The 144,179-nt window shown below is 40.4% G+C and overlaps 1 protein-coding gene across 1 annotated transcript; it reads right to left on the bottom strand.

Annotated features, from left to right (window-relative positions):
• Positions 1–36,036: 36,036 nt before the first annotated feature.
• On the bottom strand, positions 36,037–122,348 carry ajap1 (adherens junctions associated protein 1). Its single transcript, XM_072681569.1, has 6 exons — positions 121,437–122,348; positions 82,392–83,125; positions 49,543–49,630; positions 48,995–49,237; positions 43,986–44,108; positions 36,037–43,599 (listed from the first exon to the last, which is right to left on the bottom strand). The coding sequence occupies exons 1-5, from the start codon at positions 121,463–121,465 to the stop codon at positions 44,036–44,038; spliced, it is 1,167 nt and encodes a 388-aa protein (XP_072537670.1). The 5' UTR covers positions 121,466–122,348; the 3' UTR covers positions 36,037–43,599; positions 43,986–44,035.
• Positions 122,349–144,179: the final 21,831 nt, after the last annotated feature.

The raw sequence follows: 144,179 nt of genomic DNA, 5'->3' as shown, positions 1-144,179 counted from the left end.
GCCGTGTTTATGCGCACGCCGAATCGCGCACAGAGCTGCCACAATGAATCAACAGCAGCCAAGCTCAGCCGGAGAACAGAAATGGGTGCAATTTATACTCCATAACCATGATTGCCACCGCAGAAATGAGGGAGATGGCAGAGAGGGTATTAGCACTGTATGTGTGTGTGTGTGTGTGTGTGTGTGTGTGTTATGTCTTTTTGCGAGACCTGAGAGGTATATGGGGAATAAAATGGAGGGGGAAATGTGTGAGGAACATGTATAAAGGCAAATAAAAGAGATGCTATAAGTGAACACTGGGAAGGGGAGTGTAAAAAAGAGGAGTGTACATAACCAGATATTGTACAGTATATTTAATTATATGTTATATATATGTTATACATTCACTGAGAACATTATTAGGAAGACATTTACTGTACATCTACTTATTTATGCAATGATCTACTCATCCAATCATGTGGCAGCAGTGCAATGCAAAATATGGGCAAGCAGTTTTAGGTAATGATCACACCAGCCATTGGAACTGTGAAACAATCTCAGTGCTTTAAATGGTTTAGTGGTTTAAATATTTACTGCTGGTCTCCTGGGGGTTTTATATGCAACTGTCTAGAGCTTACTTTAGTTTACTCAGAATAGTGCAATAAAAAAAAATAAAGATGAATCAAAGAGCTTTTCACCCCAGTAAAAACAGTCTTCCCGGCTTCCCAACTATCAAAATAAGCTTATCTCTCAACGTCTGCACATCCCAACCTTCCTCCAGCTCAAACTAACTTATATTTCCAAACCTAGAAATTTCTAACAGCCCAATCAGCATTTGCCACCACACACTCAGCTTTTACCCCCTATATGGAAACTTAGCCTTTCATTGAAAAAGGTACTTTGAAAAGTGTGAAATAGTGTATGTGTAAAAATGTGTGCTGTGTGACGTGGATATGTGTGTGTAATGTACAGACATCTTGGAGCCTAACTTGTTTTGGCTCAGATGATTCTGTCAAAAAACACCGTAAAGATAATTCCAAGGCAAATAAACATCTAATCTATCATGTTCTTCCAACTGCTACATTATGATCCAGACCCATATACATGGACTTTATTAACTCACTTTCTAATGATTATATTTCTGAATAGTGAAATGAAAGGGCTCCATATTGCAGCATTGTCTTAATTAGCCTTATCCATCTTTATTGATTTTATGATTGATTATCAATTTGTAATTAATAATGTATTTGTCAATTTCTTCAATTTGTCAAGTCAGTTACCTTTTGAAAGGTAAATCACTTGAATCCCAAAGCCTGAGTAACTCACTGCCGAAACTAACACCAGACTGAATGGAATAGCGGGAAAAGGCTAGTTACTAAGACAAGACATCATTAATATCACAGTCTATATATTATATAGCTTTTTTATTACTAGCTAAAACGCATTAGCTTTTACCCACCTATCCCTATATAAGGTGATATGCTAACAGGAACACTGGGAACACTGAAACAAAGGGACTATGTATACACAGACCAACGAGGAACACCTTAGACTAACAAGAGGGCAGGGCTAAAAAGAAGGCACAGTTGGGAACACTAACGACAAGGCGGGGCTAAGGTGGAGACAAGGAACAAACACAAACAGAGGCATGTGCTAAGGAGCAAATATGGGAAAACAAAACAAATGACAGAAAGGCACAAACCGGACAAAAGCGTGGCATCATAATCAATAACAGAAGGACTTGTCATTCTGATAACACAGACACTGACATAAATACTTACTTTTGGGACAGGAACTAAGGGTTTTGAGCAAGTTATGGGCTTTTGCTGGCAATCCATTCAGAGCTGCTGTTTGTATGGATTGTTATGAAAAATGCACTTCCTGATGTGCAAAGGTTCATGAAGGACATTCCTAGACTGCTGGTACTGGGACGAAGACAGTATTTAAAGGGGCACAGCTGTACTTATCTGCTTGCCTAATAATGTTACTAGTTTTAGATAATTATAGATCATAGATAATTAGATAAATGTAATATTGAGGAATTTATAATCATAATTATTATTATGATGATGATTATTATTATTCATAAGGAATGTTTGGTGGTCTAATGAGTAAAGTGTTATAACATTTAAAAAGGCTCTTTATACATATCATGTCCAGTGCGCCATTTTTTCCCTTTGAAAAAGCTGCCTGCTTAATATTCTCCTGATCTCTCCCGATCATTTTTCAACCTCTTTAAGAACGAGTGCTTCAAGCACCGAGACCCTTTCCCAGCTTTAGACAGTCAATAGCAGTGAGATTGATCATCACACACTCTGTTTGTACTCCAGTTCAAGGCTGCGGCTCAGACAGCTCCAGCCTCCTACCTTAGCTGTCCGTCTGAGGTGGCGGCTTCATAAGCTTTACTGTGGGTTCAACGACAGTCACTGAATTCTGTATAGCCTTACCTGAGCAAAGGAAAGCATGTCCTTCTCCAACACTGAGGGACTCCACTTTCCTGTTTGATTTATGATTTATGGACAATAGTCCACTGGCTGGGCCGACAGGGCCAATTGTAGCATCAAATAAAGTGTTCCTTAATTATGGCCTCCCATAGATGAACCTCTCTAGATTTGCTTGAAGACAAGACACATGAATCAGCATATGAAGGAACCTCTGCCTGCTTGACTATTTTTTTTTATGAGTGGATCATAAGATGACCAAGAAAAACAACTTAATTAATCTGACAGCCATCTAGAGTGCTTTCTTTTGTTCTTGTCTTCCTGCCGAGTTTCCACTCGAGTCAATTAGCTTTCCGTTGGGGATGTACGGTAGTGCGATGCCAATGGACTGTCACTTCACGCAAAAGCACATCCTTCAGCATAGGTGATCAAGGTTGACCCAGCCCTACCTCACTTTATTCCCCCAATATCCAGTTACAGCATCAACTACAATGGCTCGTGAATTAACTTGTCACCAATTACTCACTGGCTTGGCCGGCATGTTGTGAAGCATTACAGAAGCTTACAGCACAGTGTTTCTGGGCTTTAATAAGCAGGATGGACTGTCTGGCAACGGTAGGGTATTTGGGAGCCCATCGGAGGCTCTCATGATGTAAAGCCAGATGCATCTCTTGACCAGATGGGGTGGGATACTGCATAGGTGCAAAAGAGGCAAGCACAGCCTCTCTGTCGTCCAATAAGATCACAGATGGACATATATACACTGTAAGGACAAGAATATTGGGACACCTGCTCATTTATTGTTGTGTCTAAAATCAAGGGAATTAAAACAGTTTATCCTGCTTGTGTTGGACTTACTGTCTCTACAGTCCAGGGAAGAAGGCTTTCTACTAGATTTTGAAGCATTGCTTGAGGAATTGATTGCATTTAGTGACAAGGCCAGGATGTGGGATGATTACCACCCACCTTAATCCCAACTCCCCATCTCAAATCCCAAAGGTAATGGCTGGAGCACCATTATTCAAGAGAACACAGTTCCAGTCCACAGCTCAATGCTGGGTGCTTTGTATCCCTATAGCCCACGCCTGGCATTAGCGTTTATCTGCTCCAGAGAGGCCCATTCTATTGGCAGTAAGTCTCCACAGGGACTAGATAAGCTGTGTGTGTGTGCATTTGCACATCTGTGTCAGCAACAGGTGCAAACTAAAGTATGAATGAATGAATGTATTAATTAATGAATGGATCCATTAGAAGATATGTTCACAGACATGTAGGCATGTAGTATATTTGTACCTTCTTGATACCATTTGAATCTGGCAATTGTCTTTTACATTATGTCCATGATGAACAGACCAATGGAAATGCTTCAAGTCTCTCTTTTACATACACTTACTTATATAGGAAAATGCTGACACTTGTTTCCAAAGAACTGCTTACTGTACAAAAATGTCACTTAGTCTTTGACAAACAGATCACTCTGGGCCAGTTTCTCCTTGACTTCAAATGGCAGCTTGGAGCTGGAACCATTTTCCACAGTAAATTAAAAAGGGGCAGAATGCCAGCCATGTATTTCTGAAGAAAACAGGGGCTTTGACATTCAGGTTAATGTCACTGTTTAAAGAGTCTACACTATACCACTAATATGGCTCCATATTAGAGGCCTATATGGATTAATCTTATCCTAACTATCCTAAGATATCATCACTGATACATTCAGATACTTGGCAAAGTCCCATTTATCTCATTAAAACTGAGCCTGCTGTATTTGAAATATGCCCACGTTGAGCATTGTGCAACGTATCCAAATGTTTTCTATAACTGCATAAAAAATAACTTAGTCCTACCTTTATTGTTGGATGCACTGCCAATGTTTCTGTGCCCATCACTCATCACTGGTGCAGTGATCCTGACTAAAATGCTATTGGCTGATAAAATAAGAATGCAGAATTTAATAAATTATTTGTAGTTCTTTGCAAATTAAAATCAGTTCAATATATTATTAAATTATAATTTATTAATCATGTAAGTTTAGACTGAAGACAGATATAGCAGTTAATACAAATATTTCAAAAAGCACCTTCAGCATGTCGTTCAGTAATTTCTAAATGCATCTCAAATTCAAAGTGTGATTTTGCCTCATGTACAGTAGGCAAGCATAGCCAGAGATTATGTGTCAATCAATCACGCCGCTATATACGATGACAAGTTGTTTTGGAGAGTGATCAAAAAGCGAGAGCTTACATATTGGGCATACAGTTATACAACCCATGTCCTAGATACCGACATTTGGCTTTGACTACTGGATTCAGATCATTCCCACCACAAAAACCCACCACCATAAACACATAATCTCCTGAAGCAGCAGAACATGGTGTTCGTTATAGTAATTAAATTATAAGCAGTATGTGCTGATTTGAACTGTAAGCAGTGCAGAATTTAACTGAAGAGAAAAATATGTGGAACTTTTTTTTGGCAGTAATCAGGATGTAGGTCTAAAGCAAAGTGAGCACTGAATCTATTATAATGGAAATGAACAAACCTTAGGGGGTGTTTTGTAAAGAATACTCCAACATTTTTCTAAATAATCTTATTTTGTCACATCTATAGCATGCAGTTGATTAGCATGGATAATAATTCCAGAGATTCTCTGTGTTTATTTAAAAAAGAAATGTGTCTTAAAAAACATTTCAATGCATTTGCATTGAAGAAATGCTGATAGCTCCCTTAAAAATACTGGAAGGTTCTTTAATGACTTTTGTTCAAAATTGAGATTTTTTTAAGTTTTGCTCTTTTTTAAAGTCATGCTATGTGACTTTTATTACACCCTAAAGATTACTAATTGGTAACTCCATGCAAAGCAGTGTAAACTGGCAAAAAAGCCAGGAGGCATCATTGGTTCCAAAGTGTTTATAAGGCTAAATATCCTGTACACGATGCACATGTTCTTGGAAGAACCCTCAAATTTAAAGAGAACCTTTAGTCCATCCAATAGTTCTTCAAATCTTCCACACACACAAATTCCATAGACAAACCACTTATGTGTCCCTAAAAAATCTTTCACTGGATGGTTCATTAGCAATCATTAGTTTTTGTAAATGAGATGAGGAAGTGTGAAGAGTCTTTTAAATGTACAGAGATCCACCACACAATGCAAATGTTTTTCACACCCAAAAGTGATCCTATAGGAAAGCAAAAGCAGTATCTCTATACCAAGGATGTTTGGTCTTACCTACACTGACCCTTTGTGAAAAGATTCCCCCTGCATCCTTTACTGCATCCTTAAAAGAATCCTCCAAGGTTCCACTTTTACAAACATGTGCAGACTAGAAAGTCACTTATTACAAAAGCTAAGGGGCTAAGGCTGCCTCAGTCAATGGGAAACATGAGCATGCATCAACAGGGCCAGTGGGGCTAGGTAGGCCTTAGTCACCAGGGAGGCCAGTGTGGTTTTACAGTTATGAAGCTGGTTAAATGATAGTTCTATGAAGTGTGCTTGGAGAAGAGGGGTGAGTCTGGGACACCAGACCTCACTGTTGAGTCTTCTGGAGATGTTGTGGGCTTAATTCAGTGAAACACTGATAAAGGGAGGTCCCTACCTGATGACAACTGTGAGAACTTGCAAGGTAATGGGTGATAGGAATAGGAGTGCAAGGGATGAGCTGGGTCATATGTGTAAGACCAGTTATTAGATGCTGAATTGTTTTATTATTTGTATTATTTTATTAGATGTTATATGATCTTGTATTATTTCACAAGGAAATGTGTAAAGATTATTGTGTGTGATTGTGTGTATTGTAGCTGACCATGCAATAAAGCTTGTAGCAGATAAAGATTGGGTTGAAAAACACTAGTTCTTGGTTGATTATCATTTTCTTTGCTTATTTTAAGGGAATCAATATCAAAGAGAGACGGAAATGTTATTGTAAAGGGTGCATTCTCTTTTCCGTCAGCAGTGAAAGTAGCACAGCCAGTCAGTGTCACGGCCTCTATAGCTTTTCTGCAGGGGCTTTTCAGATGCTCAGTGATTGGAATCCAGAACTCCCTCGGCCTGCATCTCGATTGCCCAGAAAACCCCATGGAGCGATTTTGTGCAGGTTCTGAGCCGGCTCCAAATGGACGAAAGCCACGGGTGTGGGCGCGGCGGGAGCGGAAGAAGTCCATCATCTAGATGCCTGTGTGTGACAGTGCATCCCCTTGATTAAACTTACCTGGGCGCAGTGTCAAGCTATTAGCTTCTGTCCAGGTAGATTAGGTGGCAGTGATTTGCTGGCTCTATTTCTCTTTTACATCACTCCAGAGTGTCGTTTGGTCCAATATAAGGCCAGATTCTCCCTCCGTCCTTCTCCGTTCAGTGGCTTCTTGCTGTATTTTACAGATTGTGGGGAATGTGCTTGGACAGCCTGAATAAGGCCAATTCTATTCACTTTTGTGCTGCACTGCAGTGTTGTGAAGACCTACTAAAATCACTTCAGACTTGTTTTTTTTTTTACTTAGCTTTAGCTGCGACTCGTCCTCTTTTACTCCTCAGACAGTAGCTGTCATTAAGGCCACGGCAAACATCACAGTTCTTTGTTTCTTGGGTGCTTGGATGCCACTCAGTTGCTGCAATAAAAGCTTTGAGCTCAGGGGAAAGCAAAATCAAAGAAGGACGTGGGCGTATCTGCGGCTTTAAGCTTGAATGTGTGTGTGGGGGTGGGTGGCATTGGTGGGGTGACTTTTGCTTGTGAATGGCACTGCTGCAGATCATAACAGTATAACAGTGATGGCAGGGGAATTGGGTGTCTGATGGCCTGAACAGGGAGCCATTGAGAAGCCCCATAAAGCAGTCATTCACTCTCTCCCTCTCTCTTTCTCTCCACCTCTGTCTGTCTCACTTTTTCTCTCTCGGCCTCATGCTGGGCTGTGCTGCACCTGTGACTGTGTCTATGCCCAGTCTAGCCGTTCTGGGATCTGTGGGATGGGCTAATTAGGCGAGCCTAGCACAAAGGCAACCCACAACTGCCTCCCAGGCTGCTCGTTTTCTCCCTCGAAAATCTGCAGACGTGAAACATTCTAGTTTGACGTTAATAGTGATTCAGGGAGTTGGCTGAAAGTGGTCATTTGCTTCTGAGCTGCTGATGAAGCGTGGGCTGCAGTTAGATGAGGCATTGACCAAAGCAGTGATAGGAATGTTTTACCTCACAGTGCATAGCTAAACACCAGCAACCACTTATGAGTTGCTGCCTTCTTATTAGCCAGAGCAGAATCACTGGCCTCTTAAGCATTTCGGCTGAAAGTAGATCACGCTCTTCTCAAGCCAGACATATTTTGAAAAGAACTGTCAGAGCTTCCAATCAAAAGTGAAACACGGCCTGCATTTCTATGAGCTATTGATGTGTTTGCTTGCTTTGTCTTTTTTAAGAAACCTTCAGTAGCGCTTCAGGATTTGAGGGCAGTAGAATGCCCCTTTAAAGCCCTTATTAAACCTTAAAGCTGCCGTTGCTAATTTAGCTTGCTGCTAATTGCTACAAATAAGCAATAACTAGAGAGATAACTAGAGAGAATGATGCTGTGAGTGTGAAGAACCTTTAAAAGGTCTGAAAAATCTGAACCTGATGTAAAAGTTCTTTACCAGTGTAAAGATTCTTCACACTGTCTTCTATTGTTATTACAAACATAAATATTTTGTTCACGGTTATGATTTTTCCAGAGTGTACCTCTATTAAGCTATAAGCCAATCATTTTCTGCTCAATACTATAACCTATTAATTACAAAACAAATAGTTCCGGTACTAAAATCTGATTGGTTTAGCCACACTCAAACCTGTTGTAAAATACACAATATACGCATACATATGACCACCCACAACATCTGAATCCCATATTAATGTGGCACTATTTTAAACCCAGTCAGTTAACTGCAGCATATTGCAAATGGTAAATAGTACAAAAGGTTATTTAATTATAATTATTTATCATATTTTATTTCAACCACTGTTTTATAAAAGTGATAAGCCATTTAAAATCGTACATTACTGCAATTTTATCATGGGAAACAAAGCTGTAGGTACTTCGCATCGTGCCAAAAACATTATTCCCTGAGATAAAACCACAGTAACGCAGGGCCTCTCGTGGCTTATTGCTTTAATAAGTTTCCAGATAATCAGCAGTTATTGGCTTGACAATGTGTAAAATTTAAATGATATTAGGAAACCGTTGTTGTATAAAACCCAAATTACAGTGTACTGGAAATTTCCAAATCATAAATTGAAATATTCTTGATATTGTAGTGTTACCAAATCTCTTAAGCGCTAAGAAAGGCATGACCAACTGTTCAGAATTGCAAACTTTCAACTGCTAGCCATGCTCCGCCCAAAGCATTTTCCTTAGAAACAAGTTTTACATAATAATCACAAACATCACATCTTACCTAAGGAGAAAAAATCTTTTTATCTAGAGTGACTTAGTGATTTACTGTTTAGCTAGTTTGTATCGTCTCGAATCCAAATGCTACCTCTAAGCTTAGATTAGCTAAGCTCACTTGAAGATAATTAAAAGTAAATGAATTTAAAATAAATATCTTGATTGAACAACAAAGACAAGTATGACCTTTCAATATGACCTTTCAAACATATGGGAAATATAATCTAAGGTTGATAATGTACACTCAATTTAGCTATTTTGACAAGAATTGACTTAGTGCCCTACAGTTTCTCATTAGATCGAGATTGAGTGGGATTTTTGCTGGTGTTCTGCAAAGCCTGTCCAATCTCACAGCAGGAACTGCCAAAGAATGCAGAAACAGATATGGACAGGTCAATTAGCTTATGAGTCATCGCCTTCTTTAGAGCAACTGTACAGTTTTAGGCTGTTCTTAGGCACTACACTGTAAATCAATCTCCCTGATCATTCATCCAACCTTCTTAGCATTTTAGCTAAAGGAAAACACAAGCTTCCTATAGTTTGGAGCCAGAGTTTAGCAAAGAATTATCCAACCGTTATTTTTATCATTCATTGATCTGCTTCTCCATTGTAACAAAAAAACTAGGCATGTCTAGTTTTGCTGGACCGCCATTGGCTGCATAGATTCGTCATTAGCATTTGAACAATGTGGAGTTTGGCATAAAAATAACTGCTCTTTATTTTGATAAAGGTGCTGCAGAATTACATCTATTATGTTTTATGCATCACTGTTTGTGACCCTGCCTGATAAAGGACTGGTAAATGAATGAACGAAGCCTTAAGATGTAAATTGTATATGAACTAGTTTTAGATGTGAAGGACCTCATGATCATGGCTTGTGACTAATGCAGGACTAACAATACTGCTGAAGCCAATGACCGGGGCAGCAGCGATGCTAATGCCATGACAGCAATGTTAACACAATGCTAGCAAAGACCTTAGGTCGTTGGTAGTGATGCTAACACTGCGAAAGCAATGCTGAGCATGGTAGTGATATTGGCCATGGCCAGCCCAGCAGCAATACTAATGTCCTAGTACTGTAGCAAGGCCGGTGTCTGGCGCTCTTCTAATGCTGCGATAGCGATGTTATATTGACATGTTACCACTTTTGACTTCACACACACATTAATGGAACGGTATGTACCACTTTGTACCACTTTCCTTTACCTCAGCTTACCTAAGATTACTTCTCCTCATGGCAGCACAGATACTTGTTAGCTCTGGGTAGACCGTCAGTACAAGAAAATTTCTTCTAGGCAAACAAGAGGCAGTTCTTGCACATGCGTTTTTTTTTAACAAAGTCCATCAGTCAGTCACTCATTAAGCCAAATTGCACCTCTAGTCCAGTCCCCTAAGCAGTCTGGCAAAAAAAAAAGTTTTTAGTAAGTGTTAGCTGTTTAGATTATTATATTTTAACACCTTTTTAAATGAATAGCAAATTGATCTACTCTGTTGACAATGCTGAATGCTGTTACAGCCTTGGACTAGCTTTGCAAACATTCAAGTTCAATGAATTTGGTTGAAGTTCAGCTGTATTTTTTATTTTCCAGTTTAAAACACTATGCTACTTAAGCTGACTAGCTAATGTGTTGTAAATGTAGCTAATCAAAACTAGAGCAGGTTGGAACACAAATGGTCCACAATTAAAAGTTCTGTGGAAAATGCTTAGTTATTGCTTTACAATGTAGTAATCCATTTAATTACCAGCTACTGTTATCTCAAAGCATAAAAAGGGAAATTCATTGCTCCCCATATACTAAATCTAGCCAAACTGAAGTCTCACCAAACATATTTAGTGTTAAAAAAAGATCCATTTCCAAATCATATGAAATAATATTATAATAATATCTTAAAACATTATTTCTCTCTAGAAAATTGAAGTTGAAAACATGATGAATGTGTCAACATGCTAACGTTATCCCCATTACACAACAAATAGACCTACATTTGATCTTTCCTAACGATTTGATATTTACATACATTCACAATAGGTACAACAACTGCTTTGTGCACTACATTTTTCCTCATTAGGTTAAATGGGATTTTTGCCAGTGTTCTGTAAAGCCCCCCAACAGTAGCGCTGGAAAAATGCAGCAGTAGGCCGAGCATGGATAGGTCAATTAGCTTATGAGTTATTACCTTCTTTATGGCGATGTCAGAGTTTCGGGCTGATTTTAAGACTTATTTTGTAAACTATATCCCTGATCATTAATCCAGTCTTGCTGGCATTTGGTTTGGAATGAAAACACAAGCTTCTTATAATTTAAAACCATATCAGTTGTTTGAGGCTCTGACTGAAAGCGAAAACTCTCTGCATGATTATCATCCATTGATCTGCTTGTTTGCTTTATCTTTATCAAACCTGCCTTAACTAGCACCCTTCACTTGTTGAACCCACCGGTTCATAGCTTCCCCAAGCACTATCCTTCCAACACTAGGAGGGTAAGAACTTAACAAGTATACCTCTGATACATACAAGCCACTGCCTCTTTTCAAACTGTCTCCGATGCAACATCGCCAGGCAGCCAAACGCCTAGAGGAAAGCGTTGGGTCCCCAGCTCCACTGCACTAGCAGACACCTGTGCCGATTCAACTGATTCAACCTAAAATGAATTTTTATAGTTAAAAATTAAGGGTTTGTTTGAAGTTTTAATGCTGTGACTGTATTTATGGATTAAACATTGTATTGGATTGTGTTTGCTGAGGCTCTGTGGAGAAATCAACAGGGTTGCCAGCCAATAATCAGCCAATGCCCACCCAGCTCATTAAACTGATAACTTTGATGACTTTGCGTGACATCTTAACATTGATAATATGTGTTTGAAAAGTTCAGGGTTTTCTGGTTGCTAAAAATACATTTTTAATGTGTTTATATTTGTTTGCTAATGGAAAGTTGAAAAGCCCCCACCCCCGGCCTGTGTTCATGCTGTGTTGGGGGGCTATCGAAAGCAATCATTTTAGCAATCTCTTTCATTTCCTAGACGTCAATATATGACATTTATGCAACGATTATGTTCAAAAAGACTGGTTTGGGTTTGTACACAATGTTTTCATCAATTTATTTTGTGGTCTAAAAGACTAAATGTGGTTCTAAATTTGCACCAGATCAGATGGACACTGCCCAATTTGCAACCTCTCTTTTTGGGCTAAATAAAGGCCAAAAATCTGGTGCTGGGTGGGTGGCCCTTTTCTTTCTTTGCTCTGGCAAAGAAACATACACACATGCTGGGTGCTTTCATTATAAACACAAGATATAAGACATATTATATGAAACCAAATTAATAAACATACTTGCTACAATAATCAGATGATAAAAAAGGTTTCCAGATGTAGAAAGTAGAGTAAAGGTGCACATATTTGTCACTGTACAGCGAAATGGGAATCAAACCCACAACCCTGTTATCAATATCCCGGTGCTCTAACCACTGAGCCGCCACTGCCCCAGAGTTGTCTGTGTATTGAACATACCAGTACATAATTAAAACACATTGTCGATTCTGTTTCAAATCTGGTTTGATTTGGTCCAAGCACAGTACTAATGAACTACCTTATTGACTTAGAAATGGCTTTATGAATGATTACACATTCTCAGCATTAGCTTTTCAAATCATGAACAGCCTACCCTTTGCTGCAGCATCTACGAATTGACATAATGAACAATACAACTGCCAGCCACTGCTGATCCCCCTGAACCTAGGTGTGCAATTAGAGAGCTGGCTCTGCTTTCATGCCGTATGCATGTTTCCTTAATGTCTCTGCATTGGACTGTATGATGCTACCTGCGAGTCTGAAACAGTGCTGTGTGGGATCTCTTGTGTTCTTCCACTCTGATGGCTGACTGGTCCACTTCTTTCATACTGTGCTATTTATAGTCTTCTAGAGTGCATTCATCATGGCTGACCAGTCTGCATCTGCAGATAATATCGCCGGTAATGAAACATCTGGGTTCAGAGGAGGGAGCCTGCCTACCACCCCATGCCCCTCACCACTCACACGCGCACACACATGCACACACATATGCACACACACATGCATGGGCGCTATTCCAGGAGGGAGGCAACAATCAACATTGCCTAGATCATTAGGTCTCTCTTTTCCCCATGGGACAGGCTCAGAAAATAACTTTCCCCCTCTCTCTCTTTCCCTCTCTCTCTACCCCTGGCATCTGCAGATACTCTGGTAAATGAAGACATACGGCCCCCAGGTTCGCTCGCCTGCTCAAGGTTACCTCTACTGTCACCATGCATTTACTAATGTTGGTCTGCAGCACTTCTAACAAATAATATGCCATCGAGGTAATGCCTGCCCAGCGCTGAAAAATAATAAATGAAGCAAATTCATTTTCATGAGTGAATTTACAAACGCTGGACTTACCTTTTGGAGTGCTCCTGACTTCATCTTTTTCCTGTTTGTTGCATGACTTTTACATGGTCCTGCTAGTTCCACACTGTTTCACAATATATAATTCGCTGCCAAGACAGAGTGTGTGATATTCAATTAGAATATACTTGCACTTAAAAAAAAGGAGCTAAAATGGGTCTTTGGAACAACGCCACAGAAAAAATACTTGACAATTTAAAGATAATTTGGTTCTGTCTTTCCAATTTATGTATAATATAATTAAGTCTAATTTTTTAGGTGCTGTTGGTGATACTAGTACAAATGGTTGAATACTCAGTGGTATTTGAACTGAAGATCAATATTACGAGAGAGGGACAGAATAGGATAGTACTACTGAGGATCTGAGACAGCTTATTCAAGACCTCGGACCAGAAGGGCAGAGTGTATTAGCATGACCAGAGAGAATGGCAGTAATTATGGTGTGTGGACAGTGGTTAATGTGTAGTAGTTAAATGTGATCGTTGTAAAATCTTATATTGTATTATATTATGTAGGATTTGATTGCATTCAGCAACAAGAGAATCCCTTATCCCTTAACTTCCCAGCTCATCTCAAAGATATTGAATGAAACACCACCATCCTTCCACAGTTCCACTGCTCCACAGCTCAATGCTGAGGGGCTTTATACCCCTCTAGCCCACACCTGGCATTAGACATGGTGCCAATAGGTTCATGTTTATCTGCTCCATAGAGTCCTATTCTATTGGCAATACTTGTCTACAGAGACTATATAAGCTGTATGTTTGTGCATTTGTACGCAACTGTGTCAGCAAAGTAGCTGAATGAAATGAATGCATTAGAAAGGGTGTCCACAAACATATGTCATCTGGACATATAGCGTATGTTTAGACAGATATAGAGGGTCCAAAATTGTTCTAAATGCCCACACCGATGGCCCCAAATCCAAAGCAGTTGTTATTTGAATGCAGATTGAGCCCATTCTTGGCCTGCATTGCACGAACAGTGGAAGCTCCTTATTGAAGTGCTGGCCTAGGCTTAATCTATGTATAGGACAGCCACCTCTGCTTTACAGTGCCACATTTCACACCACCGTGGTCCTATTTAGACATCTAAATGAGAAAACAACACCTAGCTATTTAACTCTGTCACATATGCTAGCTCATCCCAAGTGCGGTTCCAACAGTGCGACAGACCGAGGAAATCTCCTGGTGTGTGGATGTATGTGTGAGTGGGAAAGCAACAGAGAGAGCAAGAGAGGGAGTGGGAGAGAGAGAGCAAGATTCAGAGAGCCTGTATGCATGGTTAAACATTTTAATGAATGCTAAAAGATTTTCCATTACAGTGAGCTTGTGCCACTCCAGCCGCCGCAGAAGCTCCGTGTGTGAGAAAACCTGTGTCATCAAAAAGGTTCCTGCCAACATCACAATGTGCATCTACCGTCATTTCTTCATTTCAGACGAGACTTCATTTTCTGTCTATGCTTTCTTCCCTCATTACATTCTCTCGTCTCTCCCTATGACTCACCCCCCCACATCATCATCATCATCATCACCGTCATCAGCATCATCACCATAATCATCAATCACTCCCGTCATCATCTTCATCAGAGATACAGCGAGGGGCACAAGGCTCATCTGCAAGATAGATGTGAGAAAAGCTTCAAATATTCATTTTGATTTCGAGTTTTACCACTGGAGAAAGTCCAGACATCACACTGGCGCCTTTCTTTGGTTGTCCATGTCGGGTAACTGCCATGGTCTTCCAAGGCTGAAAGTAACATTTGCATTTGTGGAATTTCATTGGAGACTTGGGTCAACTTTTACAAGCTCATAGCCATGTTCATTATCTGCTACAGCAAGGAGAGCAACGAGATTAGTAGCACTGCAGACATATTTCTATTTCAACAGGGTATAATAAGTCATTCCTCAGCATTTTCAGATCACCTTGGCTAAATTTCATTATCTGTTTCTACTGAAAAGCAGTCTCACACACCCACACACACAAATTATTTTGTTTAAATGATATTCATAATATTCCAGTCATTTTAAATAGTTTTACCACCCAACTCAATGCACATATATATGCATTTGCAAAGATGGAGAAAAAAGGGTGAAGAATTTCTTTACTGTTTAGGGAGTGGCTTGGGGAACACTTCACTGGTAGAGAAAATAATGCATTCAGTTAAATACAAGCCATTAGTGGAAGCAAACATCTGTAAAAAGTCAAACAATTTGTGAAATCTAAAAATGGCAAGAAGATGCCATCTACAGCATGATAATAAATCCTAACAATGAGTAATAGACTCTTGTTTGGTTACAAAAAAAAGCATTCCCACGCTGTGATAATTGCTTTTGTTTGGTTACTTTTTTAGTTTATTTGTAAATATTGATAGCATTGAGGATGGAAATAGAAAATGTAATCTTACCTAAAGTATTAAAGAAAAGTTCTTCTGCATCTTTAACTTCATGCCTTTTGGAAATCAGGTCATCTTTTACTCGCTTATATACCCACAGCAACAGGAAGTTTGACCAGGGGTAGCCAAACCTTCCAGTGCAACTGTATATAAAAAATGCATCTGATAAAAGGCAAGTGTATGTAGTCACCCACAAGGTACTGCACTGGAACATATTTCAAATAGATTGCAGAGAACTCTGCATGGAGTTTCACAAATCATGGTCAGTCTCAGGCCTTGGCTAAAAAGGCTTATCAGTCTGAAACCACTGTTGAAATTGCAATGTGGACGTGGAATCTAATGTTTTTAACCTTTCAGTGAAAGGTAAGAACGTTTTCTTTCATCTAATTAAAAGTTACATGGAGATACAAGATTTTGAAATAATTCTATACATATTATATAGTAATTATCTGCAAGTTAGCCCATAACAATTTTATGTGATTTAATGTTTTTTAACATCTAAATATTAAGAAAGTAAAAAATGTTCATATACAATACCTAAAATATGATGCATGCTTAGCCTGAACATAGGAATTTGTCTCCAAAATCTAAAACTAGTTATTTTTTTATTCTTAAATTATTATAAACACTTTATTATATAAAATAGCTTTATTCATTTAAAATCAGAATTCATTTATTGGCCAAGTATGTTCATACACGCAAGGAATTTGTTTCTGGCTGTTAGTGTCTCTCTAATATTAACAATATACAGCTAGTCTGTAACTATTCATATTCCATTGATTTCATATACAGTAATTATACATTCAGGTATATCCATAATAATACACTGTAATAAACATTTATTTTAATGCCAGTTTACAAAAATATCTGGTAAAAATAATGGTCAAAATCACTAAACATGCAGCTTTCCCTAATGCCCCTCGTCCTGAATATTATTTAACACCAGAGGAACTGTCTAAAGGCTCACCCCACACCCTGTCAGTGAGTTTGAATCCTGGTGATGCCATCTGTGAACAAAAATCCAAGGGAGCATGTGTTAGCAGAGCTGTGCAATCTAGGGAGTAAGTAGCAGATGCCATGGCTAAATCAGGAGAAAAGCTAGATAAGAAATGTAGAAACAAACTGTTTAATTTAAGAGGATCATTTTGCAAGACATTTGCTATGCCGTGCTACATAGGACCATTTCTTAAAAAATGGTGAAAAATGAAAACTAAAGAACAGGTCTCCAGGCATGTAATGGCTTTCAGATCAGTTATCTGATTAACTTTGTGTGTGTGATTTGTTGTGTTGAGCTGCTAGGGAGCAATGAGGGGTGACATGGGTGGAGTGAGATCTTCCTGCTGTGACAAAGAAAATCACCAGAGATGGCTGTGTAGAGGTTAAATGAGCAGATACTTAGAGATAAGCAGATAAGTTTCCCGCATAAAACACAAGACACTTTGTGTATGACTGCCACAATATCACAATATCAAAACAGCATTTAAACACTCAACATTCAGTTTGCTTAGGAATTCTACACATTTTCATCAATGATATTTATCAAAAAATGATAATAAATAATACAATCAACAAGGAGCATCCAAAACAGACACTGATGTCTCTGTGCGCCCCCATTTAAGTGTTATTGTAAGCAAGTCTCTGGACGGTGGAGACGGATACGCAGATAGTGAGTTGCCAGGAAGCTGATTTTGGGTTTTATAAAGTAGGAATTACATGTAGAAAAGCATTAATTGCAGTAAGATTAAATAATTTCTTTCTTTGTATAAAAGCTAACATTTGCCTGTCCTTGAGTTCATTTGGCAGCTAGCCTTAACTGATATGCTAGCTAGTGTTTTGCTGCTCGGTGACATGAGTGATGTGAATGTGTGTTTACGCATGTGGTACAGCATTCGAGTGGTTGTGTGTTGTGCATCAGACCCTTTATCAAACGATGCAAATGGACTGATTGGTTGCTGAGCCAACATGCTAAATTAATCCGGTAGCCATAGCATTAGTTAGTTTTTTTTGGTTTGCATCATTTATTTGTCAGTCAGTCATCGCTTCATTGCAATGCTTGTCTATACACATTTCTTTTTTTCTGAATAATATTGATGTTTGAACGCTTTGCTTCACCATACAGCTTCCCAAGCCACCTTCCAAGCCACAGCTGCAAGTTAAACATAGCCAAGCATTCTTTGCACCCAGTGGTCTTTTAGCACAGGTCTGTTTAGGCATGATATCAGGTTGGTACTAAACTCTGGTACTAAAAAGGAGAAAGTAGTTTAACAAAGGAAATAGTTTCATACGCTATTCCTTAAACAACTAAACATTTTAAATGGTGCTTTGTATACAAGGGAAACCTCTTGGTTCTTTATAAAACATTCACGATTGATGATTATTAGTCAGAGAACTTTTTTTTGTATCAAATAGAATCATTTTAGCTTAGAGTGAAGCTGTAAACTCAATAATTGCTTTTAAATATCAAGAATTTCAAACACATTATAATCTCCATAAATATAATATAGCAAATAAAGGTTTGATGGGAGAGTTTTCCCAAAGGCCCGGATTTGTCCAGGTTTAGTTGCAGAACCACATTGAAATTCTCACGATGAGCTCACTTGTCCAACGTGGCCACAGATTTGACCTCTTTAACTTCTCCCCCCCGGCTAGGATTATGTAACATATGGAGGCATGCACACAGTGGACTGAAACTAATGCAATTAGGTGCCACTGTTCTGATACAGCATCAAATATGAAACACAACAGGCTTGGCCGGGATGAAAGACTTTATCTTATGCTTATGCCACCACGCATTAGCTGCTAGGTCTTTGTAAGAGCGAAGGGATGCATTTTTAAACAGTGCGTTGTTAGAAAAAAAAAGAAGAGGGGGGATGCATCTGAAGCAGGGCAAGCTTGCAGTAGTGCCAGCATGCACCCAACACAAAGCCAAAGAGACTTTCTCTCCCACTTTCTTCTAACCCCCTCCCCGACAGTATGCGCGTTCCTTTGGGAGGTAATTAGGAAAAGCTCAACAGAGATGTATCTGGAGTTCGGCACAGCTGCCGCAAACAAGCTTCTCAACACTTCACAATCCATATTACAATGGAGCAAAAGCAGCAAAAGAGGGAAAATGAGTGAAAAAGAGAGACAGGATGGGATGTGTGTGTGTGTGTGTATGGGGGGGGGGTTCTGTAAGAGGAATTTGAGAAAATATTAAAACCTAACTTGATTGCAACTTTTAGCTTCCAGTTCTACTTACTGATTTGTCGGTTTTAATGGAGCAAATGAGGAAATGAGGCAGGCCTAAACAAAAACAGGCCCAGTAGATCTCTCACCATCACAAATTTGCCTAAACAGTATTTTGTATAATTAGGAAAATAATTAGCTAGGTTTAAATCATTCAAATCTGCTGCAGATATGCAGAATGTGCTGTGTGGGTAGATGTATTGGGAACGTTTAATAGCAGAAAAGTCACCCGTACACTCATTACAATGCAACAAACCTGGGCCATGGAAACAAAAGAAGGCCCAGGATAGCTTGCTTGTGCCTGTCCTAATGTTCAAGTATTATTCAAATGAGTCCTTGCCCTCTCCCTCATAGGCTGCACCCACAATAAATGCCTGACAAGGATCGCATGATGAATCTGGACTCAGATCAGGCCTGATGCTCAGAATGTATTACGGCAGCCCCGAGACATATACTGCAATCTGCAATCACTCCTGGCCGTATTGGATTTTCAGGCCTTGTTAAATATCCATCCGTTGAGTCTAGTGGTGAAGAGCAGGGGATGGGAGGGGCTGGGGGTTTGGAAGCTTAGATTCACACACTCTGTCAGTGCCCACAGTGCCAGCCCTTATTTTACACATCCTTCTGTCCCTACAACAGCAGTAATGGACTAAGGCAGCTCTGGAATCTGAGTCTACATTGTCTGCAACACTCACACATATGCAAAAAAGGAGAAGGAGAAGAAAGTGATGAAAATATGGGCCGATGTTTGATAGAGCTCTGGTACTATCACATTAAGTTTATACAATTGTAAATTAATTATTTAAAAGTTTGTCAGATGCTTAATTTAATATTTTAAATTATTTTAAAGCAATTAGTCCCATATTGCTTTTCTATGTGGCAACTTGGGCCTGATGTAAAATGTTGCTATTTCAGCCATTATATCTACTCTTATCCATTATAAAATATGTATTTTTTATATATAATAAATTGTTCATCTGATAAAAAAGCACAATAATAATCGCTTACTAAACAAAATGATTGATTATGTGCTCAGTAAACGTCATCCTACTATGTCTGTTGTGTATTCATAGAAAACACAGCAATACTTGTAGTAACAGGCATTTGTAGTGGGTTTATTCAAGTCAAATAAATATTTTGATTGAACCATTATTTAATTCAAAGTATGTATTTGAGTTTATTTTTTTGAGTTGAATAAAGCCACTTAAATTGCCTGTTACTATAATAGACAGGTATAATAGACAAACCACTTTTTATAGTATTGTAGTGTTTACAGCCGCTGGTGATTGCATCAGATCCACCTGAGAGTCGTCTGAACAGAAGCACTAGAAAGTGATATTTGTGTTCAACAAGATCATGATCAATTTAGACAAAAATATGTCTTCTTCATTTCAATTGTCACAACTTTTCTGTGTTTTTAAATTTAGTTTAAATTAAGTTCTTGTATTTTAGGTTTAAATTAAACAATACTATATTTTCAATGTGGACAGATACTTTTTTAGAATTGTTCTGCTTGTTTCAATGGCAAGAACCCCTACTTATCGGTGAATTACAGTGGGTTTAGTAATGAACTGCAATGACAGATTTGTAGTGAAGCACTGTCAAACTGAATTCATTGAGATTTCAACATCATTTTGAAATTCGAGGCATTTTGATTATTGATTGTATGATGTACAACTTTCTTGATCAATTATTGATCTTAATCAGCTCTATCCGTTTGTTTGGACATAAGCAACATTTCTAAATAGAACCTTTCCCCTTTCATGCAGCTGCTAGGCTGTTGCTGCTGGGGTATCCTAGGTGGTTGCCATGGTGTTGCTAAATGGTTCCAGGTGATTGCTATGGTGTTGCTAGGTGGTGGCTGTGGTATCCCAGGTGATTTCTGTTGTGTTGCTAAGTGGTTGCAAAGGGACTGAAACATGGGGGGGGGGGGGGTGTCTACAAAAATCTGTTGCTACACAGAAAATGTGTGTTTCATCAAAAAGCTATTTACAAGCCTGAATAGCACAATCAGACAGACAGCATTGATGTCAGACTGAAGAATAAGAATGAAAGAAAAAAATGGAAGTAATTGTTCATATGAGAATAATGCATGTATCTGACACTAAAATTAAAAACACTGATTCCAGACTTTTGAATGGTAGTGTGTAGTACCTGCATTCTGTATAAGCAACTCTGTCCAGAGGTCAAGAAGCATTGACATTCTGCTAGCATCCTCTTCATGTTAGCTCTTCCCTTGAGCTTATAGGTCTTCAACAACTAAAGGGCATGTGAGAAGGTTTACAAGAGGGTTATGACCCAACACGAGCGATTCAGAAGTACTAACCTGCAGTCACTTTACTGCAATGGCCAGTCCATCATCGATTTTCCAAAGATAGCAGCACTGACGTTATTGTTGACCTAACACTGATTATCCACAGACAAAGACGGAGAGGCACTATGGGCTACAGGGTGTCAAGGAAGAGTGCCGTCTTTGGCAAGGACAGGCACAAGTGGCGTGTGTGCATGTGTGTGTGTATGATTCATGAGGGTCCGACTGTCCTGGCTGTGTCTGGCTGCGATGCAGCGCTGCCAGTGTTGATGTATGGAACCTCTCAGCTTATTACAGCCATTCGACAACCTGATGGAGGAGCATATCAGTCTTTAGAAGGGTCAAAGAAACCTTTAGCCATTGTATGTGTGTGCGGGTGTGCATGATGTGTGGTGTATCTGGGTGTGCAAGCGTGTGTGAGTGCGTGCTACATCGTCACTCATAGCATAGCAGATGTGGTGGTTTTTAACATAGCTTGGCTGATCCATTGCCCTTTGCGGGCTGCTTAAGCTGTGATAGTGGAAAAAGTAAAGCTTTTGAAGGATCTTGAGGAAAAAAGGAACATATGTCTCATTCACCACAGAGAAGCACAATCAAAGTAACATTCAACTCATTAAAACTTATCCCAGAGACTCACACAGTGCGATCAGCACTTCATGAACACTCTTTGCTTTGAAATACTGCTGACTTCTGCGCAGGACATACAGCAGAAGAGACTTCACAGACTGATAATATGTCATACCTGGCAGAAGCAGCTTTCTCAAGTTTTTCCCCAAAGTTTCCATGCTCTGATATAGGTTCTTGTGAAGAGCTGCATACATTTAATTCTTGAACTGAAGTTCTAACATCTTCCAGTTCATAGCAGCTATTTAGAAGGAAAGTCTTTTTTTATCTGTATAATTAAATACTTGAGCCCTTGGGTGGTCTGAATTGAATTTAAATTAATTGACTGGAGAGAAATGTACTTCCTGTGATATTTTTACAGTGGTGTTGGTGGTAGGAACCAGTGGTCACCGTCATGGCGTGTACAGCCAGACAAGAGTGGATAAACACTCGCAGAGATAGAACAAAGCAAGAACGTTTATTAACATAACAAAAACACAACACTGGTGCTAATAGAAAACAAAATGCAGCAACTAAGGGTCAAAACAGAGAACACAACAGAATGTGACAAACAAGATGATGAACACAACAAACCTGGAACTGGGAGGAGCAGGGAGCTGAGCGGGAATAACAACAAGAGGGTGAACTAAAGAGGAGGCTGAACTTAAAGCCACAGGCCTAGCTTGGGCAACAGGAGCAACGATACTATAGATCCAGAGCCGCGCTCTGTGAACCTACAGGGGTAGCTGGAGAGCCAGCTGCCTGAAGCTTGGGCAACGGGGGTAACTACAATCTAGGTGCAGAGCTGCGCTCTGTAAACAAACAGGGGTAGCTGGGGAGCCAGCTGCAAGACTGCATGAGTATGTAGCGACGGCCTTGAGCAGGGGTCGCCTAGGAGCATGAGTAGGAAGCGAACGTAACACTCTTGCCTCTCAAAGGGTGTATATCCATTTCTCTTGTATTTTATTATTCTCCTGTGGTTCATTTATGATATTTGTTTGTATTTATGTACCAACTACAGTCCTAATCCATTTCACATGACCTTTGGAATTGAATCAAACGGGCTGTTTTGTTACAGTGCCATCAAGGGTGATTTATGTAAATGACTGCTGTGCTGATTGGATGCTATGTATTGTGTATTCTTACATTGACCTCAAAATAAGTGGGTTGAGCTAAACTGCTGTGAGCCAAATAAGTAGATATTCTAAATATAAATGTGTTGCTTTTTGCGATGTTACAATAACAGTATTAATTCACAATGGCTGTTTCTGCAACTTTGATTTATATGAAGGTCATATAAACTGTGGGAAGATGCACCATGTTATGGCCCTTGAATGTTCTTCATCAAACTCCATTATTAAAAGAAAAAGTGAGTAAGCGGTTTTACCATGATTTGGCTTCTTTAAAAGTCGAGCTAGCAATCCAAATCTTATTAGTGTTCTCAGTTACCCTCATCATTAGCAGGCAAAGTGAGATGGAAATAGTCCCATTTTTAACAGTGAGAAGAAGTTTGTGTGAAGAAATCTTACCACCCCATGCTGAGAGCAAAGCATATGCAGACTGCAGAGACAGACAGAGAGGAAGAGCGAGAGGAATAAACTGCTCCTCTGGGCTGAGGGATGAAGATATCTGTGATGATTTTGTTTTGTTGTAATGCAGTGTGTCTGGAAATTTACATCTAATGCTGATTCCATGAATACATATGAGAGCCACATATTACTGGTTAAGCTATGGTAGCTTTCAGTGGGCCGTTTTATTTTTATGTAAATGGGGCTACAGTAGGCGTATAGTGAACTGGTGCCAAAAGAATGGAGGCGCCATAATAACAGTGCAGGAGTGGGTTGCCTTTCATGATGTATGGAGGAGCTATGCTAGACAGGGTCATTTTGTCCTTATGCACCTGTCACTGTTGAAGAAAATGGACTGTTAGGAAAGAACAAATGTGCTTCCTTTCATTAGTCTACACTTCAGTGAAGTGAAAATCAGAAGCACTCAACAAAAAAAGCAATCCATGACAAATTACTAATTGTTTTCTCAATCAAAGTAATGAGATTATTATACTTTTTATAATGAGTAATCTTACTAGTCATTGCTATACTCCTACTTTACTGTCTAAAACCCAACAAACCCTTTAATGGGCATTGTAACTAGACAGTAGACCTTTTAAATTATTAATTATTAAATCGCTATAATAAAAAATCGGTAAAGACCATCTTTGGCTGTTTGACCTTTGATCTTCAAATATATTTGACAAACCATAGGATAGCCACTTTTGGTTCCATAAAGAAGAATATTTGCAATAGAGACTGAAGAACCTTTAGTGTGAAGAACTTTTAAAATTGACCAATTGAAGGATCCTTACACCCTCAAAGGTTCTGTTCATTCATGCACCTTTATTACCAACATGTTTCTTAATGGAACCAGAAGTGTTTTTTTTCTGTGGCATTGTTTAGAGAAAGATTTGAATCACCTTGATGTTCATATTTATGGACTATCTGGGGAGGGTCCTGAGGACTGATTTGAGAGCCAGTCTAGACTTTGGAAATAGTCTGGTACCAATTCAAGAGTTGGGGACCCTAAAGTCAACTTAAAAGACTACATGATTTTTAATTATTTGGAATAAAAACTGAAGTTGACATGTTGGAGTAATAAGTCTTTGTTTGTTTTGACAGTTACAGCATGCAGCATACACACACACACACACACACACACACACACACACTGACAATGAAGATTATTTTGAATTCTGTGAAACTTTACTGCTATGTCCAGAAAAGATATCAAGTGGAGTTACCTAGAGTGTAGCGCAGTCTGAACAAATCTCAGTGTGAGTGTGTTCGGTGAGAGAGAAAGAGCGTGTGAGAGGGAGAGCGTGTGAGAGAGAGAGCATGTGAGAGGGAGAGCATGCGAGAGAGAGAGAGAGAGAGAGAGAGAGAGAGAGAGAGAGAGAAAGAGAGAGAGAGAGAGAGAGAATTTTGGCTGTGAGTTTAGAGGCGGGCTCAGGGCAGTGCATTGCAGCCCAAAAGCTGCTCTACTGCCATTTGTCAACAATGGAACAAGTGTACAGCACCTCCACAACAAAGCACAGGCTCCATTTCTCCACCAGCCTCTACTATACCACACTCCAGCTCACAGAAACAAACTGAATCAAAGAACCACATTCAGTGAACTATGAACCAACTGCAAACTTCTCACTCCTGGTGGCAAACTCAGACTGCCTGCACTGCCTTTCTTTTCTGTTCTCTCTGGCTTACACAGGAACGCTTCACTTCAGAAATGATGATACGTATTAACTGATTGGCATCAAAATGCTATAAATTAAAACCATTTGTCAAAGACATGATGGGGAATTGAGTGCACGCTCAGCCGAAGGCAAGAAAAAGGCATATACTCCTACTGGGGTTTTAAGATGCTGAAAAGAGCTGTATAAATAAAATGTACACTCAGCAAGACAGTGACTTTTATATAGTTCAGACATTACTGTGCAAAGGTTAGGCGCCAGATACCCTAACCCTAAACATTGCAATAGTAGAATATGAAATTCTTTCCGATTCTGCACAAGTTTCCCTCCATTAATCCTTTTGTAGAAGTTCCATAATGGAGAAAATCACAATGCGGTGGTGTCACATTTGTGTGTATTTGGCAAAACATCACCACCAGTGGATGGGTGCTCCTTATGAATTGTGAAATATGATTGCCTTCATATAAATGATATACATTTCTTGAGGTGCACTTTAGTGGTATATGCATGAATTTTGTAAGCTTGTTGATGATGTATTAGTGGTCAGCTAAAGTAGTTCAGTTTGTTTTCAAGGCAGTGGGATATGAAGAAACACAATGGTAAAAGCCATTTGCTTGACCAGCTTTGACTAGGGCTAGCAGGCCCTCGCTAGTGGGCTGGCCACATTTAAAGTCACTTTTCCAGCCAATATAACCAATAATGAAGGAGACCAAGCTGCCGCTGAAGTAAAATTGATGCCGAGTAATTTCAGAGTGATAAAGAGCATCATTTTGCAGACCAGCGAAAACAGTTAACAGGTCAAACCTGAACTGATGTGTGTCAGGTTTAACGATCCGTTCCCCAAATGCAGAATAATGGGGGTGATGGAGAGGTGCTGTCACTATTTAACTTTGAATAAATGCAATATTGTTCCAAAACAATACAATTAAAATGAAAAACTGCTTAATGATTATTAATTTGCCATTATCTGCCCTTAATTAAAAGGAAAGTGTTTTTATTGCATTAAATATGGTTAATAAACATAATGTACCATGATGCTTTGGAACTCTTCATATATAACTACTGGTATTATTAACAGGCCTGAAGCCCCTTCTCCTCCCAATTTAATGCTCTATGAATTCCATCCTTACCATCTTTACCTTCTTCATATGTTCGCTATGAAGTGTCCACAACTTACCACCACCACATATACTTCCTATAAAGCCCACAAAGCAGAGGTTGCCTGAACTCTGGCCTCGCTCTTATAGCCTTCTCTCATATGCTCATATTCTAATGGCAAGGCCCAAACCAAAAGAGTATGCATGCATATATTTATTTATTTATTTATTCATTCATTACCATGGACATGGATGTACAGTGAAGAGTGGCAGGTATTACCTTGTGAACACTTCCTCTTTGACTGTGGGCATCTTCACAGGATTAGATTTCCCTCAGCACTATTTCATTCCAGCCTGCACACCGTGTGTCAGCCGTTTCCACGACACCAGACTTCGATTTAAATTCTGTAAAAGTGAAGCCTGTGAAACTCGGATGAATGTCTGTTCTGGTTCTAAACACACAAACATGCATAAACCACACACACACACACACACACACACACACACAAACACACACACACTCTTGCAGAACCATGTGCGAAGGGAGCTGCTGTGTGTAGTTTAATCACAATGACAGATTCAAGCAGACACTTCCTCACACGCTACACGGACTTCGATCAGTCAACCACACCAATCATATCAGCACAGCTCAAGCACACAGCAGTTCTGACACCCAAAGCAGACGCAATAAGACACCACTGACAGCTCTGAAAGGAGAACCGTTGCACACTATGAAGTTTTACATTTTATGGACAAAAAAAATCTAAATTTACTAAATGGATGTCTTTGAAGTGATACTCCACTCCTACTTTACAATATACCCATTGCTGCACCCACAACGCTTCTTCTAAATATTCTCCATAGAAAAGCATTGCCAATGAATGGGACACTCTGGAGTAAATGCACATGAGCCTAAAGTCACTTTACCAAATTGCAAACATCAAGTCAAGCCAGCCAGATATATAAAGGGCCAAGCACCGGGCTGAGGAGCAGATCATTCTGGTTGACTAGTTTGGTCAAGCTGGTTGAGCAATTTGGTCAAACTGCAACAGGGGGGGCTTGAGATTTTGTCATTTTACAAAGAATCAAAATTAAATTAAGATTCCCAAAAAGCAGGACTCATATGAGGATTGTTTGATGGATTTGATTGTTTGTTTGATCCATTTTGCATTAATAACTTTACTACCTCACTGAACTCAATATTTATTGCACACTGCAGAATTTGCACACTACCCCTAATGTATTTATTACTCTTTGTCTGTATTGTGTTGTGTTGTCTGTCTGCACTTGTCCTGTGTTGCAGTTGTGTTCTGTATGCACTGTATGTCTATGTTGCCCCATGGTCCTGGAGGAATGTTGTTTCGTTTCACTGTGTACTCTGTATGTAGTTGAAATGACAATAAAAACCCACTTGACTTGACTTGACTTGAATTCCAGATCATGCTATCAGTAGCCAGAGCCTGAGAGAGCATAACTGGCCTTGCCATTTACATTCTGCTTCAGTGCAATGCTGGCTGGCAGAGGTGTCTTCATTATGTGAGTATGCCCAACTCGCCCAACAGTGATGAAGTCTGATTTGCGCTTTGAGCCACCCCTGAAGGAGTCACTTTACACATGCATTTCTGGACAAGCTGAAGGATGCTGAACCGGCCTCTGAAGTGAAAGAATCACATTGGACTGACATGGTAGTGTAATATTACGAATATTATAATATAATAGTTCACACGAATGTGACTCGGATTACGCAGTGCCACACAGTTCTCACAAGCGCTGTCCTGCCCAGTTCACTAAAGTTAGATAGCGCAGTAGTCAGCATTCTGGCCTGGAGTGGGAATAATAGAGATGCTATTCTTCTTATTACAGGTCAGTGGAGCATCAAAATGATTGAAGCTTTTTTTAAGGGAAAGTATGCTACATAATGTTTAACTCTACCATATAAGAGGGGGCTTCTGGCCTTCTAACACATATGCTCATATTCTGATGGCAAGGCCCAAACCAAAAGAGTATGCATGCATATATTTATTTATTTATTTATTCATTCATTCATTCATTACCATTACCATTACTTCAGTGCGATGCTGGCTGGCAGAGGTGTCTTCTAATTGATGCATCAGAGCTGAGCACTCAGTAAAGTTGCATTGACAGCAGTTCGATAAGAGTCAGTCCCCAGCCTACCACATGTTTTCCCAAACATCATGGCCGAGGTAGACCTGCTTGGCATTTTCTTTCTGGTTTTCTTTTTGGTGTTCTTTCTATAATAATAAATGTTTCATCACTGACTAGCATCACATTATACCTTCCAGATAAGACTTGTTCTGTCAGCATGAATGAATTTTATTTCCCTGCATGGAGAAAAATTAATTTACCATTATTCATTTTCAATTTAAGACACACTCCCACACTCACATTCCATTAGACGTCATGAATCACTTTCCTGTGCATACAAAGCACACTATACCATACAGCCCACATTGTCGCAGAGGGCTCTAGTGTTATTTTCCTGTCCTATCATTAACTCCCATTTTATTTGTTCTGTTCTCTCAGTCATGCCGGTAAGATGACGAATGTCCTCTTACCTAGCTATCCCGTGGAGCAATTGCTGTCACTGCATAAAACTAGTTTATGATTTATATAACAGTTTTATTACACAGATACCTGATAAGCTTGCTATTACGGTTATGATACCCGTGGGCTCAGGCAGTTCAGGGTGAGATTTTTAAAAATATTGCGTACTGAACTTATTCAAATCCCTTTCTTGAACAACATATGGCTTTTAGAAGGAACACCATCCCTTTTCAAAAGTTCCAGATGGATCTACCTGTGGTTACTGCAGTGGAACCAGCGGCATGAGTCTCTTATTTTGGGAAATTAACTGTTTTATTTTCTCCCTCTGTGCTGCAGTGTACCTATGCTGTGCATGAACAGAGCATAGGGACAGGGCCAGCAGTCTCTAACCTCCCCCTAAATTGCATATTAAAATTAGAGCATGTAAGCAATGTTACACTGTTGTAGTTCTTACAGAAATAGAGATTGGGCAATTCTCCAAACAGCACGAAGAGTAGAAATGATTGAAGGTACTGCCAAGGCCTATGATCGCTCAAGAAGTCCATAGCAATTGCGTTGGAAACGGTATTCTTGACAGGCACATACCAAAGGCGGTGTGCGGCACACTGAGAATTTCATGTGGATCAAAATTAATTTAAATTTCATGGAGGCAGTCAACGTTCAGGAAAAAAACCTTTGAAATTACACTTTTACTGTAAGGGTCGAGCACTCTGTGGGACATCAAACAGTCTCTCTGGTTCTCTCGCTCTCTCAAACGCACGCATTCTCTCTCACTTCTCTCTTTGATTTGTGTGGGATGCAGAGCGCTGGATGGAGAGGTCAGGAATGGGTTATAGTATTATAGATGTTACAGTGTAGAAGTAGCAGGAGAGTAAGCACACTTCTTCTAGAGTGGGGCACCACAAAGGACCCTTAAGCAAGGACACTTAACCCCTACATTGCTCCAGAATTACACTGCAATATTAACTTTGTTTTAAATGTTTTTATTTTCTTATTTTTTATATTTAAACATATTTCAGCTTCCAATTAACCCCTTACACTCTCAGTAACTACAGGGACTTCTGTACAAACTGGTGGAGCTTTTCTTTGGTAAAAGAGGTTTGTTTTGACCCTTTTGGCCCACCGGCAGGCCATAGGCTTTTTAAAGGGTTAATGCGGAAAGACTTATTACATACTCAGGTATTCTAACTACAGGGTACTTCTGTGGAAACTGGTGGGGCTATTATTTGGTAATAGAAGCTTTTTATAACACTCTGCCTGCTGGTGGGCCATAAACTGTTTTAATGGTAAGGGGTTAAATTATGTGAACATATAATGATGAACCAATACAGGTGGTCCAAAGTCAGTTAGAATCTAATCTTAAGACTGTAAGTACATTTAAGTTTTAAAATGTTGTATAGCCCAAATTCAAAGTTTTATTTGTCACATACATTGCTGCTAACAGCTAGCGGTAAAATGCTTTGATAACTGTCTTCTCAAATGAAACAACAGGATAGAATCTAAGGTAGAAAGCAGGTGCCATCCTGAATCCAATATATTCGTCCCTTAAAGTTTCCACCATAACATTTTGTTTCAACAGTGAAATTTTGAAGCTCTGCTTGTGCCTGCCTCTAGAGATTTAGCAACAACACATGACTTGATCTTGTCCTTTATTCCATATTTAAGCCCTTAAACAGCCAATGGACTGTCGACCGACCTGTTGATCGTGAAGAGCCCTACTCTGATTGGCTGTTTTTTTACAGTCTCACACAGAAGCTATATATTGGCAGGCGTGTGGAGCAGTGGAACTGTGTTCTCTGGAATGATGGTTGGTGCTCCATCCAATACTTTTGGAATGAGTTGGGGAGTTGGGGATAAGGAGGGGTGTTGATCATCCAGTATTATGACTTCATGAATGCTTTTGTCACTGAGTGCAATCAAATGCTCACAGCCATGCTCCAAAATCTAGTGGAAAGCCTTAAGCCTTCCCTGGACAGTAGAGAAATTTACTCCCAACAAAAAGCAGTATAAACTCATTTTTAATGCCCTTGATTTTCTGAAGAAGCTATTAGACAGCAGGTGTCCCAATACTTTTGTCCATATGTAGCATAGCATAATATAGCTTTGTTTTCAGCACTGTAACAAGAACATTGTCATTATATTTTTGTAATTATTCTTGTAATTGGTCTTATCAGCTAGTGTTGCTGTCCTCTCTGTGTAGCTGAAGAAATGGTAGAAATGGCTTTTATGCAGCCAGCTTAATAGTCAGTCCACCATACATGAGCACTGTCAGTGGCAAATCTTCCATCTAGCAGCCAGTGAAATGAAGCAGGTTTAGCCATTTCTCCAGTTCTATTTTAATCACAGTGGGCTGAGCGTGTTAACACAGTGACATTGGAAAATCTGCTGCTAAATATGGCTGCATGTATAGGGATGTCTGTATCTGACCTGGTTCCAATGTGTAGGTAATAAGGGTTGTTATATTGGGTAAAAATAAATACTTAATAGACAGTTAATTATCAAATCGATTAACGATTAATAAATTAGAATAATGCACCATGCTTGTGACCCTTAATTGCAGTGCTTTGTACCATATTGTTGCAGTGGTGGTTCAGTGGTTAGAGCACTGGGTTATTGATCACAGAGCTGTGGGTTTAATATCCACATCCGCAAAGTCCCTGAAGTGTCTCTGCTCCAGAGGTGCAATAGCATAGCTGCCCCTATGCTTTGATCCTGGTTTTCCAGGTTTTCTGGTTTTCCTGGTTTTGAATAATGAAGGTACTTAAAGCATCACTATGTTGCATTTTTACTTAAAAATAGCAGTTTCAGAATCATGCTGATGCTGATGCTTATTTCCATCATCCCCATGAGCAAGAAATGCCAGTTCTCACATATTGCTGCTTTAATTTTTCATTTTTATCAAATACATTGTAGAATTCTAATATTTGATATTACTAGATTGATAATATAAAAATACTACTATTAAACTTATTTTGTGCATTTTTACTTGTTTTTTATTTATTCATTTATTTATCTTTGTCATTTTTACTTAATTTTCCTCCCCAATTTTAGACCAACCCACTTATTGGTACTCTCTTCCTATTACATTTACATTTACGGCATTTAGCTGACGCTCTTATCCAGAACGACGTACAAGGTGAATGGAATTACAGAGGTGGGCCAATGTAGTGTTAGGAGTCTTGCCCAGGGACTCTTATTGGTGTAGCGCAGCTTAGTCACCCAGACTGGGAATCGAACCCTGGTCTCCCACATGGTGTAATAGCTCAGTGGCAGCTAGTGGTTTTATCTGTTGCGCCACACCAACCACTATTACATGTAATGACCCCGACTCTAGAAGAATGACACATGCCTTCTCCAATACATGTACAACCTGCCACTGCCTGTTTTGACCTGCCGAGAAACGCGCTAAGAACCCAGCTCTGATGCATCGGCTAGCAGATGCCCATGCCGCCAACATCACACTGAAGTGATGTGGAAAGAGAGAGAAAGCCATCGACTCACCCAGAGAGAGCAAGGCCAAGTGTGCTCTTTTTGTCTCCGGCTGCTGATGGCAGGCAGCATGACCCAGGATTCGAACCTGCAATCCTCGGAAATGAAAGTATAGAAACTGGTTGCAAAGTTGTGTAATATTCTGACAACAGTCTCACAAGTGTTACAAATACTGAATTCAGAAAAATTACAAATACTGAATTCAGAAAAAGGTGCATATGTTTGAAGCTGGGTGGAGTTGGAGTAGGTTCTGGAAGGGTCTGCCAGTGAAGTGAGCCAGTGGGGTGCGACTTGAGGGGGTATGTGAGGTGGTGGAGAGGCTGGCAGGTCACTCTCATGGGCTCCACTTGGAGTTTAATTTCAGCACGCTGGATGTGCCAGGCTGCCTGCTGCTGGCAGCAGCTGCCTTCCTCAATGACCAGGACGTGGGCACGGTCTTGCATAATGCTGCCTAATGGATTAGAGACTTGGAGTAGTGTGTGTTTGTGTCAGGGAGGAGTGTGTGTGTGGCTGCATTAGTAATGAAAGAAAAGAGGGCGAGCGAGGATGTAACATTTGTGTATGTTTGTGTATCTGTGTGTGTTTGTCTATATGTCAGATATTTTTGGTGTGTGTGTGTGTGTGTGAATAGAGGCTCTTCTCAGTCAGCCTGGTGTGTGCATGTGCCTGTCAGGAAACAGAGAGCCTGTCAGTGGGGTGTTTGTGTGAGCATGGGTGTGTGAATGTGAAAGAGCGAGAGAGGGAGAGAGGGAGAGAGAGAGAAAAGAGAGAAAAAGAGAGAGAGAGAGAGAGAGAGAGAGAGGGAAGCACTTGTAGGGTGATCAGACAGGGCTCATACTAATACAGTGTGGCAGCCTCTTTAAGCCCTAAGGAGCAACAGGCAGAGAGAGAGAGAGAGGTAAAGGGAGGCAGAGAGAGAGAGAGAGAGAGAGAGAGAGAGAGAGAGAGAGAGAGAAGAGGCTGATGCTAATGTGACTCAGTTTGAGTATTAGTACCCAGGTCACGACGAGTGCTGGGACCACTCTAGAAAAACAAGTCTAACTTGGTGATGCGTTTACCCCTGACGGAGATCTGAATGGGGTGGAATGAATGTACATACTAAAGATGTAATTTATGTCGTACTCATAAATGCACGCTGTGTATGTCAGTGTGTGTGTGTTTGAGAGAGAGCAAGAGAAAGAAAGAGAGCATGAGAGAGCATCTATGCAATAGTCTGACCATTACCACTTTCACTATGCAAATTTTCCATCAATCTGATTATTCGGAGGGGTTGAAAGTGTCCCTCTCCGGTTTGAAGCAGTGCACACAGGCATAATGAGCTGTGACAGCTGTGGCTCCAGTGTTCTCTCTCTATCTCACAGGGACTCAGGTGAGGCCTGTGGCCCGGAGAGGAGCAGCTCCGTCAGTGCGATTCCACACATTGCATTCTCCCATCAAGGCCAGTGGACATCTGATGACAGCCCCAGTCTGGAATGCGCTGTCCGCTAACTATTTAATCAAATATCAGAGGACATAATTAATCAAGCAGAAGAGGTGCAAATACATAACTGTGTACTCAATGACTACTGAAAAATTAATAGAATAGAATAGAATAGAATAGAATAGAATAGAACCGAACAGAATTCAGTGTACATAACAAAAAGACAAGACAATAGAAAACAATCCAGTGTGATGGAATCTGATGTAACAATAGAAAAGAATATAATAGAATTGTTTATAACACATACAAAACAGTGGAAATGTGAATGTGAAAACCAAGCAATTCACACAATACAATTCAATTCAGTGTATATACCAGAAATACAAGACAATAGAATAGAATAGAATAAAAAAGAATGAAGTGTGAATGAAAGACAATGGAAAAGTGTGAATGTGTAAACCAAGCAATTCACTGTAATGTAACACAATAGAATATAATAGAATAGAATAGAATTAAATTGAATTGGATTGCATTGAATTGAATTGAAATTAATTAAATTGAATTGAATTTGTTGCATATAACCAAAATACAAGACAACGGAAAAGTATGTAATACAGTACAGTCTAATGGAATCTGATGTAGCACAATAGAATAGAATAGAATAGAAGACAGTGTCTATAATGCAAGTACAAGCCAAGGGAGAAGGATGTGAAAACAAAGCAATTCAATGTAATGTAACACAATAAAATAAAAAAGAATAGAATAGAATAAAATAGAATAGAAACTTGAGTAATGAAATAGTTTGCAACGGAGTAGAATATGAACACCACACTGCATATATAAATCAATCCAGTGCAATAACAGCATAATAACAGTGAACAGATTATCATAGAACAGAAAGAAATTGTAGTCACGCAAAATAGAAACACACACACACACACAACTGTCACAGGCTGTAGTGTGCTCATTAGCAGCCTGAGGTATTTTGGGAGCTGGAATAAATAAAGCATAAATAAATAAATAAACATGTGTGGTGTTATTTTTAGATTTTTATAAGGTTAAATTATGTGTTTCTAACAGACTAACCCCCCCCCCCCCCCCCCAAAAAAAAAAAGAAAAAAGAAAAAAAAATCCAGCTTCTTTAATAGAATCTACAGACTCGTCATTTTGTTTTCTCAGAGTACAGCTGTTTCCCTTACAGCTATAACTGCTTACAAATCACTGGTTATTCATCATCCTTCTGATATCAGTTAGGAGACTGGGGGGTCTGTCTGGAAAGACCCACAGAAACGTGGTTCTTTCCTGTTTGTGCCCACAGCAGTCCAGACATACACAGAGAGCAATTCCAAGCTCCTGTTTTTCAGCAGTGGTCTTATAAATACATAATGAGTGTTCAATCTGCATTTCTGTATGAAAGGTATGTATGTAGTTACGGGCTAGGTGATATAATGGGGCATTGCAGGTATGAGAGAGAAACAGCTGTAATAAAATAATAAGTGCTTTATGATCATAATGCATTCCAATTCAATACATAGTGCTGTTTTACTTTTGAGGCTTTTGTGGATAAAACAGTGAACCTTCAGTAATGACTATACAGTGAGGTTAGTTACCTTAGAAAATACTGCAACCAGTGCAAAATAGGTTAATACAAACATTTGTTCTCATATATCGATATCTATATTTTGAATAGCGGCAATTGATTATTCAAGTATTTATAAGCACTTGTAAGCATTATTAATAAGTTTATTTAATAATATTAAGTATTATTTAAGTAAAGGGTTTAAAAAAAGAGTTTATTGTGCTTTTGTTGGAGTATCTGTCTCTATTTTCCAGGGAGGAAGACTTTCTACTAGATTTTAGAGCATTGCTGTGTGGATTTTATTGCATTCAGAGACAATAGTGTTAGTACCTCACTCACAGGATGGTGGAGGTTCTTCACCCAACATCATCGCCAACTCCCCAACTCCCCATCAAAAGTACTGGAAGGAGCACCAACCATCATTCCAGAGAACACAGTTCCACTCTTCCACGGCTCAATGCTGGGAGGCTTTATACCTCTCTACCCACACCTGGCATTAGGCAGCATGGTGCCAAAAGGCTCATGTTTATCTGCTCCAGAGAGTCCTATTCTATTGGCAGTTCTTCTCTACAGGGACTAGACCAGCTGTGTGTGTGTTTGTGCATTTTCACATCTGTGTTAGTAATGCGTGCATTTGACATACACAATGTAGTGTATGTCAAAAAGTAGTAAACAACATGATACAAGGTTTTTGTGGCACAGTGACAATATCCGTGTCTCCAGTCAGTAAAATGGGCAAAAAAAAGCAATGCAGAGCATTTTCCTTCCTTCTTGCGCTGAAACTACCAACCTTATCTTCTACTGTTTTCCATGGATTATGTGGAGAAGAATGATAAAGGAGAGAAAGTAACCATCCGATGCTAAATCAAATCATTTGAAATCACTTTTATTTTCAATATCATCCCCCAGTAATTCCCCCATTTGTCATTTTACAAACATTTTTGATCATGTTTTTAGAAAGACAGCCCGTATTGTTGAACGTTTTATTAATAGCAACATGAGAGTACTAAATGTACAGAGTCGCTCCGGTGAGAGCTGCATTTACAGTGGCCAAAAACACAGAGAGCTTAAGGACAAGAGGAACTAAAAACCAATGTCACCTGGAAATGTAACTTTACCAATACCTACAAAAAAAAAGGACAGAGAGAGAGAGAGAGGAAGAGAGGGAGAGAAGGAGGGGAGGGAGAGAGAGGAAGAGAAGGAGTGGGAGAGAGACTCCAAGACATAAAAATAAAAATACACCATACTGAGTTGACACAGAGACCGATAGTATCTGTGTGTGCGTGTTTTTTTATGTGTATGTGTGTGTATGTGCATGTGTATGTGTGTTTTTTTTCCCCCTTCGTTATATTGTTTTATGTACTATATTTATAGAACTTGTACAAAAGAAAAAAAGAGGTACTCTGATATAGTAAGCACAAATATATAAAAAAAAGTTTCACAAAGTACATTTTTTTTTTTCGTCAGTTTTATGGCAACAAGAAGACTGGGTCTGATTGGTTTTGTATAGCATTACAGGAATTCTACCGACATACACGACTCATGAGAACAATCAGAAGAAAAAAGCTAAAGACCTTATTCCTTTAGCCTCGGATGTCCAAAATATGTTCAGTACCTGAATGCCTGAATGGAAAAATAAAAATAAAAAAAATGAATAAATAAAAATAAAAAAAATCAGATTTCATGGTTTTAGAGAAATGCTGGAGTCCACTAGCGATGGACTTCTAGATATTCAGATATCTAGTTAAGCTGTGCTTTTTGGAGGGAATCATAAGGACCAGTGCTGTCAGTGAATGACCAGTTGAAATCCATTTGAATATAATAATTAATGTATTAGGGCTACACTGTAAACTTATGTTGTGGAAAACTGTATACAAACAATTGAGGATAGAGAAAAGAAAAAAACACAAACACACATGACACTGAGATCATAATAATCTACGCAGGCTGACTGATGTCTTGTGTACAGCACCAGATGAAAACAGCTATACGTGGATTTAGAAAGGTGAAAAGATATAGCAAAATGGAAAAAGTGGCACTAAAACAGTGTTTTAACTCGAATGCATTAGGAAAATGGTACCTGCCCTGCACTGCTGACTTTTTTCAGGTTTTCAAGTCTGCCTGACGTCTCCATGCTCCACCCACAAAAGCATACTTTCACAGGAACGCATCCCATTCAGTCCAATGAGACGTTTTAGCACACTATTCAGTCACCACTGATTTCCATTTCTAACGACTGACTGAATCCTGGTTAGGCTACTGCTCAAATTACAGGCAGTGTCATATCAAGGACTTTCAAGAGGCTCAGGGTGTCCCTTTTATCATGAAGTTTGGTCCCACCCAAAGGGAAATGCAAATGTAATGTTAAAACGTTAAACCATGTTTATGATGATGCATTTAGGCCTTTAGTTCTACTCCTGAAGTCCTCACCAATGAGAGAGCTTCAGATACTGAACCATACAGATTCTCATTAGATTGAATAGAATTTCAATAGGATGTAAAGCTTGTCCAACCTTGAGACATTACCTTTAAGCAACACATTTATGGGCGGAGCATGGACAAGCCTGTAGAAGCACATAAAAAAAGCACTGAAAACGTGGTCCTCAGCTGACAGTGCTCTTGTTGCCGACTGCAAGCAAAACACACAAACACAAAAATCTCATTCAGGCCCACACTGAATGAGTGCCGGAGACACATTTACGAGAGCCAGGCTGAGACAGGTAGCCCAGAACAATCTTCACTACCCACAGTGATCACAGCGACACAAGCTGCTTGTCTGCCTGCTTTTAGTGCTTTTTAATTGACACTTCATTTATTGAGTTGTCTGAGGGAAGGTGCTGGGGGCATAACTTTCTCCAGGAAAACGAAACAAACCGTGTTAGGAATGTTTTATTTCTTTCTTTTTTTCTTCTTTTTTATTTTTTTTATTATTCGAACCCAATGCAGAGCTGTTTCCCAAGCCTGTCACACTGGTGAAATATCAGCCATCTACTGCAATCTATTGGGGAGGAAGCCTTGGCACTGGCAGCTAGCCACTAGCAGTTACAGCAGGAGCGGAATACAAACTGACTGTATGAAAGCAGATCTACTTGGCAGTGTTTTCGGCCATTTAGGCGCTGTCTTAAATCATAAAATCACATGATTCATGTTGGAATGATGTACAGTGGGCAAGTTTCTCTGCGACATTAAAAGAACCTGCAAGATCTCCATAAAACCCCCTGCTCTTTTGAAGGCGGTTATGTAGGCCGTAGCACTTTCTGTGGGATCGCACTGAAAACAACCTTTTCCACTTTCCGATTAAGTCACTTTAAATATTCAGAGTGGATTTCATGTAGAACTTTTTTTGTGTGTGATTAATCATTAATTGCATCAAATGCACAGCAGAGGTTGTAACCGGCAATGCTGTGAAAAAGTGAATGGCTGACCTCTTCACAAAAGCATGTTCTCCAATTCATCGCCAAGTTCACTCTAAGAAATTCGTAACATTTGTAACATTCGTAACATATTCGTACATATTTTTTTACAATTCACATGGAGCTGTTTTGCCAAATACACACAATACCCAACCTGTCCTGCTTTATGCCTGCAGAAATGGTAATAATTACACATTCTACTGTGGTTCTGTAGGGGTAAGGGTTACGCTAAATTTAGCTGATGGTTAACGTTAGAGTCAGGTTAAGTTTAGCCTGCATTTAGGTTATAATTAACTTTAGGTGTAGTAGGTTATGTTCAGGTTTAGGTTCAGGTGTAGGTTCAGGTAATAAAAATGTCCTACTTCCTTTGTTACATTCTCTGCTCAAGTCATGTGAAATTGTACAAATCCCGAAATAGTATTTTAGTCACATATGTACGATTTCCTGTTTTTACACCAGCAATGAGTGGTGACTTGTAGCCTTCCAATGACAGAGCCAACCATTAGACAGAGCTGCCACTCGGGAGCAAGAGTATCACTTTGTGTACTACATTATGTATGACTTTATAAGAAGCGAACCGTTTGACCATGTTAAACTCAAACTGAGCTAGAATACATACTTTCAAAGTTCTTTAATGCATGTTAGAGTTGATATTACTAATATCTCCTCTAGGTTTTCCATTTCAGAGATACAGGGCTTTGTTATGAGAGTGATAAACTGCTACTATAAACGTGCAACATTACCCAACTCTTTCGTCAGCCTATGCAAATTGCCCCATTTTCCCTCATTAGTGGAAGATCCACTGGCACCCTTAATGAGAGTAATGTCTCAGCAGGCCTGTGTCCAGGTATTGCACTGTCAACTGAAATTTCTGTATTGAGTTTTTAACACAACGGCAGCATGGATAGCAGTGTAGACGTTGGCACAGTTGTTTCTGTTCTGTGATAGAACCTTTGTGGTCTTATACGCCATGTAAACAAAATGCATTTCCTAACATAATCCATCATATCCTCAGAAACAAAGGTAAAAAGAACTTTAAAAAGAACATAGATAGTAGTCAATATATAAAAAAAATGCATGTACATGTTTATATAATACAGTGATACAGCAATTCTTTTCATAAGGAGTCCGGTTTTAGGGAAGGTCATTGAAGGTTTTGGTCTGTTAGATTTTGAGGGAATAAAGTCTGTTTATATCTGAGCAGTTTCATGAGATTCAGTCAACGGCACAAACAAACCGTCAGGCAGGCATTGCCACGCCATACCCTTAATAATATGATCAACAGAAATAGAGGAAGCAGAGCTAGTAGAGGCAGTGTTGTCACATATTGTGGCTGTCACGCAAAAACCTTCAGAATGATCATTGGTCAGTTCAATGTTAAGGACAACTGCCAGAATCAAATGATAAAAAAGGGAAAAACTGAAAATACTGTAACAGAAAAATGAAGATAATTTTGGTTTGTGTGACAGTGACAATATGCCTTTCCACAAATTAAAATATGTGGGTCCAGTATGGATATACAGTAGCGGTTTTGGTCTGGCTTCACAATTTAGTGCTGATTGTCCATCAATCATTGAGTTTTAATAGTCAACAAGACATACATTCCCCTTTGAACAACAGGTGCAAGAAAGTTGGTGTATTACTGTTAAACAGGGCGGAAAGGTACTTCAGTTATTTCCTCTATCACAGCTACATGCACATCTACCATGCCAAGAAACAACATCATCATCAGGACGAAACTCACATCACAGGTACGCCAATTATTGCTGTGCATCTTTTGTGGTATATAATGTTTGTGTTGTCTTCATACTGAATTTACTTTCCCTTGCCCCTCCCACAGGTGTTCTCCCATCGCAACTGTTGTAGGGTTGGATACGCTTTACAGAATGTAAGCAAACATTCTACTCCAGCTCATGAGAAATTATAGTGGACAACCTTCTTATTATTGTAAAACAGAGAATTTTTTACATTTAGAATTATATTAAATTATGAAATAATTAAATAATTAAAGTATGAAAGGTCACATTAGGGTGCAGTTTTAATAGCATATTCAGTCTGACAATTGGCATTGTGGTTAATTCATGAAATAGTCATTGTCCTGACTAGTTTCTATTAGCTACAACTGCAAGCATAAAAAGCAGCTGTTTTGGGGTTTAAACTGATGTAAAATATAAAATATTTAACAAAAGTAAAATTTAGCTTTACATTATTTCTTATACGCGATATGGACAAAAGTATTGAGACATCTGTGCACTCATTGTTTCTTCTGAAAAAGAGTTAATCCTGCTTTTGTTGCGGTAACTGTCTCTACTGTCCAGGGAATGCTTTCTACTAGATTCTAGGCTAGTTCTACTAGAAAACACAGTCCCACTGCTCCACTTTATGCCACGCTAGCCCACACCTGACATTAAGCATGGTGCCAACAGGTTCATATTTATCTGCTCCAGTTAGACCTATTCTCTTGGCAATACTTCTCTACAGGGACTATACAAGCTGTGTGTGTATGTGCATTTGCACATCTGTGTCAGCAATGGGTGCAGCTTAAAGTGGCTGAATGCATTCCTTAGAAGGGGAGTTTTGCCAGCATTCTCTAATGATTCACAGTCTCACAACAGTTTCTTAGATTGAACACACTTGTGGGCGGACCATGTGTCAGCTGGTAATGGAGGTCAGTTGGTAACTGTCTTTCATATTGTTCATAAATTGCATGGGGCTGCAGATTAACCATTCCTGGCCCAAATAACTGAACTGTAACTTTCTGGAGTAGAATGTCTTACAATCATACTAACATGGTGTTCACATGGGATTCCCTACAGATCACAATACGTTATCAATGTCCTACACTCTTAAAAATATAAATGCTACAAAGAATTCTTTGAGCGATGCCATAGAAGGACCTTTTGGTTCTATAGAGGAGCATTTTTGTAAAATAAATGAATGAAAGTCCTCACAAGATTATCCTCCTCACAAGATCTGTTTCTGTCATGAACAGCACAGAAACGCAACCAGTAATGTAGTTTAGACAACAGGCTATTCCCTCCCATATATTCAAATATTGTAATCTTTTGGCCTAATCTCAAATTAATCTGTGTAGAATTTAGTTTTTGAATTCTTTTTTTTATTTATTTTTTTATTTTTTCAATAAAATGACCTAAATACCTACAACTCTTTGGCCTGGAGTTCTTTTGAGTTGATGTTAAACATGCACATCAATACACATTCACACAACACACACACCCACACACACATACAAACACATACACACACCCTTGCTTAAAGTGTCCACTACTTCATTGGGCATCCCGCATTTTCGTTCAAAAATGAATGTTCAATTTTGTGCCCAGAGTTACATTAATTATTCTGAAACACTGTACATTTGCAGTGTTTCTGCTGGTGGGATTTTTCCATTTTCTCATTACTTTTAAATTTTGTTGCTGATATTAATGTATATATGAATAAGATGCAAGTTACAAATAAAGCAAAACTTCAAACCAGTGTCTTTGTATCATATTCAGATTATCCTTAAAATTATTCTTAAAAAAAAAAGAAAAATACACTTTAGTATCACACCAGGTGAAATTCCTGCATTTGTTTACATATATTCTTATATTTCATTACATCTTCATTTCAGAAGCATAGGAATAAATAATATATATGGTACATAGGAGTGTTTAGAAAAAACTATAAGAAGAATCAACTTGGCACTCAACAATGACTTGGCACAAAAATAAATCAGAGAATTCCATGTTTTATCCTAAGCCCTAGAATACTAACAGCTGTACATTGTATGTTGCTGTAAAAAAAGCATTTACCTTGTGTTCACTTTGATGCACAAACAATCAAAATGTATTGCGTACTGCTGTTAAAAATATGAGGCTTTGACTGAGGCTCTTCGACAGTATAGATCAGTACAAAAGAACTTCACTGGAGATCCAGATGAGTGTGGCTAACCGATAGCACAGGTTTCAATTCTCACCCAGCAGCAATTAAAAGACTTTTAATTTAAAAAATGAAGTTGAGGCATGGCTTAAGTGAATGAAAAAATAAATAAATAAAAGGGAAAAAGGAGTAAATTTTATACTAGACGATGACTTCAGAATCTTCAGAATCGATGCAATGGTGGTCTTAAAAAAAAAAGAAAAGAAAAAGTGTTGCCTCCTGGCTGAATCGCTGAATCTCAGATGGGAAGTTAACAGTCCCAAAAGTTCAGGTGCAGTGGAACTGAGCGACGGTGCTGTGAGTGAGTAACCTCTTTGTACAAAAATAGAGAAGACTATTCCGTTTAAAACAGGGCCTAATAACAATACGTTGAACTCAAAAGTGGGGCGAGGAGGAGGTTTCGTCAGTCGCTTTGCTTCTTTTGTCTAACCAAATAGTGCTTCTTATAAATATTTTTGGACGTCTGCAACACATCGTTGTTCAACTATTTCAAAACATATTTCAAATACATATTAGTACGTTTCTATACAAAAAAAAAAGGATGGGTTGATATAGAATACCGTCACAGAAATGACTCGTCGTGATGTCTGTAGTTTTCCATCAACTCCCAGACGCGTCCCATCTGTACATAAAGTGGCACATATTGGCGTTATTGGCACATAGTTCTTAAAAGTCTGTTCACCCCCCCTTCACCGGAAAAGCAGCCCATCTCTTCGAAAGCATCCCTCCAATAAACCGTCTGCAGCGGTGATCTTCCCCAACACATCCACACATACAGTAATATATGTATATAATATATTAACTCTAAGTATACTGTATCATCTCTAAATGACCAGAAGTCTATGGAAAATAATCTGGAGTGGCAACCATAGCACTGCTCTCTTCTGCGATCAGCTTAGAAAAATAAACATCTTCACTCCGCGTCCAGGGAGATCCACCATTTGTACAAAAGCTGCGTGTTCGTTCCTGCTCTTCCTTCTGCAATTGCTTGGGTCCTTGTTTCGTTTTGCCTTTGTTCGATTTTGTTTTGTATTGTGTTGTGTTTTCTTGTCACAAGAATTGGAGACTTTCCAGTGGGCTCCTGGAAATCAGGGAAAAGTTCAAATTAGCAACGTAAAATTACAAGCGCTTTCCATCGCGACTGTTAATTAACTGTAGTCTGCAACAGTTCGTCATAAACTACAAACTCCACAGAATACCATCTCATTAGTGGATGCTTCCCACTTGTACACCCTAAAAATAAGCAAGAAATAAACGAATACTGTGAATACTCTATTTGTATTGTCTTCGTGATTACAGTGTAAATAAAAAGACTGTATTCAATAACTCTCAATTTTCTCACAAGAAGCTGCATAAGAGGCTGATTTCTTCTGCAAGAGAAGCATGAGTCAGTGGCAGACAGCAGCCTGCAGAGATATCCTGTTGTATTTGTGTGGAAATGTGAAACATCTGAGAAATGGAGCGTACCGGGGTCCAAATTGAGGAAGTTGCAGCGACCCACAGGTAGTAAAAGGCCCTCAGCAGGAGATCTCAAACCATTTCTCAGACACAAAGGCCACGGGGATTAGCTGCCTTTCAGTTGGCGACGGTCTGGAAGAAACATAGACACAGATATATAACCTCTCCATCTTCCATTCTTCCATATCTTAAGATGGAGCAAGTGCTTATTATCTACTATCTGAAGTCTGAAGCCAAATATATGGTTTCTTGAATATGGATTATGCCTAGTCTTGACGACATTGCAATGCAAGTAGTGATGCACTGTTGGAAATCAGTCTTAGATTTAGACTTTAACTAAGCAAATGACTATGCCAAAATGAAGATCTTGAAGAACATCTTGTGTTGCTCCTAATATCCATTGAATCTTTTCAAATGAAAAAGATACAATTGAAAGAGCAAGCATATAATTACAACACTATTTAAGAAGGTGACACTACATGAACTCTTGCATCTCCAGCTTGGATCTCCTTAACTAAATTTGAGCTCATTTTAGAGATGCAGCACTGATGAGCTCTGATATCATTAGTTATGCAAATATTCAAATTAAATAATCAATGTCTGAATAAATAACACAAATAAATCAAGCTTGGTATGTAATAGCCTTTGGTCTGGATTCCTTGTGTTTAAACAGTGCACAACATATTCACTGAATTGAACTGAATACACATAAATTTTATCAATAAAACTGAGCATACATAAACAATATATACAATATATACAATAGAATGTGTACAATGAGCAATGTAAAATGAGCATGCATGTGTACCCATCATCGTCTAATCAATACAGTAAGCCTAGATGACCAGCCATAACATTAAAACTACTGACAGTTAAAGTGAATTACACGTATTATTAGGTTACAATGGCACCTGTGAAAATGTAAGATGTATTAAGGAGCAAAAACAGTCAGTTCATAAGAATAAAGCATAAGAATCTCAGCCACTTTGACAAGGGCCAAATTGTGATGGCCAGACGACTGGGTCAGAGCATCTCCAGAATGGCAGGCAAGTCTCCAGGGGTGTTCCTGGTACGGAGTGGTGAGTACCTACCGAAAGTGCTCCAAGAAAGGACAACCGGTCACCTGGTGACAGAGTCATGGGGGCTCACTGATATGTTCCATGGAGGTCGAACCTCCCAACTTACAGGACTTTAGACCTGCTACTAATGTTTTGGTGCCAGATACCACAGGATGCCATCAAAGGTTTTGAGGAGTCCATGACTCAATGTGACAGAGCTGTTGAGGCAGCACAGAGGGGACCTATACAATATTAGGCTGGTGATGATAATGTCACCATGATTGGTTATCAGATGCACATATAGTCACCTTGGAAGTAGTAGAAGTCTCAGTCTCTAAATTCTGTGCACACTATTAGAATAAAAGCTCTTACAGCAAATCATTCTATTAGATGGCATCACATTTCATACCTTACAGCTAATCATTAAACATACAGTGAATAAGGGGTAACTCTGACAGCAGCTGGGATATTCATTCAGAACAAGGAGAAGAAGGCACGGAACAACCTAATAACCTTCCATTTTCAAATATTTGCAAAGAATTATGGGACAGCTTGGGGAGTGAGTCTGCATGTGAGTAGACTCCATTGGAGAGCAGAAAACTGGCACAGTGTCAACTTGTCTCCCCTCAGACTGAAATGAAACCACCCTCCAAACAGGGGCGTTCAGGTCTGAGGGATTGAGAACTGTGAGTGGAGCAAGGAGTCAAGGAACGAAAAAAAAAACTCTGAAATGAGATTTGTCAAGTGACATGCTGCACTTTCTTTCTTCATTCCTTTCTTTAACTTCTTTTTCTTGCACAACAGTACAGCAGCGGGCAGATCAAACTTTCATAGGCACTGTCCACAGTGTTTCTGACAGTTCTGTACTCACTGAAAGCTGTAAGGAAGGCATAACCTGTCAAAACTGCCAAAAGAAATGACAATCTTAGCACATTTAACTGAACACAGCATTGTCAAATCCACTACTTCTAAACGCAACAATCTGACCTCACCTGTGTCCTCTGCATAGTAGATGGTCTTGTATAATACATTTTTCAAACTTCTCTATATTGAAAGGTAGTGTTCAGTTTTTTACCCTCTATGTCAGGTTTGGAAGAAATTTGTTCATTAGATTTCTTCATTAGAATTGAACTGAATCATTGTATTGTAAAGTCAGAGATTCACTTTTACTAATTAATGAACTAATGAACTTTTGGAAACTGCAAAACTGTATTATTAGTGAATAACACTGGTCGTACACTCTTCTTAAAGTGCTTTATTAAGGATACTACCTACCTAATTTCACCACACCCACTTTCAAGAATTTGCTTCTTCAACTTTTGTGTGCATTTCCTGGTCACTTCGTAACAAACAGTGGTTATATCGTATTTGAAGTGAATGCAGTCTGAAGTAGGCTACTGCTGTGGACACTGATCATAGAGTGACTTACATTGCTAACCCAACATTCCAACAGGCTACGTAATGCTATGTACTAGCTTTATAGTTAACTAGCTTTCCAAACACAGCACCAAAATGATGGAAGTTTTGTAGGGTACCATATCCAAAGAAGAAGATGTCTGCTCTTAGTGGAAGTTACAAATGTAACATAATCATGGGAGAAGGACCATGCCCTTCTCCAGGTCTTCATCCCTTTTATACACTTATACCTCACAGTCTATCTCTGTTCAAACTAACTTCGTGCCCACCTCCACCCTGTCTCCACCTTCTTCTTCAGACCACCACTCTAATGGGGGGCCAAGTTTCACATGCAGACAAAGATGGCTATCCGCTTTGGTTGAATGAACAATAAGCTGGACACTAATACTGCATGTGGCTTCCCTTTGGTCTCAAAACAGCCCCAGTTCTTCTTGGCATGGACTCCACAAGATGCTAGAAACTTGCTTTGAGATCCTGATTAATGTTAACATAAGAGTATCACACAATTCCTGCAGATATTCCTGGAAGACTCTCATGCCTTTCCCATCCCAAAGACTGGGATTCAGATCTGGTGACTGGGAAGACCACTGAAGAACACTGAACTCATGTGTGAAACCAGTTTGAGATGATTCTTAACACTTTGTGAAGGGATGCACTAGGACACAAGGTCAGTAACAGTACTCAATTAGGCTGTGGCATTCAAAAGATGATTGGTTGGCATTAACAGGCCCAAACTGTACCCAGAAAACATTCCCTTCACTATTACACCACCACCTGAAAAAAGACAGGTTGGGTCCGTGGATTAATGCTGTTGACACAACACCCTGACCCTGTTGTCTGTGTGCTTTAGTAAAAATCGAGATTCATTAGACCAGGCTACATTCCCATCTTCAGCTTTGGTGAGCCTCATCTTTTTGTTCCTGGCTGACAGAAGTCAACCTGAAACCTGATGTGGTCTTCTGCTGTTGTGCCCCATCTCATCTACCTCAAGGTTAGATGTATTGTGCATTCTGAGATGCTTTTCTGCTCAGCACAATTGTAATGAGTGATTACATGAGTCACAGTAGCCTTCTTGTTGACTTCTCTCATCAACATGGTGTTTCAATCCACTTAACTGCTGCTTAATGGATGTTTTCTTTTTCTTTATTGCACCATTCTAAGGAAACTTTAATGTTTAGAGACTGTTATGCTGAAATCCCATGAGATCAGAAGTTCTAAAAATACTCGAACCAGCCCATCTGGCATCAACAGTCGTTCCACGCTCAAAATCTCAAGTTTACTTTTGTTCCCCATTCTAATTTTTGATGTGAACATTATTTGGAGCTGCTGCAATACATCTGCATGATGTGATGCCCTGCACTGTTGTCATACAAATGGCTGATTAGATCATGCTAATAAAGTGTTGTTTTCCAGGGTAAGAGCATTTGAACTTGTCTTTAACTAATGTTTGGTAAAGTAAATATATAACCATTTTTTTCTGCATGCTGAATTGTTCTTGTCAAAACCAGGTAGGAAAAAATGAGTTCAGCTACCTGTGATGGATTTCTTTTTCACTCTCTAGTCTGTGTTTACCACAGGAAGAAAAATATCACATTCTCATTCTGACAACTGTGCTCTCAATTTGCCAGGGCAGCGTGAAAAATATGGTTTGTTAGAGCAATTCACAGGGTGAATGCAAAAATGAACACCACTTTGAAGTGAATATTTCATCTTAAGAATTATGGGCTGTACACAAAGTTGAAAACAGTATTTTGTTTTGGCACAGTGTTGTAGAGTTTTGAGACTATATTGATGCAAGCTGAGAAACAGCTCAGGAAATATCTGTAACAGAAATTTTTAGGGGAAATCTTTAAGAAGAGAAACTAACTGAAAAACATACTGAGTGACACATTAAGTTAACTTCATTACTTCACTTCTTCAATGTGTACATCATTTTCAACACACCAATAGACATATCAGTCCCATTAAAACCACCTGACTAATACTGTGCCAACAAAACAGCTGTGACCTGTTGAGACATGGACCCAACAAAACCTATGAACGTGTTTTCTGGTATCTGGCACCAAGACAACCCGTCGCTGGTTCACCGTTTATCCTTTCCTGGAGCTTGTTTGGTAGGTACCAACTACTGAATACTAGAAACCCCACAAAACCTGACGGATGTTGTCTAGCCATCCCAATTTGGTTCTTGTCAAAGTGGTTCAGATCCATATGCTTGCCCGTTTTTCTTGCTTCCAACATATCACCCTTCAGAACTGACTGATATGTACACTATCTGAACAAAAGTATATGGACACCTGCTGAAATAAAGGGTATTTAAAAAGGGTTTTTGTTGGATTAACTGTCAGAGAGGGCTTTCTACTAGATTCAGGATTATTTGATTGCATTCAGTGACTCAGAATGTTGGATGATCACCATAATGCCACAAACATTTGGACACAGAGTATATATACCACCACTTGACAGGTGCCATTGTAATCATATATTTAATTTTAATTTACATCACTTTCTAGTGGTTTTAATGTTCTCAGCGTATTTTCTTACCTGTTCCCGTTGTACGTGGTCTTGTAAATGGGTGTGTGTTGGATCATCTCGTCCGTGTAGACTGGCACGGCGGTGCGCACACACTCATGAGAGCACTGTAAACTGTCATTGTAGGCGGTAAAGATGTCCACCTTGCTGGGCACGCGGGCCGGCGTGAAATCGGTCAGGTTCTGACAGCTCTCTTCCTGCTGGTTGATCTTCCTCTGGTGGCTAGTGTGGCGGCCATTCCCCGACTGTGCACAGCTACAAAAACACGCACCAAATTCACAAAGCCAACATAAAATCATACCTTGATCCCCTGTGTCTGTCTTACACTTAACATGAATAGGGGAGGCAGACACAGAAACGCTACACGTCTGAAGACAGAACTGGCACAGTTAAAATGTGGGTAAGAACATTCGTAGTATTTTTTTCACTAGGATATAGAATGAGAGAGAGACAGAGAGACAGACTGAGGCAGAGAGCAAAAGAGACAGACTGAAGGACAGAGACAGGGAGAGACAGCATTGACAGTAACAACAAATTTGCTAGAAAAGAATCTTTCCTACCAGTTTTTAAGGACTAGTGTTGTTATCAAGGCTGCGATGACCATTATGAGGGAAACAGTGATAGTGATGATCTGATGCACTGCCAGACCTGCGGACATAGAAACGACAAAAATTCAGTTCAAACCCATTACATCAGCAATTTTAGGGGGCCAAGCAAGCAAGGCGATTAGGCTACAGCTACTGCTGTGTCTGGTTATAACACATCACTTGTGATACACATGGAGAGTTTGATGTAGTAGAACAGTAGTAATACTGTTAAAGTTTAAAGATCTACAATTCACGTGTATTCCCATATTTACATTTGCAATATCTGGTGTACACTCTCATCCAGAGCAACTTACATTTGTGCTACACAGGCTGGGAATTGTTCTACACAGGCTGGGAATTGTTCTACACAGGCTGGGAATGTGGTGTTTAGAGTCTTGCCCAATGACTCTTATTGGAGTGGTGTGCTTGCCTAACCAGAAAATTGAACCCATAGGGAGGGTGGTAAAAAAGCTGTGGTAAAAAAATGTTCTATAGCCAAATCCTAACCCTAACCCTGGCTTTAATCCTAACCTTAACCTCAACCCAAAACCTAGTCCTAATCCTAGCTCTGGCCCTAATCTTAAACTTAACCTCAACCCAAAACCTAATACTAACCCTAACCCTGGCCCTAATCCTAACCTTAACCTCAACCCAAAACCTAATCCTAATCCTAACCCTGGCCCTAATCTTAACCTTAACCCAAAATCTAACCTTAACCTTAACCCAAAACCTAGTCCTAATTCTAACCCTAACCTTAACCTCAACCCAAAACCTAATACTAACCCTAACCCTGGCCCTAATCCTAACCTTACCCTCAACCCAAAACCTAATACTAACCCTAACCCTGGCCCTAATCCTACCCATACCTCAACCCAAAACCTAATACTAACCCTGCTATAGCCCCTTAATATCACCCTAATCCAGTTAAGCTCCAGTAAGCAGCAGATCTAGAACAGCTGGTTGAGGATGTTAAGATGGTCTGTATTAGACCTGTTAGATGATAAGTGAACCTCTACAGATCTTGGACTCTCCAAAAGAAGGAGAAGAATATCTGAATTCAAAAGTCTCTTGATACTCTTGAAGTTTAGATGGTCATACATCATTAATAAGGTGTTGATACACTCAGATGAGTGCTTATGTCATCTAAAGAGGACCACCAATTTGTCCTTAAAAGGGTTAATGTAGATTTCTTGTAGGGTTACCATATTTTATTTGTCATAAAAAGAACAATGGAGACACATACAGGCATTTGCATAGGCAATTACTGTGTGTGAGAGAGTGGGTGGGATTTGAATATGTCTAAAAACATGTAACTACAGTATGTTAATGAAGATTAATACAGAAACATGTGCTGCTCTTGTTAAACAGTCCCCTGCTCTCTCTCCCACTCTGGGAAGCAGTTTGACCAATGGTTGCATGTAAATGCAAGGACATTTAAACGGCGGTGGTAAGAAGGCGAAAAGCTGGAATGAAATCAAGGTGAGATTCCAGACATCCAGAAAACATACAGTCAAGCTACACTGATCAGCCACAACACTAGCATAACATAACATAACTGATAAATATTGAGCAGGTCCCCCTTGTGCCAGTATTACAGATCTAACCTTTCGAGGGATGGACCCCACAAAAACCTGTGAATGCATCCTGTGGTATTTGGCATTAAGACGTTAGCAGCAGATCCTTTAAGTCACGTAAGTTGTGAGGTGGGGCCTCCATGAATTGCATCAATAAGCCATAGATGCTCATAAAGAGTAAAGTCTCAGATTGTCCTGCTTTAAACACATTACCTTCAGGAACTGACTACACTTGCTGCCTAATATATACCACCCCTTGACATGTGTCACTGTAGATAAAGATAATCAGTGTTTTCAGTGGTGCTCATATTTGTCAGGACCTCCTTATCACGATCTCCCCCAGAGCAATCCCAGGACTCTGCCCATAGGTCCAAATAAGGACTTCCCCTTGTTTTCCATGAATTAGCTCTATACAGCCGTGCTTGTCAATGTGTTCTATGGTTTGCTCTAAGGGAAACCGCCAGGTTTGCTTGTTCCTCGTCTTGCCTTGTTTCTTACTTACCTTGCTCCTTGGATTCCTCCCTAGTCTGAAGCTTGGCTTCGTGTTTTGGTTTGGTTTCGCCCAAGTTCTTTCCAAAGCACTGTTCGAGTTTTGTTCAAGTCTTTTCTGCCCTGTTCCTCTTTTATGCCCAAGCTTGGCTCGAGGCTTTAGCTTCACGTTTTCTGCCTGTCCCTCCTAAGCTCTGCTTAGTGGTTTTTGGTTTTCCCTGTCCCTCCTGAGCATTGCTCAATAGCGTTTAGTTTCCCTGCCCTGTTTGTCCATGTTTGTTCCCCTTTTACCAAGCTCTGTATCCTCCCTGTCCCTGGTTTGTTATATTGCCCAGTCCTGCTTTGTTTGTCATGTTACGTTTTTGTTCTGACCATTAGATTGCTGCACCCTTGTTATCCTGTCTTGTTACTTTCCCTATTTTGCGTTTATCCTGTCGGTTTCAATAAAGTCTTGCATCGCTCCATCCCTGTTTCTAGTCTCTGCCACGCCTAGCTAGCATGACATATAATGGCTGATTGGTGTATGTCATGTAGCCTCATAAATGTTACCCTTCAGTAGAGTGTAAATTACTTTTCAGCTTTGTTAGATCATATTATTTCATATTGAAATAAATGAATCATGAGTAGAGCAGCATTGATTTAGTAGTAAAAGCGCTGGATTATAAATTAAAGGGTTGTGGGTTTGATTCTGCCTATGTTGGGCCTTTAGCAGGGCTCTTAACCTCTCTGGTCCAGGGTGTGCTGTAGCATAGTTGACCCTGGCTTTCTAAGCAGGGATATGCTAAGAAAAGTACTTTACTGTACTCAATAAAGGCCCATTATTAATAAAGCATACTGTTACTATTAAAGTATGACTGTATTTACTGTTATGTTACTGTATTATATACTGTTTACATTCAGTATAACCATTAGCAAAGCATTTCACACAAACCTAAACTGATCGCCTGACATCACTCAGCGGTAGCTTATGTTCAGCTAGAGCAAAAACATGCCAAACAGAAAAAAGAATGCCATTACAATGACCCACATGTTCTGTACCTCAGGTTAGTTCCTGTGACATTTACTCTTAGCGGGCCGATCGTGAAGCAGTGCAACTGACAGGCAAGAGGTGCAACAACACAGGGCTGAGTGCGCTCCCTGTTAGTAAACTCCAAGATAATCCTGGGCCACTGTTTCAACCACTTAAACACTTTAATCTCCACACACTCTTGGCTACAGACGAAGCCAGACCCTAGGGTCCTGACGATTGCACAGGTTTGATTTAAGAATGCAAAACCACCCACACAAACCCGGGCCCTCCACGTCCTGTTGGGGCTGATAAGCGTGGGGTGGGTTGGAGAGATAGGACCATCAGCTCCATGAATAATGAAGCAGAGATGAAGTCCTAAACAGGGCAATCCGCCAGCAGCATAATCGGCCTCAGCATTAGCACGAGGGGGATGCTGCCGAGTGATAGGGGCTACTGTAAAGATCTTCTTTTTCTCAAGGTGCCGCTTTAAAGTAATAACACCCTCAGTGACCTAACGGCACCTGGCACCAAAACTTCACTTGGCAAGAGGTCAAAGTGAGCATGGAAGGAGGCCAAGTGAAGTTCACCAGCAAAATATTATTAATTAAGCCTCCGCTATTTATGCACTCCTCTTGTTTGCAGTTTATGTGGTTCTGATTACCTTGGCAAAGCTACAAAGTGAGGGACAATAAGTCCAAATGTTCTGTAGATTACATAATTGTCATGAAACACAGATTTGAAGTTGGTGATTCAGCTGCATACGACCTTTCAAAATAAAATGTTGGAATGGTGGAAGCAATTATAATCAGTGGTGATGATATAAATTGGGATTCAAGTATGCACTCATTTATGGACGAATAAATACATAAAATGTTTGTGTGTGTCACCCTGTTATCCACGTTTTCTGTGAGGCTCGCTCGCTCACTGTCCAGATTCTCTGGCTACCCACGTCCCAGCTAGGCGACCCTTGCTCACAGCAGCACTCTGCGGTTCTGGTCGGCCTAGCCGTTTTTGCTCAGTAGCTGGTCCCCCAGCTCTCCCCCTTAGTCATTATAGCACAGTTCGAGCACAGTTTACGTTAACCCCTGTTTAGCAAAGGCTCTGCCTGTAGAATTCCTTTCTGGTCCCCTTTTGGTTTTCCCCCTAGTGCTAGCCACTCGTGCCAGCTCAACTCCCAGTCCCAGGTTTGTTTTTGGTTCACCCTTATGTTTGTCACGTTTGTGTTTGTGTTGTGTTTGTACCCCTTAGTTGCTGCATCGTTTGCCTCGTTTTGCCCTTTTATGTATTCTTGTTTTTTGTTAATAAATCTGCTTGCTTTGAAACCATTTCTGTGAGTGTTCGTCCCATCTTGGTCTGGCCTAGCAGACCAAAAACAAAATATCACTTGAATCTTAATATGTTTTGAAATGTTCACCCCTTAATATTTTTGGAGGAATCTTAAACTTTTAAATGTCCTCATACTGGAATTAAAAGAAAAATTGAAGCTTGAAAAGCTTAAAAGACCCAATACAGTTCAGGTGCTTTGATAGCACTGTATGAAAAAGTGATTGATTAAATTCATTTAAATACTGAATAGTTTGTAAAAGGTCTTTGTTTTCTGGATTTCCACTATTTAAATGCATCCAAAGATCCCATGCTGATGCTGAAATTTTATGAAAGAGTGATTTCAATTAGTTGGTTGATTACCAAGGCTACAAAGTAACGAGTGCTAAATGTTTCATGTTTGTTCAAGGTAATTTGTATAAAAAAAGACTGACTTTTGCCATTTGAATTAGTTTAGCAAGGCTAAAAAAGTAAAGTATAAAGTGAAGTATGATATAAATGTATGAAACTAAAAAAGTTAGTGATTGGATTAGTTTAGCAAGACTACAAAGTAAAGTATTCAGTAAAATATAATATAAATGTAGGAAATATTGTTGTGGTTTAAATTATTTTTTAATACAATGGGGAATTATTGTTAATTTCGTAACATTTGCAATTTTTATTATTTTGGCAAAGTTGAAAATGATAAGCATGATAAATGTCTCATTTTGTGGAACCACTGAATCGATCCTGTATTGATACTGAAAATTGTTTGTCAGACATTTCAAACAAATTTCTGCTCTCTGCAGCTTCCGGAAAGGTTTTGTAGAAACTTACCCTTTAGAATGTATTCAAATATCAAGTGCATTGAATATAAAAGAGTGATGCTTTGAAAGCTCATGTCCAATTGTCATTCAGAGCTGGTGTTGTCAAATGCAGAGCTGAGAAGAGAGGTGAATGGGCTCAGCTTGTAGTGCTGTGACTCAAACTCAGCCGGGCAGGAGCGGAAGACGTGGGCCTTGAACTTTGTGTTTATGGCATGATAGAGGTTACTGCCATGGAGGGGAAAAACAACCCAGATTTACAGTGACGGCCGCTGACTGCTCTGTGCTGCCTCAAACACCTGTCATCACTTTTCCATCCACTGCATCAGAGTCAGGTTACGAGAGCATCGCTACTTTTATTCAATTTGAAGCTTTCTTCAGAATTTCTTCAGAGTTAAAATGAGCTACAGGCCTCCACACGCAGCAACTCCACACAGACAAGGACTGAAGGCTTTCAGAACCTTACAAGGTTCTTGCTTGCCTGTTTTTCTTGTCCAATAAACAGAGCGATCAGTTTGACTGCTGCATGAGTGCTTTAGTCCGGGAAACATCAAACATCTCTGCATTATTCAATATATTGTAATAAAGGCCATGCATCAAGCCTGGGACAGAAACTCAAAAAGCATTCCAGAAGCATTTGCTCTAAACAGCACAATGAATCTTACAATGAGCTGATCTACAAGTTTCAATAATGTGCGTGTGTGGGATTGCTGCTTTATTGACGGCTCTAGGCCTTGACCCTGGCCTGAAGGGAAATTACACAATTCGCAATCATAATGTAGCTTATCAGTAACGTATAATAAAACAGCAATTATGAATCCAACAAATGTGTGTAAATCAAAATGTGATTCAAATCAAAATCAAACGGTCAATTCCTCATTATGTTGGTGGTTTATCTAAAGCATTTTGGCCTTTAGTTATGCTTATGGAGTCCCAGCCAATAGGAGAGAATCAAATTCAAATTATGAAATTATTATTATAAATAATAATAATAATATATTATTATTATAATAATTTGTTGGTTTAAAAATGTAACCTTGCACTAGTGGTGTATAGGTACACAAAAGTCTCAGTTCGGTGCAACAGAAAATCCAAAATGCATGAGATATCCCAGGTTAGTCTTTTTGTTAATTTTTACAGACAGTTGTGCAATTAGCGGTGGGTAATATGAAAAAAGTTGATCATCTCATAATACATTTTATTATGGTGATGCACAATGTGTTTTTCTTTTATTATAAAGAGAGTAATTAGTCTTTATTATATTTTATTTGGATGAAGTGCAGCATATTTTGAATAAAAGTAAATGTATAGAAAAAGTGTAGAAGATTATTATTTTTTATAGCACTTTTTAAGAATCTGGTGCTACTTCTGCATTTTGTACTGTCAAAATATTGTGATAAATATCATGAAAAAGTATTTAAATAGTGTTTTATTGCTCACCATATCACAAGCTACAGTTTGTCTGTTCAATGTGTTTCCGCACACACACCCTACAACTGTCGATATAATAATGCAGACACGCTCTTCTGAGCCAATCATTGAAACAAGAGGCAAGATTGTTGCCAAAATACGTGTTAATTCTCAGTGGTTTCACTGCAAGCAGAGCAGTGACACAAGGAACTAAAGAAAACGAACGTGAGCACAGCGGCGAGAGAGGAGGAGGGGGCAAGGGAAAGACAATAAAACTACCGTTATTATAGCGATAGTCTTAAATTCACTACAATTCCCACAATGCCATGCAAATCCAAACTTGACTTGCTAATGACTTACAGCTGAAGGTTTCATGTGGGACATTTGGTTCCATATTACAATCATCAGTCTCATCTATAGCTGACCATCTACCGTGTGTTCTCCATATGACTGTGTACATGTACCGCTACATCATTAATTGAAAACTTTAATTGCTACATGCAGTTCTCAAATTCTATAAACCATTCAGCCTTCTCTGAAGACCTAGAGGGCCCTGAGTTTTCCTCACTGTTAGTTTTTCAGTGAAAACCTACCTACAGAAAACACTGCTTTATACTCAATACTCATGTGTTGTACAGACATTTTAAAAGTCCTGTGGCAATACTGTGTCAACTTTTCATTCAAAAATGACGAGCGTGATGGTATTTCTGCCATTGTGCCCACCCTTACTGTGTGTGCGCCTGGCAAAGTTGGAACTACAAAACACTGTATCGTTTTATTTAACCCTGCTGCCCTGAGGGTGCTGAGCCTTTAAATCCACAGAGGCAGAGCAATTCACACATACACACCAGACCCAGAATGTGTGTGTGTATGCACGAGAGAGTGCTTATTCATGGTTCAGAAATGCATTGCCCTTTTCGCAACAAGCGCTGGAACTTTTGCTTGTAAAGCCCCACCAGGCACAGACACTTTTTTCTTTAAATCAATGCTCCAGTCAGCTAAAGTGCCCTATTCTTTCAGTTCAAGGTCCACAACATGTGTTATTAATTATTTTTACATGACTATTTTATTGTAACTTTGTTTCCCCGGTTTGGTTGTTTAATTATATATTTAATATACTGCATGCATATATATAGGCTATTAGGCTTCCAACCACACTATTTCTTGTTTATTTTTATCTCTGCAATAAAGAGTGTTTCTGCTTGTAAAAACTCCAGATCACTTTAGAACACATGCTCACAATTGCTCATGATAATAACTGGTATTATGTGAGCTAGTGTGAAGAACAAAGCTTGGTTCAAGATTTCTCCTGGACGCCCTCAGTCAGCACATGGCCTTGTTTCGTTCCATCACCATCTCACATCATTAAGCACTGATTTCTCAAACCAGGTTATGGATAATAACTATACATGATACCAGACTCCCATGAGGAGAGCTTTGGAGATGTTTAAATGAACACAGTAATGGACAACCATGACTTTTTGTATTAATGTTATTCATATTTATTGTAATATTTGTGTTTTACTGAGCAAATAAACACTCGCCCCTTCTCCTAGGCCAAGTGTACTGAGCTTGCAGGACAGAAGTAGAGCAGAATATTTCCCTTGGATTCCCAGTCTGTCTGGTAGGTACAATGTTTTAATAGTAATATAGAGCTCATAGAAGCGCCAACATAATAGCAATGAACAGAGAGGGGTAATGCAGGTCCTGCAGACTGTCTTGTTCACTCAAGGCTGTCAATCATGTTATTCCTATGTGTAACCTGGTCTCCTTATTATGTAGTAAAAAATGTAAATTTAAATTCAATGTAAAATAAAAACAATGTGCCAGTTTCAGCACAGGGATAACTTACAGTATGACACGCCATACTGCAACCAGCCAACAGTAGGCGCTAGACCTGTGGTTGCTTTACTTTTGAGAGACGTTGTGTAAGTTTTCTACATTCATATATGGCATATATAAAAAATACCTTTATTCAGATTGCCTGCCTTGTCTTCATTAAAAAAGCAGACTGTAAAAACTATATAAAAAATAGCGAGCATAAATGGGCAAAGCTAAACTGCTGTAGGCTGAATAGACTTTATTTTATGACATCACAAAAACAATGCTTTTATAATGAGCTGTATTTGTTGCTTAGTTTTCATACATCACTGTACAAATGAGGGAGTAAATGGTGTATTGAAACAAGAAAATTGTTTTTTTTACTGCAGGGCCTTTAAAGCAGCATTATGCAAGAATTTGCATTTCTTGCTCCTGGGCTCCCTCTACAGATGGAAGGTGTAAATTGCACTTTAAACCACCCCCAAGGGACACAGCATTTGGCGACAAATTGAGAGATACAGAACTGTCAGTGAAAGTAAAAGGAGCATGTGAACTGAGGTGGTAGAGTAATCTTATAATTCTTTACACTAATATGACTCAGGTTACACAAGCATTATCCTGTCTGCTTCACCAAAGTTACATATTGCAGGTGGCCGCATATCAAGCATGACCATTACCAGGTCAGTGAAGTCTCTCAATGATTTAGTTTTTTGATTTAGTTTTTATTTTAAAGTAAAAAATTCTACACACTGTTGCTTTAAGTGTAAAAAGCAAAGAGCATTGTACAGTGTCTTGGCTTACGTCCTCGACACAGAACCCGACAGTGTGCACCAGCCAGAATGCTCTTTAACGAGCGGACTGTCCGAAGCAGGTTGTTGTGGTTGTTGCTCTGTTGTTGTTGTGCTCCCATAGTGTCAGCCTTACTGCCTCATTTTCTGTTTATGGTTTCATCACTGTTGTTAATTAGCCCTGATAATGCGCATCACCAGTAAATCGGTTTATGCGATAGTGTGTGGGTGCTTATGTGTGCGGGGTTATGTTTGTGTGTGTGTGTGAGTGTCATGCAGCATCTGTGCTGGAGCTGGGAGATTAAGGCAGGCCTGTGGGATGTCGCAGTAAAGCCAGGCAGGCTGAGCATGGCTCCTCAGGACCCTGCGAGTGTGTGAGCGTTTTCATTTTCCCCCCAACCCCCCCAGATTAAGCAAGCTTATTGAAGCAGTCACACCAAACACAATGCCTCAACACAGCCGGAGAGAGCAACATGAGCTCCGGTGATACATCAGTAACCACAAAACTAAATTTTCCCATTCTGGAAGCCCAGTCGGGAACTTTCAAACCATCTTTCAAACCAGCTTCATTTCCATTACTTTAATTTATCAACAGTGAGCAAATTAAACAGAATATATATTTAAAAAGTGGTGGCTCAGTGGCCAGTGCGCCGGGTTGCAGATCACATAGTTGTAGGTTCCGTACCTGGATCCATTAAGCTGCCACTGCTGGGCCACTGAGCATACAGTTAAGCAATGCAATGTTGTTTTGCAATACTGTATCAAGTCTCACAAACTAAGTTTCCCCCGACAATAGGAGGAAAACATGTCTCCTTCAATACATGCGAAGCCATCCACTGCCTCGTTGTGTACTGTTGCCATTGTGGGATCGCCGTGCAGCCAACGCTCCAGTGCCTACATTGCGAAAAGAGCACCATCTACCTATCAAAGAGAGCACAGCCAATTGTGCTATCTCGGACTCAGATAACAGCATGGCTCACGACCCCCAGGCCAAAGTGGCAACGCATTAGACCACTGACCCACACTGACTTGTTTCCTGGACAAATCAGCATGAGTACATTATAACCATGACTTTATACTGAGATCAAGACACTGTGGTTTAATCAGGTACATCCATCACATTGTATATATGACCTTTTAATTCTTTGAACCCCAAAAAGTAAGTCAGTCTGAAGGGAAGTTTTGAGAAATTTTGTGATGAAAGAACCTCATGACCTCAAGACTAATGTTGTATTTCAATAAAACGTTTCTCAGACAGCTAGACATACAAAACCTAGCCCAAATTTGAAAAATTATAATGTCAAACAGAGCAACTTTAACCTAAACACCTAAAGTGCTTAAAAAAGCATGTTTCACACGTGCTGGTGCGGCAGGGCGTGAGATTTTACCAGATAAAGCATCCGTTTCGTATGAAGCTCCTTTATGCTGATATGTATTTAATTACTGTGAGCTTTGAATAAAAGTGGTGCTGCCCACAGCCACCTTTTTTAAATGTAAATAAATGCATTAAAGCAGCCTAAAACTAGCATTTATTTTGTTAGAGCTTATGTTTGTAGTCGATCACACTGTTTTGTGAAGGTCTAATGAGAGAGCGAGACAGAGAGAGAGAGGGGTACATACAGGGAAACTATAAGTTGTTGGATTGGCCTAGCGGTTAAATCATCCATTGTTTTCTGCTGGACACTGTTGAGCGTGCTTTGTCGTGTATTACCATAGCTAATGCTACACACAGCCAAGTTTTGTTGAGTAAGATGTACGGTATCAGTTTGGAATGAAACTTCTCATTCCAGTGGCCTTTCTCTATCACTCACCGATACAAAAAGTAAAGAGCAGCTTTTGAGTAACTGAATACTTCTTTTTTCATATGGTCAAAAATAACCTGCATTAACATTGCCATTTATTTTCTGCATGTTATGTAATACTGCAGTGCAGCATTGCATCTCTCAGCTTTGACAGAATGCATTATTTCATGTTTTGTCGCTCATCGATGTTCTCTCACTACCATACTCAGAATGCGCTGCGATATGCAAATATCTGATTAGAAATCTTGACTGTTAATACAGTCACTGATGTAGATGTGTTTGTTAGCAGTAGTGTTAGCTATCTGGAGTCCTTCTGCTGCTCTTCCATTTTGGCCAAAGCGTCCTTTTAATATTGACCTACTCATCCATTAAGAAAACAACTCCAGGGCAATCTCCAAGCATCTGGAGTGTTTCTGCTCAATTTTCATTTTGCCCAAAGGCTACCTTTAACTCTATCAGGCCTAACATCTCATAATGTCTTCCTGCGTAATATTGAATAGGTCCCCTTTGTGCTGCCACGACAGATCTGACCAGATCTGGCATGGAATCCACAAGACCTCTGAAAGCATCCTGTGGTATCTGGCACCAAGATGTTAACAGCAGATCCTTTATGTCCTGTAAGCTGTGAGGTGGGCCTCCATGGCTTATAACAATAAGATTTTTGTGACCATGACCCTGACACCAGTTCGCCAGTTGTCCTTTCTTGGTAGGCTGTCCACTTTTGGTAGGTACGATCACCAGAAAAAAATGCATAATAGAAAAACCCCACAAGATCTGCCCGATGTTTTGGAGATGTTCTGACCTAGTTGTCCTAGTTCTCACTCTCACCTTCATGAACTGACTGTTCACCAGCTGCCTAATATATCCTACTCCTTGACAGATGCCACCATTGGCGAAGACAGTCAATGTTTTTCACTTCACCAGTCAGTGGTGCTAATGTCATAGGGTAATGTAAAAAATTCTCAGAAACTCTTTGTTCCGACCAAGAACAATTTAGAAAGCTATATTTTGGATTGTGTGACATTAGGTCTGATAGGGTTTGAGATTAAAGAACCGTATCATAAGGTAATGGTTGTACAACCAATCACCAGTTTTCCAATAACTACAAATACTAACAACAATGTCCACGCCAGGAACCATTCAGTAGCCTTTATTATTAAGACAGGTCTAACCAGGTCTATTTAGCCATTGAGAAGACCACTCCAAGGTAAAGGTATACATGTATTTAGTATTCACCTTAATACTACCAATAAGTGACAAACTGTGGTGTTTGGAAGTGCACTAAAAGCCTTAAAAGGTTCCTCTGGCCTGCTGTAGTCAGAGCAGTAAAGTGATAAGTAGTTGAGTTCCACAGTGACATTGTTCCAATTCTGAAAGGCAGACGATGTAACCAACCTTGACATTTCATTGAGTTTCTAACAGCCGCCTATATGTGCCAAGGCAGTTTTGATTGAATGAGAGGCCCTGCAGCAGCTTGATTGCACCTAAAAAGCAATGTCCTGTGGTTTGACCCTGTGGGTCGGCTTCTCAACGTTGTGTTTTTTTTTAATATATTCTTCGCCCACTGCACTGTATTACCTGTTTATCTTAAAGGCACCCAGAGGGCTCCAGCACTCATTTAGTCCCCATCGATGTGCTGAGTCGTCCTGATTGCTTCGCTGGTACTTTGGGCTTGCCAGCCTCTGCATATGCATGTGGAGGAGTTCACTTCCTTTGCCTCCACTTGGCTTGCGGGTCACATTGGGATTACTGTTATCTCCTCTCCGCTTGGAACAAAACATCCTGCACACCTACACCTGCCCGCTCTGGTGCAGATACACACACCTCCACCACACAGCCTTAAAGAGACACAGCTACACAGCACTGTTCTCTACACTGTGCTCTGATTAGGGCCAGATGTATGTATGTGAGAAAATGCAGTGCGCCTAATGTCTCTTGATGTGGCTGAATTAACGGTCGATTTACTAAGGTGGCAGTTAATCACGCAAACGGCTCACAGGCTTTCTAATTGCGTTTAAAAGGTGCAGTGAAACAGCAAAGCCGTCAACAAGCTCGAGACAAAGGAAAAGGACAAGTTTACTGATGGAGAGACTGTGGTTCTAAAAATCCTACTTTGGATAACATAAAATGGTAATTGGGAAACAATAAGACCATTAATCAGTGCCAGGAGTCACTACACTCTTTGAAAAGGTACCACAAAGGGTTCATAGAATAACCGTTTGCTTACCTAAAGAACTGTGTTTAAGAAAGAAAGTTGTGCGTGTAAAGAACCTTTACATAGTGTAAATAATGCAAATACATTTCTATAATGATGACCTAAAGAACCATCCACTGAAATAAAAAAAGGGTGGTATAGTTCGTAACAATAGCAGAACCCTTTTTGGTGCTACATAGATCCATGTTTTATGTACCAGGTTCTCCATCATAGAGATGGTTCTGACAAAGTGCTATGCAGAACCACAGTCATTAATACCAGAAAATAAGGTAGATGTAGTTCCCAGTTTCTACATTTGATAAAAGTGAGTGCTTCAGCTTTGGTTCTTATGCATACATGACAAACAACAGGTGTTAACATTAGCCCAGAATTCCCATATTAGTGATCTTTAGTTCTTTAGGAACCCTAAATGAGTCACTCTGGAGATGCTAAGAGTTAAAGAACTAGAGAACTTCTCTCTTGGATTAGTGTTATTCTGTTGGTGAATGTTCTTTCAGCACTTTGAGATCCGTTCATCTATATCTGCTGCCTTGATTAAGAGCTGGGCAATATGACAATATATTATCATATTGTAAGAAATTTTGTTATTGTGATAACAATATGCTTTTCTAAGCATATGAAGGATAATTAATAAACACTGATCAGCTGCAGGTTTCATTACTAATAGTAACAATTAGACAGGTTTAATTAGATGAAGTGCAGCAGATGTTGAATAAAAATCAGTCACTATTTAGTACGGGATAGTATCTGAAGAGTAGTTTATAAGAATCTGTCTTTTAAAAGACTTTAAAAAAGTCTTTAAATATTCTGATTTAGTATTTTTACAATATCGCCCAGCCCTATGCTTGATTTAAGACAAACACAGTTCTGAGATACTGTTGCTAATGTATGCTTGGTTTTAAAAAGCAAAGAAAACTTGGCCCAAACCGATGGCCCAAAGCTTTTGTGAATTAAAGGAAAAATATCCAGTTTCAAGCCAGACCACCCAGTTTTTGTGCAATTCTGCAATGCTTTGTGCAAACCTCCCTGTTCAAATGTATGTTCACAAGCACAGCGTTCCATTAGGTGGTACATAAAGATTCATATGGCTGTACTACGCAACTAAACCTTGTTTTACCCAACATCCTTCCCCAAGATCAGTATTTGTGCTTGGAAATGCAACAAAAGGGAGTTCAGCATCTGACCTGAGCTGAAATATGGCTATAGTCTTAAAAATAAAGGTGCTACAAATAGTTATTTGAGTGATGCCATAGAAGAATTGCACTAATAACTTTACTTTACTACCTCACTGGACTCTATTTATTACACATTGCACAATTTGCACACTACCGGCAATTATTTATTATTCTCTGGTCTGTACTGTGTTGTGTTGTCTGTCCGCACTTGTTTGTTTGTGTTGCACTTGTGTTTTGTATGCACTGTCTATGTTGCACCATGGTCCTGGAGGAACGTTGTTTCGTTTCACTGTGTACTCTGTATGTAGTTGAAATGACAATAAAACCCACTTGACTTGACTTGACTTGAAGAACGTATTGATTTCAATAAAAAAAAATCATGTAATAGAAATGTTTGACTATGAAGAACCTTTTAATGCGGCCCCAATGACCAATTTACAGGTTCTTTACACAAAGATATTTCTTAATGGAACTACGGCATTATTCAAACAACTTATTGCGGCATCTTTATTTATAAGACTGCATGTATGGCATGTCTTTTGGACCTGCAGCATCATAGGCTTGCAAACTACAGCAAAGCTCCAGGACTGGGTTTACACTGAACTCTCTTTCTGGTGCTCATATTGACACAGAAGGTAGTGAGTTGAGAGCAGCTGTATTAGTCCCAATCAGAAGGCTCATTCCCCAGTCCTGTCATACATAGCCCACCTCATTCCTTAGATAGTGCTGCATAACAGCAAAAGAGGTTAAAGCTGAGGGTACATTGATTACTCTCTGATTACCAGAGGAATGAAGAAGAAATCCACAAGAAAACGTACACTGCCTTTATACAGAAGGACTAAGTGTTGCTCAACAGCACAAAACAGCCTGTCTCTCTCCTCCCGGGTGCTGCCTCAGCCACTGTCACACTCGCACTCACCTCACCCAGTCACCTTGCTTTTGATGCGCTGGGTTACTCTTTGTTTCCCAGGGACTTTTGCCAATAAAACAGGACAAAAGCGGCCTGGCCCTGAGGGACAGAGATACGGCTCGAGTCGTGTCGCTCCCAAATCGCCAGCGTGTGCTGCTGTCACCGCTAGAGCTCCAAGCTGACGTGATGTTGACAAGCCATGCCATTCCTATCCTATAGTAGGTACACACTCCCTTGGGGCATGCCAGGGATGAAGAGAGAGGAACTTTATGGGGCCACTATGGAGGCGTCATCAAAGGAGCAAAGCCAAAAAATAAAGGTTACAAAAAGGTTTTTTGGAGTGATGCCACAGAAGAACCACTTTTGGCTCCCAAATGCAGAGGTTCTCAATCACTCTGCAGTCAGAGACCTCTTCCTCTGAAAAGACAATTCTACAAACCACTCACAAGTACATTGAATGGGAATCTCCAATTATTATCGGCTTTTAGATATTTTAGCTCTGCTAAGCTGATAATAGTCTATAGACTGACTTTTTCCTACTGGGTTATCTAGCTTGGTTAACTGTACTGCACTGAAAAAAGGCAGGCAAGCTACAAATTATATAGATTTTTTGAGTTGACTCAACTTAGTTTAGTCTAACTCACATTTCGCAACTTCTGTAGCTAAAACTGCTTAAATATTGTGTAAGATGTTTGGTCTGTGCTCCAATTAGTCTGTCTTCAATTTGTTTATTGTCAGTTAGGACTCATTAAATGACGTCCCCAGACTAGGGGGCTTTAGACAATGAATCTCTAAGCCCTACCTGGGATTTTCTTTCAATAAGTTGACTAAACATTGACTAAACACTATATTAAAGGTAAAAAAAAAAAGGTAAAAGTGCACGTATTTGTTACTGTACTATGTACAGCAAAATGTGTCCTCTGCATTTAACCTATGTTTGGTAGTGAACACACACGTGAACTAGGGGCAGTGAGTACACACACACACACAGCGGTGGGCAGCCAACTCCAGCACCCAGGGAGCAGAGAGGGTAAAGGGCCTTGCTCAAGGGCCCAACAGTGGCAGCTTGCCGAGCCCAGGAATCGAACCCACAACCCTGCGATCAATAGCCCAGTGCTTTAACGGCTGAGCCACCGCTGCCCCAAATCAGGGTGTTTGCAGCACGTAACATTACACACCCTATGTTATGACTCGCTGCCCTAGAAATCTTTAAATCTTTCTTCTTTGAAGGACTTTTTTTTAAGGTTTTTTTAGGTCCATATATGATGTTTTTATGGGTTTATGAATCAGTCTAATATAATATATTACCTTTTTCTGTACTCTGCAGAATGCTTTTGTTGCCATGTCTGTAAATGCCCTGATCTGTTCTGATTAGCTGCCCTGTACTGCACCTCGTTCACAAAGCAGTCTAGACTGAAGGCTCTCTAGGCTTAGCAGTAAGCAGCTACAGATAAAAGTGATGCTTTTTGTGCCAGCCATGTACCTTCTATAAACTTTCATTTTAAAGAGAGTAATGAGCCCTTTAATCAGGCCCTGCATTTTTAATACAAAGAGGAATTCTATTAATTGTCTATCTATAGGTATATATAAAACAGTGAGAGGTGGAAATGGGGCACTTAAAAAGAGTTTCTGGGACGAATGGGCCTCAAATATAGATCTTAAATCTTTTGACAGGTCTTGGATAACACACAGAAAGGCAACATACTGTGACTGGTGGGTCTGAGCGCTCAAGGTTATGATTTTGGAACGTGCTAGGCAGCACCGATATCCCTGTAGCGCAGAGATTTCAGAGATTGACACTCCGCCTCAGGCCTAAAGGACATTTGGGGTTCAGCAGGACACGGGCTAGATTCTGTCAGCTAAATGTTCTATTAGGGCAAGTCAGACCAAGTGACCGCTGTAGTGCAGATGGGTTTGACGGAGCAGGGAGGCCATGTCGGACAGGCCAGTTTTACTAAAGGGTTTAATGGTCTGAACCAGACAGAGAAGAGAGTTTACTGACCGCAGTTTCACTGCTAACATATCTTGCATCTTATCTGGAAAGGCTGATGGGGGAGGCTGCTAAAGAACACTGTAGACACTGCCCTGTTCATGGAACCAGTCTGAGATGACCTTTGCTTTGTGACATGGTGCATTATTATGCTGGATGTAGCCGTTAGAATTCAGAGGGATGCAGATGTTTAGCAACAATGCACAATCCTACTATCTATATGCCCCAGAAGACCTCAGCCAAAAGGCTCATGTGGGGCTGAGATAGGTGGAACGTGGGTTAGATGGGTTCCAGGTAGGCATGGGCTCTGAGTGGTTTGTACATGTGTTGTTACTGGGCCCCAGTTGGGCTTCCCAAATGGACCCTATCATTACAGCACACCCTAATCTCACATGGTTCCCATCTAGGAGGGTACATGTGCAGTATACAACCCAAATGTGCCCCATCACTGACCCGGGAGGGCATCCATATGTGGGGGCTAACATGGAATTCAAGGACAAACCTTTCTGGTTTCCTAGTTGGGCTACCCATACAGGCCCCACATGGGCATTTTATTTGGGACAGTGAGATTCATTAGACTGAGCTACATTTTTTCAGTCATCAGTTGTCTAGTTTTGGCGAGCCTGGGTCCACTGCAGCCTCAGCTTTCTGTTCTTGGCTGACAGAATTTGAAACCAGAGGTGGTCTTCTGCTGTTGTAACCCATCTGCCTCAAGACTGAATGTGTTGTGAATTCATGCTTTTCTGCTTACCACAGTTGTACAGAATGAATCTTAGTTATTGTGGCCTTTCTGGCAGCTCGAACCAGTCTTTGGACCCTATTTCTTTTTTGCACCATTCTGAGTAAACTCAAGAGATAATGCCCCAGAAATATACCAGATGAGGCTTAGTGGTTTCTATAAGCGGTGGTGTGAACAGTACATTTTGAACCTTGAAACTAAAATGTACTGTTTAGAAAAGCACAGGAAAATCATTTTCCCATGACATGGGAACCTAAAATAGCAGTACTTGAAGATGTTTAGGAGAAGCACACACCGAAAGCTGGCTTGTTTGCAGTAAGCTTCAGCGAGGCCGCCACGGCTTGATTGGCTTTTTAAGTGCGTCACTGTGACACAAATCGTGACAAGCACCGCACTCTAGCTCAGACTCAAACGCTGACTCTCACCATGGAGATCCTCTCCAGTAATCTCAGAACTCAATTTAGTTTTTAATACGAACGATGGAATTTTATAATGTGAGAAAATATAACTCACTGAGGGAGTATAAAGTGACAGGAAATCATTTCAGATGAGATCAGGAGTCCATAAAGATCTCTCTCTCTCTCTTTCTCTCTCTCTCTCTCTCTTTCTCTCTCCCCCTTTCTCTATCTCACTATAATAAAAATGATTAACTTTAGGAAATTCGTATAGTCTCCCCGTGCGTAGAGTCTTTGTGGGTAGGATCAAGCTATAGTGAAATCAATTGCCAAAAGCAATCAAACACTGCATGTGAAATTCTAATATGATGATTCCAGCAGCCAATTTCAGTATCAAGGGTCTTTTCCTATCTACCTTTCTAATGAGATCCATCAGCCAGTATAAAAGGTCAGCACAGAGAATCCCTCATCTTCCCATTAGTCATTTGGTTAAGAAATGTTCTTAAGTTAATGACAAGACTTCATAATTGAAAATTATGGGTAGTTTAAGAGGGTGTGAGTCCTTTTCTTAATGAACAATTTAGCTGAGCCTCCATAGAGAAATACATTCCAATTTAGAGACAGGGCACAGTTCAGTATCATGCAGATGGAAAATAACATTATCTCGCAGCCTAAAAGTGTGTAGTAACATCCGAATGACTTTGGGGAATCAAAATTGTTTATTTACATTTGCTCTGCTTTCTAAAATGGGGTGGGGGGTATTCTCTCAGACATTACAAACTCTCACAAACATCCTGCAGCTAAAAAGTAAAAAGAATTACTGCTTATTTGCTTAATTAATTTGCAAAAAAAGTATGAAATGGGACATGTGCAACAGTAATAATCTCCATGGTCATTTAGTAAGTTCTATAAAGCTATTTTCCATATATAAATGTTCCTGGAATAATTAGTAAGACATATATAAAAGTATAAAAGCACATGTTGAGCTTCTTCATACAGCTGAAGGCATGCATCTTCATCCTCATTTTCATAATTTTCTCTCATCATTTTACTTTGATTTAAGAGCAATTAAAAACTTAAAAAAACATGTGCAATGAGTGTTCAAATTAACTGAACAGGAAATAATTATTTAATGTACTGGAGACCCCCAGCAGAGACCTACTGCACTGTGTGAGTGCCTGTAGCCCACATGTTCTCACACAATGCACTGGACCTTTGCTGGGGGTCTCCAATAAATTAAATAATTAATTATTATTATTAATAATGAATAGTGGCAGCTCATTTGAAGTGTGTGTGTGTGTGTGGGGGGGGGGTTAAGAAGTATTTTGAACCTTTTTACTGTTAATGTTACCATTTCTATTGTTTATCACCCCCTATTTTGTTTACATAACCATCTTTATTGATATTATAGCCATTTTTATATTTTTAATGCAACCATTTATTTTGCTTCTGTAACACTTTTTATTGCTCATGTAACCATTTCTATTGTTAATTGAACCATTTCTGTTGTTTATGTAACAATTTCTACTGTTTATGTAACCATCTTTATTGATGTTATACCCATTTTTATTGTTAATACAACAATTTCTTCTGCGTCTGTAACACTTTTTATTGCTTATGTAACATTTTCTATTAGCCCATTCATCATAAAACACAATGTAAAAAGCAACTGGCTTTTTAAATGTGTTTTCTTTTGACAGTTAAAATGTGTGTGTGTGCGTGCACATGTGTGTGTCTGTGTGAGCCACCACTCCCTATAAAAAACAACTTCCCATTTGAAAACCCTGCTTATCTGTTTTCTCTGGGTATATGGATGGTAACTCTTGAAAAGCTCCCTTTTCCATTTGCAGAAGAAAGCGGAGCAGATAGAAATCTTGCCAACTAGCAGACGGCCAAGAACCAAAAGCATCCAGCCTCTGCTTCTCGCTTTATGGCAGGAGTGGAAAGGAAGGAAGGGCTTTGCTTTCTTTGAATGTTAACCTCTATCATCTTTTCTCTCTCTCTCTCTCACTCTCTCTCGGTCTATGTCTCTCTCTCCTCATCCTCCTCCACTCCTTCTTTCTTCTTTCTCTATTCCGTCCTCCTACGCTCTCCACCTGGCTAGTGGAAGCCTCTTATTGCACCCGCTGATGCCTCGCAATTGCCAATTAACGGTGATGTCAAAGTGTCAATCTCACTTGATTTCCACTGAGCTATGGCAATCCAAAACACTTACTGGGGAGGAATAAGGGAGCAAGAGAGAGAGAGAGACATAGGGACACACACAGAAAGGGGGGGGGAGCAGAAAGGGAGATAGGTGGGGGATCAAAGGCAATTATTCTAAATGCCTCTTTCCCCCCAATGTCAAAGGCAGCACTGCATAATTCAATCACTGTACAGAGAAGTTTCCTGTGTGGGAGAGGTGGTCAGACTCTTGCTCAAGCGACTGTGATTGTATTACTTTACAGAAAATGAAGCCGCCCTGCATGAAGCTTCTTCATATTTCCTTCTTCTACGCTGCCCTGTGAGCCCATCAAACTGTGTGAGATGACCCCGTATTCCTGTATTCCTCCCTGTATTTATGTATTCATACACTATTCCTGCTCGCCCAGATTGGTACCTTGTAAAGAGAGTCTATTTCTGACATAATGTATTGAATATTTCACAATGACAAGACGAACTGTTCCTCAGGGGCTCCTGCAGTGACTCTGACATGCCTGTCAGGAAGAGGATTCAGAATTATGAGCTCCATGGAACACGCTGGAATCATCTCCTTTACACAGATTTGGACTAAATTGCACTAAAGCAATCTGTGTCTAGATTTACGGATAAGCTCTGTTCGCGGTAAAATGCTAATGGAAACTGATATGACATCTCTGTCATATCAAACCTTATTTTCCAATTTTTCATGTTTATTTTTTCAGCTTTGAAAAAAAAGTAACATATCCTCTTTGTCAAATGTTTGTGGACACCCCTTCTAATGAACACATTCAGCTGCTTTGTGCCAATGCACACATACACACACACACACTTTTGGGATGAGCTGAGGAGTTAGGGATGAGGTGGGGTGGTAACCATCCAACAACCTGACAATGCAATCAATTCCTCACAGCAATGCTCCAATACTGCTTCAGTAGAAAGCCCTCCCTGGACACCTGAGACAGTAACAAACAACTCCAACAAAAGCAGCCTGTTTTTAGAGGAAACAATGAATGAGCCGGTGTCCCAATACTTTTGGACTATTCAGATGTCCGTTCGCTGGGTAGGTATTTGGGTTTAAAATCTGGGGGCTAAATGTGGAAATGGAGCATACACCGCCTCACCTCGGGTGCCTGACTCCCGCTCTCACAGCAGCGAGCATCGCTCTTCAGTTCACGCTGGCTGCATTAAAGAAAGGGCAAAACGCTGAAGAGCTCAGCTGTGTGGGAACAATGTAAATTAATTTTTGACAAGACAAAAGCAAGGTGCTAAATATGCTATTTGGCCAACCACAGTGGCACAACACACACTTTGCTTGGAGAATAGTTGCAACTGAGCCGGCAGCAAGCCACGGAGATGAGGAGACCACAGTGCCACCACCAAAAAAAGCAGAACCACAGGAGATTTCAGTGCTGAAACCAGTGCAGACAGAGAGATCAGTCCACCAGTCTGGTCCACTTGAATGTTGGAAGCTGAACGGTGACCTAAACTGTTTTTTGCAGCCAAACAGTGCTATTGTGTTCCCGCCACTACAGCCCCCTCAGCTTACATTTTCTCAAAGGCAGTCCCATTTCTGGTCAAGTCGTAAACAAGACCAGAAGTTCTTTTTAAGAACATGAAAAAAGAGTGGAGGTGGGCTTATAGCTTAGTTAAATGCTGCCTAATCGTGATTTATTTGTTCATCTGAAAGCTTTAGAGCGCAAAATATGGTATTTGGGATGAACCTAAGCTTTATAAAAAACATTTTCTAAAGGTTTTCGCTTAACAGAAGCATCTATAAGATGTTTTCCTTGTACTTGAATGACAATTTAACCAAAGAAAGAGCCACAAATGTCTGTTTCAGTTGTCGTGATTCTGTACAGGACTACTGCCTTCACTAAAGTATTCTTGAAGGTCAAGAAAGGTTTTTTTGCAGCAGTAGGAACAGGACTTGTTCCTGGATGTTCATCAGAAATGTATTCTGGATGTTAGAAGAAGATTTGTACATGGGAGGATCATTTAAGTAGACTGCGGAGAGGACATTATCAGAGCTACAGTAATTATGATAATTCTCATCCGGCTACTGAGCACCCTTCATTAGGAGTAGCATATCCCCCCACGGAGTCATCATGATGTCAAAACATAATTTCACCAGATTTCGTCAAGATTTTAGAATAGAATAGACTCACTCTAATTCACTTTTAGCCATTTACCATTATCATTCATTTCTAAGCACAATCCAGGTCAGATTTGTGCAGAATTGTACTTCTTGTGAACAAGGTGTTTGATTACCTGGGAACTGGTAACAGCTTGTTGTTACCAGTTTGTTGTTCTGTATAGGACTGTGTTCAATTCAATTCAGTTTAAATTTATTTCTATTGCGCTTTTCACAACCAATGTTGTCACAAAGCAGCTTTACAGAGATCCGGGTCCGAGCCTCTTTTGAGCAAGCTAGTAGTGACAGTGGCAAGGATAAACTCTCTCAGATCAAGAGAAAGAAACCTTGAAAGGAGCCAAGACTCGAAAGGGGAACCCACCCCTTCCTCTGGTGGACACTGACCAGCACAACAAAAAAACAAAACAGGAATAAAAATAAATAAATAAAAATACATTATTGAATTATGAGAATATAGCAAATATGACATTAAGACATTAATTCCAGATTGGGGGGCTTTATAAGAGAAAGCTGTATTTGACAAAAAAATTGGACTGGAACATAATATTCAGACTTACATTATGTAGCAATTTCACCTTAAAATAGCAGCTTAAAATCATTTCAAAGCTTCACTGACTAAAATACGGACAATGGTGTCTCTGTCATTGGCAGTCCAGGCCGGAAAGATTTGATGTAACGTCGGTGGTGCTGCACATGCCCTCTTCCCAGAACTCATGAGTCATATTTATGCAAAATCCTGTAATATTAGTCTACAGTTACCATGATTCTCTCACTTTTCTCACCTCCACTTGCAAACAAATGCATGTGTACAGCTGTTCATGAGGGGGAACTCAAATCCAGATTTGTATTTACGGCAGTGGAGTAAAACTGTAGGGCAACAATTCCAGTCTTCCCATAACGCTGCTTTAAAAACAAATGTACAAGCACTGAATAATATTTAGACAGTAATATTTAATCAGTATTTAAACCATTAATTAAAGCAACATTTGCTTCAGTGGATGGTACATTGACTGTAACAGCCAGAATTCAGCTACTGCACTAAACAACTTTGGTCAAGTGCCACAAGAGTCGAGACCTCTTGTACACAATCCGGGTCACATTTGTGTAGATTTCTGTAACATTACTATATCTCTCAGTTTGTCAACAACTGTCCATAAGGGGGTGCTCAAAGCACCATTTTTATTTACAGCAGTGATTTAAAAGTGAATTACACTCCTCAACTGAAGGGTGCGCCCAAGAGCACAAAATTAATTATTAAACTAATTATTGCATAATGCTGCTTTAAAGAAAAGCTTTCAGCTGTCGAGTCGGACACCAGCAATATGGCAACTTTCCAGGAGAAGTGAAAAACCTTCTTAACTTTCAATGGAAGTCAATGCAAAATACATGATTTCTAAGAAATTTTGGAGCCCTTTCATTGGTCCATTCATCATGATGTTGAAACAATGTAAATGACATCTATGGAAAAACAAGTTTTTTGCATGACAATGATAAAATATTTATTAAAATAGTTCATGTTTATCAAAGCTATTTATTTGACTTGACATAAGCTGTTCAGAAATACTCAAGTTTTGCTTTTTTAATTAGTTATTTAATGCTTTTGCATTGAATATCCATATGCGGTAGCCATCAAATAAGGCATTAGTGATTAGCCTATATTCCCTGAAGTGTGATAACAAGCCTGCGGTGAAGAGCAGCAGGTATGTGTGAGCTTTAAATCATCCCAGCCTGACACCTCCATCTGGGAGGATCCACAACACTAGCTTTGCCATTAAAGACTGCAGAAGCTGGACATTACTGAGCTATAAGTCACACATTTAGCCCCACACACATACACATCCATCCACACAGTCGCTGCCATACACCTACTCCCATATGACCCCCCCCTCCAACATAGGAAATAGCTGAGTCATGCTGGATCAGTGTAAAGCATAACTCACGCTGTGACAAGAAAGTCACCAAGTCAAGGTTGTCACATCTCGGAATCAAACGCTTGGATCAAACATGAAATATCCCTGTGCTGTGATTTGGCAGATGGTGTCTTTGGGGGGGGGAGGAAGAGGCTTGAATGCAGTAAAACTGCACACAGTCGCACTGCCGCCGAGGCCTTGGAGACACAAAAACAGGCGGAGTTCAGCAGGAAAAGGGATGTATGCAATTTAAAGTGGCCTTGAATGTTGATTAAATGGCAGTGTCAGCAGCTGTCTTTTGGGGTCTTCCCTGGTGAAAATGGCTGGAATCAGCACTGTAGCAGCTGTGATGTCACTGCGCTCCAAAACTGAACTGTTTCTGTTTCAACACTAAAGGTAGGATTGTGTTGGAACACAGCTGTATTCAAAATGTGCAGTTTAACCCTAGAGGTTGTTTCAGGCCTAGTGTATTCTGTGATGCCTTCTTACGATAAACTGATTTCTGGGGTAAAATAAAAAATGTACCAGTGGGAGAACTAACTGCTGGAATTAGACACTGGAAAGAGGAGAAAACTGAGATGGAAATGGGCTGTTTTGTTACTGAAACATTTGGGGATGGGCAGAGCAACACATTATACTCGACCAGAGGACGACAAGTTCCATTTTTCAGTCTCCGTACTTCTCACGTTTTTTTCCTTGCCTTGAACTTGAACTTGTGAGAACATTTGTTGTGAAAGGCTGTACATCAATAAGATAAAACTGAAATATACTGAAAAATACTGCAACCAGCCAGCAGAGGTGCTAGACCTGGGGTTTCTTTGCTTTGCTTACATTATTTCTTCTTCTTACATTATTTCTTCCTTCTGTCTTTTATTAATTATAATTATGTAAAGCTGCTTTGTGACGACAACAGTTGTAAAAAGTGCTATACAAATAAATCTGACTTGACTTGGCTTGGCTTGCGAGAGACGTTGTACAGTTGTACACTGTTTCCTACTCATTGGTTTAATGCAATGCTGTAATGTGTCTCAATTCTACAATGTCTGTGTCCTACGTAAATAGTTTCTGCAGATATACGTCTGCAGACTAACTTCAAACTTCAAATGTAGAATATTTTATAATTTACCAAAACCTAGAAATCCAATAGAGCTGCTTCTTTATTCAGGAAGAGTTGGTCCATTGCAAATTGTGTAGTTAATATACTTTCTGCATATGGTTTAGCAGGAGGTGAGTGTTAAATGACCGCTAAGAACATCTGAACAGAAATACCTTTCAGGTGGCCTGGATGACCATCAATGCATTTATTCAGTATTTTAACTTGTACTTTGATGAATACGTAGTAGCCTATTTACAACCCTGTCATTTTGGCTGGTTTACATCACATGTCACATAGAATAGCATAGCATAGTATACCATAGCATAGCCTTGTTTTTATTGTAATTTATTTATTTTTATTATTCTCTAGTCTTCATTTTTGTCCTCTTTGTGTCCTCTCACTGTGGTTCTTTAAACATATAAGAAGATATATAACTTGTAAAACATGAAGGGATGTCTGTCTAACACTGTTAGATAACAGATACAATAGGTCTCCAGTAGCACTAGACAATTTCAAAAAGCTTTTTTATACTGGTGTGGGCTCTTCTATGAGCTACAAGGGTGGTTAATCAGTGTGCATTCACTTAGATACATCTATGCAAAGTTCCAACTCAGAAAAAAGCTTAATTGCATTAGCTGTTTAATTGACTGTGTGATATTTCTCCATTAGCTCCATTGTGTTAAGAGGTTATCTCCATCTCATAATGTATCAGCCTGCAGTACAGAGCTGATACATTTCATGTAGAGCATTTATGACACTGTTATTTCTAGTCAGGAGTGGGCAAGAAAAAAAAAATCAGAAAATCAGTTCTGCACTTCAGACCTCCATTATACGAGCAGTCTAGTACAATGCATAGGCACAGATTTACGAGCTTGTTGGCCTGTCGCAAACACTGTTTTGGCATTAAAAAGTGTCTCATGACTTGCTAAACAGGTGCGGCAGCTCTTTAGCGCCCATAATGAGATCAAAGAGGCAGTCACTGTTCTTTAGCACTTTTGCCTCATTGCATATGCACTTATTAGAGCTTCCCCCTCAAAGCAGAAAATACTGGGAGGAGGTTATTAAAATGAAGCACATACTGGATTAACCACAACTAAGGATAAACACAGACTGTAAGACCATGCTTTAAGCTCTTATGGCTAGATTGTACATGTATCACAGTGTCTTATAGGTGCCCTGGAATAGAAAACTGTATTTACCTTGGCATAGTTGAATAATGGAGGTCAGTATATAGAAGTGACAAACTGTGAACCTCATATCCTTGGGGGTCTTCATTGAAAAGAAAACCTGGAATAATCAAAACAGGACTGTGAAATGGTTCGATTCTTGACTGTTTATATTTATGGCCCCTAAAGTTTTATACACTTAGCCCACTAGCAAAATCCTTTTGATACCTAAAGCTGCAAAGTGGCCAAACTCAACAGCCACTTCCAAAAAATACAATGTTTTTACTTAAACATGAATGTATAAATGTACATATGTACAATATGTACAAATGTGTGTGTGTGTGTGTGTGACTGTCCATCAGTAACACTGGAGAACAGCACATCACCACCAGACTCTGCTAGATATCAGAACACTGTGGTTGGTTGCTGACCAAACCAGGCCTTGTGATCATAGTGAAGCATAATCCAGGAAGCAAGCAACGTACCATTTCCATACCATTATTTAAACAAAACAACGTTCTTGTTACAGTGCAAAAAGCAAAGCTATGCTATAGTACGCTAGCTATGCTAGAACTTACGCTAGCTATGCTAGAACTTCTGCGTGAACCACTGTGGTGCTATAAAAACCAGCCAATCAGAGCAGTGCTAATCAAATTTTTCACATGCAAACCATCAAGGAAAATCAGCATGTTTCATTCTAAGGCAAAATAACAGGAATATAAATAGGCTTGTTAAACCAAATCACACCAACCAAAGAAACATACCTTCTATTTAATCATTTAAAATCTCAGTAATTCTCACTAAAAGCTCATTCTTTGGTACCTTTAAGAAAAAAACTGTAAATAATGATTTTACTACTCATAAAAAGACTACTCATAAAAGCACATTTAGAAACTCTTGTGGCTGTGCATTGCCTGCATTATTGAGCCTACCTGTTATTTTGTGAACGCTATGGTTTACGTTGCAGAGATGTAACTGCCAAGCTTTAATGAGCTGCATATCACTGAGAGTTCACACTCACCACCGGTTCCAAGTAGAGGTGGGCGATATGGTAAAAATATTATATCACCACATTTAAAGACACTTCTAACGATGCACAATATTTATCATGATACACAATACAAATGCATCAGTAGCGGCCGAGTCTTTAAAGCTACTATTCAAATACTCTCCCGTACTGAGTACAGTGGTTTCTAATCAAAATGTGCTGCACTCTGTCCAATTAAACCAGACTAATTACACAGTTTGTAATGAAATGTGCAGTCAATCAGTGTTGTTGAGACAATATCCTCGATATGCTTGGAAAAAGCTTATTGTGTACCATGATAACATAATTGATCACGATATGATAAAATATGGGCACCCCTAGTTCCAAATCAAACAATTTACAATACAGCATTAAATTTACAATTTAGCATTAAGATATGTTTTGGAATGATTTATTACACCGTGCAATACATGCCAAAATAATGTATGTTTTATATCAAAAGAGTGAGTTATTATGCTGAAATAATCACCCCCTTCTCAAAGAGTAATACCTCACGTCAAAATTGTTACCTTATGAGAAATTGTAAAACTGAGAAGGCTAAAACCCTTACCTTTGACTCTCTTTTGAAAAGCAGGCTTCTATAAAAAAGCCCTGTGAGCCAAACAAACAGAGGTGTATACTGCACTGGTCATATGCTCATTCCAAAGCTGCAACTGTGTTAATGTCCATGAAAGTAAATAACACGCTAAACTAGCCAACCCTAGCAACACAAAGTTGCTCATAATTACTAATTAGCGCCTCTTTTTGTTAATCCACTCAGCAGTGCAGTACATCCTAGCTTAACTGCAGTGCTAACACATAATGAGCAATATGGTCAACCTTGCTTAGCTTGCTACGGTCCTGTGATAAAGTGGTTTGATATTGGCACATCCGTTTTTGTTTTTTTTTGGCCAGGCCAGATTAGCCTGAAATGCCCCCAGAATGAGAAACCGGATGGGAATCACCTTGACGGGGCTTTTGTTTCATCAGGAAACTCAGCTTCTGTTCTGCACTGGGTAATTATGGTGTGCCTCGAGGCAGGATGTGCTTTTTTCCCCCTATATGAATAAGGCAGACAAACGCAGCAGGCCAATATACAGAATTAAAGACAAATCCAGAAAGTGACAAGAGATACAAGTCAACATTTAATCACAGACAGCCTTTCTGAGTCACTGTCTTGTGTTATTTCTCATTCTGGAGTTTTGGAGTCACTCTGTAAGTACCTGCACAGAAATGAGCAAAAGGTACAGCTTGTCCGAGGTTCAGATGACACCAGACACACAGCTATTTATATGGGTTTATATAATACTGCAAAATATTTACTGATAAATTGATTCACCATTCACCAATGCATACATACACTAAAATCTGATGTTCTACCTACATGCTAGCCTACGTCGCTGGGTGATTTAGAAATTGGTACTGAGTAGTTATTGTCTATCCCAGCAGCTGGATTACTGGCTATGTCACAGCAACAACCCAGCCAATGGGTTCTAAGTAATTATCAGCATTAATAACTGTAATTAACAGCTCCTAAAGAAGTCTGTTAAAATAATTAACAGCACTTTAGGAAACTGATTAGAGGAGATTTGGCTTAATAGCTTTTGCTTCAGAATAGCACTGACAAATCATTATGTAAACATTTGCATTATATGTATTATATATTCCTGTTGTTGTGTGACTGATAGGATAAGCCAATGATAGCTTGCTAATAGGTTTTATGAGAAACAGTTAACTGGAAATTAACTTTATCATTTATCATTTTAAAGAATAAATAATTGTTATCAGATAAGTATTTGTATTGTAAAAATATGTCCACCCCCCCCCCCCACACCATTAGCTTAATCATTAGCTTATTCTTATGATCCAACTGTTGGGTTATTCATATGATGCTGGGTCAGTGTAACCCAGTGTGTGAGAGTAAGAGTGCAAAACAACATGAACATTGTTGAGGAGTGAGAAATTAAAGAGAATCTGGTATCTAAATGAGGGATTCACATAGATGAGGAACAATACTGGACAGCCAACCACAACATTTATATTATCTGCAGAAATTAGTCACAATAAGATTCTGTTTTCAAGGTGAAGAAGGGCAATAGGGGGGTGGTCATGTAAAAATAGATTATGTTTTTGTTGCGCAAACTTAAAATACATCATAAATAGACCTCAGAGAAAAAAAGAAAGCAAGGAAAAGAATGTGTGCAAAAATGTGGTGCCTTCAAGGTAACATACAGAATATAAACACATACAAAATATGGCACTTTAGTGTGCTAGACTTTGTATGTGTTGGTATTTGTTTATATTTAAACTTGAGCTCCATCGAACATGAAGCTTGTAGGAGTGCACAGGTTTTCAGTTGAATATTTGCCAACTTTAACATTATTTAAAATCAAATACAGTACAGTACTAATTCACCAGTTTTCCAATATGAATTTAATCACTTTTCATACACTCCAGTTATGCATATTCATATGTAATGTGTGTTTCATTTGTTTTGACAGAGTAAAGTCGATGCCGGGTGGTTGGTATGGTGTTGCTAAGTGGTTGCTATGGTATTTTAGGTGGTTGCTAGGGTATCCCTGTTGGTTGCTTTGGTGTAACTAAGTTTAACCACTAGATTAATAGGTGGTTCTTATGGTGTTGCTAGGTGGTTGCAATGGGTGCAGTGCACTGTGCAAACATAAAAAATGTACATACTATACCCTTCATATTTTGGAGAAGCTGCTTTAGCATAAATGTCGACCCCTTTTAGATAAATACTGGTCATATACTAGTAATTTATACTGGTTGTATACCAGTTTTTCCACCTTAGAAATACCATAATGTGTCTCTACCTTGCTATCTGTATCTGTACACAGTGTTTATTATGTAAAGTTATCACCACAGATAAAAGCACACTACATATCCATGTAAAGTTGTACTAATGAGTAAGACACTTATTAGTATCCAAATAAGTATCCAGTATTCAGTATACATGTGGCCAGTATATATAGACCTATATGCTTAAGCAGACTTCTTAGAACAGGAATGTGCCATTGCAGGAGACAAATAAAACTGCTCTGGCTTATTTTATTAACCATGAATCTGCTTTTATGGAGACCTTAATATTAATTTGCTCATAGTTCAATGTAATTGATGGTGCCCTAATGTGCAGAGCTGGTCAACCTCATAGCAGGACCATCAATTTGCCGTGTAAAATAAGAGGCGAAGACCAACAATGGTAAAGACCAACAAACGGTGCAGATGAGCAATAATTTAATCATATTTCATCCAAAACATTGTATTTATTTGTGGTCTGTAAGAACGTATGGTACACAGAGAAAAACGGCTGCTATTTTCTTTTTCCCAAATAGAACAGCAACACACAAGAATGGCAGCTGATTCATTTTCTTGTGCTTGAGCTCACATGACAATGCACCATATTTAGAGGTTCCATGGACCATGATAACAGATCTCCTGAGGTGGCACTGAACCTGCGGTTCAACAGCCTGGCTATCATATAACCACAGCCAAAGGGCTGAAAAACACTACTCACAGATACGGGTGACTCAAGCCTCGCAATTGCTCAACAATTGATATAGAAGTACAACAGATTCCAGGCCTTTCAGCAGCTGAGAGGCTGATCATCATATTTCCTACGCAGATCCAAAAACTCTGATCATCTTCCTACAGAAAGCTCAACGTGAACTGAATGTTTTATATTTCCACCCAAATTCCTCTCCAAAAAAAACAAGCAGAGAGAAAAAAGACTATAGCTCTTACATGACTGAATCTGAAAATGGGCTTGAAATCAATGAAAACAATTCACATCATCTAAACACTGAAGGCGCTGGATGATTTACTGATCAAAACAAACAGATATATACACTGATCAGCCATAACATTAGCACCAGCTGTCTAATTTTTAGTAAGTCCCCCTTGTGCCACCACAACGGATCTAAGCATTTAAGGCATGGAATCCATAATGCCTCTGAATGTGTTCCTCAATGAGCATTAGGTGCCTATGACCCTGTCGCCAGTTCATGGGTTGTTCTTTCTTGGAGCACTTTTAGTTAGTACTGACCACTGCACACCCCACAAGACCTGTCTGATGTTTTGCGAGAAATTCTGACCCAATCGTCTAGCCATCACAACCTGGCCCTTGTCAAAGGGGCTCAGATTCTTACACTTGTCCATTTTTCCTGCTTTCTGTTCACTTGTTGCCTAATATATCAGATTCATTGACAGATGCCACTGTAGATAAAGGCGGTTTTCACTCTCCTGTCAGTGGTGCTAATGTTGTGGCTAATTGGTGTAGATGAAATAAGAAAGGTTTAAGTATGATATCTGTATTAAAAAGGCACAAAGAAGAACAACACTTGTTTTCCTTAAGAACATTTCCAAGTATGGTTCTGTAAGTAACTATGTTTTTGTAAGTGAGGTAAAAGGTAGTTTAATGTACCTTGAAAAAATGCTTTTCATAGGATCTTCTCTAGAATCCTAATCATCAATAACTTGCATCACTACTCTCGCTGCAAGCTTTTTATGTAGAGTAGGTTTTTGACATTTCCATTCAAATATAGGCATTTAGCAACAAATCAATGTTCCAAAAGAACCATCTCCATCCATCTTCTTATCTGCTTCTTCCTGGTCAGGAGCATAGCCAGAATCATTGGGTGATACCATGTGTGCTTTTTAGGGGGTGGGCAGAAACCACAGTACCTGGAGAAGACCTACATGGGGAGAACACACCAAACTCCTCAGAGATGGTGACCAGAGAGAGGACTGAACCCACAATCCTAAGCCCTTAGAGCTGTTTAGAACTTGCTGTACCGCTGTATAGAAATAGTGAACATGTACTGTCTTACCTGGTGTGTCCCCAAATGGCTTTTGTGGCTTTACAGTCACCCCGAGGTTAACCGTAGGCTGTGTGGTGCTCAGCCTCCTGGGATGGGCGGTTGTGACCACCGCGTAAGTCCTTTGGGGGCTGCGTGTGGTGGTGGAGATAGTAGTTGTTGTGGTGGTAGTGGTGGAGGCTTTCGTGGTGGCTGTGGTGTTAGGAACCACTTTAACGTCGTACTCTGGACCCTCGTCCGTTCCCGTTGGACCCCAGTCGATAAATCCGGCCACTGTGGTGGTCCTCCCTTCCTGGTCATCCCATTTCAGCTGCCTCCGTGAACGCAACAAATAGCGCACGATATCGGCTTTACTCCCCTCTAAGAACTCCAGAGAATCCTCTCCCTCTGAGGGGCGGGACTTCGAACTGCACCCCTCGCAAAGGTGACGCCTGTGCCTCTGCGCCCGTGGTTTCGACCCCAACCCCCATAATCCTGTTCCTCCTCGGTACCCAGGTGATGGGACAGGAGGAGGTGGGACGCCCCGTTGCCAGGTGCCCAGAGTCCTCCAGTGCTGGGTGCTGGGCGCGTCCCTGGTTGGTAGGGGGCGGGGCCGCAGGCGGGGCGTTGATCGAGGCAGCAACTTGAGCGGCAGACTCTGTCCTGCTGGAGCACACAACGACAGATCCATAGTAAGGTGGATGAGAGCGAAGAGGATCCACATTCTGCATCCCAGCAGGCCTGAAGGTTTCAAAGCAGCCATGGAACTGGATAGAGAGAGAGAAAAAAATACAGATGAGTCTAATTGGATCCCCTTGATCAACACAAAATCCATACCATCCACATCAGTGTTACTTTGAGGAAATGAGAAAGGTCGCTCTTTAGGGTTATTTTTTAGGATTACAGTACAATAAAGCAATGAAAAGCTGAACAAATGATAAGCCATAACAATAAAACCACCTGCTTAATGTTGCAAATCCCTGGCATGCCATCAAAACAGCTCTGACTTGTCAAGGCCTCCAAAAGACAGCCATAATTGTGTACAGTAGCTGTTCTACGGCTTCAGACCAAATGGGTTAGCCTTCACTCCCATTGAGTATCAATTACTTGGGTCTTGGCGGCCCTTTCGCCGGTTCACCGGTTGTGCTTTCATTGGAGCACTTTTGTTCTGACCACTGCATACCGGGAACACCCTCAAGACACTAGCGTTTAGGAGATGCTCTGACCTAGTTGTCTAGCCATCACAACTTGGCCCTTGTCAGAGTCACTCTTTCTTAGTCACTGATTCTTATATTTGCCCAGTTTTCCTGTTCCCAACACATGACCCTCAAGAACCCTCAAATATGTGTATCCCACCCCTTGACAGGTGCCGCTGTTATGTGAAAATCAATGACATGCCCTTCAATTAATTTCATGTCTTAATGTTATGGATGATCAATGTATATGAAAACTATAGATTTACAATTATACACCCCTCAGTCCACTCAGACTCTCCTGACCCTTACGCAAGTCTCTTGTTTGTATTGTTTGTGGACACCACTAATATGATCTAATCTACTGCATCACATTAGAGTAAAATGGGAGGAGAGGGCGGGGCTTATGCTCTGCACATACTGTTAGACTGTTTTTAGTGGAAGAGTATTTTGCTGTCAAAGCTTTAATCAAACCTTGGCCTGGAAAACAAAACTCCAAACCTGAAAATATGTGTATCGTTACACCCCTAACTAACTACACCCGAAAGCATTTATGCAATAGAGACTTGTCCTTTATTCTGAGTGTGGTTTCACACTCCACTGGCTTTCTCTTTAGGCTTCGTTCTGCTTCGTGACTCGCTAAACTCTTGCAAATGGAGCTCTAATAATAATTAATTTTGTATTTCCCCTTCACGTCGTAAAGGTCAGACACTAAACACATTGTGAAATGCTTTTTGTAAGACTTTTGTGAGACCAATCTCCACTGCCTCGTCTGATGTGCTCTTTGTGAGCTGCCCTGCTAAAGCATTCGTTGGCCAAAATCACAGTAGAAGGTTGTGGCACTGCATAAAAGAGTCACTTTTACACTAGACTAATCCCATAGTATCTCAACCTGCTTCCCTTCTGCTTTTCTGTTACATTTTAATGAATATCGAGGCGAGTGTGGACATGGTGTTCGTGTTGTCCATCCATTTCTTCTCAAATCTTGTCTACCGAATTCCTAAAGACTATTAAAAGACAAGGTAATTTGTTTCTAAATAAATGAATATTAGTGTATATATAGGGTATTCTGTTATCTAGTCAATTTTAATCATTAAGCCTTTATTTTATACCCCCTTCAAACCTGAAAACCAGGGTACTATTAAAACAATCTTTCCAAAATGCTAAAACTTTGCTTCAGCAACTCGTCCTAGTCCTGCTGTGTATGAGAGTCTTTGACTCTCTCTGAATACAGAGGGTTTCTATCGATTCAGAGGTGCAGCTACTTCATCAAGGTATATCTGTAATCTGTACTGTCCTTCAGCCAGCCCAGCAACGGTCAAAGGCTAATGTAGAGGGATTAGCAAGCTCACACCCACACTCGCTCAGCACACACTCACAGAAACAATGGCAAGAAGTGGGCAATGTAATATGTTCTTGCTATCATGCAAAATAATATAATAGAAATTGTGCATTTCTGACTATAGCATGTGTATATATCATAAATAACTTCTGTCAGTGCTATTTTACTTGCTCTTTTTGACTTGGCCTCATAATGTGAAAGTTGCATAGCACCTACTGCTGTATACACCAATCAGCACTACCATTAATACCACCTGCCTAATATTGAGTAGGGCCCTCTTGTGCCACCACAGCATATCTAATCATTGGAGGCATGGACTCCACAAGACCTCAGAGTGTGCCCTGAAGTATCTGTCACCAGGACAAGTGGAGCCCCCACAAATCACATCAATGAGCCATAGGTACCTATGACTCTGTCGCCAGTTCACTAACTGCCCTTTCTTGGACTACTTTTTATTGGTACTGACGACTGCATACTGTGAACACCCAGCTGCCCAGCCATCATAATTTGGTAAAGTGTCTCAAATTCATCTGCTTCCACTTGACCTGTCAGTGGTACTAATGTTATTAGTCTATTTTCCATGTTCTAGGTACATCCCATATCTTGAAAACCTGAAGTACAGGTTATTGTTGCTACCTGTGTACCCCTTAGTTTGTTAATCAGCAAGCTAGCATAGTTGTGTAGGTCTTAGCTTTCTAATTAGCAAGCTAGTATATTAATGTTAGTAATGTAAGTTAGACATATATGAAAATGATTAGTTTGACATGACTAAATAAATCAGAATACGACACTGTTATTAACAGTTATTTTGCTGATTTCTGGCCAAGTTCGTAAAAAAATTTAGTAAAGTTGTTGCATGAAAAGTATTAGTTTAATTGAATTAAAAGTCAAGTTCTTGTTCTTTTAACTTCTGGTTTTAAGTTAAGCTAGCTAACAAAAGTTCATACAACAAGTTAAACAAGTTCAAGCAGCAGTCCTAAAGATCTTGACATGTCCATTGAAAGTAGCAGTCTTTCTGAGTGGGGAGGGCGGAGTATTGTAATATGTGGTATCAGTGTGCTTTGTGACCATCCCTGCAAAAGCCTAACAAATTCATTTCATAAAAAGAGAGAGGTCTGGTAAGTTTTCGCAGGAGTTTTTCTGGTCACATCACAAGTATTTATATACTCACGTCACATGCACAGCCTCGGAAAGGGGATCCAGCAGGGGATCTCTATTTGGTTCTTTAGCTTAGACTTAGACTTTAGCTTACCTTTGTTTTATCGGCCCATACTAAGCTGGTCATATGGTTCTTCTATTCTATTACTGCATGCTAGCTACGTATACCATAGATAATTACCTCACCCATCCTTCTTCTTTTTTTATCTCCCACTCTCTCTTGCTCTCTCCTTCACCCTCCCACTGCATTCTAAATCGCAGCTATGATATCTGAGGTGACTGAAATGGGTCAGGACCTTGGGTCGGCTGCTCGACTGAGAGCGGGTAGCTCATTATGAAAGGCCGTGAATTCCCTTTGGCCTCGTCCTGTGGGGCCCGGTCCCTTGCCTGCCAGCATCAGCGTAATTCCTCACCCAGCTCTGGCTAGCATCCGTGCTAATTTATCCCATTAGGGGGTAATTCCTGTCGAGATGCGTCCACTGTGTTTACATTAGCCAAAAGATGTTGGAGGTGGATATTCGGTTTAATGACAGTCTGTCCTACACTTGTTAATAAGATGAGGTGAGCGCAGACGGATGCAAAACACAAGCAGGCTCTGACTGTGACCATAATGGGGTTTCATTTCTAATTTGAGGGTCAGGAGGAGGGAGTGAAGGAAGGAGAGAGGGAAGGAGAGAGGGGCAAAGGGATGAAAGGAAAATAAATGGCTAAAAATGTAGAGATTGATTAAGAAGGTCTAAGGAAGAATATAAATACACTGGTTTGGCCTGTATGGCCTTTGACTAAAATACAGCCTGATGGGAAATCCGGTCACACTGTTAAAATAGATTGGAAGCATTTCATTTTTCTGTTAAGCTAATGTTAGCATAGTGGGAAATCAAAAAGTCATTTTGAATTCAATGATGCCTAACTTCAAACAGTTACAACACCAGAGTCTAGCACCAAAAACCATGGTGTAGCAACTAGGGGTGTAAGAAAATATCAATATATCTAAGTATTGTGATATTATATTTTGCAATACTGTATTGATTCTAAAGAATGCAGTATACATTTTTAATAGTTTACATGCTAAGATTGGTGGTACATTTTTTGTTTTGTGTTTTTATGCTCTGACAGCTTTCCTAAAATTTGATTTAAAAAATATCACTTTGCTTATAGCCCAGTCAATATGCTCATGTAGAGCCCACATACGTGGAACGTAGAACGCCAGATGGGTTCCAGGTGGGCATATACTCTGAGTGGGTGTGAACATGTGCTGTTACTGGGACCCAGTAAGGATTCCCAAATGAGCCCATTTCCGTCATTGCAGCCCACCATAATCTCACAATGTGATATGGTTTGCCAATGGGACCCATGTTTAACCACTCTTGGTCCTGTTACTGACCCCGGTGGGCATCCAAATTTGGGGCCAACAAGTGACCCATGGTCAAAACTTTCTGGTTCCCATTTGGGCTAAGCATAGAGGTCACACATGGGAATGCTATCTGGGAGTATTGCAATATTCAGATTCATATCCCCTGTATCAAAATAAGTATAATATCGGCAGGTTCTTGCCAAAACGCAGCCCTAGTACTTAGAACTCTAACCTATAGATTTGCATAGGTACCAGAAATCACTGGATGGTTATTAGCTGACACTCTTTTTTTATTTTTACCCCATTTTGGACATTTACCCCATTTTTTACCCCAGTTTGTACATGTCAGTTTCCTAAATCCACTCATTAGGATTCCCCCCATCACTTGGAATGCTCTCCAGAAGAGCTGACACTCTTACACAGAACTTGCATTTTAACTATGTTACACAGGTAGGCAAATATAGTGTTATGTGTCTTGCCCAAGGACCCTTATTTGTGAGAGTGCAGAGCTTACCCAGTCAGGCAAATCAACACCTGTTCACCAGGGAAGGCAGGTTGTTACCCACTATGCCACACCAGTCACACATGAACCATGAATGCCTTATCATTAGCATGTTCCCAAGAACACAGTGTTAGGTGACTAAAAATGCACAGATACTGCAGTGCAGCCCTTTGCTAACTAGTATCTATATCTCTGACAAGCTTTCTTCTGAGCACATTGTCCACTGAGGAGAATAGGCCTTGTGTTGAAGATGACATGTCCGCATCAGCAACCTCATTAACCTCTCTGGAGAGGCAGTCTTTGTTCTTCATCCGACACATACTCATTTCTCCTGACTGCTTTTGAATACAAAAGATTCTTACATTTTTGCCTCCCATTACCAGTGCTATCATCTAAAAAGCAGACCTGTGGGCTTTGCCTGAGTTTGGTCTTTTTTATTTACTGATTTGTTAGATCTATGTTGGTTAACAGGCTATACTGCTCAACCAAATATATACCAGATATGATACTCAAATAACAAAATTTGCCACACTGCCTGTCTCTATTGTATATTAGGTTCTCATTAGGCTGAACGGGAACTTGCTAAAATGGAGCATGGATAGGTCAACGACCTGCAGATGCTAAAACTATGTCTTTTCTTGTGGCTTTATTACTCAGCTTTTGTTCCCCTACAGAACCATGTTTGTAAAAGAGGTGTGAGTGTGAAGAACCTTAGGTAAAGAATCGTTAGATCAAGAGAAGGTTCTTTAAGCCTTCAACAGGTTCTTCACAGACACACAAAACTTTTAGAAAAATTATTTAGGTCCTTTATGGAACTAAAAGTGGTTCTTCCATGGTTTCGCTCAAAGAACCGTTTACAGCACCTTTATTTTCAGAAAAGTGTAGATCAGAAAAAATAATGAAATAAATCTAATGTATGCAGAAGACCAATAATGCATGCAGAAAAGACAGGGCCACTGTGGAGAGTGATTAAAAACAAAGCTTTTTCCCAAGTCCCTTATGGTACAGACACTGTTTGTTTGCAAGCTTGCAGTCAATCCAGCATTATTCCTGAGAGCAAAAACACAGCGAGCTGGAGCATAAAATGTGCCTTATGTTAATCTCACTTCTTTATACATATTCATGATCATGAAGTTGAACTGTTCTGGGACGGAACAAAGCAAAGCGCCACGGTGCGGAAACTATGGAGGCAGATTGAGATTCAGAGTCAGTTCACTCGCAGCATGGAGCTGAGGAAGCTTTGAATAATGCAGCCTGCTTTCAATCAGCTCGCCTGTCCTGCCTGTCCGACACAGAACACAGAAAATGAAGTGTATGTGTGTGTGTTTTGCAGATTTTCTAAATGCCTAAATGTTTTCATGTTGTAGGAAATCTAATGAAATACAGGGCCACGCTTCAGGACCTATATATATATATATATATATATATATATATATATATATATATATATATATATATATATATATATATATATAGTTTGCGGCATTTACATTTGCAGTAAGTGTTTATTTGCTCTGTAAAACACTAATATTAGTATAAATATAGGTAACATTAATACAAAAAGTGGTAGATTTACATAACTGTGTTCATTAAAGCATCCCCAAAGCTCTCCTGGCGAGAGTCTAGTATTATTTATAGTTATCATCCTTTAATCACAATGTTTGATAAAGGCATTCAGGAGAAATCTGGAACCAAGATTTGTTCTTCAAACTAGCTCAGGCTTGCAAACCCACACCATGTGCCATTCCAGCACAGAGCTTTTATGCTGATGTTAATGCCAGAGGAGGTTGGAGACTTTTATGCAAACTGAAACTTTACATGGTCTGCCACTTTGTGGCCGAGTTGCTGTGGTTCCTAAATGCTTCCACATTTCAATAACAGCACTCACAGTTGATGGTGGAATATCTGAACGGAAGAAATTTTACCAAATGACTTGTTGTTGCAGCGGTGGCCCCTATTACAGCACCACGCTGAGACTCTTAGAGTGAGAACCACCCTTCTTTCACTAATGTTAGTAAAGGCAGACTGCATGGCTAGATGCTTGATTTTACACACCTGTGGCAACTGGACTGAATGAGACACCTGAATTCAATGATTACGAGGTGTGTCTCAATACTTTGTGTATATATAGAATATTTACGTTTATATTTTGAGCCAATTCACGAAATATAAAAAAGGTACTTATTTACCAAGTTAAAGGTTATTCACATCGACACTGACTTTTTTCCTTCTCCTGTAAAGCTGTCATTGTGGAGATACAAGGTGTTAGCATGAAAGCAATGTGGGACTTGTGGGCAATGTGGGACTTATGCACGACCTCACACCTGGCCACTGCACAAAAGAAAGTTTATTGCGTGTGTTTGTATACGTCCCCCTTGCTTGCTGTCCTCCTGTATATGCCGCATATGCCGCAATATCATCAACTTTCTATAATCCTGTTCTAATTGGACCTTGCCAATAAAGGCTACACAATGACTACAGAAGAATACATTAATTACCATGAAGGCTTATTCTCACGGACACACACGTACGCACACACATCTGGAGGACTCTGGGTCTGAAGGTCAAAACCATACTTCCTTTGATGCTGAATAAAGCAATATTGAGAGCCTGTTCAGTATTGAATGTCTCTCATGCTGCCTGTTCCTGTTTCCTAAAGTGAGAAAGAGCACTAAAGCACTAAAGACCATACAGACGAACCACTAAAACATCTCTGTATCTCTAAAATCTCTGTATCTTAACTTTAACACACATTGATGTATTTCACTTCGAGTAATTCTGTATCACTTCTGATGGTCCATTTATCATGAAGGGTGCTAAAAGGTTCTGAAATAACACCATTTTATTCATAATGACAGCCAGAACAAACTAGCTAGGCTGATCGCTGTATAATGCAGAGCAAAATGCTTCCATGGCACTCAAATAGCTCTATGTTAGGTATCCTGCCTCCAAAATGCAAATGATGCCTTCCGAATTCAATGCACTTGAACTGCAACAAATCAATTTCATGCCTCCAGGCACAGGTTCGACATCAATCCATCAAAAAACAGCCAAATTAGAAAACAATACATTGTGGGATATTCCAAAGGTACTATTAGGAACAAACATGATCATGAAAGAAATACAGGCTTCCAGAAACATGCTCTGGGGGTTAGATAAACAAAGCAGAAGACGGAATGAATGATTATAGGACTTAAGTGCATTAGCTCCTATAAGAACATGGAAAGGCTTGTGAAAGGAGCTGATTTTTTTATTCAGCTGAATTCATGTTCAATGAGTCAAACTCTGCAGGGCATTAAAAAAACATTCCACGTTACAAAAAGGACTTCTTATACTGCCTGTAAAGCACTACTGTAATACAAACTTACAATACAAAAAAGCTTTACAGGTCACTCAAGATTGACATGTCCAGAACAAACTGTTCCAGAAGTCCTGGTCTTCGTCTAGATGTTCTCGGGCTAACTTTAGACCTGCCCTGATGGTTTTTAGACAGCTAGGGTTTCCTCCATACAGACTAGTTTGGTCTCTTTCTGATGGTAGATGCTGTACTTTGACACCAACTGTGACAAGCGCTACCTGTAGGCCCTGTGATGACATTTTCGGTTTGTCAGAGACAGTCTTGGAGTTCTTTATGCATTTTGTGGTCTGCTATTGGGCTAAACCTGCTAGAACGGCCTGATCTGCACCTGCTGTAACAAATGCAGAAGTGTTCAACTTTTTCCTTTTCTACTATATACTGTATATATGCTATGCTACTAATAGATGCCATTTACAGGACTGCTGTCAGTTAAGCATGTAATATAGATGACTGGTGCGTATAGCTTGTTTGTTTCACAGCTGTGCTTTAGGTGATGTACAGCATATGTATAATACAGTCTTTGTAAAAATACAGTCTTTATCATCATGCATCATGACATCTACCTATTTCTCACACCTTCACAATCTTTGGGTGGTTGTGTGAAGGTATCATACAATTGCTGCATCGTATTCCCCACACTTAAGCTTTCAGTGCTGTTACGGAAACAACAATGCTGTACTACAAGGTCACTGCCGAACACTATTAGGATCCATATGACAACTTTAACTGATTAACTCAAACAGAATAGCCATGCATAAAATTAAGGGGCAAGAGTTATTTACTGACTTGTCAGGTGTTTTCCAAGCATAATTGGACTACAAAAATTACAACAGTTTAATATAAATAAGCTCCTTTACATGTGGGGCTTAGAAAATAGAATAGTTTAATGCCAAGTTACATTTGCTTAATACTGGTTTGAAAGAAATGCAACTGAATAGAGAATCAAACCAAACAATTTATTGATTAATGAAGAAGAAAATCAGCAGATTAATCTAAAATAAAAATAATTAGCCTGAAATAGTTCAGAAACGCTTCACCTAATGTGCAGCTTATTCATTTATTTATTTAATGTATTTTCAGACTTTACTTTAAAAAAAATGCATAAAACTTTTGTCTAAAGGAAATTGTTTTTATTTCTTTAAGGGTAAATAAGTCTGACTATTAAAAGACGGAGAAGGACAACAAGACAAAGAAGAAGAAGGAAAAAGACAAGATTAAGAAGAAAATGAAAAAGGTCAAGAAGTAGGACAAGAAGAAGAGGAAGGGAAATGACAAGAAGAAGGAGAAGAACTGTTGGATACTGTGTACCTCAAAACTGTGATACTTCCTGAGACAGTTATATTATACCTTTACACTCCTACAGGCAGAGAGTCCTTCTCCTTACAACAAATCTTGGTTCTTTTTATTTAAGAAAAGCTCTGAAAAGACAGAAATTCACTTCTCTTGAAATGTTGATGTCCTTGGTATAAACAGTGTTCTAGTGTTCTGCAACTAAATATTAATATACTGATCAGTGTGAACTCATCAGGTCAATGACAGTCTCATAATAAATAAAGCTATAAAGAAGCTAAATTACCAGTGTCCTCAGTTACTAATGACTAAGCACTTAATAAGGAATATGTTTTGACTTACACTTAAAGAACTGTAAACTAATACATTAATAATGGATAAATAAATAAAGACATACTAACAATTATTTCATCATATATTTGAACTGAAAAAAAAATAGAAATAGAAAATTATATAAAATTGTAAATCCCCACCACTTTTGGAGATGTGCCTTCACTTTTTTGTTGGGATTAAAATGAAATGAAAACTGGCTTCTATTACCAAAGAATAGCCCCACCAGTTTGTACTGAAGTCTGTTACTAAATAATACACCTTAGTGTGTAATGGACTTTGGAGTGTTAAGGGGTTAACCACTAAAATGAAGAAATCGTGCATGACGTACCCCAGTGCTTCCTCCTGAACCTGATGATGATATGATAACGTTGAAGCGTACATAAGCACAGTGTGGGTTTAGAGTGGGTACTGGCTGAGGACTTATGGGTATGCAAATGGCTTTATACTGTATCAGCAGTAATATGTAGGCTCACACAAGGGAAATCACAAGGGAAAACAACTATGTTGTAAGTGAGTGTGTGTGTGTGTGTGTGTGTGTGTGTGTGTTAGTTTTGCAAGCAGTGTGACAGGCTAAGGGAAATATCTCTGACAGCAGAGCACTGATATTTCATACCCCTGCTGTGCTGATAGCACACACAGGGACACACACACATGCTCTCTCATGACATTATCACACACACACATGCAGGCTTGCTGCACAGCCGTCCTCATAAACCGCTGCTCGGAGTTTGGCAGTAAGGGAAGGTGTGGTTTGGAAACAACCCTTGGGAAGCAGCTTCAGAGAGAAGCTAGTTGGCCATCTCACAGTAATTACATGGATCAACAAGTAACGTCCCATCAGGAGCAGACTGGAAAAGCATGATAGCCTTTAGTGCATTTCTCTCTCTCTCTCTCTCTCTCTCTCTCTCTCTTTCTCTGCATCTCTCTCTGTCTACATATAGTCCAGTCCATAAGTATGTGGACAGTGACACAGATTTTGTCATTTCCTTTGTACACCACCTCAATGGATCTGAAATGAAGCAGATGTGGAGATGTGATGTAGGCTTTCAGCTTTAATTCAAGGGCTATCTAAAAAAGTCCTGTCTGGGACAGGATTCTCTGGAAAGATGGAACCAAGATTAATTTGACAATGGTCTATCTAAACCTCCAGTTACAACTGTACATGCTTAACCTTTTTGCAAGTACAGGCCCACCAAGTGAGCTTTTAACATAGTGTGAGAATCAACTTTAATTCTATTGAGTCACCAAACCCCTCTACTGATTATTCTTCCCACAACATACAGCGCATCCCAAAAATGCTGTGGCCTCATGCTAAGAGAACATGCTCTGGGTGAACCATTACAGGTAGCCAGAACTTACTTGTGAAAGGGTCAATCCCCTTTAGCCTATGCAGTAATACTGCATATAACCCTTTCTTGCAGGACACATCTTTGAAGTATTTGAGGGGATATTCTGGGTGGTCTGCCCTATACATCAGTCACCCTTTAGATTACAAAGAAATCTGCTTTATTGTGAGAAAGTGCAGAGGCTTCAGAATGACGTCAAGAGCTTGCACTTTAGAAGGATTTGTCCTTTTACTTGGACATAGATCATCACACACACACATGCACACACACACACACACACACACACACACACACACACACAAGTTATTTAGGAAATGTATTGCTCAGGTGGCAGTTTTATGTTCTTGATCCTTTTCCTATAATTGCTTTTCTTATTTATATTCTTTGATCATTTTGATCTTTAAGTAATTGAAATTTAAGCTTTTGTTAAAGCACTCAATTTTAGATTATTATCTCAATATCTCAGGCTTTGGCAAGGGAGAGAGAGAGAAAGTCAAAGAGAGGGAGAAAGAGAGAGACAAAACAGTAGGAAGACAAAGGGAAAAGGTAGACATGGATATATATATAGAAATAAAAATCGAGAGAGAGAGAGAGAGAGAGATAGAGATAAGGGGGGTAGAGATGGTAGTGATAGTTCTAAAGACATTTTGAGCTGGTGGGGGTGGCGAGTTTCCTTGACTATTTGTTAAAAATGCAAATTAACCAAAGCACAGCTTCCTAACTAACACATCACCAGCACAATATTAAATCCTATTTATAAAAAGGTTATATATATTTATAGAATATTATGATGTATGCTGTCAAAGGTTTGGCTTTTTATCATTAGTGTTACCACTAAAAATGTTAAAAACAATGATTGTGCAACAGCACAAGTGTATGTAGTGCAAAATGTTAGTAGATTTGTTGTGATGATTACTTCGGCAATTCAAAATAAACAAGAAAGCCTTTTGTTTAAAGTCAAAATAAATGTAAATTGAATGTATCAGACTTAATTTGTTTTCCTGCAATATGCATTATATTCAGCTAAATTGCCAACCAGTCACTGCCAACTGGTGTTATTTTTTACTATTGTTTATTAAATCAAATAATCAAGTTCAATCCAATAATTGTGACAATTCTGCTAAGAAAACATCCAGTTTGCCTGTGCAGTACCTGACTAGTTTGCACCGACTCCAAAGCCATTTAATTCCAGTGTCCACAATGTGCAGTCATATGAACCACATTAGCGCAATGATAGATTTATGGCTTGGCTATGCCATTCAGAGTGATTAGCAGACACAGTGTAGTTCATTGCATTAGCCATACAATCCGCATCCAGTGATGAACCGCAATAATAACGTCCTTTATGCTGTCAGCACCATGGACAGCGCTGATATGCACTCAGCACCACGGATAGCGCTGATCAACTGCATTCATACAACTTGATAAGCAGCTAAGTGTCACCGTCACGCACTCCAAGACCCCGGAGGCATTCCAGGCCCCCGCCGCTGCAGTCAAATTTAATCATAATTAGCTCAGCAATTTAACGGAGATTATATGTGCGTAGCAGGTGATTGTGAAGTGATCAAAGTACCGAACTTTGCGCTGACAGTTTAGCTTAGAAGCCGCCAGACAGCTTAGCAGAGACGGGAGAGCTGTCAAAGAGAGCTGTCAAATGAACAGCGATTGTAACTTAAGCAAATTTAAAAACTGCATTTTTGGGAAGCATAAATGAGTATTAAGTGAACAAAGACTGTTTTAATAAGTGTCACGATAAACCTCGCTACTGTTTCTATTAATTTCATTTATAAAGATTGTTTGTATGAGAAATACTTAGTGGTTTAGTTCTTTAGGCCAAGAATAGTGTGGCACTGATTACAAAAAATTAACAGGGCTTTTCACCCCTCTAGTCCACACATGTCAATGTCTAGCCAACAGGTTCATGTCAATCTGCTCCAGAGAATCCTATATTATTGGAAATACTTCTTTATAATTAATAGACCAGTAATTAATTAAAGATTACTAGACCTGTAATTAAAGTAGTTAAATGCATTCATTAGAAAAGGGTGTCCACAAACATTTGGACATATAATATATCAGTTCACAGTGTTGCAAAAGCAACACAGCTTCGATGAAATAAAATAAAATTACATAGGTTTTTTCTCAGACTTTCTGAACTAAAGCATCTCATGGCCTCATGGTCTTACAACTCACTCACTATCGCATGTTTAGCAGGCAAACATTCTGCATAAGGCGGCGCTGTCAGTCCCTGAATAGCTTCCAGCTCTGCATCTGTGACACTGTGTGTCCCTGTATTTAAAGATCAACTTGCTGTGTAGTTACTCAACATACTCAAAAAGTGTGTGCTGATATGCGTCCTCCAAAATATACTTAACAGTCTGTTTTGAATCACCAGGAAAAGTTGGAAAGCCAAGTGTAAAGGAACTGAAGAGCAGACACCCATCTGTGCGCTGTAGCCCACCACTGTGAAAAGAGACATTTTACAGAGTGCTATTTGCCTGGGAGAACACACACACACATACACACAGCCTTTCCATTCAACATGTCCCTCACTCCTGGCCGGCACACTGCCCTGAGCCACCGCTGCTCACCCACTTAAAATAGATGCCAGCAAATACAAAAGGCCAGGCAGCCGAGCAGAGTTAAAGGCAGCTTGCAAAAAGCTACATGGAAGTCATCCCCTCATCACCATCTCACTCTTTTCTCCACACGCTCTCGCTCTCTCTCTCTCTCTCTCTCTCTCTCCTTCCCTCTCTCTGTCTCCTCTAGGGGCGACTCAGTGATCAAACACGGTCCACGGAACAAGGAACCATCTCTTTCATCTCACCAGGCAGAGCCCTTTAAATGCAGGAGGAAAGAGAGAGAGAGAGAGAGAGACCATCATCAGCCTCCTTCCTCTCCTTCTGACACCACGACTGCTTCATCAAATAGCAGCCATAGCAGCCGCTGATCTGGTCTGATAGAAAAGAGAGGGCTCACTGATGGCTTCCAGCAGGCTCGACTTGGCATTCTTTCTCTCTCGCTCTGGCTTTTTCTCGCTTTCTCTCTCTCTCTTTGGAATTTAAGTAGACATATTGCATAGTGAGACATCAAAGTTTGTTTTCACAGACACGTCCCACACTGTGTGAGATCCAGCGCAGCATATTTCTCTAAGAGGATAGCGCAACGACACCACAGCCCAAATGAGAACCACAGCCCCCCACCTACCCACCTATCCAGCTCCAGAAAAAAGCATTATGCTTCTCCATCTGTTTATTCAACTGAACTGGGCGGAAATCTAAGCTTTATCTCCTGGATCAGCATCTAAAAATCTTGGCAACATAATTGATTCAGATCCAGCATTTAACCAACATATAGTCAATATACAGCTTTTCTATATCTTCGGATCACTGGCCAGCTAAAAAATGCCTTATTGCTACAGGATGCAGGAAAATTAGTACATGTGTTTATTACCTCAGGGCTAGATTACTGTAACACACTATTGACATGTTGTTCTTGTCCAGCAGAAACCTCAATGAACTTCAGCTAGTTCAAAATGCTGCTTACTAAAACTAGCAAATTTGACCAAATCAGTCCAGTTCTATCAGCACTGCATTGGCTTCAAGTTAAATTCCATATTGATTATTAAATTCTACTACTGACATACTAAGCCCTACATGGCCTCTACACAGTCCTGAGTACCTGCGAGACCTAATGTTTTATTATGAACCATCATGATTACTTAGATCTCAGGGTGCTGGTTTCTTTCAAAATTCAGAAAGTCTCAGCAGAGGAAAGAGCCTTTTCTTATAAAGCCCCCCAACTCTGGAATAACCTTCCAGATAATGTTCAGGACTCAGACACAGTCTCAATCTTCAAGTTTAGACTAAAAAAAACCTCATTTGTTTAGTTTAGCCGTTGGTAATTAATGTTTCCTTTTAGATAAAGGTTGCAGATTCAGGGGTTCATGGACACAGGGCATTGTAGTGTAGTAGTAAATGCTAATTTTGTTCTACATTATCCATTTATGATATTTAAATGGGAGGGGCTTATCTTCTGAAGGTTGAATATGCAGATACACCACTGATCAGATTTACAGGTTGTTGAATATTCTGAACATACACTACATGACAAAAATATTGGGACACATTGAATTTAGAGGTTTCATTCTGTCACCCAGCCACAGGTATATGAAATCTGCAGCCTGAAAGAATGAGTGGTTCTTAAGAGCTCAGTGAATTCCAGTCTGGTACTGTAATAAGGCGTCACCGTTGCAACAAGTCTCAGTTGGTGAAATTTCTTCCCTCCTAGATTTTCCACCTTTAACCATGAGTGGTACTGGGGGCTCCGAGTGGTCCATTATATTAAGGCACTACATTGCTTGTTCGAGTACAGGGTCATGCTGCTTGGCACCAGTGGCCGGAGTCTGGGAGAGCATGGTTGACCTTGCTCTCTCAGGGGTGGGTTGATGGCACTTCCTCTCCACATCACTCCTAGTGTGATGCAGGTCAGCACAGGCAACTGTTAGCTGTTGTATCGGGATCCAGGGAACTGCACTTTCCTCTGAGCACGCTGGCAGCAGTTTGAAAAGATGCAGTGGCTGGCATTGTATGTGCTGGAGAAGACATGTGCTAGTATTCACCTAATATTGGGGGCATTGCTAATGATGGTGGGATTCACCTGAATGGGGAATGGTTAACTGACCTTCCAAATTGGATACAAAATGGGATAAAATTATGAGAAACCAACTCTATATATTAATGCCTATGCATTTAGAATGGGCTGTCATAAAAGCTCCTGCATGTGTAATGTGTAGGCGACCCAATACTTTTGTCCATAGTGTAGCGGTGGCACTAACATGGTAGCACACAGCATTGCTGGGGTCTTTATATGTCATTGCCACTGATGGCTTGATGGATAGTCCAACCAAAACTGCCCTTCAGGTACTTTGGATCATCTCTTGGTTCCTCTGTGTATGTGCTACCCTGTGATGGACCGGTACCCCATATCAAGGGATATTTATGCTGTATGGCTGTTGATTCCAGGAAGGCTCTGAAATCAGTTACCCTACCCAGGGAGAAGCAGTCAAACCCTTTAACAGGCATTGTAACCGTATGGTACCATCCTAGCCAGCATGGCTGATACTGACTGAAAAACACAGTGCTCTGAATAACTATAGCTACATCTAGATAGAAAGGTAGGTAGCATTTTACTCTAACATGCATGTGACGCTGTAATTGAATGAATGGACATATTTCCCCATGTTTTATTTAGCACAGTGAACCTGATTACATTTCAGTTTTATTGTATGACAGTGACAATTCTGTAATACCTGTTAGTTCATGCCTAGAATTACCCCAACTGGGCGAGTCAACCAGCTGGTTAACCTGCAAATCCACTTTCTGAATGGGTGTCTGTTAATGGGTTAAAAAGATGCAAAACTTCAATGGAAGATTTTATTCCTAGTTATTTTAGAATAATTCTGTTCCATTCATCATGAAATTAAGTGCGGCTCAGATGTAGTGTCTAATATGCAGTGACATGCCTAACATGCTATGACACACACTGTATGATTACCAGTGGCACAGATTATGTATTAATTATACAGGCTCCATATGCAGGGCCCATATGCAGCGCCAGAGCCAGATGAGAGACATGATCTGATGAAATGATAATGTAGCCCCACCTGGGCTGAACTCCACAGTTATGGAAGATATGAAACACACACATACACGTGCAGGCTCCCACACACTCTCGGACGCTGTAGGGCTGCGCTATCAGGCTGTAAAATAGCCTGCTTTCCAGTTCACTGACGCACCTTAATTCTAAATGGCATGCATCGGCGTGGGTTTATCCTGTTCCTGAAACCATTCCCCTCTGCTGTATTAATACTGGAGTGTTTTTGCGCTCGGTTGCACAGCAGGCCAGTCCCGTGTGCGCGCGGGAGCACGGCCGTGTGAGTGCACTGACACACACACATATACACACATGCACACACATATGCACAAACATGCACACACAAACACACTCAGTACTGCTCAAGAGCCTCACCTGTAATCTGTTAGAATGAATATCAGACCCACAGGCACTTAGAGTGGGAGGGAGAGACAGAGAGGGAGAAAGAGAGAGAGAGAGAGAAAGAGAGAGAGAGAGAGAGAGAGAGAGAGAGAGAGAGAGAGTGAAAGTGAAAGATGGGGAGATGTGGAAATGAAGAAAGAGAGGAGTCAAGGAGCAGGAATGAAAGAGAGAAACAGAAAGGGAGAGAAAGAAAAACGAGAGGGGAAGAGTGAGAGATGACAGAGAGACAAGTGGGAACTAAAAGAGGAGTGCAGAGAGAAGGAGAGTGAGGCATAAATATACAAAGAGGAGTGGAAGAAGAGTGGAGAAGGGATGAAGAAAAAAGAAAGAGAGAGCATGAGTGAGAGAGAGAGAAAGAGATAGAGAGAGAGCGAGAGAGACAGAGAGAGAGAGAGAAACAGAGAGGAAAGGCAGTGTAGAAAGAAGAAGAGTGATAGAGGGACGAAAAAAAAGAGAGAGAGAGAAAGAAAGCGGGAGAGAGCAGTGCCGAGAGAATGAGAGAGTGATAGAGACAAAAGGAGAGAGAGAGAGAGAGAGAGAGAGAGAGAGAGAGAGGTAGAGAAGTAGCGAGGGAGGAAAAGATATCAGTCCATGCCAGCTTAACCAGCCCACATCAGAGAAAAAAATGAGAACAAGGGGGGGTGGGGGTTAAAAAAAAAAGACAAGGACCTACTTTACAAACCATGGCATGCTAATCACCATGGCAACTGAGCATTTACCATTCTGTTTTCCACATATTTTCTCTACCTCTTCCTCTCTCCCTCTCCCTCTCTCTGCTTCAACAGAAACAATTTTCTCTTGGATTCAGCTTCACTAACAACACACACACACACACTCACAGGAAAGCACACACTGCACTGCTCTGGACCTACAGTTCTAAAGCCCCTCTCTTCACTCTGAAGCTGAAGTGATTGTGATCAAAGAAGGGGGGGCTGGGGTGGCATTGGGAGAGTGAGTGTTTTAAGAGCCGTCTGACCTCGGAATAATCAGTATTTTGTGAGAGGAGGTCGTCTGCGCTGGCCTCTGAAGCCGGGCCAGCCTGGAGTCAGTGCTCTGCTCAAGCGTCTGAACTAAACGACTCGGCCGCAACACATTAGGAAAAGAGCTTTAGAGCAGCGGCTCCATTTTCCATCCGGCTGCCCTGCACCACATTAAAGACACGAGCAAAGATTAAACCAGCAAATCTCTCTCACCCTCCCTCTCTCTCTCGCTCTCTCTCTCTCCTTCATCACTGGTCCTGCACCCCACAAACAAACTGCACAACCATTAGTAATGAACAGTAGTAATGAGCGAGAGAGCAAAAAAAAGGGTCAGAAGGAAAAAGTGAGGAAGTGCAGGGTGTCTTACAGTAAGGGAGAGAGAGAGAGAGAGAGAGAGAGAGAGAGAGAGAGAGAGAGAGAGTAACAGTGAGTGAGATAGAAAAAGAAAGTGCATAAAGAATTTTGGAGAAAGACAGAAAATAGGAAGACAACAGGAGAGTAGGACTAAAGAATCGAGATAGAGAGAGAGAGAGAGAGAGAGAGAGAGAGAGAGAGAGAGAGAGAGAGAGAGAAAGTTGGAGAAATTGAGAATGAAGAAGAGAAAGAGGCAGTAAGAGAGAGAGCAAGAGAGAGAGAGAGAGAGAGAGTAACAGTGAGTGAGATAGAAAAAGAAAGTGCATAAAGAATTTTGGAGAAAGACAGAAAATAGGAAGACAACAGGAGAGTAGGACTAAAGAATCGAGATAGAGAGAGAGAGAGAGAGAGAGAGAGAGAGAGAGAGAAAGTTGGAGAAATTGAGAATGAAGAAGAGAAAGAGGCAGTAAGAGAGAGAGCAAGAGAGAGAGAGAGAGAGAGAGAGACAGAGGGAGAGACAAAGAGAGAGAGACAGAGTGAGGGAGAGAGTGAAAAAGAGACAGTAAGAGACAAAGAATAAAAAGAGAGAGACAGTGTGATAGAGAGAAAGAGACAGAGCGTGAGAGATAGAGAGGGAAAAGACAAGGAAACAGAGACAGTAAGAAATAGAGAGGGACAAAGAGACAGAAATAGAGAGGGACAAAGAGAGAGACAGAGCGTGTGAGAGAGAGCGTAAGAAAGGGAAAAAGTAAGAGGAAGAGGGTGAAAATGAGAGACAGTGAGAGAGAGAGAAAGAGAGAGAGAGAGAGAGAGTGATGGACAGTGAGGAAGAGAGGGAGACAGTTTGAGAGAGAGACAGTAAGAAACAGAGTTAGAGAGTGTGTGTGTGTGTGTGTGAAAGAGAGAGAGAGAGGTGGGGGGGAGATCAGGGCATTAGACAGAAGGAGAGTGTTTGCATTCTTAATGCTGAAGAATCGTTATGTAAGTAAGTAAGAATGGCTGGTGGGAGGTGGGTGTGGGAGGACGCTGCTTTGTGATCTTTGGCATCGAGAACAGAACCAAGAACAAACACCCTAGCCAGCTAATGATATCAGCAGCATGAGGGGGTCTTTCTCTTTATATATACACACACCAGTCCTAATGCCTCATAATGAGACCAAACTCGCCCCCAGAGTCACTGCCGGTAAAGGACAGAGCAGCGCCTTGCAGCCACGATCCAGATCCAGCTGCTCCGTGTACCACAAGTGTCCTGAAGTCTCAAACTTTTCTTTTATTAAAACGACAAAACTATAAAAACAAAAAAACACACATTAATGCATAGTTATAAATCGGTCTGAGGGTCCCAGTGCAGTTGTACTGATTTTGAAATGTCACAAGTGATTATAATACTTATAAAAATATTTCATTATATATGCTTACTTGCTGAGGTTGTAAAGCCGGTGTCCATTTAGAACAGTGTCCACTCAAGACGGGCCAAGCTGCAATGCACAGAGTTTTCCAGCACTGCATTGTCCACAGTGAACCCACAGCGGCCTCACCCTGGTTAGTTTCTGGGTATATTAACTCTAGTATATGAGGTCGGTGAGTACAGTCATGTAAAAAAAATGGCACATTGATTGTAAACCATTCATTTAACATATTTAATCATATGGATATATAATGCTAATGGTGATATACCCAAATAGAAAAAATGCTAGAAAATTGCGAGGAAACAGTTAAGACACCCACACATTTAGTGGAGTTGAGACAACTGAATATTGGGAGGAGGAACATGTCTGAAGCCCCTCCTCCCTAATTTAACCCTATAAATTCTATTTCTACCTTGTTTCAAACAAATCCACTCAACCCTCCTCCACCTCGTCTCTTCCCTCTTTAACCTTATCAGCCATTATTCCTAACTTCACATCAGAGGGGGCACTGGTTTCCTACCACAAAGCAGAAGCCACCCCAACTCCAGCCCACCCCCCTTTAAAATCATCTGAGCTGAAGGCCTGGTCGAAACAAAAGTACATTTCCACTTAAAATCAGGTGCAGAACATCAGCTGCAGATGATTAGAACATGGTTAGAGAGGATTCTGGGGAAGCTTCAGAGACTTAGTTTGGTTTGCTCTTGATTGTTGAAGTAAGTGGTATCATCACCATGGAGAGATCCAAAGAGCTCTCAGAGGCCTTCAGAAAGAAGGCTGTAGATGTACATGAGTCATCATGTACCATCAGTCGTTCCCATACTCACCGCAGTCTGTACAATTCTGTACCAGTCCACGCATTACTGAGCTGCTCCCTTGTTTGCAGGTATCTGTAGTTTCCAAAAGTTGACCTTTGATTCGGTTTAGCTTATGGATTTGCTTTGTGCATAACTGCCTGATCTGTGACCTGCTCAGCACATACATCCAGCCCACTCCCATTTGTTACGCCAATTACATCCTCTTGAGGTCATAAGGTCAGAGACATACACCCCAGGCCCTGACTGAACGACAAGGGAAAATGAACACTCCCGAGAAGATCCACAACATCTAAAACAAAATCACTCTATAGGCCAGAGACCCAGCCAGACCTTTAATGAGTTTGGTATACAGCCTCTTAGAATCCTATACAGAGCAAGCATATCTGTAGTTATGGTGGTGTAAGCACATGAGCTACTACATCTCACAGAGGACACAGGATTTTACGCTCAAGGCAATTTGCAAGAAAAAGTCTTTCAGCTAAATACCCATTCCACAAAGCCCATTAATGAATAAATTACACATAGATGACTGAGCAAGTACAAAACAAGTTTGGGAATTCATATTAGAAAGAAATGGACTCTCATCCAAGGTCACTAAGGCCTGTTTTAACTCTCAACAGGTAAACTTGATGAGTGAGTCTCGCTTCTATTCTCAGAAAGGTAATTTGTTTTGGTTCTAATTATGTATTCATAACATGCCATTCAAATTTGAGCCGACGAGGTACAAATATGTACAAATATGGAATGTATAATGTCATATCCAACATTTTTTCCTATATGCAGACTCCGCAAGTTGTGCAGAGCCTCCAGCTGCTGAGGTGGGGCCTTTTTCAATGGCAGGAATGATGTCATACATTTATTTGGTTATTTATTAAATAAGCTTAAACGTTATATCCCACATTTGTAAAAAGCACAGGAAACCCCAATAGGCCTAAGCAATTTGTGATGTTCACTTCAAAGTGTGGCTGGGCACGTAGAACGACAATGGGCTTTCCTGTTATCTATACGGAGACAGTAGCGGCAGATGTGACAGGACGAGTGCCGTCACCCGTCGGGGGGCTGAAAATTGAAGCGAAACGAAAAGTCCTGCTGACAGTGAAATGAGACAACAAGGTACAGGTAGCTACATGTTGTATCGCTCATATAAGTCATCATTATGGCCTCGCAAGTGTGAGCGAGTGATAACACTCAGGGAAAAGTCACAGGAAGGCTCCATGCTCCCTATGTACTGCACTATGTAGGTCCTGAAATTGTCACCCCAAATAATGTAGTATATGCAAAACTGTAGGGCTCGCTGTGATTTAGCCAAGGAGGTACACAGCCACCAATGAACTTGTAAGGCATTATTTGCGTTTGGAGGTCATGACCTAAGAATTGTATGGGGATAAGGTGTAAATTTGAACAGATCTTGAACAGATCAGTTTGCTAAGGTTAGTCGAAAGACTACTGTTGTTTAGTTGACAAAGTTAGGTTGAAAGTTTACCAAGCCAGCTGGCGGCTGGCTGGAATCATGATCGTTCAGTAAGGTCTCAGATTGTCTGTGTTCCAGGAGCATCTTGCCATCATACACGTTAATCAAAGTGATAGCTGTGAGCTTAAGTATGCAATGGGATGACATCACTGGTAACACTGCCTCAAGAAAATGTTGAATTTTTAAGCATTTTAAGTTTGATGTGTTGGAGTTTGGTTGGAGGTAAAAGATAATGTGGTTTTAAAAGTGTCAGTGTTTTTTTTACAACCCTGTTATTGTTCCTAAAAATAAAACACACTGATTTTTCCTTTAATTGTGGGCTTAATATCATCATGTTGGATTGATTAATTTCTGGTGACATTCTGTTGAAATATGATGGAAAATTCTGTACTTATTTATGTACTTATATAAATATTTTTTTAAATATACTATTATATATTATTCTCAAGCCTTTCAGCCTTTAAGCCTCACTTTCATATTCCCCGAAAGTAGCTGTTGCAACTAGCCTAAAATGGCTTTCATTAGTAGGCTGAATGTACGTACATTTGAGGGCACATATTTAATCAACCAAGACTGTTAGGTAAAAGTCAGTCCAATGTTCCAAACTCTCTCTCATTATTCTACTTAACTCCTCAAATAAAGGTCCAAATAAAGATGTCTATACACATCTATTTTACAAACATGGTTCTGTGGCATCGTTGAAAGAACCTTTTGCAGCATCTTTATTATTAAAAGTGTACGCCATGGTAAACACAGGTTTCCGTTATAGGGCACCTTCAGGTAAATTACTACTGAGTGATGATTTGACTGAAGGAGATTTATTAAAGCAGATGATTGTAAGGAGAATTAAAAAGTGTGTGCGTATGTGAAAGTTTAACATGGTAGAAAACGTAGATGTAATTTAGGTGAGTCAGATTTCCAAGTCGTGTTCTGCCTAGAACCCCCAGGAAGGATAGAACCGGCACACAATGTCAATTTGAGGCTCTGTGTTTATATAAAGCTACATAAAGTAAAGCACATAAAACAAGCAACACCCAGGGAAATATGGTGCCATATCTAATATGTACATTTAAACCACGCTAAACACATCTTACAATATTTAGTCAAGAGGATACGCCTAATCTCTGCAGATATTGACATTTAATATTAGCTACTGATCGTGCTGTCAAATCAAAATGAGCAGCACTGTCAGGGCTAACCCACTGCATGGCTGACATTTCACTTGCTTGTCATTTATTTTGCATTCAGTGGCACCGCAAGCATTGCCTAGACTCAGGGGAATAGAGCCTGTATTTAGCCCTACAGTCTGTCCTGACTTTTAGACACTACTTTGAGCTCATTCTCTTTCCATGACTGTGACATGCACACACACACTGACAAAACACACAAGCACACTCCCTCTCCTGGCGCTGTTCACGTATGGTCAGTTGGATATGGACAACACTGCTGAAGCAATTACTAACTCATTGCCAACACTGCCAATGGCCAACCGAGAACAAAATGCTAAGACGAGGTCCAATCTGTTGCGGGTCACTTCCATCTCCGGAACAAAATGCCGGTTCCCTTTCACGGGGCAAAAAATGACTCAAGGGATGTTAACATTTTCTGGAAGGAAATTAATAAGGTAACCGTTCATGACGTGCTGTAGATGAAGGCATATATCGCTTGAAAACTCCCATCAATGGCAATTATGTGCCATTAATACACAGCACAGTCAGCTTCACCTCAACAGAAGCATCTAAATCTGGCGTACAGATGACATTTCGGGGGGCCAGGACGTGGCAGTGTGGATCTTCAGAAAGATGACATGTTTTATCCACGCTACGCTACACATGGAAAACATATACAGACATGAAACAAAAGATCAACCCTCTTGGTGGTGGGTGGTCTTTTTTTTTTGAGTTATACATACAATGTTTTGGTAAAACACTGGGCCCTTTCAGGTCAGATAAAATCCTCCATCCTTCCAAATAGACCCTTTAAGATCAGGTGGAAACATCTCTGTCATTTCTGTTGTAGGTAAACCCCAGAAATCTGTTTGTTTGGAAATATCCACTGCTTTTTATAATGTATGGACATTTTGTGGTTAATGAATCAACAGAAATAAAGTTAACTTTTCCAAAGATGGGATGCTAGACTTGTAAAACGTGACAGTAACAGTAATACACCATGAGAAATGTGTGCCATGGTTTTTAAGTCCTATTCAACAGTTCACAGCTTCCAATTTAAGGCAGCATTATGCAAGAACTGGCCTTTTTTACTAGATTTTGGAGCATTCCTGTAAGACTTTGATTACATTCAGCGACAAGACCTATAGTGAGGTCAGGATGTTGGATGATCACCAACCCTACTCATTCCCAACACCATCATTCCTGAGTGCCTATAGGTTCATGTTTATCTTCTCTGTCAGTACTTCTCTACAAGGGCTAGACAAGCTGTGTGCATGCATTTGCACATCTGTGTCAGCAATGGGTGCAATAGAAGGGGTGTCCACAAACATTTGGACATATAGTATTTAATGATTTCATTTCCTTTGTATTGCGAACTGTTCGACCACTCCACTACAGCATAATTCAGTATACAAAAGACAAGCGATAGATGAGGCCAAAGCAACAGGGCCGCAAGTCAGTCAACCACAGATATCCATCAGCCGTTTTGTAATTCTTCTTCCATGTCGTTACTCTAGTAAGCACTCCTAAACGTCCATGGCCAATGCGTTATCTCCCATGTTTGTACAATGCTTGTCTGCTCCAGCATCTTATCCCCCAACACCCCCAATTAATTGTTACTATTCGTGGACAATTAAGTGGAACTGTAATCGTATCTTAAGCCCCTAGAAAACTTTCTGCATGCAATTCCATCTGTCCTGCTAATTTTAGTGTAATCCTCTAAATGAGTCGTGTGGGTTTATCACTGCCTCAGCTATTGTCCATTATACCAACACGTCCTTAAAAAGCATCCGAAAGGCCTACAGTGTTCTCAAAGACAACGTGAGGACTGCAGAGGTAGACATGGGTGTATCTGATGTGCTTTGATCTACCTGTCTAAAAGTTCTGGGATGGCATATTGCTGTGGCTTCATGTTCAAAGCCTATCTGCCCTAAAAGGAAACAGATGGAAGGGGATGAAAAGGTACACTGAGAGTATTTAAGGAAACTTAGCATGGATAGTGAACAAGGGCATGGCTCTGAGTATTTAAAGAAATGTATTGTGGATGGTGAACACAAATGTGCAGTTGTGATGTATTGAGGTTGGCTAGAACAGTCAAATTTTTGATATTCTGGCATCACTGAGACTGCTGACCTTTTAGGTGTGTCACTACTTCGTAGACTGCTTTTAGAGTCCCGACATGTCTATTTCATAAAAACTGTCCCTATCGCACCCTGTTATTAACTGACGAGTTCTAAAGCCAGTACTTTAAACCTTGAAATATCACCAGGGTTTGTGATATAGGATTACAAACGTGGTTTAGATCCAGTTTTACATACAACAGACATAATTTGTTTAGGCAAATCCCAAAATTTGTGGGATTATAGTGTGGTATCCCTTTCAGTCAAATTTTTTACAAAATGCATGCCACTATATATGGGGTGAACCCCATAATTATAAACAATTGATAAAAGTCATCAAATCACCACATAAGACCTTTTTTACTGTTCAGGTGTGCTGAAATAATCATAATACAATATAAGTAATATAATCATAATAGAGATGGTCGAATTAATGAAAGTAATGGTGGTTAACTGTGTTAAACTATGGCGGGGGTCCCCCGGGGCTAGTGCTTTTCCTTATTTAGTACACCTGGCTAATGAACTAATGAAGTAGTTTCTATGTGCTAGTCATGTGTGTCCAAATATGCAAACAGAAACATGTGAAGAGTTCCTGGAACTAACTTTGGGCACCACTGGCCCATGGCACACTGGAGACTACCAAGGGAGATCCTGTAAGCCATCGATGACCACATAACAATATGCAGAATGTCTATTCCTCTTTTTGCTGCTGTTTGAAATAACGGAAAAGAGCTAACAAACATTTTCCGACTGTGATGTTTCTCATTAAACACTGCACATTTATTGGAGTAGACTATGTGGTTTCATTCTGGCTTGATGTTGCACACATCAACCACAGCAGCCCTGCCACCTTTACAGGCTCATGTCCGCTTTGAAGAAAGACAAATTGATGAAACAGTCATTATATTCGTCCTCTGTTCGGATGTTGTAACTTACAAACACAAATGCTTCTTTTGAACTCATGGTAAATCCATCTCTTTCTAATGAAGATCATTAATGATAAGCAGTACTGTAGGCATACATCTTTGTGTAATGCAGAGCTAACTTGTGCCGTGGTGCTGTAATTTCAATCACTTAGCATACAGCTCTGAATGTTGGCTCTGGCTATAAGAGCCATTATTTGAAAGTGCTGATGGCACCAGATTTAGCCCCGTTTGCTTTGAGTTTGAATTTTGAATAATGGCTTTGTTGGAATAGGAAAGTTCACATGTGCCTAAGCTCTCAAACGATGTGACAAAGCAAACAGGGCTGGTCTTGCTGGGGGAGCAGAAGGAGGCCGGTGCTCACCAGGTTAGGGATGCAGTATATTGCCACCACGTTCACATGAAACCTCATTAGTTCACGTGAAACCTCATTAGTTCAGGTGAAACCTCGTTAGTTTATGTGAAACCTCGTTGTTTTTTGTAGTGCAGAGTCGAATCTCAATGGGGTTAAACACTGCGCAGTTGCATGTTTTCCTTGCTTGAAGACCATGCTGCTAACATGATAATTAACTGATCTGATTAAGACCAATCAGATTTTCAAGAGCAGAGAAAAAAGGGCCGCCCTGAAATGACTAGCGCTGAAATGATAATATATGTCATATAATTGCCAATTCTATCATTCTATCTGGCTCCACTTACCATATAGGAGAACTTACAGAACTCTTGTTGCCTTTCACCCTGCTCTTCAATGATCAGGACCCCACAGGGGTCATAAGAGAAGGTTATAAGAGATAATACTAGGAGCCAATTGCAAATACTAGGAGCCAATGGCAAAAGTGTGAGTTTTATGCATTCTTACATAGTTGGTCCATTGTACTCGTTAAGCTTATCTGTTGCTGCACAGTTTGTGTTGGTTATCCTCTTGTCCTTCATCAGTGGTCATAAGACGCTGCACACAGGACGCTTATGGCTGGATTTTTCTGGCTGGTGGATTATTCTCAGGGGTTTAAAACTTCAGCAGCACTGAATGACCCACCACCCAAATAATACCTGCTCTGCGGTGGTCCTGTGGGGTCCACTGAAGAACAGGGTGAAAGGAGGCTAACAAACAAAGTATGCAGAGACACAAATGGACTACATTCTGGAATTATAGAACTACAAAGAGCTGATATAATAGGCAAAGTTTATTCCAAGCCAGGGGTGGTCATAAAATTCTCATATGACTATGTATAATTGCAGCCATATGGCAAGAGCGAGTGGCAGTCTGCGCCTCACACCTTCCTGTTTTCCAGAAACACTTGGGCCAACACAGTGAAAGTTGCAAATGTCTAAAAGCAAATGACTGGCTTATTAGTAAGTGTAAATACAAGCTTTTACTGATAGCTGGTTTTAGATGGTCTAAGTAGATCTTTGAAAGTCAAGGTGGTCGGTCATGCTGGTTAGCCAGCTGGTAAGTCTGGATACCCAGCTTAGCTCTTGACCAACATAGAATATGTTTCCTGACCTGATCTGACCTAACTTGACCAAACTAGTCGTCAAGCTGGTCATACTGGCTGACTGCATTGGTAAAGCTGGTTGACCTGCATGGTAAGGCTGGTCATGCTGGTCCACTAGCACACTCATGCTTGTCATCACATGATTGAGCTGGTCAAGTAAACCTAGGTCCTAAGTCATGCTATTCGACCAACCTGGTCATGCTGGTCATACTGGTGTTGACTGTTTCAGTCAGGCTGGTCATGCTGGTAGACCAGCTAAACTATCAAACATTCCCTATGCTGGTCAGCTTGGTCACGTTGGTCAAGCTTGAGCTGGCCAGTCTGTTTTTTTTGTTTTTTTTTGACAGTCTTGACAGTACGACACCTGACAGAAAGGACTTACGTCTTTACCTGAGAAGGCAATTTTATTATGCTCAGAAGTTTTGTCCCCAGAAACACGGACCTGTCAACACTGTAAAATTTAATGCGCTAAGATAATAAAAGCATTAGCAGTTGACTTTCCCCTCTATAAATTGGCTTTAATATCACAATCAAATGTGTGTAATGAATTGAAGAAGCCAAAAATCATGATCCGTGTTAAAATACAATTAACTGTACAAGCCTAGTTTGACAGTCCTGCTATCTGCTCTCTGCTTTATGGTCTAAAGTGTCCTTATAACTCATCTGGACATTCACTGGTGGCTCACAGCAGCAGCAAACCCCTTCCGTTTTCTTTTCTGTCAGAGGAATTTGTTGACCCATTATATCCATAAATCAGCTGTTGTGTTAAAATGGCCCTGTAAGGTATAGGGACAGTGTATGCATCATAAAAGCAGCTCAAATACATTCCTCATGTATTGTCGAGTTGTGATTAGTGTTTAAGCTAACCTCGTCATTATCAGGTTGACGTTTTATTACGGTAAGTCATGGGCTAGTCATTAGCACAGAGGACATGATGGCCTGTTACTTACTCACTGCATCTCTCTAAAGAATCATACGCTTTATTAATCCTGCCTAATGCACTGCAATGCCTTACTTGCAGCTGATATGTGAGGCATTGCTACTGAAAAAAGGAAGGTTGAAGATTTCTGCACTGCTGAAAAAAAAACACTTAGCCAGATCAAGCTTAGCTCTTGACCAGCATAGGGTATGGATGTTTACATTTGAGATTGATGGTTTAGCTGGTCAACCTGCATGACCAACCTAACCAAACTAGTCAACCACTATGACCAAGCTGGTTGACCAGCATGACTTGCATGAACATCATGAACAGACTGGTTGACCAGGATGATCAAGTTGTTTTTTTCAGCATGACTAAGCTGGATGATCAGCATAAACATCATGACAATGCTGGCTGACGACCAAGACCTTGGTGATTGTCCATTGTTACACCTGGTTAATCAGCATGACCAGGCATAATCAGCATGAGGAGCACTGATGACCAGCATGACCACGCTGGTTGACCATCATTGCTACACTTGTCAAATATCATGACCAGGCCTGGTTGACCAGCATGATCACACTTTTGACCAGATTGACCAAACTGGTTGATCACGGTAGTTAAGCATCATGACCATGCTGGACGGCCATCAAGACCATAGTGGTTGAATATCCTTACCATGCCTTGTTGACCAACATGACCAAGCTGTTGATCAGCACGACAAGCATGACCATCAAGACCATGCTGGATGGCTATTATGACCATGATAGTTGACCATCATGACTATTCTGCATGCCCAAGAGCTGTTGTTTTCAGCCAATGGAAAATACCACCCTCAGAATGGCTTGGCACTAAAATGCTGTTTTTCAGTCATCTGCACACACACGAGTACCCATATCCAAACTCACACACATGTGCACTCACACACACACACACATATACAGAGTGCAGCAGTGCCCTGAAGGCCTGAGATCAGCTGCTATTATGGATGAATAGAGTAATATTGCATCAGTGCTGGGGGATTCTTGCTCCCACTGAACAAAGTTTACTGATAAAAAGAGGCAACAGCCACAGGCATCAGAATGACCCATTAATGAATCCCCTCACACAACTGTGTTCACGCCCCTCAAGCTAAATATGCACACTCACACACACACACATACACAGGACTGGCCGAGAACAAAAGCTTAGTGAATGAGAAAGCTATTAAAAACCTCCAGTCCACTTCCCTCCAACAGAGCCCACTTACAATAAACAATAATCACTGGTTTACATCATCTCTCCAATTAAGGTGTGGGCCTGCTGAAGCAAGAGCGGAACGTCCGCAGAGAGCCTTAAGACTTTGCAAGAAAAAGCCTGCCTCACTTTATTTCTGACTGAGAAGAGAGAGTGGGAGAGAGTGGGATTGATAGACAGAGAGAGAGAAAGAGAGATAGACAAAAAAGAAAAAGAGAGACAGAGAGAAAAGGAGGGAGAGAACAACAGAGAGACTAAATGTACATAAAAGAGATGGAGAAAGAGAAAATGAGAGAGAGAATTGTGCATGACAAAAAAATAGAGTGAGACAATTAGTAGAGACAGAGAGAGAGAGAGGGATGAGTGGATAGAATGATGGACAGATGGACAAGGGCAGGGCTGGACCTTTCCAGGCATGATTTGGTAAGGCATCATCGTGCAGGGCCTCTGTGGTGTTCCTGCACTGTCTCTCAGGTTAACATATACTTTGCTTTTTGGAATCGACCACATTTAAAATGCTGTGGAACTCCGAGCACCAGCTGCGAGAGCCTGTGAATTCCTGTTCGGAGCTGCACTGTAGATCTCAAAGTGTTGTTAGCTGTGTTTGCTAGCTCTGCTGTGTTCTGACACTCACTGTACTGGCCTGAGTGGTGGACTCTTGAGAGGGGAATCCGGTTCCCCCAAGAGGAAGAGTTAAGTTTACACATTCTACAACAAATTCACACAGAGTGGGGATTTTAACACTAGCTTTAATGGGTCTCATCAATGGGTAATGGTTGTGCCATCCAGTGGTTTCATGAGGAACTGCAGAGTCCACGTATATTATATGATCTGACCAGCTTTCAGGATAGGCTAATATGTAACACTGATACATAGATTGATCCCTCTATCTCTAAATAATATAAATAGATATTTAAATAATTAAAGAAATACAGGACGTGATTGGAAGAGAATGAAAGAGAGAGAAAAAAATGTACAGTGAAATAAAGAAAAAGGTGAGTTTAAAAGAGACGAATGAGAGAAAACAAGTATGTGACAGAGAAGGAGAGAGAGAGAGAGAGAGATAGAGAGAGAGAGAGCATGGCAGAAAATGTGTGAGAAAAATGGACAAATAAAGGGAAGGACAGTGAAAGGACAGAGAGAAGAAAGAGAAGAGAGACAGAGAGAGAGAGAGCGAGAGAGAGAGGAAAAGAGAGACGGAAATTAGAAAAAAGTTTGTGAGAGCAAGAGAGAAACAGAGAGACTGAGAAAAGAAATAAGGATGAGAGGAAAATTGTGAGCAAGCGTAAGAAAAAAAAGAGAGGAAAAAGAGAAGAGAGTGAAATAAGAAAACAAATCCTGTAAGAGAGGAAATGGAGGGAGAAAAGAGATAGTGAGAGAGGAAGAAAGAAAAATAAGACAAGTGTGCGTGAGAGAGAGAGAGAGGGAGCGAGCAAGGGCGAGAAAGAGCAAGACAGAGGGAGAGAGAGAGATAGAGAGAGCCCTGGAGGGCAGTCGGCTCAGTTGGTGTAGCGGTGTGACGGATAAATTTGAGGCTTTGTAGAAGCAGTATTGATCGAACAAAAGCTCCAACATGAATCAGGTATATGTACAGCCTCCCTCGACCCTATTAAAGAGTCCATACAGGGAGGCACAGGGCACTCCTCAGCCGCCGCTGTGACTCACCCACGCCTGCACTTTCTCTGGCCAACTCAGCCAAGCCCCAGAGCCCATGCATTTACAGCCCCCAGCAGGGACAGCTTCAGCTTACAGGCCAGTTTTTTTTTTTTTCAACAGTAGAGGCTCATAGAGAACAACACAAAGACCACCGGCACAAGACCACACCCACCCAAGCCCACATCATACAGAACAACAGCTTTAGTTGTTTCTGCATAATGTCTACGTTCTTTTTACGAGTTTAAAGAGACGTAAAGAAATGAAAGTCTGTGGTAAATCTACGGTACTTGGTATTAACGAGAACTGGGAGTAGCATAAGTAGCATAGATGGTTTTATGTTTACATGGCTTCAGCTCCAACTCAACATGTGTTCTTTAAAAACCCGAAAAACGTTAAAATACAAAGTTCAGTTTGTTGACACAGTCTACAGCTAGGTGGACTGTGCACAAGTCTAAACCAGCCATTCAATAAACGTTAAACCGTCAGCCTGATAACAAATGTTCAACTGCCCTGAATCAGAGGAGAGAAGCTGATTACCCTTAGTTCAGTTAGCAGGACAACAACCTGCTCATTTAAGTCTGACTGAAACCCCTGTAATTAATGTTTAGACTGAAGTGACTCAGACTGAGCGACTGCTGTTGAAAGGACAGAAAGCTAAAATTTCACAGGAAAACTTTGGGCCTGTGTTTTAGGGTCTGTAGCCCACTCGCTAAGCTCACCTTTGCTTGGCAAGCCAGGCTACAGAGCCACCAAGTACCACCAATACAACTGTTAATCAGCACTACAGGCATAAGTAGTGTTAGTGCTAGTAACTTAGCTAACGTTAGTTATATGCCCACGTAACCATATAGGAATAGCGGGTGCTTCATTTTTAGATAGAAGTGCTTGTTGGTTGTCGGTGTTTCCATCTTGAGCTATGGCTGATTTCAGGCACATTTAGCAGAATGGTTCATCTAGGTGTTTCTACTTGTTCTCCTATTTATTATGAAGGACTCAAGCAATGCGCTTAACTCAGCCAGCACAAAGCCGTTTTTTTTCCCCACCTGTTTTTCCAGCGTGACATCATCAATCAGTGAGTTCCCACAGCGCCCTCACACTGTGGCCTTCTTAAATGCACATGGGGGAAAAGAGCTTATTCGGCAGGGTACTAGATACTGAGATACTGTCATCATTTTCAAATACCATGGAATAACTTATTACTGTTATACTGCCCAACCCAAGTGGTAGCAGACTATACAATACAGATGCCATAGGCCAGGGGTGGGCAACGGGGGCCGGAGTCTAGCACAGTTTGATGATTTCCCAGACCTACTGAACCTGGCAATCAACAGGTTTGGAGTTGGATCGGGTGTGACTGAGCAGGAAAAGCACACCTCTGCTATAGACTGAGATAAGACTACCCAGTTACTCCCCAGTTACTACTCGGTTACTCAGCTACTGGTGTTATTTAATTACAGTTAAGGGCCTGTGCTGTTTAATATGTGCTGTTCTAATAGTTTGTGTTCACAATGAACAATTTTGGAAAACCAAAATGGTTTGTGGAATTTAAGTGCAGTGCTTTACTCGGGACTTGCCGTGTCAAACTCCTTTGATTAAGATATTTCAGCATTAATGTCATCTGCTCCATTAGCTTCTGTACAGAGTGTCATTTCTGCCTTATTGAACCTCTGAGGGCTCGTTATGTAACATATTTTAACTGAGAGTGCGCACACTCAAACTGCCCTTCTATTACATCCAGCCATCAAGAGCGGCAAATATCACAGCGGGAAAGAGCGCGGCTGGCGTGAAACATGGCTACATGAGAGTGAGAGAGAGAGAGAGAAAGTGAGAGCGCGAGAGGCAGTCCGAGAGAGAATGAGTGGCTGGGAGAAAAGCTCTGCCGAGTGACAGATGTCATACTACCAGCCTCTATGGAGTTCTGCTAATGAGATGTCTCTGCACTGGCATTAGAAGAGTCACAAATCACTCTTTTACATTGGATATAATGGTTTGCATAAGAGCCCGATAAATCTTCTGTGGACATTAACTGAAACATGTCACTATATATGTTTAAATGGCTGCTCTACCAAAACTTAAGATTGAAGGATCAATTGTATCATTGTCGGCCAAAAATACCTAAAAATGTGATCCTGAGAGCTGGTCAGATAGCTGTTGCAGTGTTGTGTGATGTCACATGACCCTGCAGTTCCTTATTCAACAACCAGGTGGCAATGTATTAAAGGCAGTTGATTAATAGACCAATAGGAATCAAAGTTGCCATTCTGGACAGTGGCAGTATGTAAATGACCACTGTTCTGGGCCCAGTTTTCTCATTTTACTCACTAAAGAGAGTGTTCACTATGATTCTCACTTGACCATTTTTTATGAAACTCACATAGACAACAAAAATCCACATTTTGAAGCATTAACAATCTTATACTCCATTCAAACAGCAGAGAAACATTCAATTTTCCAGGGTATGGACCCTTTTAACTAGTGCTATCAGTGTCTGCCGCACCTGTAGCTCCTTTAAAAGACATGATGGATGTTAGGCACAGCATGTTCTCTTAGATTTCTCCAGCACAGACTTCACCTTGCCCTGCCTCAACTTACAGTCGATAGAGATCCTCATTTTTTCATCCTCAAAAAAATGCTTCACAGTGTGTGCCAAGATTTAATTAACGTCCTAAAAAGTGACCAAGAAAAAGCTACGCTGCGTCAATAAATCGGGCACGTATTGCATTTAATGCTGTACCGACCACCTGATTTAACACAATTAAAATAAATATTTTGATTGACTGAGTTGATATCAGTCAAGCCAAGCCTGAAATACAGCGTCAAATGTGTCAAATGTTTGTGGACACCATGTCTAATGAATACATTTAGCTTCTTTGAGTTGCTGACAGCCCGGCAAGTGCCTGTAGAGAAGTGTTGCCTATAGAAAAAGGATATGAACTATCGTCTATGTCTAATGTCAGGCATGGTCTAGAGAGGTATGAATACCTTGAACCCTAAGCTTATTTTTTTAGGTAACTTACTCATTAGTAACTGATATGAAAGTGATATGAAAGTGATATGGAACTTTCTGGGGCAAGTAAGTAAGTATGCGCTCAGTTACAGGTCTTGAGTGTTTAAAATCTTTCATTTTAAAGCTTAGCATTAATATTGGCTGAAACCTTTATTAATACTATCCCCTATATTTCAAAACCGGAATCAGAAAATAAAAAAAATAGTATTATGGCATCCAATTAAATGCAGAATCACATCATCTAATTAAACTTTAAAATCCTCTAATTCTTCAGTCTTTTTAGATGCTTTTCATTTTAAACGTCTTAAATGTTTCTTGTTTGACCTTTGTATAAACCTCAATGAATCAGTCCATTCCAGAATTACTAAGATAATCAATACTGAAAATCCTAATTACACTAAAGGGTTAGAAGCGTACATGTATGGCCAGCATGTCCAGACTGCCCGATATAACTCTCCCCACTCCAAGCCATAAACAAAATACATTACATAACACAGCAGGTCACAATGATCTGAACTCTTGCGGTTTGTCCTGTGTTTTGTGGGCCAGTGTTAGGCAGACCGTCTCCCCTGTATTACTGTTCGCTTTACAAGCCTGTAATAACTCTGTTGAGTGAGCTTTAACAGCGAGGTCCTCCCCAGCTTGCTGTATAAAGCCCATTCCGTCCACGGCTCCCTCTGTCTTTCTGTCTTTCCTTCCCGGTTTATGAGAAAACAATGGGGGGGGGGGGGGGGGATGTACTCATTCTAAGCAGAGGGTTCTCAGGAGAACTGGAGCTCTGAGATACAGCATTCCGGTTTTATTATTTATCTTCTTTATTTATCCGGGGAGTCCCATCGAGGTTCACCTCTCCAGAATCAGATGTTGACTTTCATATCCTGATGCATACGGCTGTCGAGAGAGAACTGGTTTTTCATGCAGGAAGGAAGCCCGCCCCCCCTACTTTCCATTGATGGAGATGATTTATTGACAGGGCCATGAAGGCCATTATGAGCAAATGACAATGCTTTTAATTAAAGCACGGCCTGACAGAAAGGCCTTCACCCTGTCTTTGAGCTCATGAACTATGCAAGGCCACCAGACGGCCACTATCTATTTCAATCCACAGACGTTTCTGTCACCTTTTGGTTTGGAAAATTAACTAAAAAGGTTACATTTCTTCACATTTTGTGCTTTGAGAAGTCATGCAGTGATTACTAATACTGTGAGACCTGTCTTACATTTACATTTACAGCATTTAGCAGACGCTCTTATCCAGAGCGACTTACAAAGTGCTTTGCTATTTACCCAAGAAAAACTTTAGCTAGTTAGAATAGACCAATAATTCAAAGGACACCTCTAAGCTTTAGACATTACTAAACACAAGACAATAAGGTGACCATAGTACTCTACAGCACCATGAACGTTAACCCTAAATTAACAAATGTCTTATTTTTAACATTTTACTCCTTTTAGACCATAATGCTGCTTTCGATACGGTATGTGTTGGTATTCAAGGATCTGCCCTTAAATTATTTGCTCCTTACATTAGACACAGAACCTTTCCACTGAAGCTTTCTCCATTTCTCCATGTCTTCTGCAGAACTTACCTGTGGAGTACCGCAGGGCTCTATTTTAGGTCCTATGTTATTCTCCTTGTAAATGCTTCCTCTAGGGTCTATCTTTCAAAAACACAACATGTCTTTTTGTTGTTGTTGTTGTTTTTTGATAACTGCTCTGTGTCTGTTATCTTCTCAAACTATGTCATTTAAAAACATGCACAATTCTAAAATAATTTTTGGTGTACAACCATCTCCACCATGGAATACTTCACTAGATTTTGCTCTTACAAAACATGGCTGCCTCAATAATGAAGTACTTATTAGTCAATTAATGTCAACTAGTACTCAAAATACGCAGTTACGCAGGGACAAGAATACACATATGGCATGAAAAGCTATCTTTCAATACATGTTACATAACAGCGTTTTAAAGCTTCTTTAATCGTTCATGCTCTTCTATACTCTTTCTTTGCCTCTAGGTCAAGGTACCTTCCACTGGGTTTGAAGCATGAACATATGTCCAATTAAATCTGTCTATAAAACTCAGATCAGAACAGTGTGGTTATGGTTAAGTGCCTGGTGTTTATTGGCTTTTTCACGTCAGTCTAAAATCAATTCTCTCCATTTTCTGGGCTGGTCAATACGTTTGCAATGGAGCTGCACCTAGTTCCACAAAGCACAATTCTTTAATGCTTTTTCAGGTGCTCCTAAAGACTCTTTAAGTTTGCATCTAGCTTGTGGGAGCTGATTCTTGCTCTCGGGAGCAAGGATGATTTTGCGTGTGCAAAGCCAATTCTGGTGGCTACTTGATGCTAGAAAGGCGTCTCCCCACAAGTGACGCCCCACAAGAAACACTTTTGACCCCCTTAAGAAGTTTTGCAGAAAGAATGTGTAAATAAGCATGTCTAAAGTTTTAAGGACCTCAATTTAACATCCTATAACACTTATAATCTTCACCTGGAAGCATATGTCCAAGCCTAGAACCAATTATCTGTCAGCCTAGAACCACGTACAACTCTTATAGGGTTGGGCTTTTTAGATGCCGCACATTTTTGCCATCTCCCAGTTCCCAACACACCTGAGCCAAGCAGTCAAGAAGATGAAATACCTGGAACCTGGCACAGAGCAAAAACATGGGCAACCTGGAAAACGCTGGCCTAATCATCAATCTAGGAGTCTTCCTTTTCTCCTGCTGAGATGATTTAAAGCCCAAGCTTCTTTTCCATTGTCAACTGTAGGGCAAATCAAGTACAAAGAACACAGTGGTTCTCCAAAGTAAGTAAACCGCACTGATGTTTCTATGGCGTAGGTCCCTCTAGAAGTCATCTACTGCTGATAAGCCTCTCTTTCTTGATGATGATACCTTCTTTTCTCAGGAGCGTGCTTCACCTGCATCTTCACTGGGTTTGACCCTCCCTCGCTCAAGCATGACTTTCCACCGGCAGCCCACATAAAGCTCCAGCCTTATAATTAAAATGTCATTTCATAGCCCTTCCCATAGTGTTTTGATGAACCAAGCAGATTACGTAACATTCTTAAAAAGACTGCACGGGGCATAGAGTTAATTGCATGGGGTGTGCGTAGGTGTGCGTGCGCGTGTGTGTGTTAATGTGAATGCCTGCGTGTCTGGGTATGTGTGTTAGGCAGCAGGTAGTCGACCTAATTGCTAGAACTGATGTGAAAGTTGCCTCGCATTGCAGCACGGGTGTTTGGCGCCCCCTAGCGAGAGCCCAATAAAACCAATCAGAAAAAAACTTGTTTCTTAATTGCGTTGTGTCTGTGCTGTGCCTTTTTGCTCAGAGCAATGTTCAGAGCAAGAAATAACATAAATACAAAGCTCGTGGACCACTGGATTAGGTCAGTCAGAGGGTTGACCATGCAAGAGGTCAGAGAGGGTCAGAGAGACGTTTTAAACGCTGAAGCAGTGCAACTATTTCCATTGCATGGTTCGTTAAGGAGGATGTAACACTAAGATGTAACAGTGTTTCCGTTACAGATCACGCCCGTTTGGGGTAACACCGAAACCACCACAACGCCCTGACGTCTTACCTGCGCGCTATACACCGTTTTATCCACATATTAGTCGACCGCGATTCCAGATCAGTCCTCCTCCCATTGACGTTGGACTCCCCAAATGTCGACGCTCGCTCTCCTCTTCCCAACCTTCAGCTCAGCGCTCGTACTCCACACGGCCCGAACGCGAACATGCCACGCTCGCGCATCCGCGAGAGCTCCGGATCCCCCCCCCCGCGCTCGCGCGCGCTCCCTTGCTTGCTTGCTCGAGAGCTGGGAGAGCAAGGACGCGCGTCTCGTCCTCTTGTTTTTTTTGTTTTTTTGTTTTTTTTTTTGGTTTGTTTCAGTTACCACGTTCTAGGGGGCGAGGGGCGCGTGCTGGCAGCGTGGGCTGACAGGGGTGGCAAAAGAAAAAGAAAGAAGAAGAATCTGCAACAAAAAGAAAAACTAGTCTCCTTCAGCTGGAAAGTTCACGAGACCTCGCTGCGTACTCCGCTGGAGAAGAAGGTGAAGAAGAAGAAGGAGGAGGAGAGGAAGAGGAGGAAGAACTCGAGGAGCAAAGGGAACATGGTCTCGGCTGTGAGATGAAGGCGTCCGCGTCTCCCACGCACACGAGCGCGCACTTTCTCTACATTATCGCCGCTGTTCTCATCGTCGTCGTCGTCAGGCACGTGCGAAGCAAAGGTGAGGGGAGCGCGCGACATGAAGCAGCCAGCCCGTCAGAGCGAGCCGTCACACGTCAGTCGGACGACAGCGAGAGCACCTGGTGGCCAAGCTCGCGCGGCGTGCGTCGCGCGTAACCAGGGGAGGAGAACCAGGCGGCGGGATGAAACGCCACTTCAAGCGCGCGCCGCTGCCATCGCGCGCGGACAGTGAGTGCGCAGTGCTCTCAGCCCTGCGCGATCTTCTCTCGCTCTCTCTCTCTCGCTCCCTCTCTCTCTCGCTCCCTCTCTCTCTCTTGCTCGCTAACCCGCTCGCGCGCGCGCTCTGCCACCCCCCCCCTCTCCCTCCCTCACTAACAACCTGCCAGTCCTGCTTCTGTTCACACCCCCGTGACGTCATTCGAAAGTAAAATATGTAACGTTGGAGACGCTGCAGGTCCTCATCATCGGCAAAGACATCATCTTCACGTGCTTTTTCTCTGTGTGTGTGTGTGTGTGTGTGTGTGTGTGAGAGAGAGAGAGAGAGAGAGAGAGAGAGATAGAGAGTCCTCATGCTCTTGAGTTCGGTCTCTCAGGTTTCTAAGTTGTACTTTAGGAGGTGAGTGAGTCCCTTCAATGTAATTTGCTGGTTAAAAAACTACAATTCCCAGGATGCACTTAGGTTAGAGCAGTTAGGCTGGCTGGCATGAGGCTACAAAAGCTTAAGGAGAAAGAGAGGCAACTAAAAATCTGTATAACCAAGAGCATAATCCTCAAAAAGGTGCTACCTAAAGAACCATTTTTTATTAGAGATGAGTGGGTGTGACCTATCTTTAGACTGGTGAAGATGAATAAGTGCATTTGCACATCCGTCAGCAACGGTGGCAGCTGAAAGCATGTATCAGAAGGGGATGTCTGCAAACATTTGGACATGTAGTGTTCTAGTGTATTTGCAATGAAGACATTGTGGCACCTGGTTCCCATCATCACCACTGACATTTTTACATCTTAGCAATTGAATTTTGCTAAATAAAATTCTGCGTATTCACAGAAATGTCTGCTAATAAATGGATCATTTAAATATATCAGTTGAAAACGAGCCAGCTGAACAGAATATTCCAGCATTGTGAGAAATGAGTGGCCTGTTTGTCGCCCACCATTGGTCTTTTATTATTAAAAGCCAATTGAACTGAACTGAACTTTTTAAAAATAAAAAAATGTATCACTAATCTCTCAGCACTAGCCTGCAACCCTCCGCCATTTCCCACCATTAGCTGAAATCAGTCTGTCTGTGGGGTGATTAGGGGATCAAGCAGTGGATCTCGCCAGGCCGGGTTGCTTTCTCATCTCAAGGTTAATACAGAGTCAAAGGGATTCACAGAGCCACCGAAAGCACCTCTGTCATATTACATTGGAAAATGATGCCCCATTTATCTTCCTTATGGCTCACATAAGCGGCGGGCATGGAGCTGAATGAAAGGGTCTGAGCGAGTGAAGAAGATATCCACACTCAGTCCTGAGTCAGTGTTCCCGCATTAGACGTAATGATGAGTCTCATAGGATCTGTTACATGTGAGAGCTAGTTCCAGTCATTATTAGCCCGAGCATTTAGCTGTTAGTGGGTGATAAAGCAGGCTCTCAGAGGCTTTTAACAGAGTTCAGAGAGAGTGAGAGTGAGAGAGAGAGAGAGAGAGAGTTCTGGAAAGAACAGAAGTTACTCTAACAGGTTTAGCTGTTGTGCCGTGTTGTGGTTCAGTAGAAGTCACAGGTTGCCTTTTTGTGTGCGGTCATGCTGCACTTCAAGCAACAATACAAAAGGCTATAATGAAACATCTGTTTAGCACTCATGCTCATCTAAGGCTGGAGGGAACATTGCAGGCTTATGGCAAACAGCAGGCTTATGCAAATCACTGTGGACTTGAGATACAAGCTGACAAAACCTGACATAAAATGCGCTCGCTCTGAGCGGCCAATTAGCAGAAGAACAGCTCTGTGGAATTTGTGGAAAAAGTACATTGTTCCACAGCAGACAAGAAACACAGCATAGCAACAGAAACATAGTCAACTTGACATGATAATATACACATACCACACAGACTGCAAATTGTTTGAGAGGATGGCATCCCCTTGGTCATAAATACAGTCACGGGAAAAAGAAAGCACACCCTCTTCGATTTCTATGGTTTTGTGTATCAGGACATAATAAAAAAAAAAAATTGAAAAATCTGGACCCTCAGTGGCGAAGTCAACCTCCTGGGTGGGATCAGACTTGTGGCTGCGAGGAGGAAGAAGGGACGCTAGCGTCTGAAAGCAACAAGATAGGCGTGTAAGTAGAGGACTTTTACAGTCAGGTTGAAGCTGGTTATTGGTTGAGGTAAAATGGTCATGAAGCATTAGTCTTCTGGTAGAACTTTAACTGAAGCTTCTGTCTCTGGCCTATCAGAGATAGGTCTGTCTGGCAACACCTCTAATGTTCATCTGAGCACAGTTGTTTGACATCCCCAGAAGATTCCTATCCCAGGTTTCCCACCAAACAGGGTTAGCTTTAAAATGCATGTTTTAGGAGAAGATTTCCAGAAGCATCAATAAATGCTCTACATGGTGGAGGTCTTTAGTAAAGGCAGTGGTTCTATATAGAACCATGACAACTCAAGGAACCATTTGGGTCCTGCTTATAGGTGCCCCAGATAATTACAGGAAATTTGTAATTACCTGGCCGTAGTCACATAGCATGAACCGCACACACCTTTCCCCGTTGTCATCTCCTCCAAATTAAAATCCTCTAGAATAAACCCCTTAATGCAGAAAGGCGTATTACACTCTAAGGTATATTACTCAGTTACTACAGGGACTTCTGTGCTATGCTATAACTATTGGGGCTATTCTTTTGTAATAGAAGCTTCGGCCCAGCAGCGGGCATAGGCTGCTTAAGGGGTTAAAACAGAGTTGTAAACAGAGTAATCATCCAGCCCATACTGCCCATTAGCGTAATCCTTTTTAAGGTTAAATGCAAGAGCTACTCATGGCTATGGGAGCGAGGTACAAAGGGCTAAAAGCAAACAATAGACTGACCAGAGAAGGGAGAAAGGCCAACCATAGAAGGGTCGACCAAGGAAAGTGCTGTTGTAGGTATCCGTGTAGAGAAGCTGTGGTAGTACCATGGGGAAGCTGGGCAAGCGAGCGGGTACTAGGCAGGTGATAGGCTAAAAGCTGCTACCTTTCATAGCTTTTTGTGTAGCCATTTTCTTAGTTATATTGCTGTGTGCCAGCTAGGCTAGTCTAGCAGCTACTCACAGTCTATCCACTACATCAGAGTGGACCACTTCACTGCAAAACACATAACGGTAACCTTGGGAAATGCGTTTTTAAAGTAGTGTGATTGTGTTTGTGTGTGTGTGTGTGAATGTGTGTGTTTATAAAAGCAGAAAATAACAGTCATTAATGTTCGGTATGCCACAGCAAAGCCAGGCTTGGAAACACTCCCTGCTGCGTCTGAGGACAGTGGTTTTATTGTTATTATTTCCTAAGGGGACGCACTTCTACCACTTCCTTCTTTTCAAAACACTTATAATGAGGTCAAGCGTACAGTTATAAGTTCCTCATGTCACACTAAAGCAAGCTGGTGGAGGGTATCAGAAAAGCCATTAAATGTGGACTGTAAATGAGACAGTGGGATATTTATGAGGACTGCATTGCTGCTCTGCGGGATCAATAGCATGTTCTGTCTGCTGGAATGTATTAATATGAACGCTTTTAAAATGTTGAGTGAATATTACATACCTAGAATAGCACTCTCCATTCTGTGGGGGAGGAATCACTGCCAAAGAATTTGAATATGAAGGGGTGTCAACAGGTTATATATTTGTGGCTCTCGTTGAGACATCCATGCTCTAGCTTTTCCAGCTGAGATAAATTCTCTGGGAGGTAAAGTTGTCAGTATGTCCACCAGGCTCTGCACTTTCCTCATATTCAAAATATGTGCAAATACATGTGATGCCCCCAAATTCCAAAAATGCACTATATTTCCAAATGTTTGTGCTCACCCCTTCTAATGAATGAATTCAGCTTCTTTAAGATGCATAATTTGCCGACATAGATGTACAAATGCACACACACACAGCTTGTCTAATCCCTGGGCTAATAATAGGACTCTTTGGAGCAGATAAACATAAACCTACTGGCACCATGCCAGGCATGGGCTAGAGGGGTATAAAGCCCCCTAGCACTGAGCTGTGGAGCAGTATAGCTGTGTTCTCCAGGATGATGCTGGTCCATCCAATACGTTTGTGATAAGCTGGGGAGTTAAGGATGAGGTGGGGAGGTGATCTTCCAACATCCTGACCTCACTAATTCTCTTTATGCCAAATGCAATCAAATCCTCACAGCAATTTACCAAAATCTAGTAGAAATCTTTTCCTGGATAGTTGAGACAGTTACTCCAACAAAAGCAGGATAAACTATTTTAATACCCTTGATTTTAAAAGAAAACAGCCGGTGTCCCAGTGCTTTTGTCCATATAGTGTATGTTAAAGCAATATGGAAAAGTCATCAGAAAAAAAAAACATTCCAACATTCTCACGACAAGATTCAGCATCAGACGTTTTTAAAGGAACATATTAAGAAGCCTGGTACATAATGGGAAGCAAGTCTTTTGGACTGATGAAGGCAACATTTTATAGAACTGGGTGTAGGATTATTTGAGAAGACCACTTCTCCAACTGTTAAGCATGGGGTTGGATCAGTCATGCTTTGGGTTTGTTTTGCAGTCAGTGGCATGAGGAACCTGTGTTCAGTTGTAAAGGACAGAATGGGTTCTGGAAATACCAGCAGATTCTGGAACCAAACATCACACTGTCTTTAAGAAAGAAAAAAAACTGAAGAGGAAAGGAAGATGGCTTTCATAGTGGTCTACCTCAAGAGGCACAAGCTGAATGGCTTGTGGCCATGGCTCTCAAAGTGCCCTGACTGAATTAAAATGCTGTGGATAGTCCTTAGAAGAGCACTGTATGCAAGACGGCCCAAGAATCTCACTGAACTAAAAGAAATGTCCTCAAACCAGAATTAAAGGACTGTTAGCTGGCCAAAAAGCGTTGTACTAAATATTTCCCAGTCAATGTTTTGTTTCAGGTCCTTTTTCTCTTTTTTAACTGAAAAAGATGAAATAAGTTATTATGTTTAAAAATATTTACTTTCTGAAATCAGCTCAGTTCATCTTTTATATTCACTTAGCCAGTCACAGCAATAGAGGGTACCCAAACTTTTACATGCTACTGTATATGCATATGTATGTAGATAATTATGTGAAATAATGTATGAGTGTACATATATATATATATATATATATATATATATATATATATATATATATATATGAATAAATAAATATAAATATGTATTTATTCATCTTTATCTTCATCTTTAAAGGTTCTTCAGAGAACCATATACAGGTTTTCCGTTTAACCAGTTAAAAGAACAAGCATTTAGATGGTTGTTTGATGTGCCATAGTTCTAAACTGAATTTAAAAGACCCCTTGAAGGAACCTGCTTTTTAAGGGCGTAATACACTCAGCACATCATAAAACCAGTAACATGCACATATAGCATTTGACATAATTCACACACACACACACACACATACACAGATTAAATGCGAAGAAAATGCCATTAAGCGTCCGTAGCCATCTAAATCCTGAAGCTTCAGAGCTGATCAAAAATTGTGCGCTAAGCCTCTCTGCTGGTGGTGACCACCGCTGCTCTTGCATGACCTGCAGAAATGAGATCAGTGGAGCTGGAGTGAAGTTTCACAAGTCGCCGCCACTCTCCGTTCGGCCTCTCTTGAACTGAGTGATCGCGCAGACCGGTAATGAATATATTAAACATATGCAAATGCAGTTCAGAGCGGGCCTTGGTAATTAGTTTGAACGGTATTGCATTCACTTAGCGGCCTACGACTGGGGAGTGTACAGGTCGAGCCCAGGGGTCAGTCTGTGTCACTGAGAAGGCACGCGAGCAAAGCCTTAAACTTGCAAGTCTGACTTTGTCATTAGGTATACAGGACGGGAAGCACTATAGTGAAACTATAAAGACCAGGTTGAATAAAGCAGAAGGTTTTCAAAAACAGAATTCTAAAAAAATCAAGGACCACTTAGCCGACTGCATGGTGTCAAGTGGTAGCGGGAAAAGCATCGTCTCTAAAGAGACAATGATGAGACATGGCAGAAGCAGAATAAAGCATCAGTCCCACATTCATTTTGATAACTGTCAACTACATCACGCCGGGGAAGAGAAACCAAGGTGTGTATTACAGAACCATCAGAATGGGCCCTACGGGAGAGGAAATAACAAAGCATACAGAGAGAGACAGAGAGAGAGAGAGACTGAGAGAGAATTACTTGGTATACTTGAAGCACTGATACACAAGAGGCAGTCTCAATAGTTGAAGACTGAAAAGGCATCCATTATTACTGTTTCATCCCTAAAAGTGACTGAATATATCCCCACCTGACCTGACCGTTTTACCCCATTTCAAATCTGCTGCCTGTGGAGGCCATATTGGCCACAGTGAAACATATCAGCGTGTGGAATCTGAGCTATTTGTTGGCTGCTGTGTTTTCTAATGCTGCATAAAAGAGCCATCAGGCTTGCTTTAGTGCTGGACACACTGTAATTTATTCAGAGCAAGCATGTGAGATCATTCAGAGCACAGTCACTTGATAAACAGGGAAGAGATGGGGTGGTGGGAGGTGCAAAAAGCAAAAGCTTTGTCACAGAAAGCTAAAGGTAGAGTAATGATAGGCCCTGTCCCAGTTCTTATCCTGAGCCCTAAGCCACTCCTGCACTGTTAATAGAATTGAGAAACATTTGCAGGTTATTCCATTTGAAACTGTGGAGGGACTTCTTAAGTTTCCAACTGAAGAACCTGAAGTTCCTCAAGGCACTTATACCTTCAACAGTGTGGAAGTGCACTTTTCTGAGCTTGTTGAAGGGCACAGAGTTTAGAGCAGGATTGGGACACACTTCGCTTCACCCCCCTTCACCCTTCGCTGTGCTGCTGCTAAAAGGGATAAGTGGTCGATGGCAGAGAATCATTTCAAGGAAATTGAAACATTGATATCACTATGGCAAGTTAAACAGTGCTCTTCATCCTCATTTCAGAGTTTTTTGATAAATAAGCTAATAAATACATAAAGAAATAATCTCCATTTCAGTTGGTTTATGCGAGGAATGTCAAGGCTGTGTGGAGCTTGTCCAATCTGGCAACAGTTGCAACTAAGGTTCACATTTGTGCCCGGTTGAGGGGAGGTTCTTTGAGTTTTACACATTGGTGGTCAGAAATTCACAGTTGCGAACTCTAATATATTTTTTTCCATAGATATGGAAACAAAAACTGAATCCAGACAGTAAAGATTTTTTGCTAGTCATATTCAAATAGTAATAACACTGGTTTTACAATAAAAACAATATGCTCTTTTTTTACCTAAATAAAATGAGCCTCACACAAGGCACATTCTGGCATGGCCACACTCACAACTGATTTCATTGCCCACTGACAGTTTGGGGCTTGAGGCTGCATTTCCAGGCTTGGTGATGAATTTATGTGCCTCATGTGCCTTAAGGCAGTTCAACCTTGATTGGTAACAGCTCACATCTTTCCCATTGGCTCCTGGCACCCTCTATTTGCATACTGAGTGTGGCTTCCCCCCTTGCTCACCATCAATATGTAGTCAATCACCGCAGGCCACCCTCTCTTAGATATTCACCAGTGCTGTGTGTTGAAGGCTGAAGTGATCACTTTCTTTATTGCTGAGTGTGACTTTATGTTGGTTGAATGCTGCAGTGCATGTTCATTTTAGCTTTTACATTTGCATTTGAGGTATTTAGGAGATGCTCTTATCCAGAGCATCTTTGAGAAGTGCTTCACTGTTTAGTAAGAATAATACATCTAAGCTTAGATGCTACTAAATATAAAAAATTGTAATGCACTTTGCAATACACTTTGGCCAAGTTCACTTGGAAGTGATGGGTCTTCAGTCTGCATTTGAAGATGGTAGTTATTAATTATTATTAGATATTCTATTACTATTACTACTCATCAAACAGGTACTTTGTTATATAATGTAATTTACGTAACTTGCATCACTACTTAAGTTAATTTAAAGAATTTAATTTTGAGTGTAGGTATGCTGTGTTTATGTGCATGTGTGGAAGTGTGGGTGCTATTTCTATACCATACCCATATAAATATATTGATAATATATATATATATATATATATATATATATATATATATATATATATATTCCATTTGCTGGCTTTGCATGATTCTTCCATCTACAGTTTTGTCTATGAATTTGAAGGGGGTAATATATCCCCTATGCCTATTTTCTACTTATCACAAATCACATGGCAGAGTCACCACTTTGTGGTCCTAAAATCAAAGAGCGCACCTTCGGCTATCAAAATAGTCTGATTGCTCAGTGCTATCCAGGCCGGCTCAAGGTCAAACACTTAAGCAGAATGTGAATTGACCTTCTGCTGTGGAGGAGCTTTCGGGAGTAGCTTTTCAGCTTGTTTCAAATCAGGGCTGTCCACACCGTAGCCCGCGGCCCAGGCAACTTCTCATTTTGCTCACCAGATGACTATCTGCTATGACAGTGACAGGAGTTTCAGAATCGATCTCAATCAAAACTTTATTTTCACTGCAGAATGTGAGAGAGGCTGGAGCTTTGTTTACAACTTTACACCACAATCCTGCTTTACGGTTTGAAACATCATACTCTAATATTTCGGTACAATCCAATCCTACTCCAAGTTCTCACAGCCCTCTTTCACATGATCTGACACCAAAGTATTCCAAGTGGTCCCGAGTTTCTGTGATGGCTTTTGAATAGCTCATGAAAACCAAAAGCAAGGGGTAAATGACGTCAGTTTTCAGGGGTGGTTTGTTTGAGCATTTCACCTTCATTGTCACTGTCATACAAAAACCTTGTATCTCCAAAATGTCTATTTTACAGGAGAAAGAACAAATCTTCCTAACTTTCAATGGGAATCAATGTAAAAAGACTTATTTCAAGTCATTTTGGAGCAGTCCTATTGGTCCATTTGCCATGATGACACAATGTAATAAACAACTGCCAGATTCTAATTATTTTAAAAAGTTAAAAATGGAGAAACGGAGAAACGATTGTTTCTACAATATACTATAATATACAACAAACCAACCTATCAAACAACATGTATTTAAATCAACCACTAATACCACTCATACTTTATTATTCACAACTATTGTGAAGTCTTGAAAAGTTCTATGAACAGAGGCTCTTATCTTTCCTATCTGTTCCTGAAGCTACCCAAGCGAACCACAGAGACCCAGCAGAACATGGAGCTCAGGATTCATCACTTCTAATGAACCCTTGAGCACAGGAGCAAATGCAAATGGAGTTGAGAACAACACTAGACAGAAACAACAGTGAGCCAGTGACCATGACAACCAGACTGCAGAGACGACATCACCTCTGTGTGTTGGCGAGTGGCTGGAACTGACATGGGCGAGACTGGGGAGACATTTTCACATTTAATCAAGACGTGTCACCAGATAGTGACGGTTTTTATGAGCTGAAAAGAAAGATGTGATATAATCGCAGGCTCGCTATTTTCTTTCATAAAGAATTCAGCCACTGCTGTGCTCTTACATATTGCTAGAGTATTTGGTCTTTGGACATAGCAGTCCAGCACCACCTTGACATTTTCAGTGGTAATGAATTGTTATAGGATCTGAAGTCTAGAGTGACGCTTCGTAGTTTATGTACAGTGCTGTACAAAAGTAGAACACCTTTCATGCATTACATTTCCAGTCAAAACAGCAATTATATCCACGTTTTAGGAGGGATGTTTTCGAGGAGATGAGGTAATCCACTTGCACATGAAAGGGAAAATGGAAAATATGTGAGAAATATAGGACTTCTAGCAACCATGCAAGATCTGGTAGACCATCAACCCTCTCCTCATTAGATAAACAAAACTAAATGTTTAAATGTTAAACAGAGATGACTTTCTTTAAGGGAAATCAGACTCCTAAGACTGAAAATTACAGATTTGGAAAAATATTTCTGCAGAAAATCTGAAAGCATGTCTCTTGAAAAGAATAGAAGTGATAATAAAAGTAGAGTTGAATAAATAGCTTGTACATGACAAGTTTAGACTTAATGATGTAGGATAATATATGACCTTCGCATGTATACACTGTAAAACCCAACTGCACATCTGATAAAATACTTAAGGCAACTTAAATATTACAGAAATTTTGTTTTGCTGTAACTGATTAAGCCAAACTACCAACAATAAATAGTTTAGATATACAGCTAATCTGTGTAAGATTAGCTTTTTGACGTATTTTGAGTTAAGGTGAATTTATTCAGTATTATATTGCAATGAGTTCTTTCAATGAAATATAGTGGCCTGTAGGGTGTGTCTTCTGTTTGGGCTGTGCAACCTTGATGAGTAAAACCCACAACCTTCCCATTGGCTCCTGGTGTCATCTATTTGCCTATTGGGCATGTCTCCCTGCCTCTCCTCACTTACCATTAATGTGTAGTCATTCCCCATAGGCTACATTTTCTTGGGTATACCTTCAGAACTTCTTGAGGTCAACCAGTGTTGAAGTCTGTAAGAGCAAGTTGTTGTTTTGTGGCTTGCTAGAGTTGACTGTGCGCTGGTTGAGGGCTGCAGTGTTCCTACAAGGAGTTTATAGTGCAGATTTAGGCATTGAGAAAGAATACTCAATATACATATAATGACCAGAGTGAGGATTGAACCTACAATCCAAGACTCCTGGAATTGTGGGGTGCACACACTACCTGCTCTGCCACCATATCCCCTCAATAACAAGAAACTCAAAAAATAGGTCTCCTCTCCTACTTAAAACACAAATATTGTACTAAGAAATAATATGTAAAATTCCTCCTCTATGAATAAATTGGATGACCAGCTGGGGGTGTGGTTTACGTTAGTCTAAATATCTGATTGGACGGATTATTGCAGGTGCAGTAAGCTTGGCATAAGAGAGGTGAGAGAAGTTAGCCCAGGAATGTGATTAGCAAAATGATGGGCGAAGACTGTCTTCAGTGATCAGACCGTATTAAATGGTCTGGTCTGAAGAGCTATTTCCAGGCTACAAGCAGAGCATTTGTTGTGATGCCTGCTGAAGCGTACAGTCATTAATGTTGAGTCAGTTGCTTGGGGACCCTGATTGGCAGGAGTTGTAAAAGACTCCTCAAACATTCCTCTGGAAGCATCATTTAATATTCCATTCATTTTGCCTGCTTGTGATTTCTATAGCCTCGTCTCAAACAAACGAGCCCATGCAGAGGCAGGGGCATATCTCATAAGCCTGGGAGGAGAGGGTCCCCAGCAGGGGAGCGTCTCCTCTGAGCTTTGGCTCAGTCACTTCGCTGCTTTCTGAGTGACCACCGGCAGTGCTGGGCTGTGAACAGCTTGTTGTGCATCAGTCTTCCCCTCAACAGTGCAGCTTTAAATTGGCCGTTTAGTTTAAGAGGCACTTACCTTGGAGGCCTCTTCAAAAACACAGGCCTGAAATATGCCCCATGGTGGGCTACAGTATCCAGACATTTACACACACACACACACACACACACACACACACACATTCTGTTTCACTTCTCTCGCTCTCATACTCAAATACTTGTGATGCATGTTGATAATAAATGTAGAAAAAGAGAGAGCAAGAAAAAAGTGAGAAATGTGAATAAAAGAAGTAGTGAGAGAATGAAAAAAAGGGAAAGGAGAAAGAGAATGAGAGAATGCAAGAGAGAAAGGAGAAAGTGAGTGAGATAATGAAAAAGAGAAAATGGAGAAAGCAAGTGAGAGAATGAAAAAGAGAAAATAGAGAAAGCAAGTGAAAGAATGCAAGAGAGGAAATGGAGAAAGCAAGTGAGAGAATGCAAGAGAGGAAATGGAGAAAGCAAGTGAGAGAACAAAAGAGGGAAAATTGAGAAAGCAAGTGAGAGAGAGATGAAATGAATGGGAGAAAGAAATAAAAGAATGAAAGTGAGAAAATGGAGAAAGCGAGTGAGAGAATGCAGGAGAGAAAGGAGAAAGCGAGTGAGAGAATGGAGAAAGAGAGTAAGAGAACAAAAGAGGGAAAATTGAGAAAGCGAGTGAGAGAGACGAAATGAATGGGAGAAAGAAATAGGAGAGAGAGAGCAATGGGAGGAGGGGAGTGTGTTTTCTGAGGTGTGTGTTTCAGACGCTTGCATTGATTCTCTGCCATTTAACAGCGACACACACTGCGCTGCTAGACACTCCCTACTGAGGAGCTGGCATGGGCCCAACCTACACACGCACACAGAAACACACAACAAACATGAACAAACACACATACAGAAACTTTTGAGAGATAGCTGTGGCCTTACACACGCACACACACACACACACACACACATATTTATATAGATATTAGATATTTACTGACATGCCGTATGTCATGGGACAGGATCTAGTTGACATGACATTGGCATGTCCCATGGAAGCTGAAGAACACTGCACTGAACTGCGAGGTATGCGTGTGGGGCCTCCTGCATTTAATGTGGATGTGATTTCTGTCAGAGTTGCTTGTCTTTTTGCACAGACAGATAGATAGATGCAGCCAGTCCCAATCATAATGCCTTCTGTGGTGTAGTCCCGGTATACACGTGACGCTGGGGTTAGAGGAATGTTAAATGTCTGCACAACTTTGGAAATGGAACATCTTGTCTATCTGGTTTCCACTATCAGACCCCTGTCGAACTCCAATAATTCACGTCGCTTTGCCATTAGCAAATTTCAAATTCAGCCTCACTCACAACTTATAGAGGGGTGGGCGTTCCTAAGCCACCCCCAGAGGTTACACCATTTCATGGTAAAGGTGCACGTATTTGTCACTGTACAGCCTAATTTAACCCATCTGCAGTAGTGAACACACACACACACACACACACACACACACACACACACACACACACAGCGGTGGGCAGCCAAGTCCAGCGCCTGGGGGAGCAGAGAGGGTAAAGGGCCTTGCTCAAGGGCCCAACAGTGGCAGCTTGCCAAGCCCGGGAATTGAACCCACAACCCTGTTATCGATAGCCCGGCACTCTAACCGCTGAGCCACCACTACTACATTGGTCAGTTTGATCAGTTTACAGTTACAGTTGTGGGTGTGTGTATATATATACATACACATTCTCTTTCTCTCTCTCTCTCTCTCTATATATATATATATATATAGAGAGAGAGAGAGAGAGAGAGAAAGAGAATGTGTATGTATATATATACACACACCCACAACTGTAACTGTAAACTGATCAAGAGAGAGAGAGAGACAGAGAGAATGTGTATGTCTGATGTCTTTGATCTGTGTCTGTGTATGTCTTTGATCATCAGTACAGCTCAGATTAAATATGCTGTAAATAGCATATAGACATTTGTACCATTTTTCACTTTTTCACAATATCTGAGTCTGGCAGTTGTTCTTTACATTATGAAACATTTTCCTGATGAATGGACCAATCAAAATGCTCTAAAATGGCTTGCAATTAAATATTTTCCATTGAAAAGTGCAGGCGTTTTTTCCATTCTTCTATAAAGTTGCTGTTTTGGACATACAAGATTTTTGACTCTGACAATAAAAATATTTTATGTTCAATCAGAGCTGTTCCGAAGACCTAACAGACAAGTGCAAAGCATTTACCTGCTCCTCTGTGCAAAAGCAGTAACATTAATGAGCATATAAAAACTCAACCATTAAACAAACCCTCCCTTTACAGCTTTTGTTGAAAATCTTGTTGCACAACCGTTATAAATGATTCCACTCACAGGCATTTGAAATTCATACAGACAGTGTTTGTTGGCTCTCCGTTGAAGATTCCCTGGGTAGAGAGGCCGGCGGAGGATCCTCGAGAGCATGATGACACAAGCACTTACCTGCAAGGAGTTTGAACGCTGGAGCACAGAAAAAGTCATTGCTATGGAAACAGGCATAATGCTCAAAGAGGAAGCAGTGACTGGGAAAAAAATAAAACTTAAAGAGGCAGTTTATGACTGTTCTGAGATCAGACAGGGCATGAGCATCAAACACGGGCACAAGTAACTGACAGGCATCCCTCATCTGGCCTGCAGTGGCAACGGAATGCACTGACTGTGGAATCTGTTCCCTTATACAAGGTGCTCTCTCCACAAATGTGGATAAGTCATCTCACCATGGTATCAACGTGCAATCTAGAGTTCATATGTAGACTTTCTGGTCATGATACATGACTTTCTATGTGAATGATACAGGTGAGAAATGCCAAGCGTCAGGTACAAAGATGTATCAAGTTCCCCACCATTGGTGCTTTGGAGATGAAGCATTATTAAGTACCCTTGGGATGGGTTGAAGTGGTGTTTGTGATTCACACTAATGCTCTTGTAGCTGAGTGAAATCTAATACAAAGCCTTTCCAAATAAACTGAGGTGGTTAATGCAGTGAAAGGGAGCCAAACTGTCTATTGATACCTTTGATGTTGGATGAGCAAATGTCTGAATAGGTTCAGACATGCAGTGTAAGAGGCACAAGTAAAGGAGACAGAACCAGGAGCAGTATCAGTCAGACAAGGAGGCAAAGTAAATCAGTCAGAGTGATCAACTTAGTTATCTCTACCCAGTGAACGGCTGGAGATATACAGAGTAACAAGATAAAAGAAACACTCCTCCGACTCAATAAAATATCAACACATCAGTGATGTAGCTGATGAGGTTAAGGTTAGGGTTAAGGTTAGGATTAGCTTTTGGGTTGGGGTTAGGGTTAGGACTAGGGCCAGGATGAGGGTTAGGATTAGGTTTGGGGCTGAGGTTAGGGTTAGGGTTAGGACTAGGGCCAAGATGAGGGTTAGGATTAGGTTTAGGGCTAAGGTTAGGGTTAGGGTTAGGACTAGGGCCAGGATGAGGGTTAAGATTAGGTTTAAGGCTAAGGTTTGGGTTAGGGTTAGGATTAGGTTTTGGGTTGGGGTTAGGGTTAGGACTAGGGCCAGGATGAGGGTTAGGATTAGGTTTGAGGCTGAGGTTAGGGTTAGGGTTAGGACTAGGGCCAGGATGAGGGTTAGGATTAGGTTTAAGGCTAAGGTTTGGGTTAGGGTTAGGATTAGGTTTTGGGTTGGGGTTAGGGTTAGGACTAGGGCCAGGATGAGGGTTAGGATTAGGTTTGGGGCTGAGGTTAGGGTTAGGGTTAGGACTAGGGCCAGGATGAGGGTTAGGATTAGGTTTGAGGCTAAGGTTAGGGTTAGGATTAGGTTTTGGGTTGGGGTTAAGGTCATGGTCAGGATAAGATAAGATAATCCTTTATTAGTCCCACAGTGGGGAAATTTACAATAAGGGTTAGGATTAGGTTTTGTGTTGAAGTTAGAGTTAGGATTAGGTTTCAGGCTGAAGTTAGCGTTAGGGTTGGGTTTAGGTTTAGGATGAGTTTTGGGATTTGGTTTGGGCCTGAGGTTAGGGTTAGGATTAGGTTTTGTGTTGGAGTTAGGGTTAGGTCTAGGGTCAGGATGAGGATTAGTGTTAGGATTAGGTTTTGTGTTGGGATTAGGGCCATGATAATGAGTTCTCTAAAATTAGACAACTAAAAAAAGTGGGTAATGAAATTAGTTTTGGGCGTGGCCATGCTAGAACAGACATTTTGTCTTTTTACATTGTTTCTGTAAGAAAGAACAAAGCTAATTTGCAATTTTCACAATCAGCATGAGCTGTTGGCAGCACACCATTTTCAACTTCTAAAACTTCTAGAGTTCTCTGAGTTTTGGTTCCCTCGCAGTCAGAAAAGAGATGGTGTTAAAACACCATCATGGTGTTTAAAAGAGATGTTGTTAAATTCCTAGTGTTAATTTAAACTCTGTAAGTGTTTAATTAACACTGAACACAAGTCCTGATTACCTTTCCAAGTGTTAAGGGATTAGCTCCACCCTCCTCATGCTGTGCAGCCCTTGAGGGGCGTGTTTAAGAGGTCTTTAGCAGCAAAGGAATTTGGGAAGGAATATCTAACATCTGTAAATCCTGTGTTAAGCTAGTTATTGTAAGCTGCTGTAATGTGTGCTGTGTATTTGTGTATCTGTAGGTGCCACTGGGTACAGAGTTTACACACACTTTTTTTCCACCATTTATAAGAAATGTGCTGTGACTAATGACCTCATGGGGCAAGGTATGTGTGTTTAACTTTAAGAAGCAGGTTGTTGTAGGAGTAATTGATGCCTGCAGTCCTTTGTTACTGTAGCTGGTTTAAAGAGTGCATGGTATGAATACTAAAGGATCATATTACACTATAATGTGTAAATCTGTAGGTACTTGCTGTAGAGTATGCACAAAATGAAGTGGAAAAGAGGTACATGTTTAACACTGAACACAGTGCTAGGGATTCAACAGCAGAAAATTGTAAAGGTAAAGTTAGTGAGTCACAGCTTGTAGTTATAAAATAAACTCAGATATTACTCAGATAATTTTTACAATAATAGGACATCTATTAGGAACACTGTCGCCAGTTATTTGCCACTTCTTTACAGAAATTGCAACAAGCAAGCATGGGTCTTTGTTGTACACAAAAGATTATTATTTTTTATAAATGTTTTTTAATCTTTTTCAAATATCCTCAGCACTCCAACCCCCTGCATCTTTATATAACTTGACAGCACAGCTCTGGCATTGGGTTTTCTCAAAAAGTAAAAGATATCAAAGCTAAACATGCATTTCATTTCAAACCTGAAGATTTCAGTTGGCACGACCACAAACCACCATACCCTGGTGGCTTATTCCAGAGGCACATGAACAGATGTGTTTCTGTTTTAAGACTAATCACACATGAATCACGTGTAAGGTTAATGTGATTTTTTTGCCCCAAGGCCTCTAGGTTGTGGCTTCTCTATTCATTTGCAGCTCTAGCACTTTCTCATCACCTTGTAGAGGCCAAAATAGTTCACAGTGACTCAGAGCATCTTAGTCATCATTACATCCATTTATATCTATATAGATTGATTCTCCAATTTTGAATGTAATAGTTTTGCTAGTGTTGTTTTTTCTAGATGCTGTTTTTCTCTGTAGGACTTTCAGATCCCCTCACTTCCTTGAGAGTTTTTCATTAGCTGCAGAGACAGACAGAATTGAAGTGAAATGATTTCCTTTATACACGCATTTGGGTAGTTGGGAGCTGGCAGGGGGTTTCAGCAGAGAGGTTTGGTGTTGTGAAGTCTGACTGGGCACTGAAGAAAATTGGCTTTCTGGAGGGATAGAAGTTCAGTTTCTGCTTTTCACATCTAGTGCTGCTATGTGTTTTTCTGAATGCTTAGAGTTCAGAGATATTGTTATCCGTGTTCTACACATTTCATTTACATTGCTGTAATACATATCTCTCACTGTCAGAGAGTGGGGTATTTTGGGCTGGAGTTCAGGTGTCTTTGCTTTGTAGTAGGAAGACAAGCCCCCCCTCTGATGTGTGGATCAGGAATGATAAATGACAGGGTTAAAGGGGAGGTAACGGGGGGGTGGAGGGTTGGACTTGTCTTAGACATGTGGACAAGGTTGAGAGGGAATTTATAGGATGTTAGATTAGGGAGGTTGGGCTTCAGGCATGTTCCTCCTTCTAAAATTCTGTTCTTTCATAATTATATTGTTAAAACATAATTCTTACTGGATGAACAATTACACAAATATCATATCACAACGTATCACTTCTTCTACTTACAAACCCAGAGTGAATCATAATTGTAAATGCACAGGAAACAGGAAAGCATGCTGTCCTTTGCCTTGTTCTGGATAGGCTTGACAACATTACCTTGTAAACAACTCCTGCAGTAATCCACTGTACTTCTTAAATGCAGAAGATTGCTGTAATACACATCTTTCACAAAGAATCCTTGTTCTTTCCGCTTTAGTAGTGTTTAATTACTACCACTCCAAACAACTACAGCAGAAGTGGTCTGTCGCCATGCTCTCTTACAGTGCTCAAACGCCAGTAGTAGATGTGTGGCTGTGGAGAGAATAAGTTTAAGCTAGCTACACTCTCAGGGTAGTCCTTACTTACACTAAATGCACAAATGCTTGCGGACACCCCTTCTAATGAATGCATTCCACTACTTTAAGTAGCTACTACTGCAGACACAGATGTACAAATGCACACACACAGCTGGTCTAGTCCCTGTAGAGATGTTTTGCCAACAGAATAGGACTCTCTGGAGCAGCTAAACATGAAACTATTGGCACCATGCCTAATGTTAGGCATGGGGTAGAGGGGTATAATGCCCCCAGCATAGAGCTGTGGAGCAGTGGAATTGTGTTCTCTGGAATGATGGTTGGTGCTCCATCCAATACTATTAGGATGAGTTGGGGAGTTGGGAATGAGGTGGGGTGGTGATCTTGTTGTTGAATGCAATTAAATTATCACAGTAATGCTCCAAAATCTGTTAGAAAGCATTCCCTGTTAAGTGGAACTTTAGGAAAGACAGGGGTCTTGTTATTTCTCCCGTAAAGATAACACAGCATTTCACATAAGAATATTAGACCAGTTAAACATAGTGGTGGTAGTGTAGGGTGTTTTGACAGAACCAGAAATTCCACAAAGTCTTCAAAAAAATCCTGCAGAATGTTGTCCAGGCATCAGTCTGTGATTGAAAGTTCAGTAGTTGGGTATAGTTGGCTATGTGCCTTAAAATAAACAAAAACTAAGGTTTTGGAGAGACCTAGACAAAGTCCTGAAAGTCATAAAGAAGCAGCGGTAGGACTTGAAATGAGGAATCTATGCTGGATATAAAATAACGCAATTCTGCAAAGATGAGTGGGCCACAACTGCTTCACGGCAATGTAAAGACTGATCTCCAGTAATAGGAAGCGCTTGGCTGTTGCTGCTAAAGGTGGCACAACTAGTCATTAAGTTTAAGGGGGCAATTACGTTTTCACATAGGAACGCTTCTCTTTGAATACAAAATTTTGTATGAGAATCTAAAACCGATTAGTGTGAAAAATATGGGTAAACAAAGGGAATCTTGTGGGGACACTGGTACTATAATTGCAGTAGTGTCCTGTAAATAGGCATTACAATAGGGTCCTTGAAAACTAGAATAAATGACTGGGAACTGGCTGACACTGGCTTACTGTACAATTTACAGTGAATGTTTTAGGCCTATTATATAGACTCTGCCGCTCACATGCAGATTTCCAAACTGCATGAATAATGCCTGGTTGACCACACTACTAATTTTGTGATTGCATGGATGACATTGGACACTGTAGAGCCATAGGAACCAGACTAGAAGCTGTACAGCAAATCTTCCAGGGCCCGCCTATTATCACTTTCTGTCACCACACATTCCCATTCTCTCCGATAGACTGTTCCTCTTTTAGATACCCTGCAGTCTTTCTGCAGCCTATGAAAAATATGAAATACGTGTGGTGGCTTCATTTTACAGTCATGTGCTCTGTGTGTGCATAAATATGTCTAACAGTATTTATACAATGTCCATGTGCGCTCATATCACAGCATTAATGGCTTACATGTCTTTTCCTGACAGTGACCCCAGCAGTGCTGGTCGTCATGCCCCCTCTGCATGTTCTCTGTCTGGGCTCGGTGGACACTATCACCTGGGGGTGAAGCTTTTTCCAGCTCCAGCCTTTAGTGGGTGTGAAAAACCACTGGCCTCCTCATCCCAAACGTCCCCCTTGGCGCTGCTGTCCTCACCCTGCCCCGGCCACGCCCCTTTGAACTCTGATTCACTGTAACAGTGTCAGATTTATGTCCACACCCTAGAGGTAAGACTGCTACCCAAACGACCACACTGTTCACTGTGCACTGTGGGACATACCTGCTGGATGTAACCTTCCGAAAATAAACATCCGAGTGTCTTTTAGCTATCCACTGTTCATTTTTTAGGGAAAAAAGATATCGCTTGTGCAAAAACCTTGTATCTCTGTTTGTACCATTATTCACTTTTTAACATAATTTGAATTGGACATTTCTTCACATTGTGTCACACTTTCATGATGTATGGACCAATGGAAATGCTCCAAAATGACTAGGAATAAATTATTTTTTCACTGACTTCCACTGAAAGATAAAACATTAGTAAAGGTGCCATTTTGGAAATACAATGTTTTTTCTATGACTGTGACAATAAACAAGGCACTAAAAATCCATATTAAAATTAATTTCAGTTTTACTATTAAATGCTATACTTTAAGATCAGGCAAGCATGATTTAGACCTATGAGTCAGCTGTGCAAGAAAATAAATGGCTGAAAATTGACAATGAAATTTACAGTGAATTACAGTGAGTGTGATCCTCAAGCATGAAATGATCAATAGTTTCATGTCAAGCACATGATTGACTGCACAGTAGAAACTTAAAATCAGTAAATAACAACATGATTCAATCATTAAGATGTAAACAAACTCCTTCAGAGTTAACGGTAAGCGTCCTACTTCAAATGCATTGGGCTATCCAATGATGTTACATTGAAGCTTACTAGCTCTCATACTTGCTGTGGCCGGTGAACTTGTAGAGAGGAAAATTACCACTTGAGAATGTCTTCGGATTTGTCAGACACTCAATGTCGCTCCCCACTGAGTCCCAACTTTTATACTGAAAGACGCACTCATTTCCTCAATGCATCAAGTCCCTCCTCTGATGTGTGGAGTCAGGAATGATAAATGACAGGGTTAAAGTGGAGGTAACGGGGACGTGAAGGGTTGGACCTGTCATAGACATGTGGACAAGGTTAAGATGGAATTTGTAGGACGTTACTCTCCAGGCATGTTTCTCCTCCTAAAATTCAGTTATTTCGTAACTCCTCCTAATAAATCTTAAATCTTTATTTTTATTGTAATGGTTAACATTGCAAAGGTAGGTTAACATTGCAAAACATAGCATTAGCTGGCCAGGACAGTAGTTGCCATTTATTGAAGTCATTGGTTACCACCAAAACAAAGCTGTTGTGTCAGTAATGCAAATGCTGTTAGCAGTAATGGTAGCATCTGTATTGTCCAAAACCAGTTTGCTGTAGAAATTGACACATACGGGCATTTCTTTCATTTTCTTTGATTTTTCAGTGACGTATGTCATTCTGTTTTCCACAATTAAAGGAAGAGTCTGGACAAGTGGTTAGACACCTTTTTAACTTTCATTTTAAGCTGTTTAGCTCCATTCACCCCCATTCGTTGAGGACTCACTTGCGGGCTCCTTCTGGCATTTGGCAGTCATTTTTTGACAAACTAGGAGAAATAGGAAGTGTCCAGGCTTTCTGTAAACCATCTCTACTGTGTTTTTATTTTGACTGTCATACTGAAAAAAAAAAAAACAGTCACAGTCTTGCCTTCACCGTTCCAATGCAGGTCACATTGCCTTGGCTAGTAAATGGAAATGACTCAAAACCTCAGAAGTCGCTCTATTCTCTCCGTCCTGCTCCTCACTAAGCCCCACCTTAGTGAAACTGGCAATATTGTAGATTTCCTTTGTTTTGCATGTACACATCGCCACAGTACACAGCGAACGTATATTTTTACAGTCATCATCCCGTTATAGAAATTTCAATGCAGTTACTAAAAAAAAATATTTATCGTATTTAGCTTTCTGACTTCAGTGTAGACCATTCTTACAGTTTCCATGCATTGTCCTAGAAGCTTGAAAGACTTAACAGAGAAGACTGCCTGCCTGCATGTGTGTGTGTGGAAATGCCAGAGAGATTATTCAGGATCTTGTAGAATGCTTTTCATACGGTAAGTTCTGTTTAACTGGGATAAAAGCCGCTTAAAGCAGCTGCAGTTTGCAGTGAGGCAGGCCACTCCTCCTACCCTTAGTGATACACCCCAAAGATGATTACACTCCAAGATTATTACTCACTTTCCTGCTAACATCTCTCTCTGTTTTCTATAAATGTCAGGCAGAGAGAGAGAGACAGAGAGATAGAGGGAGAAAAAAAGAGGGAGAGAGAAAAGTTCAAAGTGGAAGTGCCTTAAATCTGGTGGTTGACAATTTTTATAGCAGAAATCAGAGATGATTTAGGCCGGCCCCAGAGCAGCAACAGCGGAGTAACACCATAAATTTGAAATAATTCGGTTTCTGTGACAAAACACCACC

The sequence above is a fragment of the Salminus brasiliensis genome, chromosome 6 (assembly GCF_030463535.1).
Source record: "Salminus brasiliensis chromosome 6, fSalBra1.hap2, whole genome shotgun sequence".
Taxonomy (NCBI): Eukaryota; Metazoa; Chordata; class Actinopteri; order Characiformes; family Bryconidae; genus Salminus; species Salminus brasiliensis.
The sequence above is the reverse complement of the archived record's forward strand: the minus strand, read 5'-3'. Positions and strand labels throughout refer to the sequence as shown.

What these genes read in the sequence shown, in the direction of transcription:
- ajap1 (XM_072681569.1), bottom strand. Translation starts at nt 121,465, where the DNA reads ATGTGGATAAAACGGTGTATAGCGCGCAG. An exon ending in GCCATTTGGGGACACACCAG is followed by an intron (nt 49,631 to 82,391) that starts GTAAGACAGTAC and finishes CTATGTCCGCAG; the next exon opens with GTCTGGCAGTGCATCAGATC. An exon ending in ACCACGTACAACGGGAACAG is followed by an intron (nt 44,109 to 48,994) that starts GTAAGAAAATAC and finishes TGTTTCTTCCAG; the next exon opens with ACCGTCGCCAACTGAAAGGC.